Source organism: Hypanus sabinus, chromosome 14 (assembly GCF_030144855.1).
Source record: "Hypanus sabinus isolate sHypSab1 chromosome 14, sHypSab1.hap1, whole genome shotgun sequence".
Classification (NCBI taxonomy): Eukaryota; Metazoa; Chordata; class Chondrichthyes; order Myliobatiformes; family Dasyatidae; genus Hypanus; species Hypanus sabinus.
This window is the reverse complement of record NC_082719.1, coordinates 94,806,361-94,950,539: the sequence shown is the minus strand read 5'-3', so window position 1 is coordinate 94,950,539 and position 144,179 is coordinate 94,806,361. Positions and strand designations below refer to the sequence as shown.

Genomic DNA, 144,179 nt, shown 5'->3' with positions numbered 1-144,179 from the left:
GCTGTGTAATTTGCCACCCTGTTACAACTCAGTGCCAAGAAATAACAGACGAGTAAAGGAATGATATTTATGAATCTTAACTTAAAGGGTTAATAAAGAAAAGTAAAAGACAGAAAGAGCCCATTATAATTAAACAGTCAAATGTGCACAAGTTGGAGCTCAATTCTTCCAAAAGTCAGACATATTCACTGATCCTCCTTACACCCCGGCACCTTGCCCTGTTGAATCATGATCCCCCACCAGGTCAAATCCTACGACCTGTTCTCTCGAGCAGCTTCTCTCTTCATATTCTGCCGAACAAATGACCCAGCTCACACCGGTGTCAAGCACACAACACAAAAACACACTCCCCCTTCTCCTGAAACACGTTCCAAATCACCGTCATAAGCTCCATTGGGATCCCTGTTGCTCCAAAAACATTTTCTGGTGCTCGCATGCAGCCCGCAGAAGTAGGAAAGGGGTTCTGTGCTTGCACTGTGCCAGCATCTGGCCCCCTCAGACTATCAATCTGTCTTTTAATGTCATTAGAGCCACTCATCCAGCATCTGAGAGGTCTGCTCCGCCCATGGCTCATATTCTTCTTCCCCGTCAGGGGTGAGTGCTTTGCCCGAGAACGTTCTGAGCCTTACAATAACTGGGGGCACCTTGCCAACTATTCACCAGGGAGGCAAGGGCCAGTACCAACTCAGAATGCTGACCCCTCGCTAGAGGACTCATCAGACCTTTCAGACCACTCCTTCCCCTCGCTCTGCAGAAATAAGAGCAACTTGTCTTTACAGTCTCCGCCTCCAGCCATGGGAAACTCTGCTTTCAATTCGGCACCCTTGCCTAAATTTGCACAGTCAGTCTCTTTTGCATGTTGGCTGAGTCTTTATATACAATATTTTCATAAATTCTATTGTATTTCTTTATTTTCCTGTAAATGCCCACTAGAAAATGAATCTCAACGTACTATATGATGATATAAACTGTATGTAAATTTACTTTGAGATTTGAATTTTAATGTTATTTGCACAGTTTGTCTTTTGCACACTGGTTGCCAGTCTTTATGTATAATTTTACATATTCTATTGTATTTCTTTGTCTTCCTGTAAATTCTTGCAAGATTCCTGCTCCTGTGCGTAAGGAGTTTGTACATTCTCCCCCGTGACTGCATGGGTTTCCACCAGGTGCTCCAGTTTCTTCCCACAGTCCAAAGACATTTTGAAGGTTAATTGGTCATTGTAAATTGTCCGTTCTTAAACTATGGCAAAGTTGAGGGATTGCAGGCGGCACAGCTCGAAGGGCTGGAAGGGCCTGTTCTGTGCTGTATCTCAATAAATAACTAACGAACCTCAGGGTAGTATATGATGACATATACGTACTTTGCTATTAAATTTACTTTGAACTTTGAAAGATCCTTTACCAACTTGCCTCACTACACAAAACTATACTGTTGCAAATAAATGCCCAAAATAAAACCTTGGAAAACGAGAACATTTTCCACCACTCAAAGAAGACAGACACTGATGATTAAAACCAGTCTACCATCAAAACCTTTGCCATTTGAGGTACAGTGAAGTCAAAGGTCAAGACCTCAAACCCAATAAAAGTTTATGAGCATCAAACAAAATGCTGGAGGAACTCAGCAGGTCAGGCAGCATCTGTGGAGGGCAATAAACAGTCAATGCTTCAGGTCAAGACCCTTCGTCAGGACTGGAAAAGAAGCGAGGAACAAACCAGAATTAGGAGGTGGGGATGGATGATGGAAAGGATTACAAACAGGCAAGTGATAGATGTAACCGGGAGAAGGGGAAGGTTGGTGGGTGGGGGGGTGGGGGAGTGAAGCAAGAAACAGAGGATAGGTTGAATAAGTAAAGGGCTGAAGAAGGAGGAATCTGATAGGAGAGAAGCATGGACCATAGGAGAAACAGAAGGAGGAGGGGCACCAGTGGGAAATGACAAACAGGGGAGGAAGAGTAAGAGGGGAGCCAGAATAAGGAATGGAAAAGGGGAGAAGGGGAGGTGAGAGGAAGTACCAGAAGTTAAAGAAATTGCTGTTCACACCATTAGGTTGAGGGATTCCCAGCACTTTGTGTATGTTATATATATGCAAGACTTTCTATCCTGTTTGGTCCTAAACTTGTCTTGTATCTAGTTTATGATCTATCATGCAACACTGAGATGATTGCCCTCTATGCTTCAGTGACATGTATTACCTTCTGCAGAACCTCAAAAGCACCAGTGCACTGGTTGTAATTCATTAGTGGAATGGATAGACAAACGTTAGCATCTTCTCCCAGGAAAGGCACCCCATGGATCAAAAGGGTTAATGGATGAGAAGTATTTCGTTGGCTCTGGGCCTGTACTCACTAGAGTTTAGAAGACTGAGAAAGAACTCATTGAATCCAATCGAATATAGTGTGGATGTGGAGAGGACATTTCCATTAGTGGGAAAGTTTAGGACCAGAGGGCTTGGCTTCAGAACAAAAGGACATGCCTTTAGAACAGAGATGAGGAGGAATTTCTTTAGACAGAGTGTTGTGAATTTGTGACATTTATTACCATAGTAGGCCAAGTCATTGGGTATACTTAAAGCAGAGGTTGATAGGTTCTTGATTAGCAAGGATGTCAAAGATCATGGAGAGAAAGTTCAAAGTAAAATTTATTTACTTTGTATGTGATGGCAGACATGCCATCACATACAACCCTGAGATTCTTTTTCCTGTGGGCATACCCAGCAAATCTCTAGAACAGTAACTGTAAGCAGGATCAATGAACAACAAACTGTGCAAATGCAAATATAAATCAATAGCAATAAATAACGAGAGCATGAAATAACAAGATTGAGTACTTGAAGTGAGATCATTGGATGTGGGAACACCAGAAATAAAATGAGTGTAGTTGTCCTCTTTTGTTCAGGAACCTGATAGCTGAAGGGTAGGAACTGTTCTTGAACCTGGTGGTGTGAGTCCTGAGGCTCTCGTACCTTCTACCCGATGACAATGGCAAGGAAAGAGCATGGCCTGGGTGATGAGGATCTTTGATGATGGGTGCTGATTTTCTACGATAATATTTCATGTAGATGTGCTCAATGCTTGGGAGAGCTTTACCTGTGATGTACTAGGCTGAATCGACTACCTTTTGAGAATTTTCCACTCAAAGGCATTGGCGTTCCCACACCAGGCTGTAATGCAGTCAGTTGATGCACTTTCCACCACATATTTATAGAACTTTGTCATGGTTTTTGATGACATGCCAAATCTCTGCAGACCGCTAAGGAAGTAAAGGCACTGTTGTGCTTTCTTTGCAATTGCATTTATATGATGTGTTCAGGACAGGTCCTTTGAGATAGTAACACCCAAGAATTTAAAGTTACTGACCCTCTCCACCCCTGATCCTCCAATGAGTACTGGCTTATGGACCTCTCCCAAAGTCTACAGTTTGTTGCTTGGTTTTGCTGACATTGAGTGAGAACTCGTTGTTATGAAACCACTCAACCAAATTTTCCAATCTCCCTCCTGTATGCTGATTCATCACAATCTTTGCTTTGTCCCACAACAGTGGTGTCATCAGCAAACTTGAATACAGTAGGAGAAACAAGCAAGTTTATTTGTATAGCACTTTTCAAACACAAGCCAGCTCAAAGTGCTTTACATAGAACAAGATATAAAAAAAATCAAATTTCAGACAATATACAAAATAAAATCACACAAAAATAAATATGATAAATAGAAGTTACGGTGCAGGAGATTCTAATTAAAAGCAACAGTGAAAAGAGAAGTTTTAAGCCTCAGTTTAGAAGAGCTTAAAGTTGTGCAGACTTCAGATCCTCTGGAAGGTTATTCCAGATATGGGAAGCATAGCAATTAGGAGCTGATTTACAATGTTTAGTTTTGACCCTGGGGATGGTAAGCACACCCACCCCAGAAGACCTGAGAGCTCAGGAACGTTCATAATGCCACAGGAGATCGGAGATGTGTTTTGGCCCTCGACTATTCAGTGTAACATTAGTGTAAACCCGTGGTAATACTTTGAAGTCAGTCCTCTGATGGACAGGAAGCCAGTGTAGTGATCTGAGAACTGGAGTGATATGGTCTACGTTCAGGGTCTCAGCAGCATTCTGAATGAGCTGCGGCTGTCTCAGGGATTCTTGGTTTTACAGAGACCTGTGAAAACACCATTACAGTAGTCAAGCCTACGGAAAAGAAATGCACGGCTGAGAATTTCTAGATCTTGCTGAGGCATAAGTCCTTTAACTCTTGCTATATTTTTAAGATGGTAGTAGGCCAAGTTTATAATTGTCCTAATATGGCGGTTGAATTTTAAGTCGGAGTCCATCACAACACCAAGATTTCTGGCAACACACACAAAATGGTGGTGGAACGCAGCAGGCCAGGCAGCATCTATAGGGAGAAGTGCTGTCGACATTTCGGACGAAGGGTCTCGGCCCGAAACGTCGACTGTACTTCTCCCTATAGATGCTGCCTGGCCTGCTGCGTTCCACCAGCATTTTGTGTGTGTTGCTTGAATTTCCAGCATCTGCAGATTTCCTCGTGTTTACCAAGGTTTCTGGCTTGGCTTGTGGTCTGTAATGACAGGGATTCTAAGTGAGCACTGACTTTTAATCGTTCTTTATTGACACCAAAAACAATTATTTCAGTTTTCTCTTTGTTTAACTGGAGGAAACTTTGGCTCATCCAATCAGTGATTAATTCAATACATTTTTTAGTGATTGTATGGGGCCAAAGTCACTTGATGACAGTTATATAAATCTGAGTGTCATCGGCATATTTGTGGCAGATATTCTGTTGCTGTCTATGGTTTGAGCTAGAAGGAACATGTATATGTTGAACAGAGGAAGCTCTAGTATAGACCCTTGAGGCACTCCACATATCATTTTTGTTCACTCAGATACGCAGCTACCAATTGGTACAAAATAGTCCCCGTCCTGTAAATAGGATTTAAACCACTTTAGGACAGTACTGAAAAGTCCCACCCAGTTTTCCAGTCTGTCCAGTAATATGCCATGGTCAACTGTGTCAAAAGCAGCTCTCAGATCCAGTAAAACCAAAACTGAACTTTTATCATCATCATGGTTTAAGCGGATATCATTTAAAACCTGGACCAAAACGGTCTCAGTGCTATGGTGTTGTCGAAATCCAGACTGGACAACATCCAACCAGTTGCTTAGTGCCAAGAAGCTCTTAAGTTGCTGATAAACAACCTTTTCAATGATTTTAGTTAAGAATGATAAGTTTGATATAGCCTGTAGCTATTAATTACTGAGACATCTTGGCTCTTTTTTTAAAAAAAAGAGGCTGAAGAACTAGTTTTCAGTGTTTTTGGGAAGTAGCCTGATGGAAGAGAAAAATTGCAGAATGTTTAGTGCCGTGCAATTAAGAATTTTTTTTTTTTAAAAAAGGGTTGTAGGTAAAAGGTCAAGAAAATAGGGGGAAGATTTCAGGTGTAGCACAATTTCTTGAAAAGTTTTATAATTAACTAAATTAGTTCTAAGTGAATGAAGGGATGACACTGACTTCTGACCCGATGCAGAGACACTGACAGCATGTTAAATCTTCTGAATTTTAACAGTAAGAAAGAACGCAAGGTCATTACATGACTTTGTAGAGAGAAGTTCAGGCACTACTGATTCGAGGTTGCAAGCCTATCAATTGTAGCAAATAAGGCATGTGCATTATTACTGTGAAAGGGCTTGAGAGGGAAAATAAATCAGACAGGATTGAATGACAAAGTAGACTCCGGAATGAATGGCCTACTCTATGATTATTTTTATGGTCTTATTGTCTTATCGTCTAATTGTCATGATGAAAGCCACTGGTCCAGAATCTTTTGGAATAGGAATTCTCATGTTTCTAATGTTTGGAATGTTGCTGGAATTGCAGACTGATAACCAAAGATCTGGGACTTAACTGAACCACATAGCCTTCCATTATCTTTTAAAAAGTAGAGAAAGAAATAGAGAAATGGCAGAGAAGGAAGTGCTGACAACCACAGACTCCACAACCACGAAAACTCACAAATGCTCGATTGTCTTAGGAGGACGAAGAAATGTGGCGTGCCCGCATTGACCCTATCAATTTTCATTGATGTACATAGAAAATATTCTATCTGGATGCTTAACTGCTTGGTACGGGAACTGCTCTGCAGGTGTACACTAGAAACTGCAGGAAGTTGTGGACACAACTCAGCACATCAGGGAAATCAGCCTCCTTTTCCATGGAATCTGTCAAAACTTCTCACTGCCTCGGTAAAACAACCAGCATCAAAGACCCCACCCTCCCTGGACATATTCTCTTCTCCCTTCTTCCACCAAGCAGAAGATACAAAAGTTCCTAGTATGATAATGATTACTCTCAACCTTACAATCTACCTTGCTATGATCTTGAACCTTACCGTCTATCTGCACTGCACTTTCTCTGTGGACGTTACACTTTATTCTGCATTGTTATTGTCTTACCTTGTACTACCTCAATGTAATGATCTGATCTGTGGAAAACTGTGCAAGACACATTTTCCACTGTTATGTGAGGATAATAACTCAATTCAAAATAGTGCCAGATCCGATGTAGAGCAAAGAATGGAGAGGGAGTGAAGGAATGGGTGAAGAGTGATGAAAAAGGGCAAGCAATGAAGGCATTCACATCAGAAGTTTTAATTTTCTGTGGAAAATTTAAATAATTTACCAGCAGTGATGAAATGAGTGTTTGAAGCTCAGAGAGATTGATGGCTATCTGCCAGATGAGGGAGGTCAAATAGCACTACACTTTGTGTTGAATACTAGAGGGCATATAGTACCTGTATATCTATGAAGGGAGAGAAAATTTAAAGAGGAGATGCAGGGCAAGTTTTATTTTTACACAGAGTGGTAGGTGCATGGAACGCACCACCAGGAGTAGAAGTAAAAGCAGCATTCAAGAGGCTTTTAGAGGGGCACATGAATATGCAGGTAATTAATGGGAATGGATCACCTATACCAGCAACCCAGGTTCAATTCTCACCACTGCCTTTAAGGAGTTTGTACGTTCTCCCCATGACCGCATGTGTTTCCTCGGGTGCTCCAGTTTCCTCCCACAGTTCAAAGATGTACCAATTGGTAGGTTAATTGGCCATTTTAAATTGCCCTCTGATTAGGCAGCAGCAATGAAATCAGTGGGGTGGGGTGGGGGGGGGGCATGTTTGCTGGGTAGTGCGGTTTGTATCTTGATAAGAAGGATTTGTTTAATTTTTATCCATGCACAATAGAAAATATTCTATCTGGATTTGCATGGAAACTGCTTTCCAGGTGACCACAAGAAATTGCAGAGAGTTGTGGACGCAGCTCAGCACAGAGGTCATGGGCTGTAAGGCCTGTTCAAGAGCTCTACTGCTCTATGTTCTAACTCAAAACTCATAGAAGTGTTTACACATTAATAATGTCCTGTACCTTAATCTCATCTTTCACTTCTCCAACTAATTTTGTCCTATTATTTAGACCCATGTTACTTTAAATGGTCAAATAAAACACTTGTGCCAATTTGAATAAAATAATGAATGGTCAAACTTTTAAACATAGAACATTACAAGACAGTGCTGGCCCTTCGGCACAATATCGTACCGACCTTTGAACCTACTCTAAAATTAATCCCCCCCACAAAGCCCTCCAGTTTTCTATCATCCATGTGCCACTTTACAAGTGTTAGCTCTGCTACATAGACTTGCCATTTCTTTCTTCTTCTAGTTGAATTTTCCAGACCACACCCTCCTCCCCACCTGGATGACTTAGGCAAAGTTCGATCCATGAAGCCTCACTGAATTTCAGGCATGTTGTTGGAAAGAAGCTTACTACATTTGAAACTATTCCATTTAACACCTTCTTTAAACGGCAAAGAACGTGTCCAGTATAATTGTCAGTCTTCAATCTGCATTTACACAATCTGCTTTTAATCTGTTTGTAATGTAATCCTCTGAGGATTGTCGGCGTGGTAGAGAGGCTTGTGAGCTCCCGATATCCCAAGAGCGGTAATGTCTAGAGTTTAGCTGTCTAGCACTTGGGTGCTAGTAAGGTCATGGTAAGGTCAAGGAGGGGACTCCAGACAAAGACTAATCTAACTGAAACCTCAATGGTGAAGCTGCCAAAAGATGACGACGCATCACAATGGCAATGAAGGTGGAGCAAGGCTACAGCAGTGAAAGGTCCTCAGTCACCTTGGATTTCATGCCACTGGACCCAGACCCTGACCTGTCAACGACAGCGTGGTGGCTATGCATGAATCAGCCTCCCAAATTCAACAAGCTCACTGCATGTGTTCTCCATTAAGAGAGTGACCTCTTTGGACATCTTACTCTAACTTGGTCAGCTCCATCAGAGACACAGACATAGAATAGTACAGCACATCACAGGCCCTTTGGCCCACAATGCTGTGCAGACCCACAACCCCTGCCTCCCATATAACCCCCACCTTAAATTCCTCCATATTATTATATTCTATGTCATTCTATTATAGGCACTAGCCTCCATAGCATCCAGGACATCTTCAAGGAGCAGTGCCTCAATAAGTCAGCATCCATCATTAAGGACCCCCGTCACTCAGGTTCTCATTGTCCTTGTTCTCATTGCAACCATCAGGAAGGAGGTAAAGACTGAACGCACACTCAAAGATTCAGGAACAGCTTCTTCCCCTGTGCCATCCGATTTCTGAATGGACATTGAACCCCTGAACACTATCTCACTACTTTTGTTTTAAATTTCTATTATTGCACTTACTTAATTTAACCATAATATACACACTTATTGTAATTCACAGATTTTCTATTGTGTATTTCATTGTACTGCTGCTGCAAAGGCAACAAGTTTCATGACACATGTCAATGATATTAGACTTGATTCTATTCGAGTGATCGCATTACTAATGCCTAGTGAAGTTAATGAGCAACATTTTGGAATATTAATGGAATGAATATTAGTGCAGGAGAGAGGACCTCAGATAAAAGTTCAGCCATGATCTTAGAGAAAGGCTGTGCAAAAGTGAATGACCAAATAATCCACATATATTTTTGTGCTGTTCCTTGCAGAGGACTATAGACAGGCAGCTCCATCATGGGCACTAGCATCCCCACTATCGACGACATCTTCAAAAAGGTGATGCCTCAAAAAGGTGGCATCCATCAGTATGGATCCCCATCAACCAGGACATACTCACTTCTAATTACTACCATCAGAGAGAAGGTACACACACTCAACATTTTACAAACAGCTTCTTCAGTTCCTTCATCTCACTATTTTACTTTTTTTTTGCACTACTAACTTTATTATATTGGGTGATGGGGTTGGAGATACGTCTCTAACTAAGGAGAAAGGTAAGACACTCCTTCCCTCCGCTAGCCTGCAGGTCACCCTTGGGCAAGGTGTAGCACCAGCTTAGCCCCCCAGGATCAGGGTCACATGAAGCCATGGGAACAGATGATGAATGGTTATATTGGCAGCTGGTCCTATCCCAAGTCCTGGTTATGCAGCCACTGACACCAGGCAGACAATCTCTGAAGAGTATTGATAATGGCAGGGGTCACGCTGTTTTGTAAAGACACTGCCCAGAAGAAGGCAATGGCAAACCACTTCTGTGGAAAAAATTGCCAAGAGTAATCATGGTCATATCATATGACACATGAATGAAAACATACATACACACTTACATAGGTATGACGTTACTTATGTGTCAGAATTATTCATAAAATTTAATGAAGTCAGTCTTCAATTGCAAGGAAATTATGTGAGTTTTCTTAAAGTCGTATCAGTTATCTCCACTTTGCTGCCTGGGTAAACCCTACTTAAGTGCAAATTTGTCCAGCGTGACCTTTTCCAATTTCTGATCCTGGAAACAAATAAATAGTGCATGGTGATCTTCTATAATACTACGCCCACCTGGGACAGCTGCATAAAGACGTGGCAAAGAGATTTCAGGATTTTCCCTCAATCCAAATTCCAGATTGGGTAAAAAATCCAGTCCTGAACATTTGTAATGAGAAATTAACAAGAAGGATGGAGGAAGAACTGATCTCTCTACAACATGACTTCGAGCTCAAGCTGAGGTTCAAAAAACATCATACTAAGATTTTCATTGCAGAGAGAAATCACTGAACACTATCCTGCACTGTGGAAAAAGATCAAAATGTTCTTTATTGCCTTTCTAACATCATACTTAGCAGAGCACAATTTCAATGCAAACACCCAACTTCTTTCAGTGCAATGAAACAGACTATAAATTACTGAACATAGGGATCTGAGACTCCTTCTGAGGGGCATTCAGCCTGATGTTGAGAAACTGATATTCTGATATAAACTGAGAAACTCACTGAAAGGTGAAAAAGCAATGAAGTAGTGAATAGTTGGACTACAAATGCATGCTCTAAAATTGTTGAAGGAAATTATTTTTACTGTATTTAAATAATTTTTGTTGTAGCTTTAAATGGATTTGACTAGTTCTTGCAATTCTTTGAGAAATTTCAGTTCCTCTTTTCTTTCACTGTGCATCACAAATCAAAATTCTTTATAGTTTTTTTATGTAATGGCCAGAAAGGGAGATAAGGGCACTGGAGATGTGGTCTGGAGACAAGGGAGAGCCACACGAGAAGGCCAGGAGCTAGACTCAGTTGTCAGAGGCTATTTGAGGCACACTGCATGAGGAGCAGTTTTAGGTATTGGGAACTTATCTCCACGACCACTCCTCAGCTTGACAACCTTGGATTGTTTAATGGACACATAATGTTATAGTAATTTTTATGCTGCCATAATGCAATGAATTTCTTGGCAAATGATAATAAACCTGATTCTGATTAAACTTACTCAATGACAATGCATTTCATTTAAAAATATGAAATGATGTACAGCAGATAGTGGCAAAGGTCTTTTACTGATTTTGATCCCAGCAAATAAAACAATTGGATCATGACACTTGTATTTGTTCTGTGTGAATTCAATTGGTTATGACAGATACACAAGTAAAAAGTGAGACTTGAGCTAAAGACTCGGATTAAATGATTAGAAGGTTTCTTCATAATTTCAGTTTTACTGAATGGTAAAATTCCTCCCATGCCCTCGAGTTCAAGTTCTCTCCCCTCCTTTTTGCCAAAGTCTACTTCGTAAACTCTTAGCCTAGAATCATATTTTAAGCAGAAAAGCCTCTATATTAAATTGTTGAAATGCTTTTTCTTGCATAAAACTCAGATAAGAAATAGATCTGGTAGCTCCATCATGGGTACAAGCCCCATAAATGGGGACATCTTCAAAATATGATGCTTCAAGAAGTCTGCGTCCATCATTAAAGACCCTTACCATCCATGACATGCCCCCGACACGCTCAACATTATAGGGACAGCTTCTTCACTTCATCAGATTTCCGAGTAGTGCATGAATCCACCATCCATACTATTTATTATATAAAATAGATACTTACGTATTGTATATACTTATATATATAGCTCTCCTTTTATAACTTATAGCAAATTTTATGTATTGCACAGTACTGCGGCCACAAATTTCACAACATATATCAAGATAATGTATCTGACTGCGATTTCCAGTTGAAGTTTTTTTGATGAAGGGGGTGTGGGAGATTGCCGATTGCTCTCACGATTTATTTCGCCTACTAGTTTGCCTTGAAAGTGCATTAACAAAAACACTGTAGAAAACCAAGGGACTTATTAAGTTGTGCGGTTTAAGTGAAAGAGAACACGACCTTTTAATTAAACAGAATGTTTCCTTTGCAAGAACGTCACAAGGCTTTCCCCCATTCCAAAATTCATCGCCGAGTGCAGAGCAATAGAATTATATTAATTTGTTCAATTTCGATTCCTCAAATGTATAGCATCAAGCGTGTTTAATGATAAACAGTTTTAAAATGCCCTGCAAATCAACTTTCAATTAAAGCTTTCAATTAAAACGATTTTATTAAATTGTTTACGGAAGTGCTAATTGGTTGAATTCTCTATACGACTCTTTGCTGGGTACTGAATTTTCAACGTGAAAATGTAAACCATTAATTACTTTCGGTGTTATGAGCTGTACATAAGACCACTTTCCTCTCCTATCAGATTCCTTCTACTCCAGCCCTTTATCTTTCCCGCCCCACTGCCGTCACCTGTCACCTTCTATCCACCCTTCTTTTCCCTCCCTCACTTTTTATTCTGCCGTCTTCCTTCTTCCCTTCCAGTCCCGAAGAAGGGTCTCGGCCCGAACGTTGCCTGTTCATTCATTTCGATTGATGCTACCTGACTTGCTGAGTTCCTCCAGCATTTTGTGTGTTATTGCTTCAAAATGTTACTGACTGTAACTAGCAAAGCGTTCCACCAACGACCCCCTCCCATGAGATAAGACTACATAATTATTGACGATATTTCAGAATCATTGACTTTGAGGTTGAGAATAATTCATAATGAACACTATATGTTTCAGGCACGCGTGATTATAAACTTGCCAAGTTGCACACGCAGATTTTCGTTTACCAATTCAAACAGGACTTTCGTTGAAGGAATGTGCTGTAACTGCTCCTAATGTGCTGTTCTTCCACATGCGGGAGGGTTAATAATTTATATCTCGTTGGCACGCTGCTTTGCCAAAAAGTGAAAATATGAAAGCAAAATCTATAGAATTGGGTACAAAGTGGTCCTAAGTGTTCTTCCAATACTCGGGGCAACCTCCCTGGCATTCTTAAAATATAGCGTCACTGATCGTTCAGGTTTTGATACCTTTTGATTACAAGTCAATCTATACTGCATGACAATAGGTTGTTCGCGCCGACCGTCAAACACCCGTATTTTACAGAATACAAAAATGCATTCTTCTGCGTTGATAAATCGCGTTTTCAAACAAGGAAGAAGCTCTTTTCTAACTACCTGATGGGGCCCTCCGGTTTAGGAAAGGAAAGTAAACCACTGGCTTGCTGGCAAAGTTCAGTTCATCCTTTATTCAAGAAAAAAAATCCCAGCGAGCCTAACTCATCCCTTGAATGCTTAGGTCAGTTGGCGAGTTTACAGTAAGAAACCTGGGCGATCGAACGAAAATAAATATTGACATTTGAAATGGTACAATTAAAAGAATCCTGGTGAAAACAATAAATATCTGTGCTTCAAAGATCAATTTGAACTCTTATCTCACGATCAGTAAAAAATTCTAACACTAACCTTTGGAAAAGAGAACAGCGGATTCGAAGACTCGATATTGTCATTACCGATAAATTATAATTTTATATTGAACCATTTACTCGGAGTTCATGAGGTAAATTAATAACGGAATGTGGTGAATGGCTGAGTATCACAAGGTTAAACATGACCATTAGATATAGGAACAGAATTAGGCCATTCAGCCCATCGAGTCTGATCCGCCATTCCCTCGTGGCTGATTTATTATCCTTCTCAACCCGATTCCTCTGCCTTCTCCCCGTAACTTTGACTCCCTGACTAATCAAGAACTTGGCAATCCCCACTTTAATTATACCCAATGAGTTGACCTCCACAGCCAACTGTGGCAATGAATTCCCCAGATTCACAACCATCTGCCGAAAGAAATTCTTCCTCGTGTCTGTTCTATATAGCCGTCCTTCTACTCTGAAACTGTACCTTTGGTCCTAGACTTTCCCACTATTGGAAGCATCCTCTCCACGTCCGCTGAATTTGGGCCTTTGAATATTTGATAGGTTTCAATGAAATCATTCTTCTAAACTCCTGTGAGTACAGGCCCAGAACTATCAAACGCTCCGCATGCGTTATAACTGGCCTATAATTTCCTATAATGACCAGAACACAGAGCAACAGGACGTAACAGAGCCTCACCTGCACCCGAACCTCAGGCAGATTGACTTTCATGGCCAGCTCCTCTCTGCTGTACACGTCTGGGTAATGGGATTTCTCAAAAGCCCTCTCCAGCTCGTGAAGCTGGTACGTGGTGAATGTTGTCCGGTTTCTCCTGTGCTTCTTTTTGGGCTGTTCCTCGTCCGATAGGTTATGTTCATGTTGCCTGGTTTTCACTATGTCTGGCCGGAGACCTTCCCCGTTGCTGTTCGTACAGAAGTGATCTTAAAAAAAAGCAAATTACACAGTTACCTATTTACTTAAAAGTCCGCCATGGATGGTGCAAGCAAGACCCGGCTTCAAAAGGTAGACTTTTGGGCATGGGGCTGGTAACTCCATCCCATTAAAAAGCCCAGAGCAGAAGAATCTCCAAGGTCCTCCTCCCTGGGAGAGGAAGGAACTTCGAAGATGGGCTACAATTGGGGACAACTTGAAAAACTGGCCCAAGACTAAGGATTCTAGCGAGCTGTATTTGGCGGCCGACGCCCCGGGAGGGGTGGTGGGTTTAAGTACGTATTTATTTATAGCACATTGTACAATTACGGCAGGGACTGAAGATAATGGAACCGTTAACCGCCTCCTGTTTCGCATCGTTAATAGCAAACAGTTTTGTTAAGAAGGAACGAAAACAGGGTTTATTATCAGTGACATATGTCGTGAGTTTTGTAATTGGTTGGAAATAAAAGTGAGCGTTTCCTACTGAATAAAACTTTCATTGCTACCAAGTAATCATACAATTTGACGCGTTTTACCCAAATTGAAAGTTAATTGTTGCATTTATATTAACAAAACGTGTTGGGGCCAATGGCATTGGTGAAGCTAATTTAACTTGAATAGAAAATATTTGATAGGAGCAAAACAGTTTATTACCGTCAAAACGTTCTGAGTTCGCTTGTTCATGTTTTGAGTTTGACGCTCTGTTACAACAATCCCGGCCGGTGCCTTTTACCCCTTCTTCTACAATCCTGGAGTTCCTGCTGGAAGGGAAGGTTGAACGGGGAGCTGGCTCATCTTTGGTAAATCCCAAAATCGCGTCTATACTGTGCACCCTGGAAGACGCGGTGCCCGTACTCCTTCCCAAGCTCCCAAATGGTGACAAACCTTCGTCCATCCCGGTACAGCCCGAGCACAGGAAACGCATGGATTATTGTCTGATACTAGTAACTTTAACAGTCCTTCAATAATTAAAACCTAAGCCTTTTTAATCTTCAAATGATCACTAATTCTTCTTTAATATCCCGTCTCCTTTCAATTCTTCTGCGAGGGAAAATATTGCCGCGATGTTAGTTGACTCCTTTAGCCGAGAGTCCTCTAATTAGTATATTTTGGAAAAGTAAGTGGCTAAATAGCAGAGGAAATGTAATGGAGATATATACCGCAAATGTAGGAACTGTGGTTACAAAAGAGGACGAGACGTCCGCTCTTTCACCGTTCTAGCACGCACAGCCTTCAGAGTTTAAGTAATGACTCGCTGCCATCCATTTAATACTTCTTTCCCTCAAATACCTAGGAGCTTCCTACGAGGCGTGTTTGGGTTTCCAAACGGCGGAGACCGTCCGAGTAAAGACTTCGAACCGCTCGGGTAGCGAATTCGGACCTCTTTCTTGCACTTCTGGGGAGCCTGTGGCGAAACTGTTCCTTATAAATCTTGGAGCAATCTTTGTGTATCCCAGCTGCCGCTGGATGAAAGGATGAGGGGGTGGAGCGGGTGGGGATTAGAACAGAGTTTGTTCAAACAGAACAAGACCGGACAATTGCACATCCATCCTAAACCCACAGATTACCGATGTGAGGTTTACTTAAAACATAAATTATAGCTCAATCCTTTAATAAACTCAGTGGTTTTTCATTGTACAATGAAAGAAGCTGTTCTGTTTCATGACTACATGGCAACTCTAAATAAATGTATTATCAATGTCCATCTTCAGGGACCCCCGGCACCGAGGCCGTGCTTCCTTCTTGCCGCTTCCCTCGGGAAGGGCGTACAAGAGCCTGAAGTCCCACACCACCACTTCAGGAACAGTTCAGGCTCTTGAATCAGCGTGAATAATTTCAATCATCCACAGCACTGAACTAACTGCACAACTTATGCACTCACTTTAAGAACTCCACAACTCGTATTCTCGATATTTATTACTTATTCGTATATATATTTCCTCTCAGCTCAAGATGGCAAAACCTCGGTACGCTGGTGGTGTTTAGTATTGTGGCTTACCGGAGGTTTGCATAAATATTGCTGTGCAGGCCTAATTGTTTAATGTTATTATGACCCTGGGATGATAGCAGTTAAAGATATTACTAGTAGGACAATGTATCCTCTGTTCATGTTCCATAGTCTTTCAATTTCCTATTCTAATTCAGCATATTTCTGGTGGTTTTCACTTACTGATTTCTGTATGTTTTGTGTGTTTGGAATGGCTGCATCTATTAGGTAAATTGGTCTTGCTCGTTTATCCTGTAATATATTAGGACAGTTATTGTGGATTGACATGTCTGTAATAATGGAGACTTTGTAATATAATTTGTAGGACTGTGATTCTAAAACTGGATCAGGCTTGTATTTATATTGAGGTATGGTGTCTCTTATGAGTTTACATCTTAAAGTAAGATTTTGGCGAGTGACGTATGACACTTGTTCGTGCCTGTGCACGGTATCCGATTGAGTTAAACTGCCGTAGGATCCTGTCATATTTTGAATTGTTTCTGGATTCCCTTGGAATTTTCTGTATTTATCATCTTGAATTTATTACGTATTTTTGGGGTGTGTGGGTGTGTGTGTGTGTGTGTGTGTGTGTGAGAGAGAGAGAGAGAGAGAGAGAGAGAGAGAGAGAGAGAGAGAAAGGGAGGGGAGGGAGAGGGAGAGAGAGGGAGAGAGAGAGAGAGAGAGAAAGGGAGGGGAGGGAGAGGGAGAGAGAGAGAGAGAGAGAGAGAAAGGGAGGAGAGAGAGAGAGGGAGAGGGAGAGGGAGAGGGAGAGGGAGAGGGAGAGGGAGAGGGAGAGAGAGAGAGAGAGAGACAGAGAACGAGAACGAACACACACTTCTTGGTCCTGTATTACCACAAGAAACGGCTCTGTCGCTGGGAAGAGGTCTCTAACTCCAAGAGTTCGACGCTTCCTTGTCGACATTCAGTCTGATCAGATCGTGGAGATGTCTTGCACGGAGGTTCATGCTTTCTTTTGGTTAACTTTTCCTTCTGTAGTGATAATTTCTTGATTTGTTTTCTGGGTTGTGCTGTCACTTAAGTTTAGTGCAGTGTACTTCATATCAGAATTGCCAACGCTCGCATAGAGTGCTAAATCCTGTTTCCCATGACGAATATATATCTTTAGAAGTTTTACTTAACCGTTGTGTAATTTTTAACGACTGTTATTCGTCTTCCTCCTTCTGTCCTAGGCAGTGTTAAGCTAAGTACGTTTGAGTGAACACATTGTTTCTAAATTTTGTCATTACAGTTCTTATTTTTCTTTGTAAATTCTCCAGATCAGTTTCGGACCAAAATCTTATGCCAAAAGATTGTGTCAATATGAGTATAGCAAAAGTGTACCTTGCTGTTATTATATTTTTACTAGTGAGCTTTGTTTGGCAGATTTACTTAAGTTTTGCGGTAAATTTTATCGGAAGTTTTCCCTTTATCGCACTATGATCTATTTTCTTTGCTTGTTGATATCTTAGAAACATATGTTTCATATCCCTCCATCAGTTGTATTGTATCCTGTTCTCTGTTTTGTATTCTACTAGCTCCATTGCACCTTTCTTTATGTTTAATGTTCTGCATTTATCCAGTCCAAAGTTCATGTTTATAGTTTTAGAAAATCGTTATACTATTTGATTTACTGATGACAGAATGTATAATTTGAAATCGTCCATGTATAGAAGATGTGTCAAGGTATGATTCTTTCGGTGGTCTCTGATTTGATCCCCTATTTTCGTCCGAAACAGTAAATTAGAGAGCGGGCTTAAAGCGAGGCAAACTCATAGAGGGCATAGAGAGTCGCCCTGGAACATACCTTGGTTTATTCTTATTATTTTTATTTCTTTTCTTGTAGTATTTCCACAGTGTGTTATCTTTTGCACATTGAATGGTTATCTGTCTTGTTGAATGCGGCTTTTCATTGATTCTACTCTGTTTCTTTCCGCTTGTTGTGCATGCCCGCAAGAAAATAAGCTTTTGGTATTAAATGATGACATATGTGCTTTGATAATAAGTTTGCTTTGAACTTTGAACTGTCGTGCTGAGCATCTGAAGAGTGTTAATGTTAAAGTGGCTTTATAATTATGATCAACAAATCACAATATGGAATTGTGCAAATTATAACAACAACACGTTTCTCATGCACACCCCATTCGTCCGCATCAAAAGGATACAAATTGCCTTGGTGGGTTACGTATCCCCTATAAAATACAACAGAAAATGTTAATGTATTTATTTTTTTACAAAACTACCGAAGTTTATCCACTCACAATATACACACAATGATCGTGTATTTACTAAACTACTTACAATTTCAAATTAAAACATGGTTACCATTATCTGCGAAACACTCAATTTCGCTGTTCTCGGGACTCCCCCACTGTCCATCGTGACTGCATGCTTCCTCGAGGGCACTCTGACACCAACGGAACACCTGAAAGGACAGTCGGCTTGGGCAAAGCCCTCGATACACGCCACCTGGAATGGCCATCATACCGAGCTATCATCGAAATTCACTAATGGGATGGTCCTCCTAATTCTCATTTATCGGCGTCATAATTGTTGAGCTATTTCGCTTTTGTATGCGTGCTTGCGCCTCCTTTTCCGACCTAACATCGAAAACCCCTGTCAGAGTCAGTATAATGAAAGGGATGGTGCGGTCCGGCAATTCCCCCGAATACACCAGAGCGCCTGTTGCTTGTTATTATGAAGTATTCTGTTACGAGTCAGCTGCGAACTCAGAAACTGTTTTCCCCCCTAAGTAGTGGGGTTGATCAACACTTCAACCTACGAACCCAGCCCTCCACATACCCCACACCACTATTTTATCACTTCCTGCCAGTTACTTTATGTACGTACACTCCTGTGCCTCGCGTCACTTTATGGACATACAATCAATCAACTGCGCAAAAATCTTAAGCAGCTGGATTTTTTTCCGTAATATTTCCATAGAGCCCTGATCGAGACCGTCTGGGAGTACGTAGAGAGACAGAAGCAAGGCGAGACAGCCAAAGTATGCAGAGGAACTGCGATAAGTTCTCCAAGATGCTTGGAACAACTTAATCAGTTGATTTTCTTCTAAAACTGCAGGACAGTGTATCGAAGAGAATTAATGCACTTTTAAAGGCAAAGGGTGGTCACACCAAATATAGATTCGATTAAGTTTCTTTTACTGCTTTCTGCACTTTATAATAAATACATTGATTATTTAGGAATTTTTAATTTTATTACTTTTAAAGCATCTACATTTTTACATGAGTTCAAGACAGTACTGTCTATAAGCTATTTTATATATTTATATTTACTGTGCTTTTTATTATTGTGTTCTTTATCTTATTATATATTTTTGTGCTGTACCGGATCCGGGGTAACAATTATTTCGTTCTCCTTTGTACTGGAAATTACATTAAACATTAAACAACAGGATAAGCTCTTGTGGAAGCAATTACCAGGAACGCAGTTTCAAGGAGATGATGCCAATAATTGCTTTCAAGTGTGACATGTGTGCCAACCAGGGCTTGTTAGGTCGTTTATTTGAGTCTATTGAAATGTCGATATATTAATTAATGATTTAATGGGATTTATCGTTAATTAGTTTATCCATAAGAAGAAAGCCTGGCGTCAAATTGCATTTTCTAATTAGCTTGCGGATCTACACCCCTTCCCTGGATTTTAAGTTCCTTTGCAACGCATGTAAAAATGCTGGAGGAACTTAGCAGGTCAGGCAGCATCGACGGAAAGGAATAAACAGTCGACGTTTCGGGCTGAGATCCTTCATCAGGACGGAAAAGGTTTCTCATTGGATAGATCAGATCAATATTTGGTGTGACCGCCTTTAAAACTGCATCAATTATCTCAGGTGTAGTTTTATAGGAAATTGAGTTGTCGACATGAATATTCCTTCCCACAAAATGTCAGTTTATTTTCAGAATGCAAGTAATTATTTATTAACTGTCTGTAGGGACATCACAGCTCTGATTTCTCTTGAGAACAATGCTGGTGAAGAAACGGACGCATACAGACAATCCTGCGCCTCGAGTCATTTTACGGACATGTAGTCAATCTATGTATAGAACTTATGTATTTGTATTTTTTTTTATCATTCTGTTCTTTATTTAATTATTTTTTGTTCATCAGATCCAGAGTAACAATTGCTTCGTTCTCCTTTGCACTTGTGTGCTGGAGATGGCATTAAACAATCTTGAATTTTGAGTTCCAGCGGCCTATTTCACAAGGTGATTTTTGCTCTTCAATAAATTTGGGCGAATGTCGTTGGAATAGTTAACGGGAGTGAAATGAATAAATGCAACGTAATGTGTGATGTGTTGCTCCTCTTAAATAGGGTCGAGGAGCCGTTTTCCACTTCTGCCACATTGTTAATTGTTCACAACTTGTACGTTTCAGGATTTATGGCAACACTTAAATGGTCTTAATATTTAAGTTACGGGCTACGTTGGTATCCGTCCTACTTTGTAAATAAAGCAAACAAAGGTTAAAGTGATCACTGCAATTAGAGCTAAATAGAGTGGCTGTGCTTTAAAAAGTCCCATGCCCACACGCTGCTAAGCGGCTTAAGTATTTTTCCAATTTAAGCTAGTTTAGAACGGCTGAGCTTTTCTAATGACCAGGCGGTGTTATCTTTTATTTACAATTATTCCAGAGCGCGGGTTTTCCTTGCGTACAATTTACTGACAGTCAATGACCTGTTGTCATGGTAACAGAGCGAAGTCAGGCATAAAACGTCCAGCGATGGCTATTGTGAGCAATTAAAAAAGTAAGTCAATAGTGTTTGTTAAGTTGAAGGTGCGCCCTCCCAGCTGAGTTATATTGTCTGAACACGTACATTTCGCTTGCTGGCTATGTGTTCTGCGCGAGGTGCCGAAACTTTCTTTTAGACCTGCTTGTAACTTGAGTTCAATTAGCGCATAGACTTGGTGGTAGACTTTTGATTGCCTTAACTTATCTCCAAACCGGTTAATAAAGACAGCGACTCTTCGCTGCATAACGACGAGGGACAGCGCTTAATATTTAACACAGGGGGTTCGTGAGAGCCTTTCTGTGGAATCTAAGGTAAGGAAGCTGATTGAGGAAGGTCTGTGTCCCCAAACCTCAATCATTCTTTCCAGATCTGACATGTGCTTGCTTGCTGGTTGGTTATTTTTGAGCAGAAATGTCTTTTTTTCTTAAAAAAAAGTTGATTATCTGCCCACTTTGATGGTAGTGTGTGTGACCCACATCTTCAAAAGGCAATGCCTCAAAAAGGCGGCGTTCTTCATTAAGGGCCCCATCACCCAAGCCATGCCCTCTTCTCATTGCTACCTTCAAGGAGAATGTAGCCTGAAGCTACACGCATAGCGTTTCAGAAACAGTTGCTTCCTCTTTGCCATCATATTTATGAATTGATTACGAAACTATTTACACTACCGCATTATTTTTGCTCTCATTTTCCACTACTTTAAATTACAAGAAACATAAAATAAATTACAGTTTATATTATATATCGCAATGTACTGCTGCCTCAAACAGAAAATTTCACGACATATACCAGTGATAGTAAACTTGATTCTGAATAAATATTTCTGGCAGAATGGACTATATTGGTTTGAGATTCTCTTCCATGAACACTCTACCAATTCAGACTAATTGCGTGTCAGCTTCTGTGTCTTTAGCTGAATGAATCGTTCGGATAAACCCGAATCAGTTCATTCACAAGCGGGGCGGTCGTACGGATTTTATTGGGTTTTCTTTTACTTCGGAGTTGGAGACAGAAAAGGAAGGTGTGAAGGCAATTTTATTGAGATTCCTTTGTTTAACTAAAATAAAATCTATAATTCTTGGGAAAGAAAAACTGTATTTACACTATCCAAATCTAGTCATCTCTAACCCACAAATGCAGGAGGAACTCAGCAGGCCAGACAGCATATATGGAAAAAAGTAAACAGTCGACGTTTCGGGCCAAGACGCTTCATCAGGACTGCGGGGAAAAAAAGGATGATGTTAGAGCAAGAAGATGAGGGGAGGACTGAAGAAATACAAGGTGATAGGTGAAGCCGAGAGGGGGAGGGGCGAAGTAAAGAGCTGCGAATTTGGGAGGTGAAAGAGATAAAGAAGGGGGAATCGGACAGGAGAGGGTAGAATACCGTGGAAGGAAGAGGGAGGAGCTCCTGAAGGAGAGGATGGGCAGGCAGGAAGATAATGTGGGAGAAGGAAATGGGAATAGGAACGCTGCACATGGTGCGGGTCAATTACCAGAACTTCGAGAAATTCGTATTCTTGCTATCAGGTTGGAGGCTACCCGGACGGAATATAAACAGTTGCTCCTCCAACCTGAGTACGGTCTCATTGCGACAGGAGAGGAGGCCATAGACTGACATGTCGGGATGGGAATGGGAGGTAGAATTGAACTGGGCGGCTACATAGTGATACCACTTTTTTTTTCTGGCGGACGAAGGGTAAGTGCTCGGTGAAGCAGTCTCCCCAATTATCTTTGGGTCTCGCCGATACACAGGAGGCCACACCGGGACTACCGGTACAGTGGGTGGCACCACAGGCTCTCGGGTGAGGTGTTGCCTCACTGAAAGGTACTGAGGGAGGAGGTGTAGGGGCAGATGTAGTACCTGTTTCGCTTGCAAGGGTAAGTACCAGGAGGGAGATCAGTGGTGAGGGACGAATGGACGAGGGAGTCGCCTACTAGCGATCCCCGCGGAAAGTGCGGCGGGTGGGGAAGGGATTCCTTTGGAGATAGCTGTAGTTACGGAGAATTATGTACTGAGGCTGGTGGAGTGATTGTCCAGAACGAGTGGTCACAGTTTAAGGATAAAGGGGAAGCCTTTTAGGACCGAGATGAGGAAAAACTTCTTTACACAGAGAGTGGTGAATCTGTGGAATTCTCTGCCACAGGAAACAGTTGAGGCCGGTTCATTCTCTATATTTAAGAGGAGATTAGATTATGGCCCTTGTGGCTAAAGGGATCAGTGGGTATGGAGAGAAAGCAGGTACAGGGTTCTGAGTTGGATGATCAGCCATGATCACACTGAATAGCGGTGCAGAATCGAAGGGCCGAATGGCCTACTCCTGCACCTACTTTCTATGTTTCTATGATTGGTCAGGACAAGATCTCTGTCCCAGGTGGAGTGGCGGGCGGATAGGGTGAGGGCAGACGTGCGCCAAATTTGAAGAGATGCGGGTGAAGGCAGTGTTGATGGTGGATGAAGGGAAGCCCCTTTCTTTGAAGAAGGAGGACATCTTCTTAGTTTTGGAACGAAAAGCCTTAGCTTGAGAGCAGGTGCGGCGGAGACAGAGGAACTGAGAGAAGGGGATGGCATTTTTGCTAGTAACGGGGGTGGGGGGGGGGGGGGAAGAGGTATGGTCCAGGTAGCTGTGAGAATTCGTGGGATTATAAAAGATAAACTGTAGCGCAGGAAAAGTTAAGGACTGATACCAGTGTAGTCCTGGAACATAGACTGTTCAACTGGCCGCATCACTGCCTGGTATGGGAACTTTACATCCCTTAATCACAGGATTCTGCAGAGAGTGGTACGGACAGTCCAGTGCATCTGTAGTTGTGAACTTCCCATGATTCAGGAGATTTGCAAGGACTGAGAAAAGGGCCTGTAGGATCATTGGAGACCCGAGTCACCCCAACTACAATCTATTCCAGCTGCTACCATCCGGGAAAAGAGACCGCAGCATAAAAACCAGGAACAACTGGCTTCAGGACAGCTTCTTCCACCAGGCCACCAGACTGATTAACTCACGCTGACTTGAGTGTATTTCTATGTTACATTGACTGTTCTATGTATTATAAATTACTATAATTGCACTTTTTGACGAATACGTAACCTAAAGATTTTTACTCCTCATGTACCTGAAGGATGTAAGAAATAAAGTCAATAATAAATAAAGTTCCACGTAGCCGACAAAAAGGCAGGCATGGCTCAGACCCCTGCGACCCACACCACGCGGTGCCTCTGAGCGGAATATCCTACAAAAAGGTACGTTCGGTCCAGTGCATCACGGTAGAACCCTCGCAACTATTGAGCGCATCTATACTAAACATTGCCGTAGAAAAGCAGCACCCATCATCAGAGATTCTCATCACCCACGCTATGCTCTTTTCTCGCTGCGGCCATCGGGAAGAAGGTATGGGAGCCTCAACTCACACCGCCAGCTTCAAGAACAGTCACTATCCCTCAACCATCAGGCTCTTGAACAAAAGGGGACAACTACAGTCCTATCCGGTGCTCCCGGTTTGGGCTCACTGATGTACAACGTGAGACCGCTTCGCTGAACACGGTGGCCACACATTCTAATTCCCATTTCCATTCCGACAAGGTAGCCGGTTCGATGTCGCCAACACGGAGTCCCGAGGAGTGCCGCCGAAGCGACCTGCACCTTAGTCATCTCTGAGGCTGAGGTACGCTGGTGTTTCCAAAGAGTGGACAATCGCATGGCCGCGGGACCGGACCGCACGGGATGTGCGCGGCTCAACTGGCAGCTGTGTTTACAGAAATTTTTAATCTCCCCCTCTCCCAGTGTAGAGTGCCCTCCTGCTTCAAAACATCCACCACTGTTCCAGTACCTAAAAAGACCAAGGTCACATGTCTGAACGACTGGCGTCCCGTTCCACTCACCTCAATAATAAGCAAATGCTTTGAGAGGCTGGTCAAGGATTACATTTGCAGCTTGCCACCACCCACACTGCACACCCTACAATTCGCATACCTACATAATCGATCGACAGATGACACAATAGCCACAGCTCTGCACACCATCCTTACACGCTTGGAAAAGAGGGATACTTATGTGAGAATGCTGTTATTGGACTACAGTTCAGCATTTAACAGCATAATTCCCTCCAGGCTCGACAAGAAGCTCAGAGATCTTGGCCTTGACCCTGCCTTGTGTAGCTGGATCCCGGACTTCCTGTCAGATCACTGGCAGGTGGTAAGAGTGGGCTCCCTCACCTCTACCCCCGATCCTCAAAGCAGGTTCCCCTCAAAGCTGTGTCTTAAGCCCCCTCTTTTACTTCCTGTATACACATGACTGGGTCACCACACACAGCTCCAATCCAGTGGTGCCAAGAAAACAACCTCTCCCTCAATGTTGCAAAAACAAAGGAACTGGATTTGGACTACAGGATGAATGGAGACAGGCTAACCCCTATTGACGTCAATGGATCTGGGGTTGAGAAGCCAAACAGCCTTAAGTTTCTCGGCATCCACATCACCGAGAATCTCACATGGTCTGTACATGCTTTCACCTCAGATGGTTGAAGAAGTTTGGTATGGGTCCCCAAATCCTAAGGTCTTTCTACAGGGGCACAATTGAGAGCATCCTGACTGGCTGCATCACTGCCTGATATGGAAACTATACCTCCCTTAATCACAGGACTCCGCAGAGAGTGTGGTGTGGACAGCCCAGCACAACTGTAGATGTGAACTTCCCACTATTCAGGGCATTTACGGAGATAGGTGCATAAAATGGTCCTGAAGGATCACTGGGGACCTGGGTCACCCCAACCACAAACTATTCCAGCATGCCACCATCTGGAAAATGATTCTGCTCCATAAAAGTCAGGACCAACAGGCTCTGGGACAGCTTCTTCCATTAAGTCATCAGACTGATTAATTCACGCTGATACAACTGTATCTCTATGTTATATTGACTGTCCTGTTGTACATACAGTTTTTACAAATGACTATAAATTGCACATTTGGATGGAGCCATAATGTAAAGATTTTTACTCCTCATGTATGTGAAGGATGTAAGAAATAAAGTCAATTCAATTTAGTTCAATACAATACTGCCACAATAAGGACACATTCAGGTTGGAGGAGCAACATCTTGTATTCCGTCCAGGTAGCCACCAGCCTGATAGCATGTCTCGAACTTCCAGTAATCCCCCCCTACCACCTTAACCATTCCCATTCCCATTTCCCTCTCTCTCCTTATCTCCTTACCTGCCCATCACCTCCCTCTGGTGCTCCTCCCCTTCCCCTTCTTCCATGGTCTTCCACACTCTCCTTTCAGATTCCCCCTTCTCCAGCCCTTTATCTCTTTCACCAATCAACTTCCAAGTTCTCTGCTTCACCCCATCTCCTCTCTCAGTTTCACCTATCATTACCACCTTGTACTTCAATCTCACCTTCCCCACCTTCTTGTTCTAAATTCTCATTCTTTTTACCAGTCTCACCATTACAAGTGAAAATGTTCCTTCCTCATTTTCCCCTTAAACATTTCACTTTTCACCCTTAACCCATGACCTTGATTTCTAGTCTTACCCAGCCATAGTGGAAAAAGCCTTTCTGCTCTCACCCTGTCACTACATCTCATCATTTTGTACACCTCCATCAAATCTCCTCTCCGGTTGAAATAGGAATCACTGTAATCATCCTTCAAGCTTCAAAGAAATTCAAGAAAAAAACTGTAAAATGTAATAAAGTTATTATTTGAATAAAAACACTATCAGTATTGAAGATTAACACTTCTAGAAGGACCTTAGGAAGGTTCATTTATTGCACATCGGTCCTTGATTTGCAAACATGATGCTGAAACTTTCAGTGACCCATTGAGGTCCTTGAGGTTATGTGGTTCACAGTGATAGAGAGTGCTAGAACAGAATTTAGTAAGTGGCGATGAAACAATCACCTAACCAAGATGATGATATTTGATTTGCAGGAAATCTTGGAGAGGCCAATAATGGTTACCATGCAATTTTGTTCATAAACATAACGGCGAATGTAGCACTTTACAGCACCACAACCTGGGTTCAATTCCACCAAGGTATGTAAGGAGTATGTAGAGGAAGTAAAGATAATGGGGAAAAGGCAGGTTTGTGGAGATGAGTCCATGGCCAGATCAGCCATCATTTTAATGAATGGCGGAGCAGGCTCAGCTGACCAGATGGGCTACTCTGGCTCCTATTTCTTACATTCTTATGTTCTTATAAGTTAGAATGTTCTTCACATGACCACATGGGTTTACTCTGGGTCCTCTGGTTTCCTCCTGAAAAGACATACGGGTTAGGGATGGTAAGTTGTTGGCATGCTATATTGGTGCCAAAAGCATGGCAACAGTTGTGGGCTGCTCTCAGAAAGTCCTCAGACTGTGTTGGTCTTTGATGCAAATTTCACTGCATGTTTCAGTTCAGAAAACATGTCCCCTTATTCGGAGGATCTGACTTCAGATCCCAAACTCTTCAGCATTCACTCTGTCCAGGTCTTTTAGAATCTGGTAGGTTTTAATGAGATTCTTCCCACCCCCTTTTATAGATGTGAGGTGGAGAGTATATTGACAGGCTGCACCATGGTTTGGAATGGAAACACCAGTGCTCTTAAATGGAAGATCCTACATACATAGTGGATCCATCACCAATAAAGGCCTCCCCACCACTGAGCACGTTGACATGTAATGCTGTTATAGGAAAGCAGCATCAATAATCAGAGACCACACCACCCAGACCGTGCTGTCTTCTCACCGCTGCCATCAGGAAGAAGCCACAGGAGCCTCAGGACTCACACCACCAGGTTCAGGAACAGTTATTACCCCTCAACCATCAGGTTTTTGAACCGATAGGGATAATATCACCCACCTTCTCTCACCCCATCATTGAAATGTTCCCACAACCAGTGGACTCACTCCCAAGGACTCTTCATCTCATGTTCTCAATATTATTTATTTATTTGTTTGTTTATTTATTTATTATTATTATTTATATTTGTATTTGCACAACTTGTCTTTTGCACACTGCTTGAGTGCTCAATTTGGTCTGGTCTTTCATCGATTCTGTTATGATTATTATTCTACAGATTTATTGAGTATTCCCACAAGAAAATTAATCTCAGGCTTGTATATGGTGACTTATATGCACTTTGAAAATAAATTTACTTTGACTTTTGAACTCTGATATAGCTATAGGATTTAGGTTGTGATGCAACTGGTCAATGTACTCTTCACTACACAGCTATAGAAGTTTGTCCAAATTTTAGATGTCATGCTGAATCTTCAGAAACTTCTACGAAAGTAGAGGCACTACCATGTTTTCTTTGTAATTGCACTAACATGCTGGGTCCAGGACAGGTTCTCTAAATAATAATACAGAGGAATTTAAAACTGGCGACCCTCTCCACCACTGTTCCTCTGATGAGGACTGGCTCATGGACTTCTGGTTTCCTCCTCCTGAACTCACTAATCAGCTCTTTGGTCTTGTTGACATTGAATAAGAGGTTGTTGTTGTTGTGACACCACTCAGACAGGATGTTCAGTCTTCCTCCTGTATGCTGATTCATCACCGTCTTTGATTTGCCCTATGACAATAGTGTCATCTGCAAACGAATATGACATTGGAGCTGTGCTTGGCCACACAGTCATAGCTGTAAAGGGAGTAGACCAGGGGCCTAAGCACACAGCCAAGTGGTTCACCATGCTGATGGTGATTGTGAAGGAGATATTGTTGCCAATCCAAACTGATTGGGGTCTGCAAATGAGGAAATCAAGGATTCAATTGCACAGAGGCATTGAGGCCAAGGTTGAGGAGTTATTGATAGGTTTTGAGTGGATGATGGTATTGACTGTTGAGCTGTAGACAATACAAAACATACTGGTATATGTATCTTTGCTGTCCAAATGTTCAATGGTTGACTGACGAGTTAATGAGATAGCACCTATTGTGGACCTGTTTCTCCAGAAGGCAAATTGGAGTGGATATAAATTGCCAGTCAAGCAAGAGTAGATATATTTCATTGCCAACCTCTCAAAACACTTCATCACTGTGGATGTTAGTGTTATTGGGCAATAGTTTTTGAGGCAAATTACTATGTTCTTCTTGGATATGGGTATAATTGAAGCTTGCTTGAAGCAGGTGTGTATCTCGCACTGCCAAAGTAAGAAGTTAACGTTCTCAATGAACACTCCTGCTAGTTGATCGGTACAGGCCTTTAATACTCGGCCTGGTACTCCATCTGGACCAAATACTTTCCATGGCTTCATTCTCCTGAAGGATGCTCTCATGTTGGCCTCAGAGACTGAAATTGCAGGGTCATTGGGGGCTGCTGTGGATCGTGATGGTCAAAGTGAGCATAGAAGTCATTGAGCTCATCTGGAAGTGAAGCTCTGCTGTTGCCTGTATCACTTGATTTAACTTTACAAAAGGTGATAGTATTCAAGATACAGTTCGTAAATCTTCCTTAGATAGGACAGCATGAGTTGCCGCTAACTGTGTAATTATTTGAATCTCTCAGGAGTGTTGAAAGCCAATAATGGTGATGGAACTGTGAGGTAGTTCCAAGTTGAAAAACTGGTGACATGGAGGGGAGACCATTGTTGTTAGGACTCCATGAAAAGTCACTCACATGATTGGGCGTTTTTGTAAATATTCAACAGTATCACACTGGTGCTGCCTGCTCTCTCCCCTCTCCCTTTCCCTTTCTCCAGCTATGATTGCCCTCTCCCTGCCCCCTTCCCACTCTCAGTCCACAATAGAGACCCATATCAGAATCAAGTTTATCATCACCCACATATGTCATGTAATTTGTTTTTTTTGTGGAAGCAGTGTAGTGCAATACATGCACCTAAGATTTTTGCACAGTGCTATAGTAATGTATTGCATTGTACTGCTGCTGCAAAAACATAGTCCAAGAATATTCTGGGGGGGGGGGGACCCCACAAGTGTCATTGTGCTTCCAGTGTCAAAATAGCATGTGCACAACTTACTAACCCTAACCCATATGTCTTTGGACTGTGAGAGGAAACTGGAGCAGCTGCAGGAAATCCCCATGGTCATGGGGAAAGTGTATAAACTCCTTATAAACAGCCGCAGGAGTTGATCCCCAATCGCTGGTGCTACAAAGTGTTGAGCGAGCTACTATGCGACCACGCTGCCTGCAAAGGACCAGCATTCGACACAAACTTCAACGAAAGCTGCTCACAGAGGTCCAACCATGTAAGTTTCCTGCTTACTGCATGGGGACCTGCCCGTCATCAATCCAAAGGATCCCTGACATTCAGCACTGTGATGTCATTGATTTGACTGCCGAGCCATGGAAGAGTTCCCGAATAATAAAGCAGGAGACAGAAACAATGTTTTTAACTAATTAAAAGATTTATTGTATATTGTAAAACATACATAAGATTAAGATGCATACTGAAATATGATCACCTGACTACAAAGTGAACAATCATTAAAATCAATTATTTTTAAATGTACATAAAATTAATTATTTTAATGCCAGAACATTAGCCAAGTGCTATCTATGGCTTAAAGACTCAGCAATCATTAAACAAAATTTAACATTTTTCAGCAAATTTTCAGGAAAAATAGCAAATGCCAAAAATATTTGCAATTCTGATTCTGGAGGCTGCTATGAAACTCCTTGGCAATAGCACACACTGTAGAAAAGTGCAGAATGAAAGGGAGCACTTTCTAAATTTGCACATTTTGCTGCACAGACTCTAAAAGTTTACAGTGTTATGCATCATGTCTACAAAATTCAGGTCCTTCACACAATCATCTAAAGTTTAGAACTCTCCAGATTCAGAGTTTTTTATTCATTCAGGACTGATCAATGGTTTGAACTATGGCACCCCATACAATGCATCTGCTTTAAGGGGCAGGAAAATATAGTTTAAGTTTGAAATTACTGCCTTGCTATAGGCAAGGGGTTCCCATCCTTCTTAATGCAATGGACCAATATCATTAACAAGGGGTCCATGGACCCCAGGTTGGGAACCCCTGCTATAGGCAGTCAGAAAATAGTTAAAAGTATAAAACACAAAATACAGTAATATATCTGACCAGTTTATCTTACTGCAATTCAAATATATACCCCAACCATCTTTGGCTCAGAATGAATGACAAGAGACAGCAAGTAACTGTCGCAGTTTCTCCACGGAGGATTTTACTCATTCATGGCAGTTATGTTGCCTGATATTCCACTCTCACAAGTTATTCATTATTTAATCTGTCAAGTGTTTTGCTTTGTTATTGGTTTTTATTTGATCCCATGAATCAATTCACACTGGTTTTGAATATTCAGTGTTGCTATATTTGGAACAAATAGGTGTTTCATATTTACCCACATAGAACATTGAATATTGAAAGGCCTTGATGGTGTAGATGTGGAGAGGATGTTTACCGTATTGGGGGAGTTTAGGACCAGAGGGCACAGCCTCAGAATAGAAGAACGCTCCTTTTTAATAAAGATGAGGAGGAAGTTCTTTAGCCTGAGGGTTTGTGAATTTAATCCCACAGATGGCCGTGGAGTCCATCATTGGGTGTATTTAAAGCAGAGGTTGTGCCCCTAAATGTCGGCCATTCACGCTTTTCCACAGATGCTGCCTGGCGTGCTGAGCTCCTCCAGCATTTTGCGTGTATTACTTTGACTTCCAGCATCTGCAGATCTTCTCTTGTTTGTTGATAGGTTCTTGATTAGCAAGGGTAGCAAAAGTTACGGGGAGAAGGCAGGAGATGGGTTGAGAGGGATAATAAGTCAGTCATGAAAGAAGGGTGAAACAGACTTGATGGGCTGAATGGCCTACTTCCGCTCCTATGACTTATGGTCCTATGGTCTTAAATAATAGCTCTATGGCAGGGGTCCTCAATTATTTTTTATGCCATGGACCCTTATCATTAACCAAGGGTACCGTGGACCCCTGGTTGGGAACCCCTGCAGTGCAGAGTGATATAAAGTGAAAACAGGGCTTTCAACCAACCAAGTCTCTGCTGACTATCAAACATTCACGTGTACTAATCTCTTTTATTCTCCCCACACTCCTGTATCTCCCTCATCTACAGTCAAAGATTAGCTTTTAGTTAGATTTTGTTGTATTAATTATTAGATTTATTTAATTACTTGAACTTAACTTCCTCAGTCCAAGATGGAACTCAGACTTGCATCTCTGGACCATTGACCCAAAATGCCCAACTAGTAACTTGACCATCACCTTTTCAGGTCGAAAAGACAAGAAGCCAATGTGCCAAAATGCATGATTTACCTAAAATGTTGACTGCAGGTTTATGTAAAGCTTTCAAAAGGAACTTTAAAAGTATGCTTTGTCTCTCTACATCAGAGGTTTTCAACCATTTTTATGCCATAGGCCAATGCATGAAGCAAGGGTTCCATGAACCCCAGGTTGTGAACCCCTGGATCTATACGATAAAATAAAAAGTTGCAATAAAGATATTTTTCTTCCTTATTTCAGGTGTCAGGGTAAAGGACAACAATGTAAGGAACCAGTCAAGATGATGGGCAAACTCTGGAAATCTGGAATAAATGGATGAAGTTTCAGCAACTATGGAGAGACAACCAGGGCCAAAATTTCATAGATCTTATGACAAAGTATTAAAGGATCTTTGTCCTGAAATATCTCTCTCTTCACAGATGCTGATATAATCTGTTGAGTATTTCTGGTATTTTCTTTTTGTTTCAGATTTTCAGTGTTTTCAGTTCTTTTTTACTTTCAATGTTAACTAAATATTTTAAAGAAGAATAGCAACTATCAATTGGAGGTGGTCCAGTCATTTCCTTGAAAGACAATCCAACAGAGTATATAAACCCAACATTGTATTAATGTTACATACACAATGCTGGAAGGACTCAGCATGTCAGGCAGCATCTGTAAGAAAAGAGTAGCCAATGTTTCGGGCTGAGACCCTTCATCAGGAAAGGGGAGGAAGAGAGGGCAGAAGCCCACTAATAGAGATAGGGGAGGGATTAGGGCCTAGAGGCACCAGACGGAAAACCAATCAGAGGAAAGATAAAGGGGGGAGGGGGAGGAGAGAAGCATGAAAGAACTGTAGATATAAAGAAGCTGTAAGTTGAAAGGGCAGAGAGAGACCTGGGATAGGGGGAGAGGGAGGGGGAGGGAATTACTGGAAATTGGAGAATTCAGTCCATACCACCAGGCTGGAGGCTACCCAGACAGTAGATGAGGTGTTGCTCCTCCGACCTGAGACTGGAGGCTCCTACTACACTTGTCCCCACACCTCCCCCCTTACCACCATTCCGGGCCCCAGACAGTCCTTCCAGGTGAGGCAACACTTCACCTGTGAGTCTGCTGGAGTTGTCTATTGCATCCGGTGGTCTCGGTGCGGCCTCCTCTACATCGGCGAGACCCAACGTAGATTGGGGGACCGCTTCGTCGAGCACCTCTGCTCCATCCGTCACAATAGACAGGACCTCCCGGTTGCCACCCACTTCAACTCTGCCTCTCATTCCCATCTAGATATGTCCATACATGGCCTCCTCTACTGCCATGATGAGGCCCAACTCAGGTTGGAGGAGCAACACCTCATCTACTGTCTGGGTAGCCTCCAGCCTGGTGGTATGAACATTAAATTCTCCAATTTCCGGTAATTCCCTCCCCCTCCCCCTTCCCCTATCCCAGGTCCCTCTCTGCCTCTCTCCCCTTTCAACTTGCTGCTTCTTTATCTCTACAGTTCTTTCATGCTTATCCCCTCCCCCTCCCCCTTTATCTTTCCTCTGATTGGTTTTCCACCTGGCACCTCTAGACCCTACCCCCTCCCCTATCTCTATTACTGGGCTTCGACCCTCTCTTCCCCCCCCCCCCCCCATTCCTGATGAAGGGTCTCGGCCCAAAACATTGGCTACTCTTTTCTCAGCCTGACCTGCTGAGTTCTTCCAGCGTTGTGTACGTATTCTTTGATCCACAGCATCTGCAGTTGTATTTTTGTGTATTGTATTAATGTTAATCTCTACTAGTTAAATTCATATATGCATGTTTACAGAAGATGAAATATATCTTGGTGTTATATTAATAACTCATGTGGAGGGCTGTGTGGAAAAATCAAGTAATTCCTCATGAAACTGTTCATGTGAAGAACGCAGATACTGGACTGCTACACACTGGGTGAGTTGCATACCTACAGGGGAGTATCACAGTTACCACCAGAACTGGAAACTGAGAAAGTAACATGGGCTCACATTAAGCAACATTTCTGTTCGGCAGCCTGCTTTATTTCAGTAATTGTTGCCTGAGCCTTTTCTTTTATTTGGTCTACATCCATATTCTGAAGATTTTGAATTTGTCCAATAAAAGACTCCTTGACTTCCTCCTCCTCCTGGTCTTCATGTACCATCTTCTTCAGCTCCTCAGGCAGCTCAATGTCATCTCCCGCCATTAGTATTTGATTTTCATCCTGTTCGCTCTATACAAGAACAATCCAAATTTGAAAGAAATAATACATCATTTTTATTTTTAAAACTTGTGTATTGAACTTTTATTTCTGTTCTGCTTTTGCTTGATTGAATTAGATGATCCTTTGCCTTTTGAGTCTTTATTTCCTAAATATTGACATATTAGCGCTAACAAGCATACATATAGAATATTACAACATTAAGCTCAAGGTGCAGGTGACATTATCATATTAAAACAGCATTGTAAAGACATACAAGATGGAGAGAGTACAGAGGAGATTTACTAGAATGTTACTTGGGTTTCAGCACCTAAGTTACAGAGGAAGGTTGAACAAGTTAGGTCTTTATTCTTTGGAGCATAGAAAGTTGAGGGGGGACTTGATAGAGGTATTTAAAATTATGAGGGGGATAGATAGAGTTGACGAGGATAGGCTTTTTCCATTGAGTTTAGGGGAGATTCAAACACGAGGACATGAGTTGAGAGTTAAGGGGCAGAAGTTTAGGGGTAACACGAGGGGGAACTTCTTTACTCAGAGCATGGTAGCTGTGTGGAATGAGTTTCCAGTAGAAATGGTAGAGGCAGGTTCAATTTTGTAATTAAAAAAAAAATTGGATATGTATATGGACAGGAAAGGAATGGAGGGTTATGCAGGTCGGTGGGACTAAGTGCGAGTAAACATTTGGCATGGACTAGAAAGGCCAAGATGGCCTGTTTCTGTGCTGTAATTGTTATATGGTTATATACAGGTTGTAGGGTAATCGGTCACATAGGTATAAATGGGTAGCATGAGCTTGTTGGTCCAGAGGGAATGTTACTGTGCTGTATCTCTAAATAAATAACTAAATGAACAACTTCTGCACAGTTGCCCTCACCCCCATCATTGCAAAGTGCTTTGAGAGACCGGTTCTATCACATCTGAAATCCTGTCTGCCCACTACCCTGGACCACCATCAACTTACGTATCGCACCAACAGGTCAACAGAAGATGCCATCTCCACAGCACTTCACTCTGCCCTGACCCAACTCTTATGTCTTACATTCATTGACTTTAGTTCGGCATTCAATACTGTGATCGCCTCTAAGCTGATTGCCAAACTTTACCAGCTTGGTATCAGCTCATTCCTCTGCAATTGAACCTTGGACTTTCTGACTAACAGATCCCAATCTGTTAAGTTAGACAACCTCTCCTCCACCACTCTCACCCTGAACACCAGTGTGCCTCAAGGCTGTGTGCTGAGCCCTCTTCTGTATTCTCTTTTCACCTATGACTGCATTCCTGTACATGGTCCTAACTCCATAATCAAGTTCGCAGATGACACCACAGTGGTCAGCCTGATCAGAGGGGATGACAAGACGGCCTACAGGGACGAGGTCCAGCACCTGGCCGCGTGGTGTGTCGACAACAACCTGGCCCTTAACACTCAGAAGACCAAGGAGATCATTGTGGACTTCAGGCATGCTAGGAGCCACACTCACATCCCCATCAACGGAGCTGCAGTGGAGCATGTGTCAAGCTTCATATTCCTTGGTGTCCACATTTCCGAGGATCTCACCTGGTCTCTGAACTCCTCCATCCTGATCATAAAGGCACAATAGCACCTTTATTTCCTGCGGAGCATCAAGCAAGCTCACCTCTGTCCCAGGGCAATGACGGACTTTTACCATTGTACCACTGAGAGCATACTCACCAACTGCATCTCAGTGTGGTATGGCAATTGTCCCGTACCAGACCGCAAAGCACTCCAAAGTGTGGTAAGAACTGCCCAGTGGATTATTGGCACCCAATTGCCCACCATTGAGAACATCTACCATAAACACTGCCTGGGCAGGGCAAAAAGCATTATCAAGGATGTATCTCAGCCTAACCATGAACTTTTTACTCTCCTCCCATCCGGTAGATGCTACAGGAGCCTCCGCTCCCTCACCAGCAGGCACAGGAAGAGATTCTTCCCTGAGGCTGTGACCCTGCTGAACCTCACATCACAGCGCTAAGCAGTATTACACCCATATTGTACTGTCTCAGTACTTTTATATTTGTGTGCTGTAGCACTTTTTATTCACAGTTATTTTGTAAATAACACTATTCTTTGCATTTCTGGTTAGATGCTAGCTGTATTTCATTGGCACAATCTAAAAACTAAATAAGTTAAATAAATGGACGGATCATTGCATAGAATTAATTAATTAATTAAGTAAGTAAGTAAGTAAATAAATACTTATGCAGATAAATAGATTAGAAATGGATAAATGGATAAGTAGAAGAGTAAATCAAAGTCAAAAAGTCAAAATACATTTATTATCAAAGTATGTAAACAGAATACAACTCCAAGATCATCCTCTTACAGGCAGCCACAAAACAAAGAAACGCCATGGAACCTGTTCAACGAAACATCAAACACCCAAAATGTAAAAAAATAGACAGATAAGTAGCTGGATAGATTAGCAGACCAATGTGAAATCAAATGTCTTTGCAAATGGGTAGCAGAGCAGAAGGCTGCTGTGGGAGTACTACTCTTAGCTTCTGTTTACACTGAATCCATAGGAGCTGAAGCACTGTTTTAACAGCAGCATTGCTATTATTTAAAAATGTACCTATGGGGCTGATTTCACCCTTTGCAAGGTTACACATGCACATTGCAATAACAGCAGCTTTTAGAGAATGTTTCTATGTTCACTTGTGATGTTCTTTTTGGAATTGAAGTTCACTGCATGAAAATGTTTGCAAAAGTTAAACCCAGGAGCAAAACTGCATTCCAGAATAAATAAACTATGTACCTGTCTGGTGAAAATACTCAGCAGTTTTCATGGAGAAGCGACAACTGGATATGCAGAAGTGAACATGAATAAGGCATTGGTCAGATCACATTTTGAGTATTCTGAGCAATTGTGGATCACTTTTCTGAGAAAGGATGTTCTGGCATTGGAAAGGGTCCAGGGAGGTTCATGAGAATGAAAGGGTTAATCTATTAGGAGAGTTTGATGTCTCTGGGTCTGACCTTGCTGGGATTTAAAAGAATGGGAAGGGATCTCAGTGAAACGTATTGAATATTGAAAGGCCTAGATAAAATGGATTAGGAGAGGATGTTTCCTATAGTGGGGGAGTCTAGGACCGGAGGGCACAACCTCAGAATACAAGGATATCCCTATAGAATAGAGATATAGGGGAATTTCTTTAGCCAGAGGGTGGAGAATCTCTGGAATTCATTGCTATAGGCAGCTGTGGAGGCCAAGTCATTGGGTATATTTAAATTGGAGGTTGATTGGATTTTGATTACTTATGGTGACAAAGGTTACAGGGAGAAGGCAGGAGAATGGGGTTGAGAAGGATAATAAATCAGCCATGCTTGAAGCACCCCTTTTTTTAGATCAGGGGCCCAAAGCTGCTCATAATACTCCAAATGTGATGTGACTATTCACTTATTCCTATTCCTATTCACTTCTGCATATTTAGTTTTTTCTTCTTCATGAAACGTGCTGAGTATTTTCACTGGTCAGGCCAATTTCTCATTTATTGTGGAAACTGGGTTTGCTCCTGCAATCAATGTTTTGCAGATATTTTCATGTAGTAAAGAAATCAACTGTTTTAACAGAAAATGTTCCTCAACTCCTAAGGACCAAATGTCATCCCTGAGGAGTAGTTATAACAAAGAGTTGCTTCTGGTTCAAATTCCTTCTTTCATTCCGTCGTTTGGCAAAATGGATTTGGAGCCTGGTTTTTATCTAAAGCTCTTCAAGCATCTTGGACAAGTTCATCATTACCTAGGTGCTAATGGGATCAGGAAGCTATTGACAGTAATCGGTTGTCAGATTCCTTTCCTGTTTAATCTTTGCAACTAATTCTTCTCAGTCAGACTTCCAGTTTTTTTTTCTTAAAGTGGCTCAGACCTAAAAATGGTCGGTATTACAAAGCAACATGGCGAATAATGACTGTAAAATAGCCCAGAAAAGTGAGAGAAAAACTGGAGACACAGAGGGCAGAATTAATGTTCCCTTTAGCTAACGTTGTGTTTTGGGGCAGGATGCTGTAAGTAATTATGTCACAGAACTCTTTGCGACAGAGAAGTTTTACTTAATGTAACACCGAACGAGGCCATTTGACCGATTTGAGCGATCCCATCAGTCCCTTTTCATACCCTTTATTACAATTAGTTCTCCCTCACATGCCCTTGATTCTTTTGCAAATTGCTCACAAAAGGATGTAATTGCACAGTAAACAGCTAACTTGTCAGAAGGTCTTAATGATGAAGGAGAAAAGCAAAGCAGCCAGTGGAAACCCATGTGGTCACAGTCCAAAGACAACATCCCAGTCCAGAATTGAACTTGGGTCCCTAGAGGTATCTGCACCAGCAATCACAGTTCCACTGTGCTGCCATACCAGATTTCCTATTGCAACATTCTCCGAAGGGAGATTCAAAGTTAAGAAGGGAGAAAGTATACTTATAAACATGAGAAATTCTTCAGATGCTGGAAATCGAAAGCAAAACACTGGAGGAACTCAGCGGGTCAGGCAGTCTCTATGAAAATGAATAAACAGTTGACATTGTGGGTTGAGACCCTTCTTCGGGACTGGAAAGGAAGGGGGAAAGTGTCAGAATAAAAAGCTGGGTGGGAGCTGGAGGATAGCCAGAAGGTGATAGGTGAAGCCAGGTGGGTGGGAAAGGTGAAGGGGAATCTGACAGGAGAGGAGAGTGGACCACAGGAGAAAGGGAAAGAGGAGGGGACCAGTGTGAGGTGACAGATGAGGGAGAAGAGGTAAGAGGCCAGAATGGGGAATAGAAGAAGAGGGGAGATGGTGGGACTTTTTCTACTGGAATGAGAAATTGATATTCATGGCAGCAAGTTGGAAACTACCTAGGCAGAATATAAGTTGTTGCTCCTCCACCCTGGCACAAGAGAAGGCCATGGACTGACATGTCACCACAGGAACGGGAATTAGAATTAAAGTGTTTGACCACTGGGAAGTTTCACTTTTGGTGGATGGAGCAGATTGTCTTAAGAGTCAGGAGGGCCTTCAGACTGCTGTTTGCATCACCACCTGGTAATGGAGGCTCCAATGCACTGGGTGGGAAGAAGGTGCAGAGGGTTGTAGAGACAGCCAGCTGTATCATGGGGACAAGCTTCCCTCACCATCAAGGACATCTTCAAAAGACTGCTCCCTTTGCTATCAGATTTCTGAACGGACAATAAGCCCATCTATACGACCTCACTATTTTTATTCTCTTTTGGTACTAGTTATTTTTTCTTATTGCTATTTATAGTATATTTTATGTATTGCACTGTACTGCTGTTGAAAAACAACAAGTTTTAGAAAGGTTTTCTCTCCTTATTGCAACTTACTCACCCTCACATGCCCTTTGTTTCTTTTGACAGATGTAATTTTACAGTAAACATTCAACCCATCGTGAAGTCTTAGTGACGTAGAAGAAAACCAAAGCACCCTCTGAAAACCCATGTGGCCACACTCCAAAGACAACACCCAAGAGCAGGATTGAACCTGGATCTGTGGAGGCGTCTGTATCAACGACCATAGTTACGCTGTGCTGCCCTATCAGCTTCCCTGTTGTTGAGGCCCACCAGTGGTCTGAGTTGACCATGGATGACACATCCTAGCTGTCTACCTAATACACAAGCTGGAGCAGTATGATACAGAGAGCAAGCTGTTGCCCATACAGAGGCTCCCCCTCTCCACACAGCTGATGAATCCAAAGGACCAATGCAATTTGGCACCCGTAGAGTCAAAGGCATTGAACTCAGTGTAGGACTGCCTTTGTGTTTACTCCCAAAGCCTTCTCCATGAGTAGATATCGCCACAAGGCAGTGGAGGATTGAGTTCAGAGTTTTTCTTTCTCTAGGTGAGCTGACAAGCTCCATCTGCCCAAAATGAGTGGTCTTAAGCTGCCTATAACCCACCTTTGCCCCATCTCCTGTAAGTAGGAATGGTTCTACTGGGCTTAGTAGCTGAGTGAAAGCCAGGAGCTGGATTTGGTTAGCAGAGGCTATTTCAGATGCATGCCAGTGGGAGCTCATCCCCACAAATTCCCCAGCTATGACGACCTTGAGGAACCACCAGCATACCTATTGCTGAATTATTGTGCCAAAAACAGCTCAAGGAGTCAACAGTTTCCCATAATGTTTTCTTGGTTAGAGTCATAGAAAAGTACAGCACAGAAACAGGCCCTTTTGCCCATCTAGCCTATGCCATAGCCTTTTAAACTGCCTACTTCCATCAGCCTGCACTGGGATCATAGCCCTCCATACCTCTACCATCAAAACCTAACGTAAAAGTTGAAATTGAGCTTGCATGCACCACCTTCACAGCCAGCTCATTTCACACTCTTACCACTTTCTGAGTGAAGAAGTTTCTCCTCATGCTCTCCTTAAAATATTCACCTTTCATCCTTAATTAACCCTTGTCCACTGGTTGTAGTCCCACCCAACCACAGTGAAAAAACCCTACTTGCATTTGTTCTGTCTATACCCCTCATCATTTTGAATAACTCTATCAAATCTCCTCTTACTCTACGTTCTAAGGAATAAAGTCCCAACCTATTCAATCTTTCTTCATAACTCAGGTCCTCTAGACCCAGCAACATCCCTGTAAATTTTCTCTGTACTACTTCAACGTTATCTACATCTTTCCTGTAGGTAGGTGAAAACTGGACACAATTCTCCAAATTAGGCTCACCAACAGCCTATACAACTTCAATATAACTTACCATCTCCTGTACTCAGTACTTTGATTTAAGAAGGCCAATGTGCCAAAAGCTTTCTTTACAATCCTATCCACCTGTGACGCCACTTTCAACGAAATATGGAGCTGCATTCCCAGACCCTCTTGTTCTGCTGCACTGCTCTGTGCCCTACTGTTCACTGTGTAAATCCTACCCTGGCTGGTCCTACCGAAGTGCAACACATCACACTTGTCTGCATTAAATTTGATCTGCCATTTTTCCAGCTGATCTGGATCCCTTCCTCACTCTCCACTATACTCTCTGTCTTGGTGTCAACTGCAAATCTGCTGATCCAGTTAACCATATTATCGTCCAGATCATTAATATAGTTGAGAAACAACAACAGGCTTAGCACCAATCTCCACTAGTCACAGACCTCCAGTCAGAGAAGCAACCATCTGCTGCTTTCTAGCTTCTCCCATGAAGCCAGTGCCTAATCCAATTTGCTACTTCACCTTGAATGCTCAGCAACTGAAACTTCTTTACTAACCTCCCATGCGGCCCTTTTCAAATGCCTTGCTGAAGTCCAAGTAGACAACACTCGCTTTCCTGGCAACTTCCTCAAAATCTCTATAAGATTCATTAAATGTCATGCCTCTTCCACCCAAGTCACCTTGACCCTCATCTGTTGTCACCTATCACCTGCAAATTTGTACTCTTTCTCCTACCCCCGCCATCTTGTTCTGGCTTCTTCCCCCTTCCTCTCCAGTTCTAATGAAAGTTCTTGGCCTGAAACATCAGCTATTTACTCCCCTCCATAGATGCTGCCTGACCTGCTGAGTCCTCCAGCATGTTGTGTATTGTTAAGGATGTCTTTTAGCCTTGTGGAGCTCCAAGAACTTGCGTTAAGGAAGTTATTAGCTGTACGTCTTGTTATTGTTGGCGGGTTCAAAAAATGTTTTAGAACTGAGACAATTTCTCTCTTCAGGCACTGTACCATTTCCAAGCGTGCAACCAATTCCTAATCCTCTCCTACCCATGTTTGTTCTATAAATTCTGTTGTGTATGGTCACAGCAGCAGCCCCTCTGGATTCAAACAACTTAAACTTGTTTTCCTGGCTTTTCCTATAGATTTTTACTAGTCAAAGCCTAAGGTAAGAGGATGGAAGTCATATATAAACCAGAACTAAACTTCCCTAAAGGACCCCATGGCACGCTGGGATTGTGGTTACAGTACCAATGACCCAGGTTCATTTCCCACCGTAGCCGTAAGTACATTCTCCCCGTGACTGTGTGGATTTCCTCTGGGTGCTCCAGTTTCCTCCTGCATTCCAAAGATGTACTAGTTTATATGTTAGTTTGTAATGGAAAATTGCCCCGTGATTAGGCTTGGAGTAAATCAAGAGATGCTGGGCAGCACAGGTCCAAAGGGCCAGAAGGGCCTATTCCAGCCTCTGTGTCAATAAATAAATAAATAAATAAATAACATTTCATTGCCATTGTTAAGGGTTTATTTCAGATTTGTTTTCATTTTCAGAACTTAAATTGCCATAATAAATCCAGACTGATATTTGAACCTAAGCATACTAATTCAATAATTTAATCACTATGCCATGGAGCCCTGTAATTAACAGTACGGACTTTTGCAAAAGTTGGCAGAAACCCCTGACAGGGTTGTAACAGGGATGGTGCAGTAGTGTAGTGATTAGTGCAATCACTTTACAATGCCAGCAACCTGGGCTCAATTCCTGCAGCAGACTGTAAGGATTTTGTCCATTTTCCCCGTGACCACGTGGGTTTCCTCCAGGTGCTCTGGTTTCCTCACCCCTTTCAAAGATTTGCAGGTTAGTAGGTTAATTGGAAACTCTGGGTGTAATTGGACTCATTGGGAGCAATTGGCCTGTTATCGTATTGCATCTCTAAATCAGGGGTTCCCAACCTTTTTTATGCCGTGGACCAATACCATTAAGAACGGGAGCCCTGTTCTTAGTAAATTAAAAAAAGGCATTTTTACAGATTACCTCAACTCCATGTCAGATTGCCTGGTGCAAGGTCCATTAAAATTGGGCCAGTGACATCAGCCTTGATCAATTACAACAGGAACATCACAGAAGATTGCTACATGGTTGACATGCACTCAGTGGTCATATTATTAGGTACATCTGCTCATTAATGCAAATATGTAATCAACTAATCATGTGGCAGCAACTCAATGCATAAAAGGTATGCAGAATTGTCAAGTGGTTCAGTTGTAGTTCAGACCAAATATCAGAATGGGGAAGAAATGTGACCTAAGTGACTGTGGAATGATTGTTAGTGCCAGATAGGGTGGTTTGAGTATCTCAGAGACTGCTGATTTCCTGGGATTTTCTATGCACAACAGTCTCTAGAATTTACAGAGAATGGTGTGAAAAATCTAAAACATACCATGACTGAGGCATCTGTGGGTGGAAACACTTTGTTAGTGAGAGATGTCAGAGGAGAATGGTCAGAGTGGCTTAAGCTGTCAGGAACGTGACAGGAACTCAAACAACCACATGTTGCAACAGTGGGCTGCAGGAGAGCATCTCTAAATGCAAAACACACTGAACCAGGACGTGGATGGGCTATATCAGCAGAAGACGATGAACGTACACAGTGGCCACTTGATTTGGTACAGAAGGTATCTAATAAAGTTGCCAATGAATGTACTTAGAAAACAGTTCTTTGAAATAATTGCATCAGTGATTTGTCACAATCATTTAACTTTTCTGAGCTGACACCAATAAAAATATCTGTTTCACCTTTGGAAGCCTGTACTTTTCCCTTAAGTGGACCCTGAGAGATGCTCTTTCTGCTTTCTTCTGCGCAAAGATACCATCCCGTTCCATTCTGAAAACAAGAATGAACATATCTTTTCAATAGCAAATAAGACTCTCTTAACAGATACTTTGATTGCTAACTGTGTTGAACTGACCTTGATTATTAGTTCTTTGTAGGTGTTGGTTATAGAGGTTTTCAGCAGAAGAACCATGATAAAGACAAAGGCTAAAAATGGAGTACTGTCTTCAGCTTTGGTAAATAGTCACAACCCATTTTTCTTCTCCCTAGTCACTTACAGCCCATTGCCAAATTTGAATTCTTGAAGCTCAAAGTAAATGTATTATCAAAGTACCTAGATGTCACCAGATACAAACCTGAGATTCTGTTTTTTTGCGGGCATTCAAAGTTCAATGTAAATGTATCATCAAAGTACATATATGTCACTATATATAACCCTGAGATTCATTTTCTTGAGGCATATTCAATAAGTCCACAATAGAATAATAACCATAACCGAATGAATGAAAGCCTGCACCAAGTTGGGCACTCAACCAGTGTCCAAAAGAAAGCAAACTGCACCTGCAAAAGGAAAAATATAATAATAATAATAATAATAATAATAATAATAATAATAATAATAATAATCATCATCATCATCATCATCATCATAATAATAGTAATAAATAGGCTATACATATTAAGTACATGAGATGAAGAATCCTTGAAAGTGAACCCATAGGTTGTCGGAACATTTCGATGCATTCACAGCGGAACAAAGAAATGCAATTGAATCAATGAAAAATGACACACAGAGAAAGACTGACAAACAGCCAATATACAAAGGAAGGCAATTTATATAAATACAAATAAATAAGTAAGTAATGAGAATATGAGTTGCACAGTCCTTAAAAGTGAGGTTGCCAGTGTTGAGGTGAGTAAAGTTATCTATGCTGGTCTTGGACAAGAGCTTAATGATCATAAGGTAAAAACTTCCTGAACCTGGTGGCATGGGTCCTGAGGCTCCTCTACCTCCTGCCTGATGGCAACAGCAAGAAGAGTGCATGGACTGGATGATGTGGGCACTGCTTTCTTGTGGCAGTGCTCCTTGTAGATGTGTTCAATGGTGGGGAGGGCTGATCACTTTCTGAGTGAATAAGATCCCCCTCATATTCCACTTAAAAATCTCACTTTTCACCCTTAACAACCCATGACCTCTAGTTCTAGTCCCATTCAACCTAAATTGAAACAGCGTATTTGCTATTACTCTATCTATACCCCTCATAATTTTGTATGCCTCTATCAAACTTCTCCTCATTCTCCTATGCTCCAGGGAATAATATCCTAACCTATTCAACCATTTTCTGCAACTCAGGTGCTTCTTAAGGAAATTTAAGAGATTAAATGCAAAATTCGTATTTGTAAGATGCAAATGTTTGAACTAGATTGTGAAACAGGAATAGATGTGGGCCAAATCTTCCCCAGAGGCTAAATTTATGTCTAAATGTAATTAAATTGCAACTGGACGAAGAGTCCTTAGTTTTCACTTCAGGAATCGGAGATGTTTTGTGCTCATGTGTCTCTTTAAACACAACTGGTCTAGTTGTTAAAAAACAAAGTTGACACACAGAAGTTTTGGTGGATTTACCTGAGTGAAAAGGACTGGAAAGAATTCACTTCCAGTGATCAATATAGAGATCAATGCTGTATTAATGAATTGCCATTGATACACACATTAAGCACGTCGAAACAAGAACTGAATCAAAAATAATTCCTGATCTGTCTGACCCAGGCTTTGTGTTGTACTTACTTTTACAAACTTATTATGTACAAAATCAGGCTCTCAATATCTGATCCCTATTTTGTCGTATTGAAAGTTAATAGATTGAGTGAGCCAGGGCTTTTCCGTTTGGAGTGAAGGAGGATGAGAGGTGACTTGACAAAGATGTACAAAATCATAAGGCTAGATCGAGTGGCTAGCCAAAGTCTTGATCTCAGTGTGGAAATGGCTATATTGAAGGGGTTTAATTTTAAGGTGATTGGTAGGAAGTATAAGGGGTAGGTTTCTTACGCAGAGAACGGTGGGTGACTGCCACGCCCTGCAAGGGGTGAAGGTAAACGTTGATACATTAGGGACATTCAAGCGGCTCTTAGACAATAGACAATAGGTGCAGAAGTGGACCATTTGGCCCTTCAATACCCAATTCCTGTCTTGTCCACATATCCCTTGATTCCCTTATCCATAAGATACCTATCTAGTTCCTTCTTGAAAGCATCCAGTGAATTGGCCTCTACTAGCTTCTGAGGCAGTGCATTCCAGACCCCCACAACTCTCTGGGAGAAGAAGTTTTTCCTTAACTCTGTCCTAAATGACCTACCCCTTATTCTCAAACCATGCCCTCTGGTACTGGACTCTCCCAGCATCTGGAACATACTTCCTGCCTCTATCTTGTCCAATCCCTTAATAATCTTATATGTTTCAATCGGATCCCCTCTCAATCTCCTTAATTCCAGCATGTACAAGCCCAGTCTCTCTAACCTCTCTGCGTAAGACAGTCCAGACATCCCAGGAATTAACCTCGTGAATCGTGAATCCTAGATAAGCACATGAATGATAGAAAAATGGAGGGTTATGTGGGAGGGAAGGGTTAGATTGATATTCACATAGGTTAAAAGGTTGGCACAATATCATATGCTAAAAGCTCTGTACTGTACTGTAATGTTCTACATTCTATGAAAGTCTGACTCACAGCCAAATAATGAAGCCACACCATTAGCACATGGGGTGAATTGTGCATCACCTACTCATAATTTCTAATAAGTGCTTTCTAACCAATGCATTAGACTCCTTACAATTTGCCATTCTAAATAGATTATGATGTTTCAAAGATTTCAACTTCTATTTTAATTTAGTTTTCTCAGCTATTCTGAGATCTCACTTAATTAATTGACTGAAGCTTTTGCATGTTTTCAATCCTTTTGAACTTTATTAAACCAATTTCACCTTATCAGATTTGAAGTAAAGCTATTGACTTGTGAATTAATTGAATTCGTTCTGGGGATGTGGACATTGCTAGCAAAGCTGGAGCTGAATGCTTAATCCTGCACTTGAGCTAAATGTCTTTTTTCTGAGGGTCAGAAGTTTGAGGTTATGTATTGTCCAGATTTCCTTATCCAAGGGACTGTTATTCAAAATATATTTCAGTGATTTAGATAAGGACCCCACAAAGACCTTGACATCTATTTAGAGTTTGTTTTGTGCCTGCCTGCAAGAAGATGATTCTCAGTGTTGTATATTTTATACATACTTTGAAAATAAGTGTATTTTGAACTTTGAAGATTGAGTCGCACCTGGATTATTCTTGTGTAGTTATAGTTTACAGGTACTTTTTGATATCAAAGTACCTGTAAACTATATTAATAATAAAAAGATACAAGAATAAACCACGCAATGCCTTTTCATCCTTACATTCATAGTCAATATGTTAGTAGTATTTTATTACAAGACTTAAAACCAACAGCATGCCACTCATGTGGCCCCTGGGGTGATACAGCACTACAATAATTGAGGGGCTTCCTCACCCAACCTGGCCCCTCCCTGCCCAGTAGTTGAAGAACCCCATACTCTGATCCTTCCCCTCCGGCACCTTGAAATGACTATACCATGCTTCAGTGCTTCCTTCTGCAGCATGGAATGTACCAGTTGGCAATTGATATCTCGACGTGCTGGCGGATCAACAAGTTTTGGGCAGATCAAAGGGTGTTTTTGATCTGCCACTGAGTTGATGATGGGCCAGCACTTTATGTCCATCACTGTGTCTGGCCCTGGGAACAGAGAGTCCTCTGGATATACTATCATAAAGGGAAGGGGAATAAATGTTCACTTGGCTGATTCTAGGAATGCTGGGTCAGAATCAGAACCAGGTTTAATATCATTGGCATATGTCATGAAATTTGTTGTCTTTTTGGCAGCTGAACATTGCAATACATGGAAATACAGGAAAAAAACTGTGAATTACAATAGTTTATTATACATAATAGTTAAATTATGTAAGTAGTGCAAAAACAGATTTTAAAAAAATATTGTGGTAATGTTCTTGGGTTCAATGTCCATTTAGGAGTCCGATGGCAAAGGGGAACAAGCTGTTCCTGAATTACTGAGTGAGTACCTTCAGCTTTCTGAACCTCCTTCCTGATGGTTGCAATGAGAAGAGGACATGTCCTAGGTGGTGGGAGTCCTTAACGATGGACAGCACCGCTCCTTGAAAGTGTCTTGGTTACTAATGAGTCTAGCGCCCGTGATGGAGCCGACTAATGATGGAGTCACCAGCAGGAGAAGACATTCAGGTGAGATGTGTTTATTCAATAGTTTAGATTGATGGTATCTAACTCTGATAGGATGAATGCAAGCAGGTTGTTTTGTCTGGTTGGTTGGGGGGGTGTGCATGGTGAAATATGTACCAGGGGTCAGATCACAGGACATGGGGTTAGATATGGTTAGGGATCACTCAGGGGCTGTGAAATTATGAAGAGCATAATTATGCATTAATTAAAATGAGAATCAGTCTTCAGGATATGAAACCTACATAAACACTCATTAGCCACTTTATTGAGTATCTCTGTACCAAGTGAAGTGGATACTGAGTTTACATTCATGTTCTCTTGACCAAGTCTACATAAAAGCATGCAAAGATGGTCAAGAGGTTCAGTTGTTGTTCAGACCAAACATCAGAATGGGGAAGAAAAGTAATCTAAGTGATATCCTGATGAGCCCCCCCCCCCCCCCCATGAGACACTCATCCAGAAAGTCATGAGGCATGGGATCAGTGGAACCTTGGCTGTTTGGATAAAAAATTGGCTTACAGAAAGGAGGCAGAGGGTAGTAGTGGAAGGAAAGTATTCTGCTGGAGGTTGGTGACTAATGGAGTGCTGCAAGGATCTGTCCTGGGACCCCTGCTCTTTACGATTTTTATAAATGACCTGGATGAAGAGGCGGAAGGATGGGTGAGTAAGTTTTTTTGGATGACACGAAGGTTGGAGGAGTTGTGGATGGAGCTGCAGTTTGTGGAAGGTTACAAGAGGATATAGACAGGATGCAGAGTTGGGCAGAAAAATGGCAGATGGAGTTCAATCTGGATAAGTGTGAGGAGATGCATTTTGAATGGACAAAACAGAAGACTGAGTACAGGATTAATGGTCAGTTACTTAAGAGTGTGGATGAGCAGACAGACCTTGGGGTTCAAATCCATACATCCCTCAAGGTTGATAGGATAGTAAAGAAGGCCTATGGGATGCTAGGCTTCACTAATAGACAGACAGACAGACATACTTTATTGATCCTGAGGGAAACAGGGTTTTGTTACAGTCGCACCAAGAATAATGTAGAAATATAGCAATATAAAACCATAAATAATTAAATAATAATAAGTGAATTATTCCAAGTGGAAATTAGTCCAGGACCAGCCTATTAGCTCAGGGTGTCTGACACTCTGAGGGAGGAGTTGTAGAGTTTGATGGCCACAGGCAGGAATGACTTCCTATGACGCTCAGTGTTGCATCTCGGTGGAATGAGTCTCTGGCTGAGCGTACTCCTGTGCCTAACCAGTACGTTATGGGGGATTGGAGGATGGGAGAATTGAGTTCAAGAATAGAGAGGTCATGTTGCAACTCTACAAATCTCTGGTGAGACCACACTTAGAGTACTGTGTTCATTTCTGGTCACCTCATTATAGGAAGGATGTGGAAGCTATGGAGAGGGTGCAGAGGAGATTTACCAGGATGTTGCCTGGATTGGAAAACAAGTCTTATGAGGCAAGGTTAGCAGAGCTGGGACTTTTCTCTTTGGAGTGTAAAAGGATGAGAGGGGACTTGATAGAGGTCTACAAGATTATGAGAGGCATAGATAGGCTGGATAGCCAGTACCTGTTTCCCAGGGCATGAATAACAAACACCAGAGGGCATATGTACAAAGTTAAGGGAGGGAAGTCTGGGGAGACACCAGGGGTAAGTTTTTTACACAGAGGGTTGTGAGTGCCTGGAATGACTTGCCAGGGATGGTGGTGGAGGCTAAAACATTAGGGGTATTTAAGAACGTCTTGGACAGGCACATGGATGAAAGAAAAATAAAGGGTTACGGGGTAGCGTGGGTTTAGTACTTTTTTTAAAGGGATATATGGGTCAGCACAACATCAAGAACTGAAGGGCTTGTACTGTGCTGTAATATTCTAGTGTCTAGTGTCTAGTGTCTAGTGACTTTCTTGAATTTCCTGATGAGAGACCTAGGTGAGGATGGTTTGGACCCAAGTGCTGCATTATTCGAGGCTAGAACATTTTCGAGCATGAACAGTCTCTAGAGTTTGTAGATAATGGACCGAAAACTAAAAAAAAACATCCCATGAGCAGCAGTTCTTCAGGCAAAAACACCCTCTTATTAAGAGATTTCAGGAGAGAATGGCAATATTTCACTAGGAGTTTCAGGAGATTTGGCTTGTCACCTAAGACACTTGAAAACATCTTTCGATGTGCTGTGGAGAACATTCTAAAAGGCTGCATCACTGTCTGGTATGGGAGGGGCTACTGCACAGGACTGAAAGAAGGTACAGAAAGTTGTAAAATTAGTCAGCTCCATCTTGAGTACTAGCCTCCGTAGTATCCAAGATACCTTCAAAGCGGAGTGCCTCAGTGTCCATTATTAAGGACGCCCATCACCCAGGACTTGTCCTCTTCTCATTGTTACTGTCAGAAAGGAGGTATAGAAGCCTGAAGGGACACACTCAGCGATTCAGAAACAGCTTCTTCCCCTCTGCCATTTGATTCCAAAATGGACATAGAACCAATGAACACTACCTCACTTCTTTTATATATTATTTCTGTTTTTGCACAATTTTTTAATTTAACTATTTAATGTACATATATACTTACTGTAATTGATTTACTTATTTCTATATTATCATGTATTGCATTGCACTGGTGCTGCTAAGTTAACAAACTTCACGACGTGCATTCGTTAGTCTCGCAAGACCATGGATCTGCACCTGGAAGGTCTTCTCCAGAGCGTAGGCCTGGGCAGGGTTGTATGGAAGACCAGCAGTTGCCCATGCAGCAAGTCTCCCCTCTCCATGCCACTGATGTTGTCCAAGGGAAGGGCAAGAGCCGATACAGTTTGGCACCAGTGTCATCGCAGGAGTTGCCAGAGCGAGGTTGAAGGCAATGTCGGACTGCCTTAGGGACTCCAGCTCCAGATTTGTCCTCAGGGTTTACTCCCGAATCCTTTCCCATGAGTGGGTATAGCCGCAAGGCAGCGGAGGTTTGAAATCAGAGTTTTCCCTCTCTCAGCCTTCCCAGGCTGACGAGCTCCATCTACCCGAAGCACTGGTTTTAAGGTTCCAGGAACTGCCTTCGCCCCTTCTCCTGTCCATAGAAACAGTTCTACCGGGCTTAGAGGCTAAGCCACAAGAGAAGGCCAGGAGTTGGATTTGGTTGTCAGAGGCTATTTGAGGCGCGTGCCATGAGGAGCACTTTTCAGTAATGGGAGCTTGTCCAACTTAGGTTTAATGTCATGACAAATGCCAGTGATATTAGACCTAAGTTAACGAATTTCACGACATTTGCCAGTGATGCATTTAAGCTACAGGAAAACAATATTAACTCAAATAACCATGTGTTAGAACAGTGGTGTGTGGAAGAGCATCACTGAATGCAAAACACCTTGAAGTGGATGGGCTACTGGAGCAGATGATCAGGAGCAAGCACTGAGTGTCCACCTCACTAGGTACAGAAGGAAGCTAGTAACATGGCCACTTAATATATATGAAAGACATTCTTTGAACTTAGCTGGACTGAACTGAAATCAGACTCTGCCAGCACAAATACCAAACACTGCCACTAGAAAGAATGGAGGGACCCATAGAGTAACCATCCAAAAAATGGCAGCCGCAGTGATACACAGTACATAAAATGTGCAGAAACCATAGGAGAAGAATATATGAAATGCAATCCTTCCTTTCAAAGTCCAAGGCAATGATTCCATTGATAGAAATAAGCATTTGCAATTCAGCATTAACACTGAAAGCTTTGAAATTCAAGGTTATTTCTTGTTGATCAAAGGAGCAATTCAGTATTTCATTTGGTTAAGGACTCAATATAAATCAATTTTTATCTGACAACAAAGGCAAGTGCCACTTGACAGAGTATAAATTAAAGGGACCAATCTGTTAAGAGCATGGCTTGAAATACTCACTTAATGACAGCGAATTTACCTGGACTCAATGTCTGAAGGCTGAAGCCAAAGAAATGAACCAACACTGCTAAGTATATTAATTCTAGAATAATCTCATGGCTTTTTAAAGGACTCATCAGTTTTTTGATTTTGTAGATATTCTTTTCTGCCCAGCATTCAAAGTAAATTTAATATCAAAGTAAAAACGTATGTATATGTCACCATATGACACCTTGAGAGTTTTTGCAGGCGTCCACTGGGAATAAAAGAAATACAATAGAATTTAGGAGGAACCATACATAACAAAGACTGACAAACATGAAATATGCAAAAGAGGACAAATCTTGCAAATAGTACATTTAAAAAGTCAATTTATAATATTGCGAGCATGAGCTGTAGAATCCTTGAAAATGAGTTGTTAGGTGGAGCTGAGGTGAGTGCAGATATCCACACTGGTTCAGTTGTGGGGTAATAACTGCTCTTGAACCTGGTGGTGTGGGATCTAAGGGTCCTGTACCACCTGCACGTTGGTGGTAGTGAGAAGAGAGCATGGCCTCGATGACGGGTGTCTGTGAATCAATTTGCAGTTGTCAGGTTGATGAGAGAACGGTACTGCAATTTGACATCTGACCGTCAGCCGAAGACAGAGTGGTAGCATAGCGGTTAGCATGATGCTTTACAGCCCCAGCTGTAAGATCGCTGTTCAATTCCTGCTGCTGTCTGTAAGGAGTTCGACAATTTTCCCTGCGACTGCTTGCATTCCTCTGGGCATTCTGGTTTCCTCTTACTTTCCAAAGGTGTACAGTATGAGCTAGAATTGGTAAGATTTGGGCACCGGACTTGTGGCACACTCGAGGCCCACCCAACACAATCATCACTGGTTTGTTTCAACAGAAATGATACATTTCACTACAGGTTTCAATATATGTGTAATAACAAATTTCAATCAGAGCAAAACTGTAAAGAGATTTTCTGAGCAATCATACTTTCAGAAAAAAAGCTATAATCCAAAAATTATCATTTAGAAAAGTTGTATGTTCAGTCCAAGTCATTTGTAGTATCCAAAGGAATGTATTGTATTGATGAAGAGTTATGGCATTCTTATTTTCAATGGTTAGGGTACTGAGCATAACATTTGGGGAGTTATATCGCAACTATATTTAAACTTTGACTAGGCCATATTTGGAATATACTATTCCGGTCACACATAACAAGTAAGGTGTGGAGGCTTTTGAGAGATGCTGAAGGATTCAGAAGGGTGTTGCCTAGATCAGAGATATTAGCTGATAGAAGCTTACAAAACTATGAGAGACAGAGATAATATAACGTATAAAATGCTGTAGAAACTCAGCAGCTCGGGCAATATCTATGAAGAGGAATAAAGAGTCATTGCTTTGGGCCAAGAGCCTTCGTTAGAACATGATGAATTTTGATTTTATCCTTACTGTTATCTAGGTTGAGTGGGTGTGAAGGGGATGCTCCCTATAGTGGGAGAATCTGGGACCAGAGGTCATAGCCTCAGAATAGAAGGACACCCTTTAGAAGAGAGATGAGAAGTATTTCTTTAGCTTGAGAGTGGTGAATCTGTGGAATTAATTGTTGCAGATGGCTTCTTAGGCCAAGTCGTGGGGTATATTTAGAGCAGAGGTTGATAGGTTCTTGATTAATCAGGGTGTGAAAGGTAATGGGGAGAAGCTATGAGAATGGGGTTGAGGGGCATAATCAATCTGCCATGATGGAATGGTGAGCAGAATCAATGGGCCAAATGGCCTAATTCTGCTCCTATGGTTATGGACCTGTGGTCTATGTCTTATGTTTTATTTTTCTATTTATGAGCGAAAAGAGGCTGAAAACATAATTGGTAGAAGAGCTTAATATCTATTTCTATGGGATTCTCTAAGTAAGAGTGGGGGAGCTACTCAAAGAGGATAAGATTTCATAGTAACCCCAGTGGAATGTGGTTATGTTGCTCATACTATTTCACTGAGGCTTGGAAAGTTAATTCCACTGTGTCTGAGAGTATGCAACTTGTATCACTAACTTGTATTTGACAAACTGAAAAAAAATTAGTACCATAGATTTGGTTATATCAGCTTTGGGTCAAAACAATTGCCATTTTCCTCTATATTTACCTTGTTTTGCAGAGTGCTGATAAAATAGTTTTAAATCCCATTTCCTTTTCCTTTAATAGATCACTAATCCTTTTTGTAAACTGCTTAAAGTTATTTTGTTTCTGGCTAGCTCAGCCTATTCCATGTCAGTCTTTGATTTCGTAAAATATTAATTGGAATCTGTATTTAAACTGTAAGCAATCCTGCTGGCTGCTAATTTTAACTCTAATTCATAATGCCACAGTTAATCAATTTTCTGCTTTGGGTGTTGTAATTTCACTACCATTATAACTTCAGACTTCCTTGCACTTTATAAATAAATCACAGTTAACCTATTTTACCTCAAAACAATCTGCTTCCTGAACATATTCTTTCCCATTTATAATTTAGTCATTCTCCAAACGACTCCAGGGCCAGCAAAGATTTTTATATTTTGTTTATTTTGAGATACAGCGTAGAATAGGCTCATTTGGCCCTTCAAGCTGCATCACCCAGCAATCCCTCCCACCTCCTGATTTAACCCTAACCCAATCACCAGATCATTTACAATGACCAATTAACCTACTTGACCAGTATATCTTTGGACTGTGGGAGGAAGCCAGAGCATCCAGAGAAGACCCACACGTTCCATGGGGAGAATATACAAACTCTTTACAAAGGATACCGGGATTGAACTCTGAACTCTGACGTTCTGAGCTGTAATAGCGTCGCGGTAACCACTACGAGACTACAGCCTTTTTTCTGTTAAAATCTCCAAGTGGAGATCAGATCTCTGTCGTGGGGTAAGAACCTCACAGTAGCTTAGCAGTTAGCCCAACACTATTACAGTTCAGGGTGCTCCAGAGTTTGGAGTTTATTCCGACTTCGAATGTAAGGATTGTATGTTCTCCCCATGACTGTGTGGTTTTCCTCTGGGTGCTCCCGTTTCCTCCCACAGTCAAAAAACATACTGGTTAGTGGGTTAATTGGCCATTGTAAACTGTCCTGTGATTAGGCTAATGAATGGTCTGTTCTGCACTGAATCTCTAAATAAATAAATAGAACCATATCATTTGAGGTTTGTTGCTGCATAATCCTGCCAAACTGCATGTTGAGGGGCTGGAGCAGTTTGGGAGAGAATGGCAGACACGTTGGAATCTGTGCTGGGTTGGGGGCTGGTTCCTCCCATTGGTGCTGCCCTCCAGTGTTCGCTCCTGGAAAACAAGCTGGATTGCTTTCGCCTCTGGCTGTGGGAGATGAGGAACTGCTGTGTGCTTGTTCTTGCAGAAAAGTGGCTCCAGGACAATGCGCCATGCAACATCAAGCTTCAGGCCATGCCACTCAGGGACTTGTGCTAATAGATTATTGTGATTGTTTGTACTATTGTATCTACAGTATATGTGCTGTGACTGTACAGTACTTTGTAAAAGCCTTAGGCACACTAGATTTTTATATGGTTTCAGATATTATTGCCTCCAGACAGCCCTGATCTCAACATCATCAAAGTTGTCTGAGTCATCATCAAAGTCTTCATCAACTTTTTACCTGGAGAGACAGAAACAAGCAAGATAGCCAAAGCCTGCATGAATTGTGACAACTTCTCCAAGATGCTTGAAACAATCTACCAGCCGATTTTCTTATAAAACTGCACAACAGCGTACCTAAGAGAATTGATGCAGATGCAAAGGGTGAACACACCAAATATTGATTCAATTTCGTTTTTTACTGTTTACTGCTCTTTATAATTCTTTTGATATTTAGAAACTCTTGATTTCATTTTGCTTTATGATTTTGTTAACATGTGCCTCAGATTTTTGCACTATACTGTATGTTTTAACAAAGGGTGATCCTTGCAGGACAGTGGCTGTATTTCATTAGGAGTTTGGGGAGATTTGCTTTGTCAACTAAAACACTTGCAGACTTCTACAAATGTATCTTGGAGACCATTCTGACTGGCTGCATCACTATCTGGTATTGGGGGGGGGGGAGAGGGTGGCGCGCTGCTGTACAATATTGAAATAGGTTGCAGAAACTTGTCAAATTAGTCAGCTCTATCATGGGCAGTAGCCTCCATAGCATCCAAGACATCTTCAAGGAATTGGTGTCTTAGGAAGGTGGTGTCCATCACTAAGGACCCCCACCACCCAGGGCATTCCCTCTTCTCATTGTTACCATTGGGAAGGAGCTATGAAAGCCTGAAGGAACAAACTCAGTGATTCTTCCCCTCTGCCAACTGATTCCTAAATGGACATTGAACCCATGAACACTACCTCAATACTTTTTTTATTTTACTTTTAGCACTACTTATTTTAACTTAACTATTTAATAGACATATATATAGTTACTGTAATTCAGTTTTTCTTATATTTATCTATTCATGTATTTCATTGTACTGCTGTCATAAAGTTAACAAATTTTGCGATATATGACGGTGATATTAAACCCAATTCTGATTCTGATCAAACTAAAAAAGACAGGTTCTCTTCCTGTTCCTGCAAAGCTGCAGAAGTCCCAGGAGCCACACCACTAGGTTCAGGAACAATTATTACCCCACAACAATCAGGGTCTCAATCCAGAGAGGATAACTTCACTCAGCTTCACTTGCCCCATCATTGAACTGTTCCCACAATCAATGGACTCATTTTCTAGGACCCCCCCCCCCCCATCTCATGTTCTTGATATTTATTGCTTAATTATTTATTATTATTGTTTAGTTATTTGTTATTATTTGCACAGTTTGTTTTCTCCTGCACTCTGATTGAATGCCCTAGTTGGGCAGTCTTTCATTGATTCTGTTATAGTTATTATTCTATGGATTTGTTGAGTGATGATGGCTGTTCTTCCCTTGCGAAGATCAGGAGGGAAGAAGAGTCCTCAGGAGCGATGGCACAATCGTTGGTGACTGTAGAGGCCAATTCTGGATCTGCAGTCTCGTGTGCGGTAGGGACACAGAGACAGCTGGGATGCCGGCACTTTGTCCTTCCTGTGTCTCCTTTTCTCTATAGCAGTCACTCCTCTGGATTCCTCAAAATACTTGGCTGCTCCATGGATCAGCGTTCTTCAGCAGTCTGTCACAAGCCAGCTGCTGCCACTGGATATTTGCCTGGGAGATCTGATGCTTAAGTTGGTCTCTGTACCTCGTCCACGGGGTACCACGATTCCTCTTGTCCCAAGAGCGCTCTCCGTAGAGTACTGCTTTTGGTAACCTGGAGTTGTCCATGTGAGACACGTGGCCTGGCCAGCAGAGCTGCTGGAGCAACAAAGTGGCTTCATCTGTTCCACAATGGTACAGTGAGCTGTGACGACAGCTGTGACCGAAAGGTTGTAAGTTGCGTATCAGAGTTTTCCTTCTCCAAGACGGACTGCCTGGCAAGGCCAACAATTCCCATCTACCCTGGTTTGGAATCGGAGTTGTCCTTCTCCTCAGATGGCTGTCTGCTGAGGCTGATGAGCCCAGCCTGCCCACCCAGTTATACCGCTGGACACATAGCAAACTCAGTAAGAACAGGGTGGTGGCTGTTGATGGCGTTGTAGTGTAGGAGAGGCCATATGTAAGTGACTTCCTGCATGGCCAGCCAAACAGTGGTCCGGCAGCTATCACTACACCTTGAAAGAAGGGGCCATGGGAGACGTTTCACCTTCCTTAAGTGAGCAGGATGTCCAGCCCAGGACTCACCCATCCCCGTAGATATGTTGAGTATACCCACAAGAAAAGGGTTGCTTATGGTAACATATATACACTTTGAACTTTGAATTGCACACAGAAAGGTGTTTTTATTGTTGTCATGATATATTGCTAGGATTATTTGAATAGATCAGTCATGATATCTGAAGGTCCTTGAAAAGAACCATTCAAAATCATTTTTGCAAGTGATTTCTTCATTCAAAGATTATTTTAACCACAAATTTACATTGGTATCTTGATTTAAGGACACCCACCCTGGTCATTCTCTCTTTTCCCCTCTCCCATCGGGCAGAAGGGTACAAAAAGCACATATCTCAGGCTGAAAGATAACTTCTTTCCCACTGTTATCAGACTTTTGATTGGACCTCATACGGTAAGGTGGACACTCATAATCGACCTCATTATGACCTTGGACTTCATCCTCTACCTCCTCTGCACTCTTTCGCAAGTGGTTACACTTTATTCTGCATTGTTATCGTTTACCTTATTCTAGCTCAATGCATTTGATCTGTATGAACAGTATGCCAGCCAGACAAACTTTTCACTGTGTCTTGGTACATGTGACAATAATAAACCAACTCCAATTCCAATACCAATCATTCGGAAACCTTTCCACAGAACATATGAACATTTCCTTGCTGGTCAGCTATCAGCTAGGAGGGACTGCTTTCTCTTTGGTATCTTGCTTTCCCCTTTTCCACTTCAAGGGCAAAGCCTTTCTCTTCAACCCAGGCTATTGGCAGATGGAGAATGTGATGCCACTGAGGCTGAGGAATGGCTTGTGGCTCTCCTCTTGTGATGTCTATATGTGGAGATGGTCTAGAGGAGGTTCACAAGAATGATACCAGGAATGAAAGGGTTAATGTAAGAAGAGCATTTGATGGCTCTGGGCCTGTACTCACTGTAGCTTAGAAGAATGAAGGGGAATCTCACTGAAACTTACTGAATATTGAAAGGTAGAGTGGATATGAGGAGGATATTTCCAACAGTGGGAATGTCTAGGATCAGAGTGGACAGCCTCAGAGTAGAAGAATCTCCCTTTAGAACAGAGATGAGGATGAATTTTTTGCCACAGGTGGCTGTGGAGGCCAAGTCATTGGGTAAAGCAGAGATCGATAGGTTCTTCAATAGTAAGGGGATCAAAGGTTACAGAGAGAAGGCAGGAGAATGGGGTTCATTGGGATAATAAATCACCCATGATGGAATTGTGGAGCAGACACAATGGGCCAAATGGCCTAATTCTGCTCCTATGTCTTATGGTCTTATGGTTTTTCCTGAAGTATGCTTTCTGTACATATCGCTGACCACCATGAGTGTGGGTGAACTGGCAACAGAGGATCCGTTTGGCTGTATGACAATCTGGCATGTGTACAACATGTCTGATCATTGTGAAAATAGGCAGATTACCTAAATTTCAGGAACCCTCTGGTTTCTAATAACATAATTATTTTATTATTGCTTTCCTGGCCACTGTGACATTTCCTTTTCACACAGCTATGCTTTGGGCTTGATTGATTGATATTCCTTAAAAGATAGAGTTTATATGAAAATACTAAAAAAAACAGATGCTGAAGATCTGAAGTAAAGACCGAAAGTACTGGAAACACTCAACGGGTCAGGCAGCATTTGTGGAAAGACATTCAGCCCTTCCATCTAAAACATAAAGGAGCTATGTTGGCTCTGAAAGCATGGAAGTTCTTGCAGGCTGCTCTCAGAACAACCCTTGCTGATTTGATTTGATGCAAACAATGTACTTGTGACAAATAAAGTTAATCTCATTCTTTATCCTTATGGGCAGAAGAGAGACCCCAATGATCCTCTCAGCAGTCCTGTAATCCATTGTAGGGACATGTGACCTGATGCCTCGCAATTCTAGAACCAGGTGGTGGTGCAGCTGGTCAGGACTCTCGATGGTGCTCCTGTAAAAATTGGTTAAAACGGCGGGTGGGGGAGAAGCCTCACTCACTGCAATCTGCTCCGGAAGTGCAGACACTGCTGTGCTTTCTTGACCAAAGAGGTGGTATTGAGATTGTCCGTTATGTGCACTCCTAGGAATTTGGTGCTTTTAACTCTCTCCTCTCTGTGCAGTGAGGAATGGTCAGTCTGCACTGTCCTGAAGTCCAATATCACCTCCTTGGTCTTGTGGATGTTAAGACTCAAGTTGTTGTGCTTGCACCATTCTACCAGCCCCTCTACCTCCTCTCTACACCATCTAGTTGTCATTGTTGATGAGGCCAACCATTGGAGTGTCATCTTTGAACTTGATGATTGGGTTTGAACTGGATCTTGTAATACAACGATATGTCAGCAGCAAGGACAGAAGAAGGCTAAGCACTCAGCCCTAGGGGGCACTGGTGCTCAGTGTGATGGAGCTAGAGATGTTTCTGTTAACATGGAATAACTGTGGCCTTTCTGTCAGGAAGTCCGAGATTCAGTTAGTGTACAAAGAGACGTCTTGAAACACTTGACATGCAGAGAACCTCTGGATCACAAAAGCATCGGGCTCCAACATACATTCATATGATGCAATGAACTATAAGTTACAAAGCTCATGATGACCTATAAAATTCAACAACAAAAGCTGCTGTTTTTAATTATTTCCAATTAATTTAGACCATAAGACATAGGAGCAGAATTTTCCCACCTGGCCCATCGAGTCTGCTCTGCTAATTGACATTGGTTTATTTATTTTCCCTCTTAACTACACTCTCAGCCTTTCCCCATAACTTTGATGCTCTTACTAATTAAGTACACATCAACTTTTGCTTTAAATATGCCCAATGACTAGTCCTGTACAGGCATCTGTGACACAAGGGGTCCATGGACCTCAGGTTGAGAGCACCCGATCTTAGCTTTCAATATCCAGTAGGTGTGCAATGAGATTCCACCCCCTTCCCCCTCCCCCGGCCACTCTTTAAAACTACAGTATATAAAACACTCCTCATACGTAAACCCTTCCAATTTTATTCTGAGGTCAACTTCATTATTAATCTATTGAACTCGTTATTTATTGTCTATATATGAATCCAAGATATTTTGTGTGTGTGAATGTACATCTATGTGATTGTGTCCCTGAGTTCACTTTTGCAATCTGGACGTTGATTTCCTGAACATAATACCCACACTGAGGACAGATTACAGACCATTTCCTCAAAATGCAAAATGCCACAGAAATCAACTACTGGATTTTTTTAAAAAATAGAAGGCTGATTTTAATGCGTCTTTTTAGAAAGATTAATTCATCAAAAAGCTCTAACAGAAGGGATTGATGTTTAAGGCCAAAGGAAAACATAATTCAAATTTACTTAGTCTGATCGAACCATTCAGAAATTGAACTACATTTTGCTACACTGCTACAGCAATTTTAAGATACATCATTTTCCATTTAAAAGATCAATAAATTAAACAAAATGTGGCCTACAGTTTGGGGATTGAAATCATACTGAACCAGAGGCATGAGCAGATATCTGAACACTAAGGAAGTTCTTCATTTTTAGAGAAAGGCATTGAATCTGTCCTCTTTTGTACATAGAAGAGGATGGATTTCCTTAATGGAGAAGGCCTGTGCGTCACATTGTTTAATGTGGGGAGGCAGAATGACGGGCAGCCACCATACAGTCATTGAGAAATCGGGGTCAGAGTCCAGTGGCATGGAGCACAACATTACTAGGGACCCTTCATTACTGCAGCCTTCCTTCACCTTCACTGCTGTTCTGATATGTCATCATCTTCCAACAGCTCCACTGTTGACATCCTGGTTGGCTCGCTCTTTGTCTGAACCCTACACCTTGACCTTTGCACCATGGGTGACCTACCAGGAGCTAAGCATCAGATAGCTGAAATCCAGACAGAATCACTCCCAGGATCTCAGGAACTCACAAACCTCTCCACTACGCGATCCTTGGAGAAGGTCGATATCAAACATTTGAAGGAATGGTCTGGAAGAAGTGAAGGGTAGTTTTTCTCAATGTTTTGATTAGTAATTTTCACCACAGATTATGGAGATTTGCTGGGCATGATTTGGCTTTGTCAAATCCTTCATTATTCAAAATGTCACCAAAGACATTCACAAATTTTTACAGATGTATCTTAGAGACCATTCAAACTGGCTGCATCACTGTGCGGTATGGGGGTGGGGGGCTATTACATAGGATTGAATGAAGCTGCAGAACATCAGAATGGTAATCCATGCAAGGAGCCAAAAGAGATGGGGGAGTTCTTAAACAGATTTTTTTTTGCTTCTGTATTCGTTCAGGAGACAGACAGACAGAGTCTATAGAAGTAAGATGAAGCAGCATTGACTTCATGAACTCCCTAAAGATTACAGAGGAGGAGTAATTCACTGCCCTGAGGCAAATTAGGGTGGATAAATCCTCAGGACCCGACAAGCTGTTCCCTCAGACCCTCTGGGAGACAAGTACAGAAAATGCAGAGACCCTAGCAGAAATATTCAAATCATCCTTAGCAACAGGCAATGTACTGGAGGATGGGGGGATAGCTAATGTTGTGCTGCCATTTAAGAAAGGGGCTAAACATAAGCCGGGAAATGATAGGCTGGTGAGCCTGACATCAGGAGTGGGAACGTTACTGGAAAGTGTTCTAAGGAACCGGGTATATGAGCATTTGGATAGACATGGACTAATTAGGGATTGACAACATGGCTTCATGTGTGGTCGGTCATGTCTAACCAATCTTATAAAGTTTTTGAGGAAGTTACTAGGAAAGTTGATGCTGTCTACAGTGGATGTTGTCTATATGGACTTCAGCAAGGCATTTAACAAGGTCCCGCATGGAAGGTTAATCAAAAATGTTCAGTGACTCGGCATTCAGATGAAATAGTAAACTAGATTAGATATTGGCTTTGTGGGAAAAGTGGTAGTAGAGGGTTGCCTTTCTGACAGGAGATCTATGACTAATGAAGTACAACAGGGATCAGTGTTGGGTCCGTTATTGTTTGTCATCCGTATCAATGATCTGGATGATAATATGGTTAACAGGAAGTTTGCAGATGACACAAAAGGTTGCGGGTGCAGTGGACAGCGAGGAAGCCTATCAGAGTCTACAGCTACAATAATGGTCAGAAAGATGTCAGATGCAATTTAATGTTGACAAGTGCAAAGTGTGCACTTTGGCTGGGCTAACCAGGGTAGATCTTACACAGTGAATGATAGGGCACTGAGGAGTGCTGTAAAACGAAGGGATCTTGGGATACAGGTCCAGAAACAGGGCCAATTTCTGTGCTGTACTTTTATGTGACTATGACTCTAGGACTTTTGCTGGAATCTCATTCCACATTCTCACCACCCTCTGAGTGAAGAAGTTCTTCCTCGTGTTCCCCTTAAACATTTCACCTTTCACCCTTAACCTGTGACATCGGCTCTAGCCTCACCCAAGTTTGGTGGAAAAAGCTTGCTTGCATTAACCCTATCTACAGTACTGTGCAAAAGTCTTAAACATGTGGAAAAAAAATTCTTTAAGGCAAAGATGCTTTCAAAAATAATGAGATGAAATATTTCTGAATATAAAAAAATGCATTATAAAGTACATTAAACAGTAAAAAACTAAATTGAATCAATATTTGGTGTGACCCCCCCCCCCCCTTTGCCTTTAAAACTCATCAATTTTCTTAGCTGCACTGTCCTGTAGTTTTGTAAAAAAATTAACTAGTAGGTTGTAACAAGTATCTTGGATAACTTGCCACAGTTCTTCTGCAGACTTTGGCTATCTCACTTGTTTTGTCTCCAGATAATCCCAGGGCTCTGTGGAGGCCATAACATCTGAAAGTATATAAAAAATCTAGGGTGCCCAAGACTTTAGCATAGTACAGTATACCTTTCATAACCTTATATATTTCTGTCAAATCTCCCCTCTTTCTCCTTTGATTCAAGGAACAAAGTCCTAACCTCTTCAATCTTTCCTAATAACTCAGGTTCTCAAATGTCAGCAACACCCTTGTAGATTTCTGCTATACTCTTTCAATCTTATTGATATCTTTTCTCTAGGTAGATGGCCAGAACTGCACACAATACTCCAATTTCAGCCTCTTCAACATCTTGTACAATGATAACATAACATAACATCCCTATTTCTGTACTCAATACTTACAGCATTCTGTTTTTGTTTTATATTTCCATAAGACCATAAGCTATAAGAACAGAATTAGGGCATTTGGCCCATCAGGTCTGCTCTGCCATTTCATCATGGTTGATCCATTTCCATCTCAGCCCCAATCTCTTGCCTTCTACCTGTAACCCTTCATGCCCTGACTAATCAAGAATCTATCAACCTTTGCATTAAACATATCCAGTGGTGTACTTGGCCTCCATTGCCACTGTAGTAATAAACACTATAGATCCAACATCTGTTGATTTTTTTTGTTTTCTATATCTGGTATCTTGGGAAAACCATTTGAATGAATCTTCAACATCTTTCCTCCAAAATAAATGAGAAGCATAAATAAATATTACAGTTGAAGAGATAGAGATAACAAACCAGTATTGCAAGAAACCCTCCTACGTATATTGTTTCTGGTTAACTAATGAGATGGGGACACATTTAATGTAAAATCATTAAGGCAGTTTTGTGCCAACTTTAACTTGACTAGTCCCACACAAAATCATGGGCTGAAGGGCTTATCCCTGTGCTATACCACTCTATGTTCTGTAGTTAGGCATCTGAGTAACTGACTACTTTGTGTAAGGTGAGAGTCTGTGGTGGTGCTATTATGGGTCACCTATCTTTCGAGAGAGTGGAACTACCCAAGTGCAATGACTTTGCCACTTTAAAAACTCTCCCACACAGCTTTCTTCGTGCAGGTTGTTAGGGCAGATTTTGGATTTAGGGTGTGTAGCAAAATATTAACTTCAGCAACCAGTCATTAGACCTGAACATGGACTGTAGATTAAATTTGAAATACAGCTCTGGGCATTAGGTTCATAGAGCTGTGATCACCAGTTAATTGAAAAACCAGACAATGTTGATTAACATTCATTTTGGGTGTCTGGAATGTGGTGCAAAGAAGGAGGTGTGAAAGTTATATGTAATTCAAAGAAAGCATTGTAGATGCATTGTAAATATAGAATTCTCCTTTGATCTTTAGCATATAAGATATCATGTAATATTGGATTGAACTGGCCTCTTCCTTCAGAGGGTGTCTCATTTTTGTCAAATGAAAAACTATCTGATATCTACCAGTTGTATCTCTCTGGTGACATTGTTCACATTGCAACATAGCTTAGATCATCTTCACAATTTTTAACATCATCATTGGATAAGATAGACAAACAATCATCCACGTACATGAGATAGTGTGACCAACGAGCCAGAAGCATTTCCATTTGACAATTATACTACTTTCAAGGACTCTTTATCTCATGTTCTCTATATTTATGGCTTATCTATCTATTTATCTATCTATCTATTAATTTATTTTTGTGCTTGCATGGTCTTTTGCACACTGGTTGAAAGCCAAGTTGGTGCAGCCTTTCATTGATTCTATTATGGATTTATCAGTAAGCCCACATGAAAGCGAATCTCAGGGTTGCATATGGTGACATATATGAACTTTGATAATAATTCTGCTTTGAACTTAGACTTTTAAAGAAAACTTTTAAAAATCTTCAGCTCAGGGTCCTTCATAAATTCTAGTCTTTAAAAAAGCAGGGGATGACTAATTTAAGTTGCTATGTCTTTCCTTTTTGGACATGGACATAGAACACCTAGCAATAGAATACAACTAAATATTGTAATACATTGACGGCTCCTTGATAGAAATCATTAAGAGCACCAAATTTCTTGGTGTTCACCTGGCAGAGAATCTCACCTGATCCCTCAACACCAGCTCCATAGCAAAGAAAGCCCAGCAGTGTCTCTACTTTCTGTGAAGTCTGAGGAAAGTCCATCTCCCACCCCCCATCCTCATCACATTCTACAGAGGTTGTATTGAGAGCATCCTGAGCAGCTGCATCACTGCCTGGTTCGGAAAGTGCACCATCTCGGATCACAAGACCCTGCAGTAAATATCTCTTTTCAATCAATAATATATTGTGTCATTATTTGAAAGTTTGATGTGATAAATGAAATTAAGTATCCCTTTTTAATCAACAAAAAAAATTGAAATTTTGATTTGATAGATTAACCATCCTCCTCACCCAGGACATGACCCCCTTCTCATTGCTGCCATCAAGGACCAGGTACAGGAGCCTGAAGCCACACACTCAATGTTTTAGGAACAACTTCTTTCCCTCCAACTTTAGATTTCTGATTGGACAATGAACCCAGGTACAATACTGTTCTTTTTCTTCTCTTTTTGCACTACATACAATATTTAATAATAGCCTGCAGGTCACCCTTGGGCAAGATGTAGCACTTGCTAAGCCCCTCAATCGAGGTCATGTAAAGCCATGGGAGTAGGTGGTGGATGGTCGTTTGAGCAGCTGGTGGATATCACAAGTCCTTTGTTATGTGACCACTGACACCAGGCAAACAATCTCTGAAGAGTATTGATAATGGCTGGGGTCACCTGTCTTGTAAAGACACTGGCCAGAAGAAAGCAATGGCAAAGCACTTCTGTAGAAAAAATTTCCAAGAGCAATCATGGTCCTGAGACCATGATTGCCTATGAAATTCAACATGGCATGGTACATAATGATGATGATGATACATACTGTATATATTTCTTATTGTAATTTAAAGTTTTTTATTATTATATATTGCAATGTATTGCTGCCACATAACAAAAAATTTCATGACATATGCCAGAGAGACCAAACCTGATTCTGATTCTGCATTTTACATCACTCAGATAGTAATACAGATAAGTTTTATTTTCTTTCTGCCTCCATCAAATAAGGTATTTAGTGAACTTTAAAACTGTAAAATAAAGAAAGATGTGTGCCTACTCCTCTGGTTTCTCTGAGTATACTTGCACAATAATTAACACCATGCCTTCAACAACTTTAAAATGTGTTACACACATAAACTGCCGGAGAAATTCAACCAGTCAGGCAGAATAGACAGTTGAAGGGTGAGACCCTTCATCAGGACTGTTTGACACATACATAGTGTCAAAACTAGTGTCCTGAAACAGTACAAACACAGAATATGCTTGGGAATAGTGAAAAATAACTACAAACTCAAAGCCCTTTCTGTTAGATACAAGAACATTGCTGAGATTTTACAGATTTTTTTATTTTGCTTGTTAAAGATATTACCTGATGCAATTGTTTCCATAATAATTATTCACATTAATCTATAATGATGCATAGAAAGGCTTTATTATTTTTATATCAGATCCATACATAGATAGCAAAAGGTTCAGTAAATAAATAATTGATCATTATATATATAACTGCAAACATAAATATTTTTAAATATCTCTAGAAATGGACTGTTAATAACACTATGCTGCAAAACTGTAATTATTTTGGCATGGCTTGATACTGTTCTTGAGAATTAAATTCAGTGAAAGTATTTTCATAGTTTTTTTTTGTCAAACTTACTTTTCTTCCACAACCTGCTTTTGGTATTCTTCATATTCTTCCCTGGTCATCCCTGCTGCAGCTGCAGGGTCTGTGGAACTTCCTTCTTCTTTATTTCCTTCATCTCCACCTCCAAGTCCTAAATTCTTCACCTGCCCACTCACCATCGATTTCAACAAGAAAGACATCTTTCATTAAGGGTATAATTAATTAGATTTTAAAGTCACAAATACAAAGTATATGTGAGGAAAATGAAGAGAGAACCGGCCAGCCTTCTTGGCTTTTACAATAAAATGCCTTTGAGAAAATGCTTTGCGTTTGGTAATCTGGATTAAACCATTGAACTCTTGAATCTTCCAGAGGCAGATGGTTCAGATCACACTGCACATTCAATATTCTCCACCATCTATTTCTGTTAACGTTTAAGCTAATGTTTGCAAAAAGCCTCTATCTGTGGAATTTTGCTTACTTTTCGTTTTAACAGAATTCAACTAAAAATAAATGGTATCATAATTTATAATTGTGATTTATTAAGTGCAATTAAGTAACTATTAAATCAATGATAATCATGTCATAATTTGAAATTTTGATTTGGTAAATATCTCTTTTCAATCAATAATATATTGTGTCATTATTTGGAAGTTTGATGTGATAAATGAAATTAAGTATCCCTTTTTAATCAACAAAAAAAATTGAAATTTTGATTTGATAGATGAAACTAAGTATCTCTGCTTTAATCCAGCTGACCAGGGAGATGCTGTTGGAAAACCATTCAGGTCAAAGAGAGATTTGTATAAAAATATAGTGTTTGGAATGTGTTACTATCTGTATTCAGATTATCATCAAATATGGGTATTTAAAGGAAAGTGAATGTCTTTGCACAGCATAACAGAACAGTGGAATTACTGGCTTTCTCTGAAGAGTTATTAGTGACCTTCAGTCAGAACCATAAAGTCTCAATTAAATGATGAATGAGTTACCAGTTGATATGATGAATGTAATATGTTACTGTCAAAAATTCATGATCGGGTAATCTAAAATAAATATGGCTGGTCATGTGTTTTTCTTGATATATATACAGTGGCCACTTTATTAGGTACACTTGTACTTCTGCTCATTAATACAAATATCTAATCAGCCAATCATGTGGCAGCAACTCAATGTGTAAAAACATGCAGACAAGGTCACTATGCTATCTCTTTTACCATAGCATTGGAGAGGGATCGGAACAGACAAGTTAGGAAAGTGTTTAATTGGAGTAAGGAGAAACGTGAAGCTGTCAGGCAGGAACTTGGAAGCATAAATTGGGAACAGATGTCCTCAGGGAAATGTATGGCAGAAATGTGGCAAATGTTCAGGGGATATTTGCATGATGTTCTGCATAAGTACGTTCCAATGAGACAGGGAAAGGATGGCAGGGTGCAAGAACCATGGTGTACAAAAGCTATTGAAAATCTAGACAAGAAGAAAAGAAGAGCTTTTGAAAGGTTTAAAAAACTAGGTAATGATAGAGATCTAGAAAATTTTAAGGCTAGCAGGAAGGAGCTTAAAAATGAAATTAGGAGAACCAGAAGGGGCCATGAGAAGGCCTTGGTGAGCAGAATTAAGAAAAACCCAAGGCATTCTACAAGTCTGTGAAGAGCAACATTGAAACATAGAAACATAGAAAACCTACAACACAATACAGGCCCTTCGGCCCACAAAGCTGTGCCTTAGGGATCTGTTCTGGGACCCCTACTCTCCGTGATTTTTATAAATGATCTGGATGAAGAAGAGGAGGGATAGGTTCGTAAATTTACTGATGACACAATGGTTAGAGGTGTTGTGTATAGTGTGGAGGGCTGTCAAAGGTTACAGTGGGACATTGATAGGATGCAAAACTGAGCTGAGAAGTGGCAGTTGGAGTTCAACCCAGATAAGTGTAAATTGGTTCATTTTGGTAGGTCAAATATGATGGCAGAATATAGTATTAATGGTAAGACTCTTGGCAGTGTGGAGGATCAGAGGGATTTTGAGATTAGTGTCCATAGGACACTCAAGGCTGCTGTGCAGGTTGACTGTGTGGTTAAGAAGGCACACGGTGCATTGGCCTTCATCAATCGTGGGATTGAGTTCAAGACCCAAGAGGTAATGTTACAGCTGTATAGGACCCTGGTCAAACCCCACTTGGAGCACTGGGCGCAGTGTTATGCTCACTACAGGAAGGATATGGAAACCATAGAAAGGGTGCAGAGGAGATTTACAAGGATGTTGCCTGGATTGGGGAGTATGCCTTACAAGAATAGGTTGAGTGAACTCGGCCTTTTCTCCTTGGAAGAGAGGTGAGGTGACAGAGTTATATAAGATGATGAGAGGCATTGATAGTGTGGATAGTCAGAGGCTTTTTCTCCCAAAGCTGAAATGGCTAACACGAGAGGGCACAGTTTTAAGGTCTTGGAAGTAGGTACAGAGAAGATAACAGGAGTAAGTTTTTTTTACACAGAGAGTAGTGAGTGCGTGGAATGAGCTGCTGGCAGCAGTGGTAGAGGCAGATACGATAGGGTCTTTTAAGAGACACCTGGATAGGTACATGGAGCTTAGAAAAATAAAGGGCTATTGGTAACCCAAGGTAATTTCTAAAGTAAGTACATATTCAGCATAGTATTGTGGGCCAAAGGGCCTGTATTGCGCTGTATGCTTTCTATGTTTCTATGGTCACGAGGTTCAGTTGTTGTTCAGACCAAACATCAGAATGGGGAAGGATTGTAATCTAAATGACTTTGACCATGGAATGATTGTTGATGGCAGACGGGGTGGTTTAAGTATCTGAGAAACTGCTACTATCCTGTGATTTTATTGCACAAAGGTCTTTAGAGTTTACAGAGAATAGTGAAGAAAAACATCAAGTGAGTGGTAGTTCTGTGGGTGAAACACCTTATTAATGACAGAGGTCAGAGGAGAAAGGTTAGATTGGCTCAAGTAGATAGGAATATGGCAGTATCTCAAGAGCATCTCTGAATGCACAAAATGTTGAACCTTGAAGTGGATGGGCTACAGCAGCAGAAGATCATGACCATACATTCAGTGGACATTTTATTCAGTACCGGAGGTATTTTATAAAGTAGCGACTGTGTGCAAATTCAGAAGTATTGAGACTAATTTTGAGAAAAAAACATTTATAGTGACATTCCATGAACACATTTCCAATTACTTAAGAAAATGAATAGCAATTTATCAATACAAACTACTGAATTATTTATTCTCCATTTTACTTGTGCACTGGTTATACTTATTCTTTATATTTTCAGTACAGAAACAGTTTAATTTTCATAGCCTTGGGATTCAAATCACTGGTAAGTGCAGATTACATTTTCATTATGGAAGAATTATGATCTCAATGTGGTATTATTTGATGAAATGCTATTGCATAGGATTTAAAACCACAAGGTTTATATTCATAAGGATATTAAGAGTTCTGGGAGAAGACAAACAGTTCCTACAGGGCTATTTAAAGCCATTTGTAAGTGTGGATGTCTGGACACAAATTCAGTTCCAAATAGTTAACATTAAAATTTTGCCTGATGGTGCAGTTGATTGTAAAGTAGGTTTATTATTCTCGGTTGAAGTTTTATTCATAAAGAGGCTAGCTCTGTAACGTGTTTTGGAGAATATGAAGTTGATTTGACATTGTTTCAGTGCAGACCACGTAATGTTAGTAGGCTGAAACTCAAAATGCAGGAGGAGCTCAGCAGGCCGGGTAGCATTTCCAGCGTCTGCAGATTTCCCTCTGCTTGATGCTGAGTTCCTCCAGCATTTTCTGTGTATTGCTTGGATTTCCAGCATTCTGTATGCAGATTTTCTCTTGCTTGTGATCAGACTGAAATTGCTTTCAGATCAAAAATAGACAGAAAACATGAGATTATTTCTAGGAATCACCTTCAATCTACTTCACATTTGCACCAGATACAGCCTTAGAGAAAGATGTTTATAATGATCTTGTGTGCTCCAGTGGCTTGATGGTGTGCACCTTACATTCCATTTGTAATCTTTTAATAATCACCATCTTGTTGACTCTTTTGTAATCTTACACAATTCAGAGACAGAAGAGATGCTGAAATCTGGAGCAATGAGAAAACTACTGCAGGAATTCAGTGGGTCAAGGGGCATGTATGGGGGGGAGGGGAGGGTGGTATGCAGGGTGAGGGGCGAGGAATTGCCAAATTATCAGGTTAAAGCACTGCATCAGAACAGATAAAGAGTCCGGACACAAAACAGAGACAATTCCTCTCCTCCACAGCTGCTACTTGACCCAATGAGTTCCTCCATTCGTTTGTTATGTGCTGTGCTGTATGACGTGGGCGATCGTTGCCTTTCCATGACCATGATCGTTCTTGGTAATTTTTTCCACAGCAGTATCTTCTTCTGGGCAGTTTCTTTACAAGACGGGTGACCCCAGCCATTATCAATACTCTTCACAGATTGTCTGCCTGGCGACAGTGGTCACACAACCAGGACTTGTGATACGCACCGGCTGCTCATACGACCATCCACCATCTGTTCATATGGCTTCACATGACACTAATCAGGGGGCTGAGAAGGTGCAACACCTTACCCAAGGGTGAGCTGCAGGTCAACGGAGGGAAGGAGTGCCTTACACCCCCTTCGGTAGAGACATATTCCACCCGGCCACGCAAAGAAAGGGTTCCTCCAGTATTTTGTTTATTTATATTAAATATTATCTTTTTCAAATGCTAGTAAGTCATATTCTGCTGATGAGTCAAAGATAGGCCCATGTAAAATGTAACCAGAATACTCTACAGAAGAGCTGGACCTGTCTCTTTCTTCGGCAAAAGTCTCTTCTCAGAAAGGGGTAGAATTAGCAGAAAAATACCAGTGATCTTTAGACAGGTTTTTGATGTCTATGAGGCCTGGAAAACAATTTCCCGGAGTCTCTTCACATGAAAATGTATGGTGAGAGAGTGGGACATGAAATTGAGACTGATGGCCTGCAACAAATTAATTAAGTGATGGAACATGCCCTAAGGGCTGAATGGTTTTCTCCAGCTCATACACTTTGAGCCCATTTTATTCGGTACCTCCTTTACCTAATAAACAGGTCATAGAGTGTAGCTCATCCACTTCGAGGGGTTCAATGTGTTGTGTGTTCAGAATGTACCTCTGCACACCACTGTTGCAGCGCATAGCTTTTTCCATTTACTGTCGCCTTCCCATCAGCTTTGGCCATTCTCCTTTGGCCCACAGAACTGCTGCTCACTGGATTTTTTTTTGACATACTCAAACCACTCTGTCTGGCACCAGCAATCATTCCATTGTCAAAGTCATTTATATCACATGACTTCCCTGTTCTGGTGTTTGGTCTGAACCACACCTGAGCCTCTTGACCACATCTGTATACTTTTATGTATTGAATAGCTGCAACATGATTGGCTGATTAGGCACTTTCACTAAAGAGGTGTACAGTTACACCTAATAAAGTGGTCACTGAATGCTTTTTCCATGGTTCCCTGATTGTATCCCATCTCCTTTCCTCATGAATGAGACTGTCTTATAATTTGGATTTTCATCTTGCCAGGAAGACCTCATAGGCTGAGTGAGCCTAATGGATCTCAAGGCTTTATCCTGCCCATTAATCTTTGACAGGTCTTTGGATTTGCATTTACATAAGGTGTTATCCTTCTTCCAACCCCATGAACTTTTACAAACAATCAATTATTTTTAAGTTCAGTCAATAAAGATGTGAGCGCAAACATGGGGTAACCAGTTCCCACCAAGAACCATTCATAACCAGAAAACTAGAAACTACTGGATGAAACTTTTGGCAATATTGAACAGAGAGAAATAAATGTTCAAAACAATAGTACGTTCTTACTTTAATAAAATGGTATTGAAAGTTCATCAAACTAACTAATTCAGTTCCTTTGCCACACAATGTTGTGCTGACACTTTAACACACTCCAAGATCAACTTTACTTTTCTCTCCTACATAGTCCTCTATTTTTCCTTCATCCACACAAAATGCTGGAGGAACTCAGCAAGTCAGGCAGTATCTATAGAGAGGAATAAAGAGCCGAAGTTTTGGGCTGAGACCCTTCAGAAAGCAGAGGGTGGTATTAGATGGAGGGCATTATAGAAGCATAGAAAACCTACAGCACAATACAGGCCTTCTGTCCCAAAAAGTTTTGCCGAATATGTCCCTACCTTAGAAATTACTAGGTTTACCTATAGCCCTCTATTTTTTCTAAGCTCCATGTACCTATCCAAAAGTTTCTTAAAAGACCCTATCGTATTGTATCCACCTCCACCACCATTGTTGGTAGCCCATTCCATGCACTCACCACTCTCTGAGTAAAAAACTTACCCCTGACATCTCTTCTGTACCTACTCCCAGCATCCTAAACCTGTGTCCTCTTGTGGCAATCACTTCAGCCCTGGGAAAAAGCCTCTGACTATCCACATGATCAATGCCTCCCATCATCTTATTCACCTCTATCAGGCCATCTCTCATCCTTTGTTGCTCCAAGGAGAAAAGGCTGAGTTCACTCAACCTGTTTTCATAAGGCATGCTCCCCAATCCAGGCAACATCCTTGTAAATCTCCTCTGCACCCTTTCTATGGCTTCCACATTCTTCCTGTAGTGAGGTGACCAGAACTGAGCATAGTACACCAAGTGGGGTCTGACCAGGATCCTATATAGCTGCAACATTACCTATCGGCCCCTAAATTCAATTCCACAATTGCTGAAATCCAATACACCGTATGCCTTCTTAACCACAGAGTCAACCTGCACAGCTGCTTTGAGTGTCCTGTGGAGTCGGACCCCAAGATTCCTCTGATCCTCCACACTGCCAAGAGTCTAACCATTAATACTATATTCTGCCATCATATTTGACCTACCAAAATGAACCACTTCACACTTATCTGGGTTGAACTCCATCTGCCTTGAGTTTTGTGACCAGTGGTGTTCTGGGACCCCAGCACTTCATGATTTTTATAAATGACTTGGATGAGGCAGTGGAAGGATTTTCAGTCAGGTTGTAGATGACACAAAGTTTGATGGTGTTGTGGATAGTTGTCATAGGTTACAGTGCGACATTGATAGGAAGCAGAACTGGGCTGTGAAGTTGCAGATGGAGTTCTGTCTGGAAAAGTGTGAATTGACTTATTTGGAAAATTGGACCTGAAGATCGAGTACGTGGTTAATGGCCAGATTTTTAGTATTGTGAGAGACAGAGAGATCTTGGAGTCCACATCTATAGATCCCTCACAATTACTACACAAGTTGATAGAGTGGCTAAGAATGTGTAATGTGTGCTGACCTGTATAGTTGGGTAATTGAGCTCAACAGTTTTGAGGTAGTGTTGCAGCTCTATGAAACTGGTTAGAACACTCTTGTGTTCACTTCTGGTCACCTTATTATAGGAATGATGTGGAAGCTTTAGAGAGGGTGCAGAGATTTACCAGAGTGCTGCCTGGATTTGAGAGCGTGTCATATGAGGATAGGTTGAGCGGGCTAGGGTTTTTCTCTTTGGAGAGGATGCTGGGCAGTGTAGAAGTGATAGAAGTGTAGGCTAAGGGCATAGATAGAGAGGGCAACTAGCACTTTTCTCCCAGGACAGAAATAGGTAATATAAGAGGGAATAATTTTAACGTGATTGGAGAAAAAGCCAGTGGAAGGATTTTTTATACAGTGATTGATGGATGTGTGAAACACTCTGCCCGGGTTAGTGGTAGAGACAGATATATTACAGACATTAAAAAGACTGTTAGATAGGCAAGTGGATGAAAGAAAAATGGAGGTAGGGAAGGGTTAGAATGATGCTGGAATAGGTTAAGAGGTCAGCACATTGTAAACCAAATGGCCTGCATGGTACAATCTTTAATTTCCAAACTTTGGTCACATCAAATCAACCTCAATAAAATTTGTAAGCTGAATACTGAAAAAAAATTCCTTTTATGTTGGACATTAAACATTGATGATCAAAGATGAATTCCTTTCCAGATGTTTTTAAAAACAAATAAAAGAGAAGTAAAATCAATATGAGTAGAAGACAATCACCGAACAGTGATTGTAAAAAGAGCAAGTAAATAAAATTAGGAATTATTCTTATTGCTCAACTTGTCAAACACTCAAGGTGGATAGGTGCTTTTGTTAATCTAATCACTAATTAATGATCTGCTATTAGGAGAAAAATTCTAGGATGTAAGGATAACATTGAGACTCAAAGGCTGATTTAACCATGCAAAAACACTATTGAATTTGAAGTGGCAGGCTTCAAAGAAGTCTAAATTAATTTACTGCATTCCAAAATACATTAATTATCACATTTACTAAAAATATGTTTAGCCAACTGCTGAAATAATTGAAATTCATCTGGTTAAAGCATAAAAGTAACAAACAGCAAAACTTTTGAGGGTAAAAAAAATACACATGTCCTTCTGAGGCAACTGCTTAAATCTTAGCATACAGAATTATGCAGTATTTAGGCCAGAAATAAATCATTTGGTCCAAAAGGTTTAAGGTGCTCTAATGGTTCCATGTACACCTTCTTCAGAACAGAGGGCAGAATGCGTCAGGAAGGTAAGTTCTCGAAGCACTTAAGGGAGTAAGATCTAAATGTGAAATGTGTTGTATGGGAGCCAACAACAACTGGAAAGATAATTACATTCATATACATACATATACAGACACACACACACACATATATATATAGCTCTTCTTAAGCAGTCCATTGGGATAAAGATGATTTGCTTCCACTCCAGTTTTGGTACCATAAAATATGGGGGCAGAATCAGGCTATTCTGCCCATTGAGTCAACATTACCATTCTATCTTGGCTGATTTATTGTCCCTCCCTCTCAACCCTCAACCCCATTCTCCTGTCTTCTCCCTGTAATCTTTGACATCCTGACCAATCAGTTGTGAATCTGTGGAATTCTTTGCCACAGTCAGCTGTAAAGACCAACTTATATTTATATTTAAGGCAGTGGTTGGTAGATTAGAACATAGAAAATCTACAGCAAAATGCAGTCCCTTAAGCCCACAATGCTGTGCCAAACATGTACATACTTTACAAAATAACCTAGGGTTATCCATAGCCCTCCATTTTACTAAGCTCCATACACCTATCCAGGAGTCTCTTAAACGACCCTATCGTATCCGCTTCCAGCACCGTCACCGGCAGCCCATTCCACACGCTCACCACTCTCTGCATAAAAAACTTACCTCTGATGTCTCCTCTGTACCTACTTCCAAGCAGCTTAAAGTTGTGCCCTCTTATTTTCAGCCCTGGGATAAAGCCTCTGACTATCCACATGATCAATCCCTCTCATCATGTTGTACACCTCTATCAGGTCACCATTCATCCTATGCCGCTCCAAGGAGAAAAGACCGAATTCACTCAACCTATTCTTGTAAGGCATGCTCCCCAATCCAGGTAACATCCTTGTAAATCTCCTCTGTACCCTTTCTATAGTTTCCACATCCTTCCTGTAGCAAGGTGACCAGAACTGAGCACAGTACACCAAGTGGGGTCTGACCAGGGTCGTATTACCTCTCGGCTCTTAAATTCAATCCATGGTTGATGAAGGCCAATGCACTGTATGCCTTCTTAACCACGGAGTTGACCTGTGCAGCTGCTTTGAGCATCCTATGGCCTCGGACCCCAAGATCTCCCTGATCCTCCACACTGCCAAGAGTCTTACCATTAATACTATATTCTGCCATCATATTTGACCTACCAAAATGAACCACTCCACACTTACCTGGGTTGAACTCCATCTGCCACTTCTCAGCCCAGTTTTGCATCCTATCGATGTCCCGCTGTAACCACAGACAGCCCTCCACACTATCCACAACACATCCAACCTTTGTGTCATCAGCAAATTTACTAACCCTTCCCTCCACTTCCTCATCTAGGTCATTTATAAAAATCACGAAGAGAAAACGTCTTAGAATGGATCCCTGAGGCACCCCACTCTCACTGAACTCCATGCAGAATATGACCAATCTACAACCACTCTTTGCCTTCTCTGAGCAGCCCAATTCTGGGTCTACAAAGCCTGGTCCCCTTGGATCCCATGCCTCCTTACTTTCTCAATAAGCCTTGCATTGAGTACCTTATCAAATGCCTTGCTGAAATCCATATACACTACATCTACTGCTCTACTTTCATCAAAGTGGTTAGTTGCATCCTCAAAAAATTTAATCAGGATCCTAAGGCACAACCTGCCTTTGACAAAGCTATGCTGACTATTCCTGATCATATTATGCCCCTCCAAATGTTCATAAATCCTGCCTCTCGGGATATTTTCCATCAACTTACCAACCACTGAAGTAAGACTCACTGGTCTATAATTTCCTGGACTATCTCTACTCCCTTTCTTGAATAAGTGAACAACATCTGTAGCCCTCCAATCCTCTGGAACCTCTCCCATCCCCATTAATGATGCAAAGATCATTGCTAGAGGCTTAGCAATCTCCTCCCTTGCCTCCCACAGAAGCCTGGGGTACATCTCATCCAGGCCCAGAGCTTTATCCAACTTGATGCTTTCTGAAAGTTCCAGCACATCCTCTTTGTTAATGTCTATATGCTCAAGCTTTTCAAACTGCAGTAAGGCATCCCTACAATTGCCAAGATCCTTTTCCATAGTGAACACTGAAGTGAAGTATTCATTAAGTACCTCTGCTATCTCCTCCAGTTCCATACTCTCTTTGCTACTGTCACACTTGGTTGGTCTTGTTCTCTCGTCTTATCCTCTTGCTCTTCACATACTTGTAGAATGCCTTGGGGTTTTCCTTAATCCTGCTAGCCAAGGCCTTCTCATGGCTCCTTCTGGGTCTCCTAATTTCATTCTGAAGCTCCTTCCTGCTAGTCTTATAATCTTCTAGATCTTTATCATTACCTAGTTTTTTGAATCTTTCGTAAGCTTTTCTTCTTTACTAGATTTTCAATAGCCTTTGTACACCAAGGTTCCTGTACTCTACCATCCATTCCATCTCACTGGAACATAGCTATGCAGAGCACCACGCAAAAATCCCCTGAACATTTGTCACATTTCTGCCATTCATTTCCCTGAGAGCATCTTTTCTCAATGTATGCTTCCAAGTTCTTGCCTGATAGATTCATATTACCCCTTACTCCAATTAAATGCTTTCCTAACTTGTCTGATTCTTGATTGCTTAGGGCATGAAGGGATATAGGTAGATGGCAGGAGACTGGGGCTGAGAAAAAAGTTGGATTAGCCATGATGAAATGTTGGAGTAGACTCAATGGGCAAAATGGCTTAATTCTGTTCTATATCTTATGGTGTATTCAAGAACCTATCAATCTGTTTTAAATATATTCAATGATTTGGCCTCCACAGCCATCCATGGTAATGAATTCCACAGAATTGACACCCTTCTGGCCAAGAAAAACATTGATCCTCATCTGTTTTGAACAGCTGGCTGATGAGGCCAATTTAGGAACTATGGACTCTTCCACAGATGGGGCGGGCTAGTGGATAGGCCGTGAGACTGTGCATTCCTTCAGTCCTTTCTGTGTATTTGTAGTGCTTGCACTTCACGTTTTCAATCCCATCCTGAATGTTCCTTCCCCACTTTGACAGTCATAGAGCACTACAGCACAGTAACAGGCCCCTCAGCCCATTTAGTCTGTTCCAAAATAATAGATCAGTGATTCCAAGGAGATAGTTTGCTTGACAAATTGCAGTTTGAACACATCAATAATTCCTTTCTGTTGTCAACTTCCTCCCATTTAGAGTGCAGAATAGACTGTCTGTTTCAGGAAGCTGGATTCAGCCAGATGAATGTTGTGTAAAATGGTGCTTACTGTCTGCAAGGGTCTTTACTTTCTTAGGTTAAGCTTTTCACTGAACACTAACAAACTTCTACAGGCGTACTATTGAAAGAATCATGACAGGCTGCCTCTTGGTCTGATACAGCAATTCAAATGTAAAAGTGGCAGAGAGAAAAGGAGACTCTGCCAAGTATATCATGTAAGTGAAGATGAGTCCATAGCCAGATCAGCAATGATTTTATTGAATCGTGGAGCAGGCTTGATGGGCCAGATGGCCTACTCCTGCTCCTTATGCTCTTATGATGTAAATTCTTCCCCACTATTGACAACACCGATCAGCAAAGATCCCCATTATCAGAATCAGGTTTATTATCACTGGCATGTGACATGAAATTTGTTAACTTGGCAGCAGCAGTTCAATGCAATATATAATCTAGCAGAGAGAGAAAAAATAATAAATAAATAAAATTAAAAAACACTAATCAATGTATAATTTAATAGATAAATGTGCAAAGAACAGAAATACTGTATATTAAAAAAAAGTGAGGTAGTGTCCAAGGGTTCAATGTCCATTTAGGAATCGGATGGCAGAGGGGAAGAAGCTGTTCCTGAATCGCTGAGTGTGTCCCTTCAGGCTTTTGTATCTCCTACCTGATGGTAACAGTGAGAAAAGGGCATGCCCCCGTGTGCTGGAGGTCTCTAATAATGGACACTGCCTTTCTGAGACATCGCTCCCTGAAGCTAACCTGGGTACTTTGCAGGCTAGTACCCAAGATGGAGCCGACTAAATTTACAACCTTCTGCAGCTTCTTTTGATTCCCAAGCTTCCCCAGCTCAGGTGATTAGGTGATACAGTCTTACGGTGGTATGGTAAAAGTAATCAGTTCAGTTCTGGAATTTGGTTTGAGTAGATTTGGAGAGAGAGTTAGAGTGTTGGTTTATCTTCCAATGCCGATCCTCCACGTCATCCTCCTGTTTTCGAAACTTATTTAAAATAAGTCACCAACTTGTGACCACAGAAAAGGGGATGCCGTCTTCTGTGGTGGAGTTATCAACCCCAGACCAGGATTAAACACACCAATAGCTCCCCACCGGTCACCCCTTTGTTCACACTGTGAGCAAAAACCCCACCCTTGTCGTGGGTACTCAAAGCTCACCAGGGTCCTCCTTGCCTCTGGCGTCGTGCGTCTCGCGTAGTCTCTGATTAAAAAGTCATCTGACCTTGCATACATCTCAGCAGTGCGGAACACCAGTTGTCTATCATATAGCTCCGCCTTTCAGTTTCCAAGGCAACTCAGACTTTGTCTCGCCTGCTGCTGAATTAGCACACAAGCTGTTCGCTCCCTCTCTCTCTCTCGTTTAAAGGGGCAGCCCACTTTAGAATCGTCCTTCAGATCTCGTCACACTGCAATAGCCCCTCCATACCAGACAGTGATGCAGCCTGTCAGAATGCTCTCCATGGTACAACTATATAAGTGTTTGAGTGTATTTGTTGACGTGCCAGATCTCTTCAAACTCCTAATAAAGTATAGCCGCTGTCTTGCCTCCTTCATAACTACATCGATATATTGGGACCAGATTAGATCCTCAGAGATCTTGACACCCAGGAACTTGAAGCTGCTCACTCTCTCCACTTCTGATCCTTCTATGAGGATTGGTATTTGTTCCTTTGTCTTACCCTTCCTGAAGTCCACAATCAGCTTTCGTCTGACATTGAGTACCAGGTTGCCACATCACTACACTAGTTGGCATAACTCACTTCTGTACGCCCTCTCGTCACAACCTGAGATTCTACCAACAATGGTTGTATCATCAGCAAATTTATAGATGATATATTTGAGCTATGCCTAGCCACACAGTCATGAGTATATAGAGCAGTGGGCTAAGCACACACCATCTGGGGTATCCCATTGTTTTTCAGCTGCCATCAGATAGAGAAGCCTGAAATAGCATACACCAGTTCAAAATCAGCTACTTCCTTCAACCATTCTATTCTTGAACCTACTGGTAAAATACTAACCACTACAGCTTAGCAATACTTGCATTAAAAGTCTTTTATTCTAACTAATTTCTTGTAATAATCTGTGATTAATTTGTCTTTCGTAAATGGTGCTTAGCTGATGCAATTGCACCTGCAAATAAAGATACTTGATACAAGCTCTTGTTTAGTGAGTAGACACTTAAGACAAAGACAAGTGATGGATAGCATGTCTACTGATTCACTTCACTTCAAGATATATTAAGTGAGAAAGAAGCTTAGCATAGGAGATAGTAGCAGCTCTTTCCTTTATGGACCATGAGAACCAATCATGTTTTATATATCTACTGTTCTCCAAACTTACTTTGCACTGCAAATTTACTGAGAACCATTAATAGGAAGACACCAACTCCACTTGTGCTGCTATTTGCTGATTTTCTTTAAATGAGAATAACTCAGACAACTATGCAGAAGGTATTAATAATGAAAGCCTTCAGTAAACTTAATTTCAAACAGTTTTAATACCATTCAATCGTCTTGTCTTTTAATATAACAAGATATTTCATTAAAACATTTCATAGTTGAATGGTTAAAGTCTGTCAACACCCAAATATAAATTGGTTTCCTTGAGTTGCAAGAGGACATTAATAAAAAAAACAATTTCCTTTCTTTTAAAAAATAAAGGAAATTTCACAGATGATCTTCAAATGTCCATTACTGTATACAATTCCCTTTTCTATTTTAAATTATAACCAGCCAACAATCCACACTACCCACCAGTGCACGGATGGCCCATAACGCTTCTAATGCAGTTGGTCAAGACTTGGGGGATAAAGGACTCTAACGGGGAGTGCATGCAACTGCCATGGTTGGGAAAGAATCAAATCTCAAGAATTATCTACATTTACAAACTAGGGGTGAATGGCCTATTCTTCAGAGCAAGTCTGTGCATCCTCAAGGATTTCTTCAACATGATTGACCTGAAGAATGATCTGGATATTCAAATACATATTGATTATCAGAGCATGTATTTTTCATACATTTAAAACACACACACTTTCAGCCTTACACTATACAGTATGCTACTGGAATGAGTCTCTAAGGAAGTTAGACAAGAATAAAATTTGAACAAAATTGTGGATTTTTTTGGATTGATGTTTTGAAGTACTTGGCTACATGTCAAAGACTACAAAATATTGGGCACCCAAGTGCCCTTAGGATAAACTTAATCAGTTGTTTTATATTGGATATACATAGAAGCAATCTTCAAGCTTGAAATGACTTTCTTTCACAATGGTCGGCAGCACAAACAAAAATAACTGGCTGTTCAGAAGGTTGAATTTTATAAACAAATTACAGGTCAACAGACAAAGGAACAGATAGAAATAATTAAGAACATTAATCTGGAGTTCAAAAAATTGAGGACAGAGCAGAGAGAGTATGAATTTGAAAGGAAGTACACATTCAAAAGATTAAGCACATCTATTAAGAAAGGCCAAAGTTCAGACATGAATGAGACCACAGAAAAAGACAATTTTGCTTTTTAATTTATATAAAATTCTAACATGTCTTTTGGGCAGTTTTTCTTTGCATCCCATTTAGAAGGGAGAGAAAATGTGCCAGAAGTTCCTTCCAGGTACAAGAGTGATACTCAACTCCAAAATACTTGGGTTTTAACAAAGAACTGAACATTTGACAAAAAAAAAAGAAAACCAACTTTCTTAATGAGAGAGATACTAATGTCAAAGATACAGGGTTACTCTTTAAGGTGAAAGTTAGATTTGACAAAATGGCCACTTGGGACTAAATTATGAAATGCAAGATTAAGTCTGAATTTGCAATTGAAAAAGGCAAGAAAAGATTCATGAAAAATTACATGAATTAAAGCCAAGAAGAACAAGTTTAGAGAAGGGTGTAATTACAAAACCCTTTTTTCAAAAAAAAAAGGTACAGACAAAGCAATATATGGTTGTAAAGTCAAACAATAGTTATGAGCACCCAAGAACTTTCATCTAGTTCTTACTAACTTATTTCCAAACACCTCCAAAGAACAGAATCAGCATTCTCAGTTATTGCTTTACTTATCATGTAAACATCTATTTCATTCTTCTGTAACATTGTAACTCCATAATGCAGAATTCAAAAAAAAAATTAACTGCCCACAGCTTCATCTTTAGCTGTAGAAAAATAATTTGTATGCACAAAATAATTTTGGAATTAAGGAAATAGCATCCCACAATAACTTAGTTTGTTGAAAAATATTTTTTTTTAAAAATTCATTTAGTTTTCCTTTGTTTCATCACAGGGCACTATCAAAGTAAAAACTAAGAACAGTAACATCAAAAGAACTTCTTCGCAGCTGCTTCTTGCTGGCTCCTGTGAGAGAAAGAAATAACTATTAGTAGATGAAAAATATACCATTATTCAGCCTAAAGAAGTGCAAAAGGCAAGATACCATTCACTTTAACTTTTTGGGAGGGGACACAAAGGAATCGCACTTTTGACTTTGTGTCTCCACAAATGGATTGATTTTCATTTGTTTCCAAAAATACCAAAGATAGATGTATAGCAGGAGTTATAAGGAATATAATTTGAACAGTTTTTATTGCCAGAATTCTTTTAACACAACAGCCTAAACCACTAAAGGTTTAAACCATTAAAGTGTGTGTTCATTATTTGCATTAAGATAGGTAATTATTGACACTAAAACAAATGCAAATTTAAATGCAAAACACCAAGGGGAAAAAAGATCAGCAGATGAGAGAACAGGTAATTTTTCACATCTGGGCAAGACACAAAAGAGCTGGAGCATCTCAGCAGGCCAGGCAGCATCTACGGAAAAAAGTAGTCGGTGTTGCCAGCCGAGGCCCTTCAGTCAGTCCTACTGAAGAGTCTTGGCCCGAAACATCGACTGTACTTTTTTCCATCGACGCTACCTGATCTGTTGAGTTCCTCCAGCATTTTGTGTGCATTGCCTGGATTTCCAGCATCTGCAGATTTTCTCCTTTGTGATTTGGTTCCATATCTGAGATCCTCTCTAAGAACAGAGACAGAGGGACACAAATTTATCTAGGTAGAAGAGGTAGCTTTTCTTTTCTCTGTAGGTTAGATTGATCGTGGAGTCGTTTAAAGAATCAACTATTATGGGCAGAAGGACCTGTGCTATTCTCTATACTAAAGTAGGGAAGGATAATGACCTGATAAAGATATCAACTCTACAATCTATGGATTCATTTTTAACAACTCTCAGTATTATTTATTATCATTATGATTTGTTTTCTGTATTTGCAAATTTCTTATTTGTCAGTCTCTGTGAACAGTTTTTCACTAATTCTATTTTATTTCTTTGTTCTGTGAATACCCACAAGGAAATGAATCTCAGGGCAGAAATATTTCAAATGTCATTAGAAACGGGGATGGTGCCGGAGGATTGGCGTTTTCCTCATGTGGTTCCATTGTTTAAAAAGGGTTCTAAGAGTAAACTTAGCAACTATCGGCCTGTAAGTTTGACGTCAGTGGTGGATAAATTAATGGAAAGTATTCTTAGAGACGCTATATATAATTATCTGGATAGACAGTCTGTGATTAGGAGCAATCAACATGGATTTGTGCGTGGAAGGTCATGTTTGACAAATCTTATTGAATTTATTGAAGAGGTTACTAGGAAAATTGACGGGGGTAAAGCAGTGGATGTTGTCTATATGGATGTCAGTATGGCCTTTGACAAGGTTCCATACGGAAGGTTAATTGGGAAGGTTCAATCGTTAGGTATTAATATTGGAGTAGTGAAATGGATTCAACAGTGGCTGGACGGGAGATGCCAGAGAGTAGTGGTGGATAACTGTTTGTCAGGTTGGAGGCCGGTGACTAGTGGGTCCAATGTTGTTTGTCATATACATTAATGATCTAGATGATGGGGTGGTAAAATGGATTAGTAAGTATGCAGATGATACTAAGATAGGTGGCGTTGTGGATAATGAAGTAGGTTTTCAAAGCTTGCAGAGAGATTTAGGCCAGTTAGAAGAGTGGGCTGAAAGATGGCAGATGGAATTTAATGCTGATAAGTGTGAGGTGCTATATTTTGGTAGGAATAGTCAAAATAAGACAAACATGGTAAATGTTAGGGCATTGAAGAATGCAGTAGAACAGAGTAGGAATAATGGTGCATAGTTCCCTGAAGGTGGAATCTAATGTGGATAGGGTGGTGAAGAAAGCTTTTGGTATGCTGGCCTTTATAAATCAGAGCATTGAGTATAGGAGTTGGGATGTAATGATAAAATTGTACAAGGCATTGGTGAGGCCAAATTTGGAGTATTGTGTACAGTTCTGGTCACCGAATTATAGGAAAGATGTCAACAAAATAGAGAGAGTACAGAGGAGATTTACTAGAATGTTACCTGGGTTTCAACACCTAAGTTACAGAGAAAGGTTGAACAAGTTAGGTCTTTATTCTTTGGAGCATAGAAGGTTGAGGGGGGACTTGATAGAGGTATTTAAAATTATGAGTGGGATAGATAGAGTTGACATGGATAGGCTTTTTCCATTGAGAGTAGGGGAGATTCAAACAAGAGAACATGAGTTGAGAGTTAAGGGGCAGAAGTTTAGGGGTAACATGAGGGGGAACTTCTTTAATCAGAGAGTGGTAGCTGTGTGGAATGAGCTTCCAGTAGAAGTGGTAGAGGCAGGTTCGATTTTGTCACTTAAAAAAAAAATTGGGTAGGTATATGGACAGGAAAGGAATGGAGGGTTATGGGCTGAGTGCAGGTCGGTGGGACTAGGTGAGAGTAAGCGTTCGGCATGGACTGGAAGGGCCGAGTTGGCCTGTTTCCATGCTGTAATTGTTATATATGCTGATATATACAGACATTGATAAAAAAATTTAGTTTGAACTTTGAACTAACATAGGGAAGCGTGATGGTGAAATAAAACGAATGTCTGATAGAAGGACATAAGAATAAGCTCATTTGATCAAAGATGCAAAGCTAGTGGATAGCAGTGCAAAGGAATTGTTGCTTCATTCGGATAAGGAATAAAATATGCAAAAATACATAAAAAGCCAGCATGTATTTACAATGTAAACAGTATTATAAAAAGTGGTTTAAAATGTTTACAGCGCAGTTAACGGAGGGAATAGATAAAAGGTTTAACTGGATTTGTTGAAGAATGAAACATCTTCGTTCTTTAACTACGGCTTCTCCCCAACAAATTATGGCGTATTCAGCTCATCTGATAAAGAGCCCAGGACACAAAAACATAACTGCTTTTGGTTGTACAGATGCTGCCCCACTTGCACTTTTCCAGAATTTTCTGCAAATATTTGTTTGTTTCTCAGGATAATTAATGGCAACTAAATAAATTTATGCATGTTCCCATGTGGAAAAAATTATGAGTGCCTAAGTCAGTGACATTTGTTTAAAAGTACAGAAGGGACAAGCGGGGCAGCTATTGTTGGGAGTAGGCCAGTGGTGAGAGTGGGAGTGTCAGGCTTTGTCTCAAAAGAGGCGCTGGTTTTGGGGAGTTTCTTTTAAGGTTCCCCTTTCTCCCCCTTTACTGTACCTAGTGTAGTAAATGGCAATTGTGTGTTCTTCATGCTGGGGATGGAGTCTTGGGAGACCCAGAGCCTCCCAGGGGACCACATCTGCGTGCAATGCATCCAGATACAGCTCCTTGAAGACCTTGTTAGGGATCTGAAGCAGTAGCTGGATGACCTTTGGCTTGTACAGGAGAGTGAGGAGATTATCGATCAGAGGTAGGAAGAAGTAGCCACCCCTAAGTTGCAAGAGGAGAGTAGCTGGGAATGTGAACAGGCAGTTCAAGCGGAACACCCCTGTGGCTATTGCCCAAAATAATAAATATACTGTGTTGCATACCGTTGTGGAGTTTGAACTCCGAGGGGAGTGCCAGAGACCGTGTTACCAGCACTGAGCATGGGTCCATGGTACAGAAGGGAAAGAAGGAGGAGAGGAGAGTGGAAGTGATAGGGGATTCAATAGTCATAGGAACAGACAGAAGATTCTGTGCACGAGGGGTATCAACATTCTCACAGGCAGGCTTGTTAGAGCTGTTGGGGAGGGTTTAAACTAATTTGGCAGGGCGGTGGGAAACTGAGTGAAGGGACTCAGGATAGGACATAAGGTGAAAAAGCAGATTGCGTGCAGTCAGGAAGGACAGGCAGATGATAGGACAAAATTGCAGCCAACAGGGCGAGTATCAGTGCATTATGGATGCAGAATCAAAAATGGTATCAAATACAGTACTCAAAGTGTTATATCTCACTGCACTGAGTATATGAAATAAGGAGGATGATCTTGTTGCACTATTACAGACTGTCAGGTATGATGTTGTGGCCATCACTGAATCGTGGCTGAAGGATGGTTGTAGTTGGAAGATGAATGTCCAAGGTTACACGTTGCATCGGAGGGATAGGAAGGTAGGCAGAGGGGGTGGCATTGGTCTGCTAGTTATAAATAGCACCAAATCAGCAGAAAGATGTGACATAGGATCGGAAGATGTTGAAACCTTGCGGGTTGAGCTAAGAAACTGCAAGGGTAAGATGACCCTGATGCCAGTGAAAGCTTATGAAAGGGAAGTATTTCCTATAAGAAGACACCTGGAATTTACAACCTTTGAATATGATTGAAGATTTGATCGTCATTGAAAGGTTTACTCCCCAAGTTGTCAGGGTGGATATCTAATTTGGGGCGAGTTTGAATGTTTATGTCATTATGAAAGGAGGGATGGATGGTTGAGAGGGATGTCACAGAGGGAAGAAAATGAAGTGACGAAGGGAAAAGATCAGCAATTTTGGGAAGGAACAGTATTCTGCAAGAACAAACTGGTGGCTGTAAAGAAAGTCTATAGTATGATGCAAACATCCATTTTCATGCTCTGGACATTATGTTTATGACTGGACTCACTCACAAACATTTAGATTTGCTCAATCAAAGATCAGAGTTATGTGGTTTGCCAATGCTACTTGGCATGACCCTAAAGTGTCTGGTAGTCAAGTACTAGAAATTTGACCAGTAGTTCATATGTACCATTAGGAAAAATACACCAGATACAAGATTAATTCATTATATTCAATTCAAAAATGTCAACAATACTATGCTGATTTTGAACAATGATACTGATCTTGACAGCATTTAAGCCAAAACAAAATTAGTGCTAATGAATGCTGGATATTCCATGTAAATTTCCTTATAATTTAATTAAAATTCACTAATTGCATCCTTATAAGCATTAAAAGCCAAAAATAAAACCCTCTTCATCAATGTAAATTATACTTACCTATACATTATATAACCAATGAACAATACCGTTTGAAAGGCCACAAACATGAAGAAATGAGTTGTAGATAAACATGATGGGAATGGGGGTAATTCTGGGCATTTCGGCTTCTCAATATTTACCTGTTGAAAAACATGAGTCATGATTTACATGAGCAAATATACAGTAGAATCCCCAAATAGCACAGCTTTGAAATATTAATCGATCCAGTCAAATACAAAGCAGCTGCTTCCAGTTACCCAAGTTCATCTCTGATCTCTGTTGCCATTTGTGTGGAGTTTGCATGCTCTCCTGGGACTGCACAGGTTTCCTCCAGGTTACCTGGTTACCTCCCTCGCCTCAAAGGGGAACTGATTGTTAGACATTTAACCAATTACAAGTGTATGTGGCTGGTGAGAAAATCAGGGGGTTTTAACTGACATGTATGAGACACAAGGTTAAAAGGGAAATAACTGGGTGACTGGTACTTCTCCACGAGTCAGCCAAAGACTCCTAGAAAACGTCCTATGGGTCATTCCGCAGGACATACTCATCTGTCCAATGAGAATGACTCAATGGATCAAATGTCCACAATCTGTGATGTAAGAAAAATAGACCTGACAAAATTGAGAGATGCTAAGTTAGTCAAGTCCCAGTATTCTCCGTTTCACAGAAGACCTGACCAAAATGGTTGCTCTGAAAACCCTTCAAGGGAATTTATCTAATTTGATGAGTATACAAGATAGGTTAAAGGGAAACAGCAAGTATTACCTTTATACAAGACAGATGGTGTTTCATATGTGAATTTCTACGGAGAATCAGACCAGATCATGTTTTGTTGTGGATGGCAATTCCATATCTCACTGCCACATATCTCCCATCCATTGTTTTGGACAGTTCTACACCATAGCGCCATTGTACAGAAACACGATGGAAGTTGAATGTTTATACACATTGCCTGCTCTACCACATGACTAAGCACACTAAGCTGTGAGTTACATAAAAAAACATTAGTCATGAATTAAGTTTTTAATTAGCAAATATACAGTAGAATCCTCAAACAGCACAGCTTTGAAATATTAATTGATCTAGTCGAGCTCGAAGCAGCTACCTCCAGTTACCAAAGTTTAATTCTGTCCCATATACTTGGCTTAATTTTGAAATATTTTTAATATGTCTGATGATCAGTAACTCCTGACGAGGTCTTGACAGCAAGAGCAGTCAAATTGTTTCCAGTTCCTGTAGGAGCCTTAGTTGCTGCTACTGTGCATTTGCACTTTGTGATACAGCTACAGCAGCAAGACTTGATTTTTACTGAACCCTGGGGGTCACAGAAGGTTTAGTGCAGCTACAGTGATCAAAAGAGGAGCAATCATGAGGTACAGACTGCATCAAACTCAGTGGGTGAGTCTAGGACCAGCAGGCTAACTTCACATCAACTACAGAAACAGTTGTCTAGGGTCCAAAAAAATAGTTGACAAGGTTGCAAACTAGACAGAGGGGATGCAAAGGGAAATGTTAAATTGCCCTACCTCACAAATCATTAATTTACTCATTTATTAAAATCGAAAGGAGTTTTGCAGTCTCTGCTAGTCTTCAGGAGCGGATCAAATGAACAGTAAAACTACATCAAAAAGTGGGCAATGCTAATGCCATGCAAAATTATAATTTCCTGTTAGCTCCATCTCACTAGTAACTACATTATTAACTTATACATTAAGCAAAATTGTTAGATCTAAAGACTTTGGATGCTTGAAAAAGCTAGAAGTATTGCATAACAAACAAGTTGAGTTTGTTCTGAACTCTGAAACAAGACTTGAAGCACTTACATTTCTTTGTACCAATGCACCAAGGTCTCTTTTCACAACATGGAGGTGTTCTTTGATATCATTGAAATGCTGAGTCATTTCATACCCTCCAGTTGCACCACCTGGAAGCTGAGCTGCCTGACTCAGGGCATTAGTTACTGAATTCCTAAAGAGATAGACAAATGTCAATGTGAATAGTTAGATAGCTGGCTACATTCAAAACTTTCAAAGTAATGCTACAAAGACAGACAATTACTAAGTTATATAAACACAAGAGATTCTGCATTTCGGATGGAAATCTTGAGCAACACACATGCTAGTGGAACACAGCAGGTCAAGCAGCATCCGTGGAGAGGAATAAACAGTTGACACTTCAGGGCAAGACTCTTTACTAGGAATGCTGTTTATTCCTCTTCATGGATGTTAACCAACCTGCTTAGTTTTTATGTTACTTGTTAGTTTTCATGTTACTTGTCAGTTTTCATAAGATTGAAGATACTGAACTGCAATCAACTGATGAAATATGTGAAATGCAACAACCAATATAAGCACTCAAATTTCCAACTGCAAAAATAAAATGTGACAAGATCTTTGGTGTTTACAAGTCTTTCCACAGAAGCTGCCTGAGCTGCTAAGTACTTCCAGTAACTTCAGTATTTGACTTTTATAGATATATCAATGTATTGATTAAGGATGTATTCAGAATATGAACTGCCTTGTATCCTTGAACTGATTCAAAGGATATTTGACACTTATTCAAAACACATCTACAGCAGATGTGATCTCAATGGCTCTCCACACAGCCTTCGATCACTTGGACAATCCAAATACCTAGCAACATAAAAAATTGCTGGAGAAATTCAGCAGGCCAAGTAGCATCTATAGAAAAGAATAACCAGTCAACATTTTAGGCTGAGACCCTTTACCAGAACTGGGAGGAAAAAAAAATGTTTCCAGTCCCTATATTTTTCCAGTCGAGATATAATATCTCCACTTTGCTGACAATCAACTCTGGCGCACCACAAGGGTGTGTGCTTAACTCACTGCTCTCTCTCGACACCCGTGACTGTGTGTCTAGGTATAGTTCAAATGCCATCTATAAAATTGCTAATGATACAATCATTGTTGACAGAACTTCAGATGGTGATGAAAGGGCATACAGGAACGAGATATACCAGCTAGTTGAGTGGTTTCACGGCAATAACCTTGCACTCAGCATCAGCAAGACCAAAGACCTGATTGTGGACTTCAGAAAGGGCAAGATGAGGGAGCACAAACCAATCCAGAAGTGGAGAAAGTGAGCAATTTCAAGTTCCTAGGAGTCAATATCACAAAGGACCTAACCTGGATGCAACATATTGATGCAGCTTCAAAAAAATGCAAGACAGCAGCCATATTTTATTCAGCGGTTGAGGAGATGTGGTTTGTCAAAATGTTCAGAAATCTCTATAAATGTACTGTGGAGAGCATTCTATCTGCTGGATCACCATCTGGTATGGGCAGAGGCAAGATCGAATTAAGTTGCAGAAACATGTAAAATTAATCTACTCCATCATGGGTACTAGCCTCTGTAGTATCCAAGACATCTTTAAGGAGCAGTGCTTTGGGAAGGCAATGTCCGTCATCAAGGATCCCCACCATCCAGGACATGCCATCTTCTCATTGTTACCATTAGGAAGGAGGTACAGAAGCCTGAAGGCACACACTCAGCAATTCAAGAACAGCTTCTTCTCTGCCATCCAATTTCAAAATGGACATTGAACCCATGAACACTACCTCACTACTTTTTTTTTTGCACTAGTTATTTTAACATAACCATTTAATAGACTTAATGTATGCTTAATGTAATTCAGTTTTTTTCTCTTTATATTTATTAAACATGTACTTCATTGTATTGCAACCATAAAGTTAACAAATTTCATGACATGCTGGTGATATTAAACATGATTATGACTCTAAATATACATTTTTACAGATTGCCCACTGAAAAGCTGAGATAGATTTCATCAATATAATTCTTATGCTGAACCTTACATAGAGAACATAGAAATTTACAGCACATTACAGGCTCTTCGGCCCACAATGCTGAGCCAATCATGTAACCTACTCTAGAAACTGCCTAGAATTCCCCTAGCGCATAGCCCTCTATTTTTCGAAGCTCCATGTACCCATCTAAGAGGTTCTTAAAAGACCCCATTGTATCCTTCTTCGATTGTTTGCCTTGGAGGTTTAGAGGCTGAGGGGTAACTTGATAAAGAACATAAAATTATGAGTGATATATATGTATATGTCAAGGAAAGGCATAGTTTTCAGGTAAGAGAGGAAAAGGTTTAAAGGAGACTTTATGTGGCAAATGTTTTGTTTTAGAGAGTGTGGTAGGCACTTGGAATGCACTGCCAGGGAAGCAGATACAACAGCAGATTAAGATACATTTAGACAGACAGAAGCAGGCAGAGAATCGAGGATACAGACCATATCTGGGCAGACGTGCAGTTACATTGGCATGATTGTCAGCACAGACGTCGTGACCTGAAGGGCGAGTTCCTGTACTGTACCATTTTATGTTCTTCAAGGGACATAATTAAGTAGCAAGTGGGCCATTTCCAGTAACAAACTTCTGTCTGAGAAACACACTCATCCATGCTGAGTACTCAAATCTTCAAATCAAAAACTTGACAAAAACATCATTCTTCAAGACCCTTCTCCTAGCTGAACTTTATTTTTAACATAACAGAAAAACTGTTAAACTGTTTAAGGACAATTGAATGAAATTGATGTCTTATGTAATAAAATTTACAATTTGTAGTAAAGTTACTCAGTTTATCAGGTTATTGATAGCCTTCACCTTAAAAGTTGTATTGGCTAAGACATTCATTTGTTTTAATCAAGGCAAAATAACAAACCTTTAGGGCAAGATTATTCCTTTAATCGAAGATTACATTTCTTAGATTCAAACAAATTAGACTGAGTTTATAATTTACAATGGAAATTACACTGGTTTTGTTAAGAAATTACCTTAAGCACATTGTGTAAAAGGAAAAGCAATATCAAATTCTGTTTTAAGTACAGGAAGTTTAAAAATGTTTCTTATTCTTTTATACCAATTGACAAGTCAAATACTTTGCATATTTTTAAAAAAATTTTGAGATGTGTGATTTTAACAAATACCAGACACATTGGGAGGTTATTGCAATGGCTTTGCACTTTTCTAAAGTAGATTAGAGTGAGTGCTAGAGGCAATTTTATTGGGCTTTTTAATCCCTGTCTGTGAGCATAATACACAATCATGAATTTGATCTTTGAACCATTTCTCAGTTAATCTGTCTGAAACCACACATTTCATTCAGATTGGTTCCTCATAAATCTCTACACACTTTATCAAACAGCAATAGTCAAGCAAATGAGGAGAAAGGAATCTCCTATGGCAGTAAATAGCAACTGGCTTGGTACAGGCATATATTTCACAACAAAGTTTTAAAAGGACTGTTATTTAAAAAATTGTGCAACTGCAGTGAACTTCAAACCATAAGTTAAGAAAAATTAACTTAAAATCAAAAACAGCATTTTTTTCATAAATAGAGAGTCATATTGCCTAGTATCATGTTTGATGTCAAGAAACCAGCCTTAAACCTTTGCTTAAATCTGTAAGGAATTAAAAAGTGAACATTTCTTTCCTTTGTATTATGCATTTATTGATTGTTTTTAAATCAAAAGCATAGCTGAGGGACCCATGTTACTTTGAAAAGCAATTTGTTCATTGCACTTTTCTAATTCAAAGTATTCAAGGGGTTAGAAATCAAGTCATTACAGATTTTCAATGGAACCATAAACAATTGTTCTAATTTTGTTTGCAAATGTCACTAGTTATGAATAGAACTTTCAGTAATTACCCATTAAAATAGGAACAAGACTGACACTTGTGAATGACCAGTCAAAATATGCAATTCCACAAATAAAATCTGGCAAGTGCTGAAATAATTATAATGGCATTCATCGAAAACAGTTCTTGAATTTTCATTTAGCAGCATAACTAGAGTTAACACCAGCTTAAAAATAACAGTGCAAAACACATAGGACGTTTACAGGATATCTATGCCGGACACACGCTTTATGCCGTAAGTTTTATGCTACCTTGATTACATGGCCAATTAAAAAGGTGATAAAAATTAAATAAATGCCAGGATTATGAAAATTTGAGAACTCAGCAAACAAGAAACAGGATATTGATAAGGAAATTAAAGATAGAATAGTCTAGCAAGAAACTAAAGCATTAATGGATAGGCAAAAAGGAATTCCTTATTCCAGCTTCCTATCTCATTTACAATATTTTCATCTCTTCATACAATGCAGATTTAATCTTCCAATTATAACACTAATTTACTGTGTTATCAAGTGGCGGCTTGGTTGTATATGTATTCTTCATATACAAGGAATTTATTTTGAATGAAAATTTCAGAAAGGCAAGAGCTATTTATAAATTTATAGCTGTATTTTAAACAAAAAAGCTGATTTCACTGATAATCCAGCAACATTTAAACAAAGTAGTCTATCATAATTTGAGTGATCAGAAACTCATATACAATTTACTTCATAATGCACAACACACAGATATCATCAGGAAATATTCAAACTAAACATAATGAAAAGGGTTAAATAAAAAGGAAAACACAAAAATTTCATTTAGAACACACCTTTAAAAAAAGGTTCATTTAACCAGTATTCATAATCTAACCTAATTAGCCCCGTCTCCAATAACTCTGCACTGTAACTTATCAAGGCCAATATTTCCTTTCCGTAGCACAGTACGTAGAATATGATCTCCACAGAACTTCCAAGTTAATATACAGTATACTACCGCCTTCCAATAATTATATTCATTGTGACTGCAGATCAGATTGGTATACAGGATTTAGCAATTGATCTACCACTGTTTTACTGTAACTCCACCTAAGTTCTGACCATCATCACAAACATGTCTAGAGGTCAGCTACAAGTACTGTATTAGGGGCATTCAGGTAACAAATTCACCTTTAAAATTTCAGATCAGTGGTTTATGAAATATGTGAGATATAGACTAAAATTAACTGTCACAAAATTTGTGTGAAATAAATAAGCTGCTCCCTGCAGATCCATACATTACAGTGCGGTCTGACCAATGCCTTATAAAGCCTCAACATCACATTCTTGTTCTTATATTCTAGTACTCTTGAATGAATGCTAACATTGTATTTGTCTTTCTTACCAGCAACTTAACCTTTAGGGAATCCTGCACAAGGACTCCCAAGTACCTTTGCCCCTCTGATATTTAAATTTTCTCACCATTTTGAAAATAATCTGTCTTTATTTCTTCTACCAAAGTGTATGATCATATACTTCCCTGCACTATACTCCATCTGCTGCAACTTTGCCCACCTTCCCAATTGGTCCAAGTCCTTCTGACAACTCCATGCTTCCTCAACATTACCTGCCCCTCCACCTATCTTTGTATCATCCGCAAACTTAACCACAAAGCTATCAATTTCATAATCCAAATGACTGATGTATAACACCTGCTTAACATCACTTGTCACTGGCAGCCAGCAAGAATCAGCCTCTTATCCAACTCTTTACCCCCTGCAAATCATCTATCCATGTTATCCATCTCATCTTCCTGTAATATCATGGGCTCTTATGTTGTTAATGAACCTCATGTGCAGCACCTTGTTACTCTTTATACTGTTACGAATCCCGTAACTGGAGAACTTACCAGCAAAGATAGAGAGGTCCGTTGAAGTCTGATGTCACTATTTTCAAACGTTTTTATTGATAAAGGGACACAAAAGTAGGGTTAATACATACATTCAGATAGTGCACATCGTCAACACTCAATCTAAAGCGCGGGTATAGTAATACTCATCATTAAATGAGCTCTGTTGTTGTCTAGGGGTTAACAGATTGTCCGTTGGAAATATAAAAGTCACTCAGAAAGTCTGCAGGCCTCAGCCCTTTGAAAATCGCTGGGTCTCATGTGGGGGGACCGAGAGAGAGAGATTGGGGAAAAAGAGAAAGAACTTGCCAAGTCTTGATGAAGTGTCCGTGAAATCGGGGGAGCGTTGGTTTCCTCTCCCCGATGTTAGTTAAAAGCGGTTTTCTGTGATTCCAGCCACAAATTCCAATCCCGGAATCTAACGCACGTGGCTTCCTTCAGAATGGCTTCCTGCTGCTGCGGGATCACTCTCTCATGTCTTCTTGGTGCGTCTGAGGGGGCTGTCCCCCTGAGACTCTCCTTTATACTTCCTCATGGAGTCGCTGGTGTCAATCAGGTTGGGATGATGCAATCTCTCTCTCAACCAGCCCACCTTGCCCGAGGGCTTTTCACGTGGTCTCCATGAGACAATAGTCGCTGTTGTCTTATTCTGTATCCCGGGTGGGACGTGCAATTTGGCACATTTCTCTCTCTCTCTCCCCGACTGGGTCTACTGACCTCCCCCCCCCCCCCCCCCCCCCCCCCCCCCCCCCCCGTCAACGGGTGCTCTTGCGATTCTCACAAAGGAGGGGGCCGGGATCATAACAATACATTTGAAATATATTTATATATTTGAATAAAAACTCTTGGTATCCTCTGATATCTTTGGCTAGCCTATCTTTATATTTCATCTTTTCTCTCTTTATGGCTTTTTAGTTGCCTTCCCTTAGTTTTTAAAGAAGTTTCCCAATCCTATAACTCCCCACTAATATTTTTGTTATATTCCCCCTCTTGCTTTTATGCTGCCTTTCATTTTCCTTGTCAGCTACTGTTGCCTCAGTCTCCCTTCAGAATACTACTTCTTTGGGATATCACACCCGAATTGCTCCTAAAAAATCCAGCCATTGCTGTCATCTCTGCTAGTGTCTCCTTCCCCAGTTAACTAGTGGAGCACTCTCATGACTCTAATTCCTTATACTTCATTGTAATACTTATATATTTGAATTTAGCTTTTTCCTCTCAAACTGCAGGGTAAATGTTCTATTATGATCATTGTCTTCTAAGGGTTCCTTTACCTTAAGCTCCCTAATCAAATCTGTTTCATTATACAACACCCAATCCATAATTTCATTTTCCCTGGTGGGCTCAGCCACAAGCTGCTCAAAAGTCATTTCAGACATTCTACAAATTCCCTCTTTTGGGTCCCAGCACCAGATATTCCCAATCTACTTGCATATTGAAATCGTCCATGTCTTATTATAACATTTCCCTTTTTACATGCCTTTTTACCTCCTGTTACAATTTATATACCACATCCTAGCTACTGTTCAGAAGTCTGTATACAACTCCCTTCAGGGTCTTTTACCCTTGCAGTTTCTTAACTCTACTCCCAAGGATTCAGCATCTTCTGATTTACGAATTTCAGTTTTTACAGAGCTACCCCACCCCCTCTGCCTACATGTGCCTATCATTTCAATACAAGATGTATCCTTGGATGTTAAAACTCCCAACTATAATCTTCTTTCAGCTATTTCTCAGTGATGCCCACAACACCATACCTGCTAACTCTAACTGTGCCACAAGATCATCTAACATATTCCATAAATTGCATGTATTAAAATATAACTCTATCAGTCCTGTATTCATTATCCTTTTCAATTGTTCCACCTCATCCTACTGTCTGCAATTTTGCTGCATCATCTGCCTGTCCATCCCCAGTCTCACTACACACTGCATCGACTTCTGTACTAAATAACTTATCCTCAGCCTCATCACTCCGGCTCCCATCTCCCTGCCAACTTTGTTTAAACCCGAACAGCTCTAGCAAACCAGCCCACAAGGATATTTTTAATCAAATAATCTTTCGACCATGAACTAAAATGTACTGACATGATGTTAGTTATAGAAAGTATGATTTTATGTTACGTTCTTCTAAGAGGATATTACAGATTAATAAATGGGGCATTGACATGAACACAACATCTTACAAAAACATCAATTAGGAATGATATGTAAAAATTAAATTGTTAGATTCAAGGTACAAAGAAGTCACAGAAGGATGTTTCAGAAATTAAGCTACAAACCTGTTGGACAAGGAGATACTGTATAATTTAGGAGTATTACCAATAACAATTTTCTTAATCCTTCTGACAAGGATCTTTGCTTAATAAAGGAGATGTTGACTTGAAAATTACAACTTGCTCTAGATATTTTAGTTCTTCTGATTAAACTGATTAGTAATTCTGAGACATTCAAACAAGCAAATCAATTTGAAACAAAGGAGATGCTCTCTTAAGAACCTGGCTGAGATTGTTGCTCATGTTATATTTTATTAGACGTTGTTTAATCTAGTAAATTTTTATCAGGCAAGCCATCTTGTAATGCACTTGAAAGTACAAAAAGATGGAATGAGACAAGGATGTAATTGCTAAAAAATCTAATCCGTTGTCTTCAAATAAAGTCAAGATTATTAAAATCAAAGTCTGCTCAATGATGTAATAAGGTTGCCGATTTGCTTAATCTATAATTTTGTAAGATTTTGCAAGTTTGCAATCTCTAGGCTCAGCTGCCGTGGTAACTCAGTAACATTTAACACACTGTTTGGAAACATGGAGTTCTTTAACACGTTAAATAAACTTAATAGGCTGCAAATGTTATTTAACTGTTCATTAATTTAAATATAAGCAGTATTTTATAATTTAGAAAGAGAAAACAAAACTTCCTAACAATGAATGGGAGAAATATGGCGTCGGATGGTGGCAGCAATTAATTTATAAACTATGAATTTTAATCACATGCTTCAATTTCTCCTCGAATCTCAAGAGGCTATATTATTAACTGTCTACTTTAAGTAACTGAAAGGAGAATTAACTGGGAAGTGAAAAATAGTTATGTGAGTGAGAAAGTTTGAGAGATACATGGAAACAAGGGAATGAGTATGACGGAATATCTTTGGTGAAAGGTGGCAGGGACCTGATGGGGCAAATACCCTTCCACTGTGCCTTATGAACCAAGTGAAATGGATGTCTGAGAGCATGAAAATTGTTTATGCTGGAACACTGCTGACTCAATCTGCAAGTTCACCTTCAGGGAATTCTGCACAAGGACTCCCCATTTCTGAATTTTCTCCCCATTTAGAAAATACTCTATGCATTTATTTCTTCTACCAAAGTGCATGACCATACACTTCCCTACTGTATTCCATCTGCCACTGCTTTCCCATTCTGCTCGCCTGTCCTAGTCCTTCTGCAGACTCCTTGCTACCTCAACATTATCTGCCACTATATGGCATGTTTATTGTTTAGATGAAGAACAGCATATCAACCATAAATTTGTCTTTCACTAATTTAAAGCAGAAACATTTTACAATTGAAGTAAATTAAAAGGTGGCACTAGCAAATCTGGTGACCACAAAGTTATGAAAATCCAATGAGTTCAAAAGATTTCCGGCAGGAAAGCAAACCTGCCACCTTTACATAGACTGTTCAGAGTATTGTGTTGCAATATCCCTCTGAAGTGGTTCAAAAAGTTTATGGCCATTAAATACTGGCTTGACCATATTATGCACACTACAACAAAAGATTTCTTAATAAGGTCTCAAAATGGTCAGAATAAATGCAGTGCTGAAGATAAAATGGTAGAACTTGTGTGAATGAGTAAATAGGGATACAAATCAATGGGAAAATTATTAATGTCAAAGCTTCTGGTCTACAGAGGTGCAGTTCATTTTGAATGAACATCACATCCTTTATGCAAGCTGTTTTTAAAAATACATATACCATTTTCTGGGTGGGTTAGTTTTTATTCTATTCGAAACACATGGTGGAAGACGTTTCTCTGGCCAAAGACTGTCAAACAATCAGTCTGCAAAAGACGACAAATCGTGCAAATAATAAAGTCAAGTAAGTAATACTGAGGTCATGAGTTGCTGAGTCCTTGAAAGTGATTCTACAGCTTGTGGAGTCAGACCAGCATTGAGGTGAGTGAAGTTATCCACACTGGTTCAAGAGCCTGATAGGAGCCAATGACTATGGAGGTGATGGGTGAGAAAGATCAAGTGAAGGTAGGATTTATACAATGGATGCAAAGCGAAAAGCCAACATGAATGGGGATTTCAGGAAATGAACAGAGGCACAGGAATCATTAGAAAGGTGTAAATATGCAAACTTCAACAGTTTTGAACATAAAGGCTGGTTAAATCTCAAAAATCAATTCCTTGGGAAATTTCTGTGCACCACTTTTCAATGAGAGATCAGGAGTTACAAACAGCTCCAGAATGCACTGTCACAGCTGATCAAAAAAAATCCCCAAACCTTTAGCTGGGAACTCGAACACCTCACCTTGTTTAATCTCTTTAATTAAAGAAATAATTCAGGAAACTGTGAATACTCAAGGTTTCCCATATTAGTAAATTTTATATAGAATTATATTTATTTTTCATTTTATATGCTGTTTTACAGTATATGAGAACAAAAACAAATAAACATATAATGTTAAGCAGTTATTTTTGAATGCAATTTCTTTTCATGAAGGTTTAATCTCCCTGTACCAAAAAATAATCTTGTATGTGTTTTGGAAATATCTCAGCTTTCACTGTTTTATTCATAGCAGCTTAAGTTATTGGTTGTTATTTCAGGACAACACAAAACTTGATTCAGTGATTTACTGGCTGCTGTCATTTCCAACCTTGATAGAATAACTTCTTGCTGGAAGGAAATACAAATTCAAAGCCAAGTCAAGAAGATTACCGTTACGCAAGAACTTCTTCATTTTTGGGATGCAATGGCTGGATGATGAGGAACGGTTTAACTTCACACCAAATTTTAAAAAAAAACATTTTATCACAACAAGATTTTTTAAAAAACTAGAGGGACTGTAGGTGCTGGAGATCTAGATCAACAGATCAGACAGCATCTACAGAGAGAAATGGGTAGTCAATTTTGTGAATCAAGACCTTCCATTAGGTCTGCTAAGAAGGAGGGCAGATAGCTAGTATAAAAAGGTGAGGGAAAGAGTGGATCCGGGTGAGATTTAAATGAAAGACAAGTAAGGAAAACAGGAGTAGGAACAATGTAAGCTGGGAGCTGACATGTGAAGGTGACAAAGGACTGAAGAAGCCAGAATCGATAGAAGACAGTGAACAATGGAATAAAGGAGATATGGAGGGGAATCTGAGGGAGAACTATGTGGGAGATGGGCAGGTTGAAAGAGTGAGGGAGAATAGGGAGAATAAAGAAAGCGGTGTACAACACTGTGCAAAAGCCTCAGGCATGTAAACATAGCTAGGGTGCCCAAGACTTTTACATAGTACCGTGTTTGTCAACCTGGAGTGGAAAGCGAGTTTGTAAATCTGGCAGGAACAAAGGATGCTGGGAATGGTGAGGGTGGAGAGCCGTGGCTGCAACCACCAAGCAAGGTCATTTGATTCCAAACAATTGGTTTACTGATCATCACAGAATGTCACTCTGGTGCTTCCTGCTCCCTCCCCTCTCCCTTCCCCTTTTCCAACCATGATTCCTCTCTCCCTGCCTCCTTCCCATCTCAGTCCACAGTAGAGACAAATATCAGAATCAGGTTTATCACTTACATGTCGTGAAATTAAATCTTTTTCTGTGGCAGCAGGACAGTGCAATACATAAAATTACGACAATACAATGCAAATATATTAGGCACCCTAGCTATATACATTTGCCTTAGACTCTTGCAAAGTACTGTAGATGTTAGGATAAAGGAAAACAAGGCGGGGGAGGCTGGCGGCAAACAGAGTGGTTACCAGAAACTACAGATGATGTTCATGCTGTTAGGATTAAACTGCATTCAATATATAACATAAAATGTTACCGACCAGAATTATTAGTCACTCACTTCAGTTCACCAACATGCCTCAGCACCTCCTGCTGGTATTTCACAACATTGTCCAATTCTGCTTGAGGTAGCTAAACGAAACCAACAATAAGTTCAATATTAATTGGGTCGGAAACGTAATAACCAACTTAAGAACTGTTCCTAACGCTCATCGATATAAAAAATTAATGAAGTTATACTTATAGATACAGAATGATTTTTTTATCTGAGTACCAATGTACTCAATTCCTAGTTAACAATACTATAATACTTGTGTTAGCATTTCTAGAAGGAACCATTTTTGTTTTTATTACATCAACACACAAAACTGAACATACAGCACACACTGGAGCAGACATGACAGCATCACTGGTAATATACTAACTTAGTTAGAGTTGATAGGTGGTCTTATGAAAAAAATTAAAACATAAAAAATGCATCTAGAATGCAGTATTTCAAAAGACAAGGTCCTATGCTATGACCTGATTATTTTCCCTCATCTGATCCTAAAACATGTCCACACCTCCATCCCTATCACAGGATACTCCTAAAGAGGTTTAATCTTTGCTGATTTAATCGATTAAATTGCAGTTCTCATTTGGCTGCCAATTAAAGTTTGAGATGATCATCAAGTCCTTTGAACTGGGGATGGATCCACATTAGCAAAAAGTAAATCTCTCTTACATACTGTATACTTTGAAAATCTGAAATCATTAAAAGAAACCTAACATGATTTAAAGGATATTTTGCCAATATATTGGGGGGGGGGGGGGAAGAGGGGTGAATACTTTTAATAGGCAATGTATCACTTTTGACCACAATCTTGCTTCGCAACATTTAGTTCAAATTGAGTGACTTCAACTCAATAGAAAAGAACATTTGTAGATAAAGATCAGATAGGTACAGGTTTATGTACTTCTGTACAAGAATCATATGATCCACCAACTCAGATAAATAAAATTGCTCCACCAAATGAGTGTTAAGTTTATCATTATCAGAACTTAGTTTCAAAGGTTGATTAAACTGTCAAGTCACAGCATATAGAGGGCACAAAAGGAAATTTGCCTTTTAAGGTCAAGACAACACAACATAAAGAAAGCAAAATTATTGCTGTTTCATTCACATCTTGGGAACTAATAAAGAGTTGAAAATGATGAGGAGCAAAACAATAACATAACTATAGCACTCATATTTGCAGATCTTATGCTGAACAAGAAACTGAAGGAGTGCTTTTACTTCAACGATCTAACTCTGTCAAACATATTTACCTGTCCCATCTGTGGTACAACATTTGTTCCCTTCTTTGATATCTCCTCGCTTACGAGATTCACATATTTTCTCTGCTCATCCAGAATCATGTCGAGTTGCCTGTTCAACTGCTTGATTTCGAGGTGGATTCGGTTCTGGCCTTCAAAGATCTGTCGTAACTCTCTCTCACTCACACTTTCAAACATGTCATCTACTGAATTGCAATAAAACATGTTAGACTTTAGACAATTTGGCAACTACTTATTTATTTATACTCAGTGTAGAACATGGAGTTTAAAAGAGCAAATAAAGGGAAATAAGAGCAAATAAAAAGAGTTAAATACATACTGCAAAATTCTACCTTAATTTTAAGTAATCAGAAAATTCTCTTTCAAGGAAATAAATATCCAGGCAGTAATTTATTCTTTTGTTTTTAATTTTATCTATATATGGTCTTCCTCGTCACTCATTAAAAGGATGACGTTGACTAACTGACATTCAAATGGGAACTGGATTCTGGTTAACTTCCCCTTCAGTGGACTCAATTTAATGGTAGTCAATTATTTTGATTTGAAATCCAAATAACACAGACGAAGCAACTTCCAAGTTCATTTCACAGGTTGTACAATTTCAACAGATTTTACCTTGGATTCTAATAGGGATATTCCAATTCTAAAATTTCATTTTCAGAATTAGGACATTACTAATAAGGTCAGCATTTATTACTGCAGCTTGAAGGGTCTATTATAGTCCCAAGCTCAAAAAGTTCAGTGCCTATACACTCCCTACATTTTACTAAATACGCTGTTCTGTGGTTTTGATGTGATTTGCCTTAGCTTAGATAACAAATAAGTGAAGGCAAATTAAAATAAAATCTGAATCCTAGTTAAGAATAATGAACTCAATTAAACCTTCTGTTACTGAAATAAATGGTATTGACTCTGGAAAATCCAACGTTGATACTCTGAAATTGTTTTTAGTCAGCATGCATCAGGATGCTCTTTATCAACTACAGCTCAAGATTCAATACCATCATTTCCTTAAAGCTAATTAGTAATCTTCAATAACTTATCCTCAATACCTCCTTGTGCAACTGGATCCTTGATCTCCTCACTTGCAAACCCTAGTTTGAATTAGCAACAACATCTCCATCAGTTTCCATCAGCACAGGAGCACCACAAGGCTCTGTGCTTAACCCCCTGCTCTACTCACTTTAATGATGATCAAGACTAGCACAGCTCCAACATCATACTTAAGTTTGCTGATGACACCAATGTCATAGGCAGAATCAAATCAGTACATAGAAGGGAAACTGAAAATCTGTCTGAGTGGTACCACAACAACAACCCCACACTCAACATCAGCAGACCAAGAATCTGATTATTGGCTTGAAGAAGAGGAAACAGGAAGTCTATCAGTCAGTCATCAGGGGATCAGAAGTGGAGAAGGTCAGCAATATTAAATTCCTGTGTTATCATTTCAGAGAAAGCATGGCAGCACCCCTACTTCTTTAAAAGTTTGCGAAGATTTGGCATGACATCTAAAATTTTGAGAAACTTTTATAGATGTGTGGTCAATGATATATTGACTGGTTGCATCAGGACATGGTATAGAAATACTAATGCCCTTGAATGGAAAAATCTACAAAGAGTAGTGAATATAGACTACTCCATCATGCAAAGCCCTCCTCACCATTGAGCACATCTACAGGGATTGCACTGGCAGTGAAGCAGCACCTATCATCCAGGACCCCCACAATCCAGGCTGTACTCTCTTCTTGCTGCTGCCATCAGGAAAGTACAGAAGCCTCGGGACCCACAGCAGCAGGTTCAGGAACAATTACCCCTCTAGAACCAGAGGGGATAACTTCATTCATCCCATCACCAAACTGTTCCCATATCTCAAGTTCTTCATGTTTATTGCTTTTTTTTTCTCTTTTATATTTGCAAAATTTGTTGTCTTTTGCACATTAGTTCTTTGTCCATCCTGTTAGAAGTGGTCTTTCATGGATTCTATTGTTCCCTGGATTTACTGTGTATACTTGCAAAAACAAAACGCAGGGTAGTATATGGTGACATATGTACTTTGATAATAAATTTACTTCAAACTTTGAAATACAAGTTCTCTTGCCCCGTTTCCCACCTGTTAAACAAAAATCCTCTGCATAGTATTTGCTTTGTACTTTCCATTTAAAGCTCATGGAGGATTTTACTTTTAGTTATGAAAAATTGCAAGAGGTATTTCAACTATCAATGCAAAGCATTTAACTAACAGTAAGTGCACAGATCCACATTAATGCTAAAAATGCAGCCAAAAACCACAACCTCTACGCTACTACTGACTGCAGTTCAGTTGTCAATGCTCAGTGTTGTACTTAAAGCAAAATGAATAAATATATAACTTCTGTATGATGGCCATAACTTTATCAGTGAAAATTATGCCCACACATTTTTCTAACAAAGCCTTGGGAAACAAAAACTTGAACCAAAACTGTTACATCTACACTCCCAACCTTGTTCTCCTTGCACATCAGGATGGTCTTTCTGGAATTCCTCTTTCTTTTTATCAAGTGCTTGCTGGAAATTTTCATACTCCTCTCTATACTTCTCCTTTTCTTCTTGGGGAATTGTTGAATCAGCAGGCTCCTATAACCACATCAAATTTAAAATTATGTTTGAAGTCAGTCATAAAAGATACTGCGATAGAGAATGAAGGCATGATTAATTATTAGAATATCTAGAAAGCATCAATGGAAAAGCTCCATAGTTCTATAAAACATGTAACATAATTGAACTTGTTGTGAGAGTTGGAATTGTAAGTTTGGTACAATGCCACCAGTTGAAGGGCCCAGATTCTAAGGTCCATGTTGAACAGGGGAATAAGTTGGTACCCTTATGGAAGAATCATGCAAGGTGAAGGGGTACGATAGATCCCGAGGCTCTACCTTCCAGCTCGCTGGTCTGTTGAGTTTCCTGAACTCTTTTCTAATCCTAGAATTCATCTTAAATCCTATCTCCTTCTACTGCCTTATTTCGTGATACACAAAACAAAATATCTGTGTATTTTGTTCACCCTGCCGACACCAATCACATTTGCCTGCATTTAACCCATATCCTTCCAAACAGAGTCGAGGAGGAATTTCTTTGGCCCACATGGTGAATCTCTGACACAGACAGCTGCAGAGGCCAAGTCATTGGATATAATTAAATTGGAGGTCCTGATCAGTAAGGATGTTAAAAGGTTAAGGGGAGAAGGATGGAGAATGGGGCCGAGGGGATACTGTAATAAAATCAGCCATGATGGAAAGGCAAAGCAGACAATGGGCCAAATGAACAAACTCTGCTTCTATGTTTTATGGTCTCAAACTATTCCATGCCTGCCAAAATGTTTACATGCTGTAATTGTACCTGCCCCTAACATATCATCTGGTTTGGCAATAGATTCTTCCATATACTTTAATGTTGTAAATTTTATACAGCTCAATTAAAAATTTTCCCTCAAACTTAATTTGTTCTTCACATTCCCAAATCACCTCTCCTTTTAAAGTTCTCAACTACTGGAAGCATTCTCTTACAACTTTCATCTTCACTGAAATCAGGGGACCAGTATCGTATGCTGTAACCTAGCTGTAACCCAAGAAATGTTTTCCACAAGTTTGCGGGGCTTCCATGTCATTGTATTCTATGGCATGACCAAAAAAATGCTTTGAGCATCCTTTAACCACCTTCCCTATCACCTTCAGAGATTTGAGAACTTAGAATGCCAATATCTTTGGCTTCCTCTGGACTTCACTGCATGCCCACATACTACATATCTCTTACTCTGCCTTGTTCACCCTCCCTAGATCAAATATTTTAAACTTTTCCAGATCTATTTCCATTTGCCAGTTTTGGTCCACATGACCGATAGTGGCTACTTGCTAAAATTTACAATTTTCTTTATGAACCACAAAGTTATTGGCTGAATTTTCTTGGTCTTCAACTAGGAAAGCTATGTCAGATTTATATGAGGCAAGCAAATTTGATGAAAGATTACTAATTTTGAGCAGAATAACCCCCAGAATAATTTCCTTTTCATTGTAGAAGTCCAACAAGTCGTTTTCCAAAGCTGATTATTAACTAATTACTTCATTGGTAAAAATTGAAGTAAAACTAGAAAATTGGAGTAGGCCATTCACCCTTTTTTGTTCCATTAGTCAATATAATTATGGCCAATCATTCTAAACACAATACCCTGTTCCAGCATTCATCCCCCACACCCTATCTCTTAATTCTTCCAGCTCGCCCTTTATTGATATGACCTTAACCTCTTGATAATAACTTGCACAGGATGCAAGAAAATTTTCCATCTATTGATCTACAGATTATCCTTTACTATGACCCATATTCTGCTTGTGCTCTCTTCTCACCTTCATGTGTAAATCCAATCTAATTTGAACTTTGTGGATTTCTCTGAGATCCTCTATCAATCTTTTAAAATCTAGTGAATACAAGCCTAATTGACCCATTTGTTTCATGTCAATCCTACTACCCAGAATCTGGTCAACTTTCACCAAACTCTCCATAGTAAGAATATCCTTCTATGTTACGGATAATCAGATTAACAAGCAAAACATGGAGTCACCAAGGCACTGATCAATTGCAGTACAACATCCCTGTACCTGTAAACATGGCAAAAGGACAACAAAGACACTTTGAAACTTGCCCTTTTCCAAAGGACTGCCGTTCAGATAACAAACTGCCTGCCTGTTATTGCCAAATAGATGGCCTTGCATTTAGCCTCATTAACACATACAAAATGCTGGAACTCAGTAGGTCATGCAGTGTTCAAAGAAAGGAATAAACAGTCGATGTTTCGGGCCAAGATCCTTCCATAGATGCTGCCTGACCAGCTGAGTTTCTCCAGCTTTTGGTACGTGTTACTCTAGATTCCTAGCATCTTCAGATTCTCCTGTTTATGATTTAGCCTCATTATATCTGCCCACCACCTCCATTAGTTTAAATCAACCTGGTGCTTTTCTGCATCCTCAAAGCTCTCTCTCCTACCCAGCTTTGCCTCGCCTGAAAACTTGGAGATATTACATTAAGTTCTCTCTTGCAAATCGTTACCACTACTTACAAATATCTGAGGTCTCAGCAATGATCCCTCTGACACTGAACTAATCATCACCACTCAGAAAAGCACCTGTTTATTTCTACTTTATTTTCTGTCAGCCACCTGTTTTCCGTGCAAGTCACCAGTTTATGGCAAATCCCATGTGTTTTAAATTTGCACAATAATCTCACCTGAGACCTCATGCAAGTATTCTGGGAAAAAAAAAGTGAAGATGAAATGTTTAAAGAGAACATGAGGGGGAACTTCTTCACTCAAGAGGTTGGGGAGAGTGTGGAATGATTTGCCAGTGTAAGTGGTGGATGCAGGTTCCATTTCACCATTTAAGAGAAATTTGGATGGGTACAAGGATGAAAGGGTTATGGAAGGCTGTGGTCCGGGTTCAGGTTTATAGGATTAGGCAGCATTTTTCAGCATGCCTAAATGGACCAAAGGATCTAATTCTGTGCCACAGTGTTCGATGAAGTGGAAACAAAATAATTGCAGAATTGATGAATAACTTCATTTTGCGTCATAGGTTTTGCTAATAAATATCATTGCAATTTCTCTATTGTTTACATTTTGCACAGAACAAATCATAAATATCTAAAATATGGAGATTATTAAAATCCATAATTCACACCAAATGCGTAATGTTTCAGTGATTGTTTGAACAAAACCATACCACAATCAAAAGGCTGAGAAAAGAATATGTACAGCTTATATCGTTTCAGCAATGCCCCCACAGATCTGAAAATAAATTGTCTATTTTGCCAATTTTATTTGACATATTTGATGTATTCACTCCATTTTCCTTCTCTCCCCATTTGCTGGAGCCAACAATCAAACATTTTGTCCACTAGCACAGATTTAAGGCTTTTAGCCTTGAACATTTTGAAGGTCAGGTCAGTTTATTTGCTTTGAATGCTATCTTTTAATCAAACTCTTTGCAGCAATGGGAACTAGGAGTTTATGAAAATGAACTGCTGCTTGCCTTGGCCTGAAATATCAACTGTACTCTTTTCCATATATGCTGCCTGGCTTGCTGAGTTCCTCCAACATTTTGTGTGTGTAGCTGCTTACTAACAGTCCTTTATTTACAGTTTTAACTCTGAAGCTGATCAACACTTTAGAACAGAGGTTCTCAATCTGAGGTCCACAGGCCCCTTGCTTAATGTTATTGGTCCACGGCATACAAAAGGTTGGGAACCCCTGCCTTAGGGAAACCATCAGCCAGGATTGTCAGATATTAATTTAAATTGCAACTTCAGCATTCCTTATTAAAATTAAATAAAACTAACAACTTGAAATCGCCAGGTATGCAAGTTTAATGCACAGATGTTGGTTGTTGCCAGTAATTTATTGTTCCTCCATTTTCCAATGCATTCAAGGGAGAACCCCGAAACTCAGTTGACCTTGTATTTCTCTCACAAACCAATTCTGCTGGTAAGATGCTTTCAGATCTTGAACCAGTTATCTAGGTTAAGTTTTACAGTAATAGTCACTGCATAGCAAACTACTGAGCCTCAAAAACAAAATCTAGTTATTAATTTAATGTAGGTCCTTTGTAATTCTTTCACAAATATTTTGAAACAACAAATGATAGACTATTTACTTTGCACAAGGTCTGAAAGATTTCCATCTTTACTCTTAAAAGGTTAATTAAAAATTTGCTTTCTTATTCCTAGTTATCAGCATGAGAATCTATTAATGTAACCCAGTACATCATGGAAAAAGTTGCCAAATCCACCAAGTGCAGGAGAAGGCTTATAAGCAAGAGCAAGAATAGTTGACTATGGTTATTCAGCAAAAAAAGTGATGGAGCACATTGGATGGTCCGATTCTTGTTCTTTTCCCACCAATCTAAAGGACTTGTAGCAGATCATTATTGTTGCAAGGTTTTGGCAATCCAGCCTAAAGTATTTTCAGTAGTTTCTGCAAGCCAAGATCATGCTTGCTGGCAACAATACCAGGACTTGAGGAATTTATTCTGCTCTTTAGATAATTTAACACAGTTAAAACTGGTCTCTGCATTTTGCCAAGGGCAATTCATAATATTTAATGTTTAGCACATTATATCTCACTGAAGTCTTTTGAACTCTGAACTTAAATACATACAAGCTTTTAAAAATACCATGACATTATTGCAAATTACCTATTCAATACCTCACAAGGAGAAAAAAGGGAATCCATTTCTTATTAAGCCTCTTTACATTTGAATTTTTTCAATACTTAATTTTTATTTATTGTTATTAGTTATTCAGATATACAGCATGGAATAGGCCCTTGCGCCGTGCCACCCAGCAACCCATCATGATTAATCCCAGTGCAATTATGGACCAATTTACCAATGACTGCGGAAGGAAACTGGCACCCCGGAGGAAACTTGAACACAGGAAGAAACATACAAACTTGCTTACAGAGAACACTGGAAGTAAACTCCAGACTCTGACATCACTAGCCTTAACACCATTGTGCTAACCACTACGCTACCATGGCTATAATGTCAACATTCTTCTAAATGATATGCTTTGGCTTATCTTAATTAACTAAAAGCTTACCATTGGCTTTCCAGGCTCAAAAAGTCTGAATGTCAGGAAAGACAAGACATCATGGTCATCTGTCAAGAAACAGAAAAATATACTTCTTTTAAAATCAACTGTGAAGTCCATTCTAAGCCAAAGTGTAACTACTTTAAATAAGACCAAACATTACCTGCAAGGGCCCCAGTTGCTGCAGAAATTCCAAAATAACCTTCAGATGGAAGTGACATATTTTCTATTCTTGCACAAAGTTCATAATCATCATTATTTGGAGTAAAGCCATTATGTATCATTACCTAAAACAGCAACAGACAAATATGAATGCCTTACTATGCATCAAGTGACCCAATAAAAAACTACTTAAAAGTAATCTCTTAGGTAGCAGACAGGGCTCGTTAGCTGTGTTCAGCAGCTCAACTAGGAAAAGGAAAACTCTGAACTCAAACCTCCACTGCCTGGAAAGAGGAAAGGTTGCAGAAATAGGACTGATAAAAAAAATAATCTGCTGGACTCAGTGGGCTGAATGTCATTTTTTTTTATATTTCAAAAGAAATTAATAAGGTTTAATCAGAAATACTCAAGATCTGTAAATGTTAAAAAAGAATCAAATTCTTTAAGAATGCGGGAACAAAAGAAAACTTTTGCTTTAACATAAAGGAATTAAAATACAGAGATCTTTGGTCAATCACATTAACCCCCTGATATTAAAATGAAAGCAAGAAAAATAACTGAGAAAATTCTCATAGAAAATCATAGATCACCAGATGACAAGGAAAATGCTGAAATATGCTACAACTATAGAACATGTAACAGGAAACAGAAGAAAAAGTGAAAATTATACAAGACACATTTGAAACCCAGCAGAAAACATTATTTCTGCAACTATTCAACATTAGGAAAGCTTTCCAAAACATACAAATTTATTTCTGAATCTTGGGAATAACAGAAGAACATAAAAAGAACAGTAATTCTCAGCTTATCTGCTCAGACTAGATTTGCTTGATTAAATGATGAAATCTCAAGGCTGTAATTTATTTTGTATATGTTAAAGCACAGAAAACTTACAGTCAATGTTTTTCTGTAGTAGATAATTCTGGCTCTTACAGGGTAAGGCTTGTTTCTAAAATCTCTTAAACAAGAACCCAATGCTTGTGTTGCACCATCACTGCAGAAATAAATGAATGTGGCAGTCAAACACATAGAACGATTATCATAAAATTTTATTTAGATTCATCTACTTTAATCCTGAACTTAAAAAGAAAAATCAACATTCATGTCAATCTCACAAGTGGCATTGTTTCTGAAAAGGTAGACAAGAGTCTGCCTTGGGTGGGGTGGGGGGTGGAGGTGGTGGTGAAGAGAAAGGCAGCACTCAAGTTTAGTGATTATTGTAAAAGTATTAGTCCCAAAAACCCAGGTTTAATTCCACCGCTGTATGGAGTTTGTACGTTCTGCCCGTGACTGAATGGGTTTCCTCTCACATTGCAAAGACATACAGGTGAGCAGGTTAATTGGTCCCATGGGTATAATCTGGTAGCACAAGCTCATTGGGCCAGGAAGGCCTGCTACTGTGCTGTATCTTTAAATAAAATGATTTATTTTAGAATTCTCTACCTCATAGTTGTGGAAGCAGGGGTACTCAATGTATTGAAGGAGGAGACTGACATATACTTAAAAGTGCAAGAGGCTTTTTGAAGGGCATATAAATGAAAGAAAAAAGTATGGATAAGTTAGATTGATGTTAGAGTAGCTTAAAAGGTCAACACAACATCACGGGCTGAAGTGCCTGTACTGTTTTGTGTTGCATGTTCTAGGGAAATGGAGAGATATGGGAGAGGAGCATGGAGGCCCAGAATGGATCAGATGTGGTCTTCTTAATTCAGGATTAAGAAGCTGGCCTACCTACTTTGTTTCTATTTTTTTAAAGCACTCAAGAGTTTCTAAGATCATATAATTAATCACATTTTGTTTTTTTGTATGCTTATTGAAGTTGCACTTACAGACAAAAAACTCTGACAGCTGATTCTGCTGAAATGAATAATTTAACCATTAAATGTTAGAATAGATCAGAGTATCACTTAGATCAGTCAAACAACAGAAAACATGCTAGATCCCCACTCAACTTAAAGTGCATCAGTGTAACAGCAGGGTCAGAACAATGACCAAAAATTAAATTGGATATGTGGGCTATATGTAATGCAGTACATGAATAAGACATTCATGTTTTTTTTTTATTAAGATTTATAGGATATTGCTATAAAAGGATCTCTCATTGATAAGGAGTCATTAATGTTCATTGAATTGAATGAAACAGATTGAGTGGGGCTTTCATACTTCACTCAAAGTCATAGCACAATGATCCAACCATGAGTGAGCTCAGCATAGTGAAGACTATGACAAAAGATAAACATCTTTTAAGCATTTACCAATTATGCAAATTATCTGTTGGCATATCTACAGATTCAGAATAGGTTGAATGACAATGTTAACTACTTAACACCTGAAGAATATGAATTGATTCAAAATTCCACCCCCCCCCCCCCCCATTGCTAACAAATGTTAAGTGTCAAGGCAATAGATAGAGGAAAACAAGATTGTAAAATGACCAATACATATAGCCAAAACAAAAATCTACCCACTTTGGGAAATGAAGCCCTTGGTAAAATTTGATGCTGTACTTGGTGGATGTAATACCAGGTCAGATGTAGCACTTACATATGAAAATTGTAAAAAAAAATTAAAATAAACTTACTTCTGATGATCATAAAGTTGATTCCCATTATTTCCAATAACAAGTATTACCGGGTTATTTTTCTGCAAGTTACAAAACAAATTTTATAGAAACATAGAAAACCTACAGCACAATACAGGCCCTTTAGCCCACAATGCAGTGCTGAACATGTACTTACTTTAGAAATTGTCTAGGGTTACCCATAGCTTTCTATTTTTCCAAGCTCCATGTACCTATCCAGGAGACCCTTAAAAGACCTTATCATATCCGCCCCCATCCCATTCCACGCACTCACAACTCTTAAAAAAAACTTACCCCTGACACCTTAAAACTGTGCCCTCTTGTGTTAGCCATTTCAGTCCTGGGAAAAAGCCTCTGACTATCCACATGATCAATGCCTCTCATCATTTCCCCAGGTGTCAGGTAAGGAAGGGCTGATTTGGAGGAGCTGGGAGACAAGCAGGTAGATGAAAGATGGGTGCAGACAATAAACAACCTGAATGTCTTATACCTATGCAGAATGCCACACAAATATCCCCTGAATGTTTGCCATACATTTCTCTGAAAACATCTGTGACAGAGGTGACCTGATAGAGGTGTAGAAGATGATGAGAGGCATCTATTCCCAATTTATACTTCCAAGTTCCTGCCTGGAGCTGCATATTTCCTTTTCCTCCAATTAAATGCTTTCCTAACCTGTTCTTATCCCCTCCAATGCTATGGTAAAGGAGATAGAATTGTGATCACTATCTCCAAAATGCTCTCCCACTGAGAGACCTGACACCTGACCAGATTCATTTCCCAATACCAGATCAAGTACAGCCTCTCCTAAACTCTACCCCATCTAAACTATCTATATGGTTATAAACCCCTTGCTCTAGGAAGATGTTAATCAATATTTGGGAAATTAAATTCACAGCATTATGGGTGAATTTTGCTTTAAAAATGAACAGCACCTTTTTACCAGCTTCAATACACTGATTTAATAATTAGCATTTGTACATGATTGATATTCAAAAGAAATATTTACTTTACCCAAGCAAAACACTTTAGCATCAGTTAAAACAAAAATACAGAGCAAGCAAGAGGATGAAAACAGTAATATTTATAAAATCAAAAGGTTTCATCCATGCAGTAACTTTACACAATTATAAAGTTCAGGAGCAACAAACAATATTGCTGGAGGAATTCAGCAGAAAGATGAGACGCAAGCCAAAGTGATTGGTGGTCAGGAAAGGAGGCAAAATAATGGACAGTGCATGTGTCAGGTAAGGGAGGGGTAATTTGGAAGAGCTGGGAGACAAGCAGGTAGATGAAAGATGGGTGAAGACAAAAAAGGCAAATAGAACAAATTGGCAGCAAGGGAGTCAGTGGGGAGTGCCTCTACTTGGAGAATTTATTGGATTGCAAAGCAATAGCATCCAATGACAGTGAAATGAATGCTATGCTTGAAAGCCATATTCCATTCGTGCTTATGACAGATGAGCACTGAGTGGAATGTGATACAAACCTTGAACTTGTACTCTTTTCAGTCAAGTTCAGCTAACAAATGCTGAGACATCTGGTATTAAAATAATTGTCACCACTTATGAGGAAGTTACCTAATTTTGTAGGCTTAGATCCATCAAACAAAAAAAAATCTAATTTATGTTTGACCATAAATAATGGAACTGTGCACTGAATAGATTTTGTATTAAATTTCCCTTGAATCTGGGCTCTACAATTACCAAAAGTACATCAAAGTCCTTTTCATTCAAAGAGTTCTCAAATTTTAAACACCTTGATGTGAAAAGTCAATTCTCTCAATATATTGCTATATATTTGGGATTAAAAAAATTTGAAACCCGAGGATTGCAGAAATTTTGGAAACGCTGTAGAACTGCAAAGTCAGTACAATTATGAATGAAAATGTCAATTTTTGTATTTATTCTTCTGAAAAAAATACGGATGACATTTTTGAACACCAAATGAATGTAAAGATGGGGTGGGAAAAATCCATCTGTGATATCACACAGTCTTGATCCACATAACTGAGTCCAAGTCAGGTTTTATTTTCTAAAGACTTCTTGAAATGATACACTCTCAGCTGGCTAGACAAGAGGAAGAAATACAATGCACCTAATGCATTTGGAAGACTTTATTTTAAATGAGTCAAATTAATTATTAACTGCTATGAAATTAATTATTTATAAATACCTTCCCATCATTATCAAAGGAGTCAAAAAAAATGCCAAGACCATTCCATGAGTCAGCTGCTCCAAAAACTGGACCATCTAGGCCTTGACCTGCCGTGTACCAGACTGCCTGATGTGAAAGGAAAGCAAATTAGGTTTGTAAGTTCCACAGCAATTTTTAAAAATACAAAATAATATTTTTAAAAGTCATTACCAGTCCATCAGCTCCAACCCTTCCTCTTCCTGTCACGCGAAAAGTAATTTCAATTTCCCAATTTTCAAAGCTAAGTATACTTTTCGTCCAGACAGATCCCTTTTGACTTTTCAGTGATGGTGTTATCCTGACTTGGTCTGCACTGGGTATTGCATCTAAAGTAAAACAAAGAAAATGTATAGAATGATTAAACCAACTTGTTCCAAAGGCCACAATCAAATTACCCCAATTATAAACCATCTCAGTTCACTGACTCTGCTGAAGTAGGCAATCAAGCACAGAGAACATTTCTATAAAGTTATAAACACTGAAAAATAAAAGCAAGTTGAAGTTAACAGAATGATATTAAACCAAATCTTTTGATATTCAAACTTCAATCTGATATTTTCCACTAGATGATTGTGAACATCATAGAACTTTGTTGACTGATAGGATGCAAAACTAGACCGACAAGTGGCAGATGGAGTTCAACACAGATAAGTGTGAGGTGGTTCATTTTGGTAGGTCAAATATGATGGCAGAATATAGCATTAATGGTAAAACTCTTGGCAGTGTGGAGGATCAAAGGGATCTTGGGGTCCAAATCCATAGGATGCTCAAAGCAACTGCGCAGGTTGACTCTGTGGTTAAGGCGGCATACGGTGCATTGGCCTTCATCAATTGTGGGATTGAGTTTAAGAGCCTAGAGGTAATGTTGTAGCTCTCTAGGACGCTGGTCAGACCCCACTTGGAGTACTGTGCTCAATTCTGGTTGCCTCACTACAAGAAGGACGTGGAAACCATAGAAAGGGTGCAGAGGAGATTTACAAGGATGTTACCGGGAATGGGAAGCATGCCTTATGAGAATAGGTTCAGTGAACTCAGCCTTTTCTCGTTGGAGTGACGGAGGATGAGAGGTGACCTGATAGAGGATTACAAGTTAATGAGAGGCTTTGATCGTGTGGATAGTCAGAGGCTTTTCCCCAGGGCTGAAATGGCTAGCACGAGAAAGCATAGTTTTAAGGTGATTGGAAGTAGGTACACAGGAGATGTCAGGGGTAAGTTTTTTTTAAATGCAGAGAGTGATGAGTGTGTGGAATGGGCTGCCAGAGGCAGTAGTGGAGGCGGAAATGATAGGGCCTTTTAAGAGATTCCTGGATGGCTACATGGAGCTTAGAAAAATAGAGGGCTATGGGTAAAGCCTAGGTAGTTCTAAGATAGGGACATGTTCAGCACAGCTTTGTGGGCTGAAGGGCCTGAATTGTGCTGTATGTTTTCTATGTTTCTATGATACTAAATTATGATAAAGGCAAACTTTTTAAAATATTTTTAAAAGTAGTAATCAGATTTAGCATGCATCAATTCTGTTCAGGGTTCTGTAATTAACAATGTAATTTTCCTTTCTTTACATTTGATTTTTCAAAATTCAACACCTCATACTTGCCCAGGTTAAGTTGATCTACATCCCACTGTAGCATTCGACAATCCACGCTGTCGATAACACTACCAATTCCTGTATTATCTGTAAACTCTCTAACCTACGCTTCCACTTTTTCAAAATCATCCATCTGTTTCCTGTTGACGAGCCAATTCTGAATCCAAACTAGCCAAGTCACTGTGAAAACTATTCATTGTCATTTTCTATATCAACTTTGTTGAATGCCTTACAAAAATTAATTACCAATTTCAAATATGCGCAACTTTTGATTTTAAGATCATTTCCCTCCCTATATTGGGTATTAATCTGATGAATTTCTACAATTCTGCACTGTCATTTTATGATTCACCGGTTAGTTTCAGAAGTTTCAAATCTTCAAAGTGGAAATCTATAAGTTGTAGATACTAGAAATCAGTCGGAAAATAAAAGCAGAATACTGGAAAGGCTTGGCAGGTTAGGTAGCATCTGTGAAGAAAAAGCTTAATATCTGAAATCATGAGCTTTCATCAGAGTGAAGTTGTTTTTACACTTGTGTTGCCAATACATACTAATGGCACAACAGATAAAAATATTCTCATTTTAATTTTCAGATCGCTTAAACTAAATAAATGGAATAAATCTAAATTCTATGAAATAAAGGTTGATCACCTAGAATCTGGCAGTCAGTAATCTTGTTCCACTGCTGGGTTGGGCATAATTTTCACCAACATAATTTCAAATTTCCTGCATCGCCACACTAACCCATCTCTACTGATTTGATGGCGCCATTAGCAGGATCAGTTGTTGGCACTGTCTTTAAAATAAACAAGTTGTTCCTTTCCGTTATTCTGCATTTACTTTTATAACCTGTGCTTATCTAGCACAAGTCATGTCTTCCTTGAATAAAGGAAGTGCTTCTTGTGGTGCTAAGTGCAAATACCATAATCTATACAAGATAAGGTTGAAGTTCTGAAAAAACTTGACAGTGGTGTGTCTGTGAAAAGTATATGTGACTTGAATAACATTGGCTCTACCACAGTTTATGATATAAAAGAAAAAGAAAAGTCGCTCCAGTTATTTGCCGACAGCGAATGAAAAAAATGTGCATAAGGAAAATAATGAAAGATGGAAGATGTTCACAACTAGATAACATTCTCAAAATGGTTTAAGCTGCATGTCAGTGAAGGTGTAGAACTGTCAGGAGAGATGGTGAAAGACTGAGCAAAATTATTTCATGAAGAACTAGGACTGGATTAAGAGAGTGATTACTGCTTTTCAAGCAGCAACATAACAAAATTTTTTGCAGTGTGTGGTGAAAAAGTTGGCAGACAAGCAAGCAGCTGCTGAGTCTGAGAAACATCGATTTCTCAAATTTCCAGTAATGCCTCCCCTCCCCATTTCCCATCCCCTTGTCCTTCTCTCATGTTATTTCCTTGCCTGCCCATTTCCTCCCTCTGATGCTCCTCCCCCCCCCCCCACTTTCCTTCCTTCCATGGCCTTCTGTACTTTTCACCAATCACCTTCCTAACTCTTTGCTTCATCCATCTCCTTCCAAATTCCACCTATCACCTGGCATTTTTCTCCCCCCTCCCAACACCTTTCAAATATACTCCTCAGCTTTTTTTCTCCAGTCCTGCCGAAGGGTTTCGGCCTGAGTTGTTGACTACTTTTTCCCCCATTAATGGTGCCTGGCTTGCTGAGGTCCTCCAGCATTTTGTGTGTGTTGCTTAGATTTCCAGCACCTGCAGATTTTCTCTTGTTTGCCGAGTTTGCTCAGTTAGTTTCTGATGAAAATTTAAGTCCCACCATATATTGGCGTTGTACTCCAGGTCAAACACTGACTAAAGAGGATGTAGAATCAAAGACAGATTATAAAGCAAGATCTTGTCACGGTGTTGGGCTGCTCTAATGCTGCAGGAACTCCAAGGTGTAGGTTGTTGGTCATCAGCAAAAGATTCCATCCCAGGAGATTTCAAAGGTATGAAGCAGTTTCCAGCAATTTACCATGCCAACAAAGAAAGGATAGATTACAACAGACATTACAACTCTACAAATCTCTGGTGAGACCGCATTTAGAGTAGTGTGTTCAATTCTGGTCACCTCATTATAGGAAGGATGTAGAAGCTACGGAGAGGGTGCAGAGGAGATTTACCAGGATGTTGCCTGGATTGGAGAAAAGTCATATGAAGCAAGATTAGCAGAGCTGGGACTTTTCTCTTTGGAGCCTAGAAGAATGAGAGGGGACTTGATAGAGGTCTACAAGATTATGAGAGGCATAGATAGGGTGGATAGTCAGTACCTGTTTCCCAGGCACCAATAGCAAACACTAGAGGGCATAAGTACATTAAGGGAGGGAAATTTAGGGGAGACATCAGGGGTAAGTGTTTTTTTTGTGTTTTTATATAACACAGAGGGTTGTGAGTGCCTGAATGACTTGCCAGGGATGGTGGTGGAGGCAAAAACATTAGGGGTATTTAAGAGCCTCTCAGACAGGCACATGGATGAAAGAAAAATGGAGGGTTATGGGGTTGTGTGGGTTTAGTACTTTTTTTTAAAGGATTATATGGGTCGACACAACATGGAAGACTGAAGGGCCTGTACTGTGCTGTAGTGTTCTATGGTTCTATGGTTCATTACATTGGAATGGTTTGTTCCAGAAGTGAGAGCTCACTGTGAACTCTGTTGGTCTGGAAAAAGATTGTAAAATAATGCTGACTTTAGGTAACTGTCCAGGATTTCACAACTAAAATGAAGTGAGTTGCTTTATGTTTAAGAAAAACCATAAGACATTTTATTGAACTCCAAAACTTGAACACAAAGCATGCTAAAAACCCTTCATGTAATTACATCATCACGTCAGACCTGCCTCTTAAAGTGAACCCAACTCAATGTCGGTGGTTGTGAATTATGCATGTTTCCACTGATTACATTACCCTGGAATTGCTCTGCACACCCAACAACAGGACTCTTGGTAAAGAATGTTTACGGCATCTACCAGCCACCTAAACTGTACATCATTAATTCAAGCCCTGGACAATGCGATATTAAGCTCTTTAAGGACTAAATATCGCTCCCTGTTTATGAAGCGGCTACTGAGTGGACCAGCACAGGAATTTGTGAATGAATTGCTTTTCGTTTGTCATTTCCTTTTTCTTTATTATGCAAAGGTGAGGTAATCATCAAGTGTGTTAAAGGTGTTGATTTATTTAATCCTAACCTAACCACCTGTAATTCAGTTTTTAAAAAAATCACTAATTTGGGGCTGCACAGTCCGAATCACTCCAGATTTGTGGTGGTCAACCTGAACTAAAAGAATGTGTTTAAAACAGCCATAGCAAAATTTGATCTTTCTATATTCACGTTATATACAATGGATTCAGTTAATTGAAACACACTGGGACCAGTACATTTTGGCCAATTAAGCAGTAGCCCCAATTAGCTGAAGTTTCATGGAAATAGTTAAAAAAGGCATAAAAAACAAACTACCATTTAACTGAGTACCAAATTATGTTTTTAAGTGAAATACAGAACAAATTAGAACACTACCAATACTACAGTACTAAAAAACTATTAGTTGGGCTTATCGTCATCAATGGAATTCATCTAGTGTACAGTGCTAATTGAACAAAATCAGCACAATTAGTGCAAATTATGGATGAGCTTCATACTATAATAGAGGATTGCATCCTTGAAATCTTCACTTCCTTTATACCATTCATGATGATTGTCAATACTTTCAAATTCTTTGTAGTTCCCAACCTGTAGTAGTGAAATCATTTCATTTTCACTCATGGTCATTTCTGGCATCTCTGAATGCTTGAAACTGCAATAAGCCAATCAGTTCTGAATTGTAAAAGTGCTCATTTCTCACCAATCATCAGTGACAAAAATTACTGCTCTTTGAACACACACGCAACTAACGCTATTTTAAAACTGTTCACTCTAAGCAAGGTGTAGTCTCTAACTTACAGAGAATTCACATGACTGATGCTAGTTGGAAACTGCTCGGTAAGTCTCCTGCCCCAATTAAGTGGCAGAGTGTACTAAATAAATGAAGGAAATCCCAGCTATTTTCTCAATTGATTTTGATCTTTAAGAGTTGTCTCCAATGAACAGCTGCACCAATTAACCGATAGGCAAATTGACCAGAATCCACTGCATCACTAATGTGCACGTTTATGACAACACAAGGAAACTACAATTAAAATATTTATCTTTTGAATGTAGCATTTCATGCAAAATGAAAAGCAGCCAACAAAGCAAAAACAATCTAGAAATTATCAGTATTTGGGTTTTCATTATCTACAACAGCTGCAGAAAGAGCAAAAAAATTGCTCAGGAACCAGATTTACCAAGTAGCAAATGGCCCATTCCCAACTTCCAGCTACAGGCTTCCCCTGCTCTCTGAAGGTAGAGGGTACCTATGAAACAGTTCGTAAGCTGGAATGTCGTAAAGTGAAGAAGCATTACCATTTATTTATATGGGAAAAAATTGTGAGCGTTCGCAGACCCAAAAAATAACCTACCAAATCATGCCAAATAACACATAAAACCTAAAATAACAGTATCTTCAGTGAAAGCAGGAACGTTATGATAAGTACACAGCCTATATAAAGTAGAAATACTTTGGTCATTCCTATCAAGAGTGCACCAGCATTAAGAAATTGTGTATTTTAAATTACAAAATCCAATTTTAAGAAAACATGACCATCTTTAAGGGCCTCATCACCCAGGACATGCCCTCTCCTTATCGTTATCATTAGGAAGGTCATACAGAAGCCCATTGGCACACATTCAATGATTCAGAAACAGCTTCTTCCCCTCTGCCATCTGATTTCTGAATGGATGTTGAACCCATGAACACTACCTCATTACTTTTTTAAATTTGCTTTTGCATTACTTATTTAATGCATATACACCCACAGATACACACCTTTACAGTAATTCAGTTTAAAAAATATATATTGCATTGTAATGCACTGCAAAATTAACAATTTTCACAACATGCTGGTGATATTAAACCCGATTCTGAATCATTAGCTAATTTTCTGAAAACTAATTAAGCAGTACAGTCTCTTCATGGGATTTAACTATTATACCGCTGAGATATTGATCTTAATTAGTTCATTTTTTACCAAAAGGCGAGAGGCAGAGCGAAGTCAAGATCACACAAAACAGTGACTCCTTTGCTTGCATCTTCAGAAACAGCTCTATTTCCATCTTTAATATCTTTATTTTTCCCTTTCCAGGTTCTTTTGAAGACCCTGACCTGGAGTTACATGTTGACTTTGGTTCTTTGCAGGAATGGGACCCGCTCTCGGGGTTTCAGGACTGGCCATTGTTTGGCACGCCAAGGGTTTGGCCTGAGAGTCTGGCTTGGATTTGGAAGCCTAAGATCTTGAGGCTCTGGAGATGAACGAAACAAGGGTCGGTGTCACAGCAGGAGACCCGTGTGTCATCAGGGGAGTCGCAAAATCTTCTGACGTGTGCCCAAAGACCCAGGATCTTTGAGATCTTTGGGAACAGAGCTTGGAAAAAGTGATGTAACGGACTTTTAACATCGTAAACCAGCGAGTTATTTGTTATATCCCCCAACTCGCTGGGGGAAAGTGGAGGCACCTCCTTCTCCCTTATTAGGGACAGACAGAACCTGAGGTATGTCGAATGCTGGGTGAAATGTGAAGCCTTTGGGGTAACTGCAAGTCTGTGTCTTTGCAATTGCTCTGCTCATGCTTGAGTGCTCAGTAGTGGGTGCTGATGCTTTTTTTTTGCCAGTGGGGGAGGGGGTATTGTTGCTTGCTACTGCTTACGTGCAGCAGGAAGGGGAGCAGGGGGGGACTTTGGGGTTCTTATGTTTAACTATCATTCGTTCTTTGGGGCACTGCTCTGCTTTTGATGTTTGCAAAGAAGAAAGCATTTCAGGATATATATTGTATAAATTTCTCTGACATTAATTTGGACCTCTGAAATTTAATCAAAGGTACACCAGCCTTTGGCCCTAAAAATACCCTACACCACTACAGAAATTAGCTCTTTCAATTCATGCATATTTACTTAAACAATTTTCTAGAAATTCATTCCTTCAGAAATGCCAGAATAACTACATTAAAAATAGTGCACTATTCACTATTTTCCACTCTTCCCTCAGCAATCTCAGATGCATCCCACCTGAATTACTACTTATATACTGTTTCCTGCAGGTTTCCTGTACTTCTCCTTAGTTTTCTTTCAGTAAAGTAACTATTATTTTCAAATTACTACAATTATCATCTACTGTTGCACAATTCTGGGTTCATCACTCTAGGAAAGATGTGAAAGCTTTGGAGATGGTGCAGTAGAGATTTACCAAAATGGTGATAAGAGACCGCATGTACTAGAGAAACCTCAAAGAACTACATAATGATTTAATCTGTATGAACAACATGTATGACAAGCTTTTCACTGTACCTCAGTACATGTGACAATAATAAACCAATTCTCAGACACTTGCATAAGGGCAAATAAAGCAGATGCTTTCTTTATACCATGAAATAGTTGAAACCTCAAAATATTGAAGGACGGGGATAGCTGTCAATTTGAATTCTGTGAACTGCAAACACATTCCTATTGCCCAGACTCCTAGCAAGAAGCAACTTCCTGACTTCAATCCTACAAGCTTCAATTTTTCTTATGTCAGAGTGTAATCATATGTTTTCTAGAAGCGCCTACCGGATGGGAGGAGAGTAAAAAGCCCATGGTCAGGGTGAGATGCATCCTTCATAATGCTTTTCGCCCTACCCAGACAGCATTTATGGTAGATGTTCTCAATGGTGAGCAATTGTGTGCGGATTGGTTTTTCACCACACGCTTGAGTGCTTTGCGGTCCGATATGGGACAATTGCCATACCACACTGAGATTCAGTTGGTACAGCGGTAAAAGTCCGTCAGTATCCTGGGACAGAGGCGAGCTTTCTTGATGCTCCGCAAGAAATAAAGGCGCCGTTGCAGCTTTTTGATCAGGATGGAGGAGTTCAGGGACCAGGTGAGATCCTCAGAAATGTGGACACCAAGGAATTTGAAGCTTGATACACGCTCCACTACAGGTTTGTTGATGTAGATGGGGACATGAGTGTGGCTCCTAGCACGCCTGAAGTCCACAATGATCTCCTTGGTCTTCTGGGTGTTCAAGGCCAGGTTGTTGTCGGCCAGGTGCTGGACCTCGTCCCTGTAGGTCGTCTTCGTCATCCCCTCTGATCAGGCCAACCACCTTGGTGTCGTCTGCGAACTTGATAATGGAGTTAGAACCATGTACAGGAACACAGTCATAGGTTAATCACCAAGAAATTCAAAATTCTTTAATATCATTTCTAACACACGTGTGAATGAAATAATTGTTAATCTGGATCCAATGCAGCACAAAATGAAACACAATTAAGATAGAGAAAATAATTTTTTAAAAAACACAATAAATGTAGGCATTTTCCTAGCACCTTTCTGTATATACGTTCTTGTTGGCAGGTAGGCTGGTATGGTGATGCATTCTGCTATCAAAATTATATAGGTGACCCCCACATTCCTAGCTGTGTTATATGCTTGTGTCAAAAAGAGAATTGAAGAAAAAGATTTATTTTCTCTTTTCACTCACACAAAAGGGAAAAGAAAGAGTAAAGCTTACTTCAATAGGAAGGTGGTCCATTAAACAAGACAAGCACATTAACCCCCAAATTCCTCCTCCCGCACAAAATGTGGGGAATGAGGGGAGATTTGATTGAGGTATACAAAATTATGGGGTGTGTAGGTAGGGGAAATGAAAACAAGCTCTTTACACTGAGTTTGGATGAGACTAAAACTAGAGGTCATGAGTTAAGGGTGAAAGGTGAAATGCTAAGGGGAACATGGGGGGAAGCTTCTTCACTCAGAGGATGGTGAGAGTGTGGAATGAGCTGCCAGCGAAAGTAGTGGATATGGATTTTATTTATATGGATGGAAGGGTATGGAGGGTTGTGGTCCTGTTGCAGATCAATGGGACTTGGCAGATTAAGGGTTCAGCATGGACTAGAAGGGCCAAAGAGTCTTTTTCTGTGTTGTCACGCTGTATGACTATGACTCAATGTCAAATGTATTCACATCCTCAAAGTAAATCAACTTTTGCCCTCTGAAATAGTGTAGTAGGCTACTCATTTACATGGTACAAAGGTGCTCAGATAATGGAAACTTAGCTGCCTAGAATTTAGATTTACACCCATAATAAATATTTAGAGAAAATACCTTCAATTAACATTTAATTCCACACTGAGTCAGCACATACTCTGCATATGCAGTGTATTAATGCACAAACACACCCAGAACACCTCCAAAATAAAAACATCCAAGATTATTATGTCTAATCACGTACGATTTGAACCATGGCCAACACTCGGTTGCCAGGCTAAGCCCACAGAGCCTCTTCACTGCCACAGTGCTGAGCAGTTGACGTACCAAGCTATTTTGCACCACAGAAAGCACTCCATCTGCTCTGTACATGACTGCAAGAACCTGCAATTATGGACACAGCTCAACAAATCATGAAAACCATTTTCCTTTCTATAGTGTCCATACATCTAGCTGGCTAAGTAAAGCAGCAAGCATAATCAAAGACCCCACCCGCTCTGGACATTCTCTCTTCTCCCCTCATCATTGAGCAGAAAATACAAATGTGAAAGCGCGTACAGCCAGGATCAAGGACAGCTTTTATCCCACTGTTCCCAGACTCTTGGAGTTCTTGTATAAGATGGAGTCTTGACCTCACAATCTACCTCTATGATCTTACAGTTCATAGATTATCGACGCTGTCCTGTCTCATAGGTTTCACACTTTATTCTACATTCTATTGTTGCTTTAACTTGTTTGACATCAATTCACTGGGTAATAATTTGATCTGTATTAGTATGCAAAGCAAGTTTTTCACTATATCTTGGCACATACGCCACAGGCAAACTGATTCTTCAAGCCTAAAGATGATGGCAGATATTCTTCATCAACGGCATTTCCTGGACAATTCTCAACTCTCAATTTGCTTATCTAGAAATTCATCCATCTGTGTTTTCAATGAAGTGAGAAACCAAGTCTCTACAGGTCTTTGTGGAAAACAAATCCAAAGACTTTTTAATCATATGCTTGAAGGAATTTCACACCTCTATTCTAAAAGGTCAATACCATATTCTGACACTGCAATCCCCGTTCTGGATTCCGCAGGCAGAGTAAACATCCATAGTTATACACACAGAAACAGGCCCGTCAGGCTCACTCATCCAGATGGTCAAAATATCTATTTATGCTGATCCCATCTGCTTGCATTTGGCACATGCCCCTCTAAACTTTTACAATGCATGTACTTGTCCAAATAGGTTTTAAATGATGTAACTGCACCCACCCCTTCTGGCAGGTTATGCTCTTTATCCTTGCCCCTCTGAATGCCATTATACATTTTCCCCTCTCACCTTCAATCTACGCCCTCTAGCTTCACACTCCCCTACTCTGGAAGGGGGAGTGTAATTATCTACCCTATCTATGCCTGAACAGAGTCTATCAGACCCCGAAAAAAAATACAAAGTGCTGGTAGAACTAAGTAGATCCATCAGCATCCATAGAACAAAGTTAATGGTCAATGTTTCAGTGCCGAGGTGCTTAGTTGACCCTGAAAGAGGAGAAGTTTCATTGAGATGATTTCTCATCTTTCAAGCTCTGGAGAATGCAGACTTATTCAAAAGTATTGAGTACAGAAGTTAAGATGTTATGTTGGTGTGGTATAAGATTTTGGTTAGGGCCAATTTGGATTATTTTGGTCATCTACCTACATAGAAGATATCAATAAGACTGAAAAAGTGCAGAGATAATTTACAAGGACATGACAGGACTTGAGGACCTGAGTTACAGGGAAAGGCTGGATAGGTTAGGACTTTATTTCCTAGAGTGGAGGAGAATGAGGGGAGATTTGATAGAGCTATACAAAATTATGAGGGGCAGATAGGGTAAATGCAAGTTGGTTTTTTCCACTGAGGTTTGGTGAGACTAGAACTAGAGGTCAGGGTTTAAGACTGAAAAGTGAAGTGTTTAACAGGAACATGACAGGGAACTCCACTCAGAGGGTGGTGAGAGTGTGCAATGAGCTGCCAGTGGATGCAGGTTTGATTTCAGCATTAAAAAAATAAATTGAATAAGTACACGGATGGGAGGGATATGGCGGGCTACAGTTCGAGTGCAGGTTGATAGGACTAGGTAGTGTAATAGTTTGCCAAGGACTAGATGGACTGAAGAGCCTGTTTCTGTGCAGTACTACTCTATGACTCTACACTGTAATTTCACAGAAGTTCCAGAAACCCATCTAGATAGATAATTTATTGATCGCAAAGGAAGTTACAGTATCGCAGTAACATTACAAGTGCACAGATATAAATATCAGAAGAGAGGTACAATTAAAAAATAAGTTACCACAAACAGTCTAATGGGGGGGGGGGTGGGGCGGTCATCACTTCCCTGGCTATAGACTGACTCACTATAGAGCGTAATTGCCAAGGATGAGAATGTCCTCATATCGCACTCTTTGGAGCAGCGCAGTTGTCTTAGTCTATTACTGAAAGTACTCCTCTGTTCAGCCAAGGTGGCATTCAGAGAGTGAGAAACATTATCCAGAATTGCCAGGATTTTCCATAGGGTCCTTTGTTCTACCACAGCCTCCAGTGTGTCCAGTTTTGATTCCTATAATGGAGCCAGAATTTCTAATCAGTTTATTGAGCCTGTAGGCATCAACTGTGTTGTACCATTTGACAAAGTCCTCCACAGGGTCCTGTAGTGATCCTCTCACCCTCCCTTTATACACCCAACTATTGCTGAGACATCAGCGAATTTCTGCAGATGACATGACTCAGTGTTGTATCTGAAGTCTGAAGTATAGGGTAAATAGGGTAAACTGTGCGGTGTCAGTGCTGCTTATAGCCATGTCTGACACTCAGCTTGGAAGCCTTTGTGAAGGCTTCTACTGAATCTTTGCAGCACTGCACACTTTCAATGGCAAGTACAATGCATTCTGGTTAATTGAGTCATCAGTTAATCAGGGCAGCCACTTACTTGGGACAACTCAAAGAACAAAAAGTAATCGAGAATATAGTTGGGATACTATGCTGCTTAATTGGGACAGGAGACTGTTTCTGACTTGTGTCAGTCGCTTGCACATGTATGGCTATTAGACACTACACCATGCTTAGAGCAAACAGTTTTTAAATAGCATTAATAACGTCTGTTTGTTCAAAAAGCAGGGACTTTTGTCACTGATAGTTGGCGAGCAACAAGGGGCAAGACAATTTAGAACTGTTTTGTTCACTGCAGTTTCAAGCATTCATACCTGGAGATGCCAGAAATGGCCAGGAGTGAAAATGAAACCATTTCACTACTTCAACAAGTTAAAGTATACGAATAAATTGAAGGTATTTACAATCACCTTGTATGTTACAATGAAAATGAAGATTTGGAAAATGCAATCATCAATAGCATTATATGAAGGCAGTCCATATCTGTACTAGGGGTCTGTACTGATTTTGTTCATTCACTGTTAATCAAAAGAATATAGAGGTGCACAATGGATGAATCCCTCCATTAAATATTATAAACTAATACAGTTTGTTCTGTATTTCTTTTAAATACATTAATCATTACTCAGTTAAATAGCAGTTTGCCTCTTTTATTCTTTTTTAACTATTTCCATGAAACTCTGGCAGCCATTTAATTGGGTCAAAATGTACTATTCCCGATGTGCAATTGGAATCCACCGATTGCTTTTTAAAAAAAAGCCAAGACGAACAAAAGTGGATACACTAAGGCCTCAGATCTTATGCAAATCCTCATAATAAAGGCCTTGCTCATTGTTTGTTGTACTTGTGAACAAGGACAACTTGACTCCTTTGAATAGCAACATTATCTAATCTCTAGCTATTTTTTTAAGATCTGCTTTTCAGTTTTGTGTAAAGTCAATAACCACACTTTTTCCACATTACAGTCCATCTGGAATAGTCCCACGGACTCATTGTGAAAGTCTGCTTTTTAATACGCGGGCTTCATCAGTCACCTTAAAAGCAATAAACCTTTAGTGAAAGCAAGCTAACCATTAATCCTTAAGTGCTGCCTCAAGATAATACAAAATCTGGTTCTATAATGGTAGCAAAGCAGTAACAACCTTTCAGAAATTCTTGCCAATTGCTTTTTAGACTTAACCAAAGCTGAACTGCAGTTACCAGCAATACACGCGACGCGCAAAATGAGGCACACCCCGATAACGGGACTGCAGATGTAGATAGTATCTTCCATAACGGGAACTGATTTCGTTTAGGAATTAAGGGTAAAACGGGGATGGGGTGCACAACGGCTCGGTTAAAATGCATCAACTGCTGGAGGAACTCCAGGTGAAGAGTCTCGGCCCGTAACTCAACTGTTCATTTCCCTCTGCAGATACTGCCTGACCTGCTGAGTTCCTCCATCATCGTGAGTGTGAGTAGATCCAGATTTCCAACATCTGGTGACTCTCTTGCCTATCGGATACGATAAAGCTGGTGCGGTACTGACAGCCGTCAGACTATAAATTCATATAAATCGGGGTCCTCCTGCACCCTCCCCGCCCCCGGAACGTTGACCAGGATCGGTCCATCGTCAAGGACAGGAACCGGGTCCACTCCACGTACTCCCCACATCCGTACCCCCTCCCACTTACTGCCAGCGTGCGTCCAGAAGGGGATGGTGCCATCGCTGTGTACCAGGTGGGGTCCCTTGAAGCTGTACTTGTACTCGAAGCGGCGGCTCGGCAAATCGGCAGACGCCCAGCAGACAGCCAAGAGTTGAAGTTGCAGCCACACCAGCCGGCTCACCAGCGCCGCCATCTTCACCGCCGCTGACGCGCCGCGGCCCGCAGCCCGCCGGGAAAGCCGCTCGAGCCAACACGGCGCTTCGCCATTGGTCGGCGGCGCTGGGCATGCGGGCCGGCTGAAGCGGCTCGGCGGCGACTGGCATGCGGCGGCAGACAGAAAATATTATTATAAACTGCCAAATAAATCAATAGTGCGATAGAAAAGGGAGAAAGTCTGCAGATGCTGGCAGTCCAAAGCAACACACACTAAATGCTGGGGGAACTCACGTCAACTATCTATCCTTTTCCAGAGATGCTTCCTGATCTGCTGAGTCCCTCCAGCATTTTGCTTTGGAAGAATGAGATATTGTTCTTGGATCATTCAGAAATCTGATGGTGACGGAATGTCTAAAAATAAAACGACAATTACTCAACAATTAAAAAGGAATTGAAGTAAATTTTAAATAATATTAAAGTTAGTGTAATTGATATAATGATGTTTATTATTGCTGACATATGACAGGAAATTTGTTCTGCAGCAGTAGCACAGTGCAAACACATAAAACTTAACTATACAAAGATATAAACGTTACTATAAGTTACAAAGTAAAAGAGTGTAAAAGAAAGGGAGAATGAGTATTCATGGACAGTTTGGAAATGTGATGGTAATGTCCAAAAATTAAAGAGAAATAACATGAGCTGTGTAAATTTAAAATAAAATGAGCTGAGTATATTTAAAATGACACAATTGTATAGAAATCTTATTCAGTGAATCGGGTTTATTATTGCTGACATGCCATGAATTACAAAATGATCAATCAGCGCAAAAGAGGAATAACAAGGTAGCATTCATTAGTTCATGGATTGTTCAGAGCTTTGATGACAGAGGGGACAAAGCTATTTTTGAATTAATTACAAAGCTCCTAGTTTTTTTTTTAGTAGGAAATAATAAAGTGGACAGTTGTCCAGAAAGATAATGGAAGTTGTCAACCCAAAATGTTGCCGAGTCCTGATGAAGGGTCTTGGTCTAAAACGTTGACTTTCTCTCCATAGATGCTGCCTGACCTGTTGAGTTCCCCCAAAGTCAGCAAGTAGCATAGTATTTCAAAGAGCAATTGTAGTAATAATATTTTTTAAACATATAGTTGAATGGAATTTGTTAGTCTTTTATTTTTTCTAGTTATCTGGGATTGGTTTATTATTGACCCATGTACTGAAATACAGTGAAAACCTCTCCATACATTACATGTCAGATCATTACATAGTGCAAAGCAGAACAAGATAAAACAGTAACCAAAAGACCATAAGATATAAGAGCAGACATAGGCCATTTGGCCCATCGAGACTGCTCCACCATTCAATCATGGGCTGATCCAATTTTTCCAGTCATCTCCACTCCTGTGCCTTGTCCCCAAACCTACTGATGCCCTGGCTAATCAAGAACCTATCTATCTCTGCCTTAAATGCACCCAATAACTTGGCTTCCACAGCTATTCATGGCAACAAATTCCAAAGATTTACCACCCTCTGACTAAAGTAATTTCTACGCATCTCTGTTCTGTTCTCTGTTCTGTTTCAGGAAACCATGCTGGCTTTGCCTATCTTGTCATGTACCTCCAGGTACTCCATAATCTCATCCCTAACAATCAATTCCAACAACTCCCCAACTACTGATGTCTGTAGTTTCCTTTATGCTGCCTCCCACCCTTCTTAAATAGCAGAGTAACATTTGCAATTTCCCTGTCATCAGGTACAATGCCAGAATCTATCGATTCTTGACAGATCATTGTTAATGCTTCTGCAATCTCTCCAGCTCTTCCTTCACAACCCGAGGGTGCATTCCATCAGGTCTAGGAGATTTATCCACCCTCAGACCCTTATGACCCCTGAGCACCATAATTTTCACTGCACATACTTCACTTCTCTGACATTCTTGAATGTCTGGTATACTGCAGATGTCTTCCATTGTGAAGACTGATGCAAAACACACATTCAGTTTCTCTGCCATTTCAGTGTCTCTCATTACAATATCTTCAGCGCCCTTTTCTATTGGTCCTATATCTACCCTCAACTGTAGTATCTTCTTTGATATTAGTTGCCAGCTTCCTTTCATAATTAATCTTTTCCTTCCTAATGACCTTCTTCAAGTTTTTGTAAGTTTCCCAATCCTCTATCTTCCCACTGGCTTTGGCTTCCTTGTATGCTCTCTCTTTTGCTTTTACTTTAGCTTTGACTTCACTTGTCAGCCATGGTAATGTCCTTCTTCGATTTGAAGATTTTTTTCTTATTTGAAATATATCTGTCTTGTACTTCCCTCATTTTTTGCAGAAACTCCGGCCATTGCTGCTCAGCTATCCTTCCTGCTAGTGTCCCTTTCCAGTCAACCGTGGCCAGTTCCTCTAACGTGCCATTGTAATTTCCTTTATTCCACTGAAATATTGACACTTTGGAATTTCTCCTTCTCAACGTGAACTCGATCATATTGTGATCTCTGTTCCCTAAGGGTTCCTTAACCTTAAGCTCTCTTATCTCCTCTGGATCTTTGCGTAACACCCAATCCAGCACAGCCAATCCCCCAGTGGGTTCAACAACAAGCTGTTCTAAAAAGCCATCCCTTAGACGTTCTACAGATTCTCTTTCTTGAGGTCCAGTACTGGCCTGGTTTTCTCATTCCACTTCCATGTCAAAATCCCCAACGATTATCATGACATTGCCCTTCTGACATGCTTTTTCTATCTCCTGCTGTAATTTGTAATCCATATCCCGGCTGCTGTTTGGAGACCTGTATTCAACTGCTGTTAGGGTCTTTTTACCCTTGCTATTTCTTAACTTATAGAGACTCTACACCTTCCAATCCTTTGTCATCCCTTTATAATGAATTAATATAATTTCTTAAACACAGGGCCACAACACTCCCTCTGCCTACTAGCCTATCTTTCTGATACACTGTATATCCTTGGACGTTCAGCTCCCAATGGCAGCCATCCTGTAGTCAAGTTTCAGAAATGGCCACAACGTCGTACTTACCAATCTGTAGCTGAATTTCAAGATTTCCCATTTTATTTCTTATGCTGCATGCATTCAAATATAACATTTTCATTCCAGTATTTGTTACTTTCTATTTTAACCTCTATTGCCCTGTAACTCATCCCACTGGCTGTGATTATGCCTCATTTCCTGCCTGTCCTTTCTACATCTCTGTTGCACATTATCTTTGATTATTTCCTCAGCCCTAACACTCTGGTCCCCATCCCCCTGCCAAATTAGTTAAAGCTTCCTGAACAGCTCAATGTAACCTGCCTGCTGGGATATTTGAACCCTTTGGGTTCAGGTGTAACCCGTCCTTTTTGTACAGGTCGTACCTTCCCCAGAAGATGCCCCAATGATCCGGGAACCCGAAGCCCTGCCCTTGCACCAGTCTGTCAGCCACACATTAATATGCCTGACCATGCTATTCTTGCATTCATTAGCACGTGGCACAGACAGCAATCTTGAGATTACTACCTTGGAGGTCCTGCTGTTCAGCTTCCTACCCAACTCCCTGAATTCTCTCTTCAGGACCTCCTCCCTTTTTCTACCTATGTCATTGGTGCCAACGTGTACCAAGACCTCTGGCTGTTCACCCACTTCCTTCAGAATACTCTGTACCCCATGCGAGACATCCCGTACCCTGGCACCTGGAAGGTAACACACCATGCGGATATCTCTATCAGGCCGACAGAACCTCCTGTCTGTTCCCCTCACTGCTGAATCCCCTATGACTACCACATTCCTACCCTTCTCTCTCTTTGAACAATGCCAAATAAACTGTAACAGCTCAGGGAAAGTTCAGTTAAGGTAAACAATAAGGTGCAAGATAACAAGGTAGATTATGAGGTACAGATTCCAATTTATCATTCCAGGGAACTTATCTGAGACACTTTAAAATAATTTATAAAACTTTAGGCAGTTATTAAATGCTGTTAAAGTGTTCCTGGAATTCAGAATCAGGTCTATTATCACTGTCATATCTGATGTGAAATTTGTTATTTTTGCAACAGCAAAGATGAAATAATTATATATTACAGAAAATAGTACAGAAGAAATGAATAACAAATTACTGTTCATGGGTTTATAGACTGTTCAGAGATCTGTTGACAGTAGGGAACAAGCTGTTCCTGAATCGATGAGTGGGTTTTCTGGCTTCTGTACTTTCTCCTTAACAGTAGCAATAGAACCACAGAACATTACAGGCAGTCTCCGGGTTACATACAAGTTCTGTTCCCAAGTCCATCTTTAAGTCGGATTTATATGTAAGTTGGAACAAGTACATCTGGTATTATTTAGCGTCAGTTAGTCAAACGTTCATCTTAGTATATATTTTATCTTTCTATGCATATAAAACACTTAAGAAACATATGTATTCCATTAATTAAACCACTGTGTTGCTTAGTAATAATTGTAGCTTTCATCGGGGCAGAGCCTTTCACATGCTCCATTATTCTCACTTAATCCTTTAAAATTGTTCTGACTGTAGTCTAACGCTTTTCCAATGACCGATGGCATTTCAACTCTTTCCATACGCTTTATTATTTCCACTTTATTTTCAATTGCGATCACTTCCCATCAACGGAACTATAGTGTTCTCGCTCAGGTGTAACGGAATGACGAGCTAAACACCGAGATAAACCTTTGTCAATAACGACAGGATCACAGTAAGATTAACCGTTTACTGTTCACTCTTCCACATTGACGTATGGTGAAAAAGCGTTGCTTTCACAATGTTTCTGGTGCGTAGAGAGAAAACATTGCTGCTGCTTGCTCGCACATGTCGGCCCCCACCTTTCCGTTTTTCCAAACCGGTATTTTCCCACAGGACGCGGCGAAACCGGATGTGACATCATCACATGCCGCGATCTCTCACAGACAACTTAAAACAATCCTAACTTTAACTAGAATGCTAACAAACGAATTACTAAGCGAAAATATTATAAACTAAACAACTGCCATAAATGCAGCACAGGAACAGAAACACTGCGGGCGGTGGGTCCTGAGCTGCGCTGGCTCCCGAGGTCCGCTGGCTCCTAAGGACAACCTCACTGAATTCCCCGGGTCCTAAACTCCACCGCACTGAGGCAGGTTAGATGGGACAAGTGAGGGCTGTGCTGGGCCTGGGTACTGTATTTGATCCTCCATGATATTCCGCATGGGAATTTAAACTGGAGGTGGCAGTGTTTGTTTTCTCGAGGTCGAGTTGTGCGCTCGACATCAACCCGGCACGGATGGTACGGGAGTCACTGGATTGACATCAACCCGGCACGGGAGCTGTCTGTCAGTGGATCGAACTCGTTCTCGAGCCCAGCGCTGATCTCACTGTGCCACCAGCCGACTGGAACGGTGGGTGGGGGGGGGGGGGGGGGGTGGTCTTGCTAAGAAAAATTTAAGCCAAGTACAAAGATACACACTCAACACAGTGTCAACGGCAACAACATAAAATGGTGGATGGCATTCTCCTTCCTCGGTTAGTAAGTACGAGTTGTCCATAAGCTAGACATTCGTAACTCAGAGACTATCTGTACAGCACAGAAACAGGCCTTCTGGCCCTTGTTGGTAGTGCCAAACCATTTTTCTGCCTAGTCCCACTGACCTGCACCTGGACCACATTCCTCCATACACCTCCCATCCATGTTTTTCTTAAATGTTAAAAGTGAGCCCACATTTACCACTTCATCTGGCAGCTCATCCCACACTCCCACAACTTTCTTTCTGAAGAAGCCCCCCCCCAATGCTCCCTTTAAGCTTTTCCCCCTTCGCCCTTGCATTCACTCTATCTATACCCATCATAGTTTTATATACCTCTATCAAATCTCCCCTCGTTCTTTTACACTCCAGGGAATAAAGTCCTAACCTATTCAACCTTTCTCTGTAACTCAGTTTCTCAAGTCCTGGCAGCATCCTTGTAAACCTTCTCTGCATTCTTTCAACCTTATTAATATCCTTCCCGTAATTTGGTGACCAAAAATGCACACAATACTTCAAATCCGTTCTCACCAATGCCTTATACAACCTTAGCATAAATTGTTCTGGGAATTCTCACTTTTCATTGAGATTTATTGGCCTTTGATTTATAAAGGCCAATGTACCTATGGCCACAGGGGTTCTCTGTGCTAACTGCCTATTCGCAATTCCATTTCTCCTGACAGTCACACAGCTGCTTGCCTCCTGCAACTTCAGGGTGACTCCTTCCCTGTAACTCTGATTATCCCCTCACTCTCCCATACAAGCTGAAGGTCATCCAGCTGCTGCTCCAGATCCCTAACACAGTCTGCAAGGAGCTGCAGTTGCATGCACTTCACGCAGATGTAATTTCATGGGAGACTCTGGGTCACTTAGGACTCCAACATCCGGCCTGAAGAACGCACAACTAGGTACAGTAAGAGGGGAAACAAGGGGGAGCTTTAACAGATGGTTACCCAGAGCCTGCACCTCTTTCAAGCCTGACACTCTTACTCTTTCCACTGGTCTACTCCCAACGATGGCAGCCCTGCTTGTCCTTTCTGTACTTTTAAACAAGGGCTGCTTTCCTGTGAGAAACCTTGTCACTGTGGCCTGCTCCTGCTGCTGATTGGGCAGTCGGAACTGTTTGCCCGTGAAGGTTGTCTTCACACTGAAGATATGTTTCATCATGTTCTGGTGTATGGTAAACTAGTACACAGGATAGATTCAGATCAGGCAGCTCAAAACTGGGCACCCATGAGGTACTGTGGATAACCAGCAGCAGGAGAAAGGAATAGTCCCAAAACCTCTAAACTCATGGGCTCACATATTCCTCACTCCACCACCATTACCAGGCCAAGAAATCATAAATAAAAGAGATTCTCCATGCGCTGGAAATCTTGAGCAACAAAACTCTTTGTGCAACTGGATCCTTGATTTCCTCTCTTGAAGATTGGTAACGCAGTATGTAGTTAAGTCAATTGAAGGAGACTCTTAAATGGAGCTTAGTAAAACAGAGGGCTATGCAGTAAGGAAATTCTAGGCAGGTTCTAGATTAGGTTACATGGTCGGCACAACATTGTGGGCTGAAGGGCCTGTAATGTGCTGTAGATTTCTATGTTTTTATATGTAGAGAAATTTGTTAACTTTGTGGCATCAATATAATGCAATACATAATAAATATATTTTTAAAAAACTGAATTTCAGTATTTATACGTATATTAAATAGTTAAATTAAGTAGTGCAAAAACAGAAATAAAAAATAAATAATTAAAAAATTAACTTCTGTTGAATAAAAGTTAAATAAAAACTGTTATTCTCCCTAGTCCCAATGACCAGCATCTGAACCATAGCCCTCCGTATTATTCCCATTCATGTACTTACCCATATTTCTCTTAAAGGTTACAGTTGCTGCAGGAAAGCAGCGTCAAACATCAGGGACATCCACCACTCAGGATAAGCTGTCCTCTCACTGCTGCCATCTAGAAGAAGGTACAAGAGCGTCTGGACTCACACTTCTAAGTTCGGGAACAGTTTTTACTCCTCAACCATCAATCTCAACTTTGGCTCTTAACCAAAGGGGGTAACTTCACTTAACTTCATTTGCCCCATCACTGAAATGTTCCCACAATCTATGGACACACTTTCAAGGACCCGTCAACTCATGTTCTCAATGATTATTTATTTATTTATTTATTGTTATTATTACAATAGACAATAGGTGCAGAAGTAGACCATTCGGCCCTTCGAGCCTGCACCGCCATTCTGAGATCATGGCTGATCATCTACTATCAATACCCGGTTCCTGCCTTGTCCCCATATCCCTTGATTCCCCTATCCATAAGATACCCATCTAGCTCCTTCTTGAAAGCATCCAGAGAACTGGCCTCCACTGCTTTCTGAGGCAGTGCATTCCAGATCCCCACAACTCTCTGGGAGAAAAAGTTTTTCCTTAACTCTGGCCTAAATGACCTACCCCTTATTCTCAAACCAGACTGGACTCTCCCAGCATCTGGCATTCCTGCCTCTATCTTGTCCAATCCCTTAATAATATTATATGTTGCAATCAGATCCCCTCTCAATCTCCTTAATTCCAGCGTGTACAAGCCCAGTCTTTCTAACCTCTCTGCGGAAGACAGTCCGGACATCCCAGGAATGAACCTCGTGAATCTACGCTGCACTTCCTCTACGGCCAGGATGTCCTTCCTTAACCCTGGAGACCAAAACTGTACACAATACTCTCATCAGGGTCCTGTACAAATGCAAAAAGATTTTCTTGCTCTTGTACTCAATTCCTTTTGTAATAAAGGCCAAAATTCCTTTAGCCTTCTTCACTGCCTGCTGCACTTGTTCATTCACCTTCAGTGACTGACTCCTAGATCTCTTTGTATTTCTCCCTTACCTAACTCTACACCATTCAGATAATAATCTGCCTTCCTGTTCTTACTCCCAAAGTGGATAACCTCACACTTATTCACATTAAATGTCATCTGCCAAGTATCTGCCCACTCACTCAGCCTATTCAAGTCACCCTGAATTCTCCTAACGTCCTCTTCACATGTCACACTGCCACCCAGCTTAGTATCATCAGCAAACTTGCTGATGTTATTCTCAATGCCTTCATCTAAATCGTTGATGTAAATTGTAAACAGCTGTGGTCCCAAAACTGAGCCCTGTGGCACCCCACAAGTCACCAGCTGCCATTCTGAGAAACACCCATTCACCGCTACCCTTTGCTTTCTATCCGCCAACCAGTTTTCTATCCATGTCAATATCTTCCCCCCAATGCCATGAGCTCTGATTTTACCCACCAATCTCCTATGTGGGACCTTATCAAATGCCTTCTGAAAATCGAGGTACACTACATCCACTGGATCTCCCCCGTCTAACTTTCTGGTTACATCCTCGAAAAACTCCAATAGATTAGTCAAGCATGATTTGCCCTTGGTAAATCCATGCTGGCTCGGCCCAATCCTATCACTGCTATCTAGATATGCCACTATTTCATCTTTAATAATGGACACTAGCATCTTCCCCACTACTGATGTTAGGCTGACAGGACGATAGTTCTGTTTTCTCCCTCCTTCCTTTCTTAAACAGTGGGATAACATTAGCCATTCTCCAATCCTCAGGAACTGATCCTGAATCTAAGGAACATTGGAAAATGATTACCAATGCATCCGCAATTTTCAGAGCCACCTCCTTTAGTACCCTAGAATGCAGACCATCTGGACCTGGGGATTTGTCAGCCTTCAGTCCCATCAGTTTACTCATCACCGTTTCCTTCCTAATGTCAATCTGTTTCATTTCTTCTGTTAACTTATGTCCTTGGCCCATCCATACATCTGGGAGATTGCTTGTGTCTTCCCTAGTGAAGACAGATTTAAAGTACTTATTAAATTCTTCTGCCATTTCTCTGTTTCCCATAATAATTTCACCCAATTCATTCTTCAAGGGCCCAACATTGTTCTTAACTATCTTCTTTCTCTTCACATACCTAAAAAAGCTTTTGCTATCCTCCTTTATATTCCTGGCTAGCTTGCGTTTGTACCTCATTTTTTCTCCCCGTATTGCCTTTTTAGTTAAGTTCTGTTGTTCCTTAAAATTTTCCCAATCATCTCTCCTCCCACTCACCTTAGCTCTGTCATACTTCCTTTTTTTTAATGCTATGCAATCTCTGACTTCCTTTGTCAACCTCTGTGATCCCTTTCCCCCCTTTGAATTCTTCCTTCTCCGGGAGATGAACTGATTTTGCACCTTGTGCATTATTTCCAAGAATACCTGCCATTGCTGTTCCACTGTCTTTTCTGCTAGGATATCCGTCCAGTTAATTTTGGCCAGCTCCTCTCTCAAATAGTCTCCCCTGTTCAACTGCAACACCGACACCTCCAATCTGCCCTTATTCCTCTCAAATTGCAGATAAAAACTTATCATATTATGGTCACTACCTCCTAATGGCTCCTTTACTTCAAGATCGCTTATCAAATCCTGTTCATTACACAAGACTAAATCCAGAATAGCCTTGTCCCGTACAAGCTGTTCCAAGAATGCATCCCGTAGGCACTCTACAAACTCCCTATCCTGGGGTCCAGCACCAACCTGATTCTCCCAGTTCACCCGCATGTTGAAATCCCACATAACTACTGCGACATTACCTTTGCTACATGCCAATATTAACTCCCTATTCAACTTGCACCCAATATCCATGCTACCGTTTGGTGGCCTGTAGACAACACCCATTAGGGTCTTTTTGCCCTTACTGTTCCTCAGTTCTATCCACACAGACTCTACTTCTCCTGATCCTATGTCCCCCCTTGCAAAGGACTGAATCTCATTCCTCACCAACAGGGCCACCCCACCCCCTCTGCCCACATTTCTGTCCCTACGACAGCATGTATACCCTTATACATTCATTTCCCAGGTCTGATCTCCCTGCAGCCATGTGTCCGTTATCCCAACAACATCATAGTTACCCATTCGCACCTGAGCTTCAAGCTCATCCGCCTTATTTCTGACACTTCGTGCATTCAGTTATAGAATTTTTAGCCCATTGCTCCTCTCTCTGTTTTCTTCCTTTCTTTTTGTATTTGCACTGTTTGTTGACTTTTGCACACTGGTTAACACCCAAGTTGTTGCAGTCTTTCATTGTCTCTATTATGGTTATTATACTATTATGGATTTTTTGAGTATACCAATAAGAACATGAATCTCAGGGGTAAAATACTGATAGATACGTACTTTGATTATAAAGTCACTTTGAATTGAACTTGCATTTACTACTTCCACTGGCAGACTGTTCCACACTCCCACCACCCTATGAGTGAAGAAGTTCCCCTCAGATTCCTTTAAATTTATCACCTTTAACTAGAAACCTATGATCACTAGTTCTCCTCTCGGCCACCCTAAAGAGAAAAAGCCTGCTTGCATTTACCCTGTCTACACCACTTGTAATTTTGTATACCTCTGTCAGATCTCCCCTCATTCTCCTCACATTCCAGAGAATAAAGTCCTAACCTATTCAATCTATCCCTATAACGCAAGTCCTCAATTTCTGTAAATTTTCTTTGAAACTTTTTCAATCTTATCGACTTCTTTCCTATGGGTAAGTGACTAAAACTGCTCACAATACTCCAAATTTGGGGTGGTGTTGAGGTTCTCAATACCTTTCCAAATATCCCTTCTCCGTATGAAACAGCCATAAGCCAAGGAATCCTCGGAGTCATTGGGGTGTTGCATTTCTTCAAGGTGTTTTGAGTACATACTTTTTTTCCCATCTGCCCAGTACTATTTTCCTATGCTGAACTCAGAGTAGATTGGGGGGGGGGAGCTGGTATTGGTTGTGTGAATGACATGGCCAACTGACTATGAAAAATATACAGATATTGTTGAAACTGCAGATTTTAAGAACACCCCTGCATTCTAAAAGTCTGTACTGCACTATACTTTTCTATGTTCTTGGTTCAGCAAGAACTTAGGAGGACAAATTCAAAGTACCTTTGTTATCAAAGCATGTATGCAGTATACAACCCTAAGAAAGATCTTCCTGCAGACAGCCACGAAACAAAGAAACACCATGGTCCCCACTCAAAGAAAACATCAAACATCCAACACACAAAAAAAAACCCAACATCAAACCACACAGTCCTTGAAACAAGCTAGAATTGTTCAGTTCAATACAATTTAATGCTGTGCTGTTCACCGACCTCAGGCCACAGAGCCGGTCTGTCCCGATCAAATTGGGAAAATTGGCAATAACAAAAGGAGTAACCAGAAGTCCAAACAGATATAACATGAACTGCAGAGTTCTCTAAAAACGGGTCCGATTTACTAACAGTGCCAATCAAACCTTGCTAAAGAACCAAGACTCCAGCACCTTCCTTCGGCAGCAGAGGGAGAGAGTGAGAGAGACCATTCAAACACAGGCAGATGGTGCTGAACACCAACTTGCCTTCTGCTCTTATCCTCATTGATTTCAATCTTGCTCAATACTTTAATCAGAGATTTGGTCAAGAATTGGAGCCATTCATTAGTTCACACTCCGCCATTAGATCACATACTCCATCCTAACCTCCGGGACAACAGAGGCACCAGGTGACTTAGTCAGCCCAAAATCACATCATCACAATGTAAATTACAAGTTCTAATTGCACCCAAGTTAGTAATAGAAGTATATTTAAAAGAGAAGGAGAAGACAAAATTGTAATTTCGTGAACTGTTTTCAGGTATGTTGATTTTTAATGCACAAGGATTTCAGTGCAGGGGCAGAGACATCTTTCTCCAGTTACATACTGCCCAGTGAATCTGCATCTGCATGAGATGTATGGGTCTGGTAAGAACATACGAACCTAAGAAATGGGAGCAGGAGTCGGCCATCTGGCCAGTCGAGCCTGTTCCGCCATTCAATAAGATCATAGCTAATCTGGCCATGGACTCATCTCCACCTACCTGCCTTTTCCCCATAACCCTTAATTCTCCTACTCTGTGCTGATGGGAATGGCACAAACAGTCCATAAACAGGGTGAACGGGATCTTTCATGGAGTTACAGGCCTTTATCTGGCATCTCTCTGAAGAGGGATGCTCACTAGTTTTGAAGAATGAGATGACTGTACAATTTGCTTTAGGAGCTTGTCAGGAAAGATACAGAACTGGTGCTTCTCCAGCTGGAGACTGGAGAACCATACACTCAGTGGCCTTCTGCTACTGTAGCTCATCCACTTCAAGGTTTGACATGTTGTGTGTTCAGAGATGCTCTTTTGCCCACCACTGTTGGAACACATGGTTATTTCAGTTACTGTTGTCTTCCTGTCGGCATGCTTTTCTCACTCAAAGGAATATCCAAGAGGCTATGAAAGCTCAAATTCTGAGTCAAGACAGAGATTGATTGATTTTGATATATTGAGCAAATCAAGGTTATATAGGTGAATGCAAAAAGAAGTTAGCATTGAGGTAAAAGAACTACCATGATCTTCCTAACTGGTGGAAGTGCTGAGAGGGCATGTTCAGATCATTACTATCTGTGCTCAGAAGTGTTTTACCCATATTCTCTGTTTCCTATTTGCCAATAATCTCTATTTTCTTTGTGCCACCTAGTCCGTGACACTTACATGAACAAAATGTTTCTCATGAGTTACTCTGTCTTGACCCTTCTTGATTATGAACAGTTTTGTCAACCTTTTGTAGTGTGCAAAAGTCTTAGGCACACAGATATAGCTGTATTTGTCAACGTGGAGCAGAAAGTGAGTTTTTAAACCTGGATGTTGGGAATGGCGAGGGTGTAGGAGGGGTGTGGAAGGGGTGGCTGAGGAGCGTCAGGGACAGGGGATGGTGTGCGTGCAGACACATCCAGCCCTGAGACACCAGACAAAGTCATTTGATTCCAGACAATTGGTTTATTGATCATTACAGAATATCTCTCTAGTGCTTCCTGCTCCCTCCCCTCTCCCTTCTCCTTTTCCCAACCATGGTTCCCCTCTCCAGGCCCCCTTTCTATTCTCAGTCCACAATAGAGGCCCATATCAGGGTCAGGTTTATCATCATACATATGTCATGAAATTAGTTTTTTTTATGGCAGCAGTATAGTGCAATACATAAAATTACAACAGTGTGCTTAAGACTTTTGCACAATACTATGTGTGATGTGGGAGATGGAAGATCAGTAATTTTCAGAGGCAGAAAGAGTGGAGACAGCAGGTCTAAAGAGGTGAGGTTAAATCTAAGGCAGGAGAAGTTATTAACACTTGTAGGGAAACTGGAGAATTGGGAAAGAAAATGGAGAAGTTGCACAAAAGAGGAGAGAAAAGAAAAACATCAGGGAGGGAAAATGCCAAAATAAAGGCAAGGGGAAAACAAAAGGCAAGAATGCAACATTGAGGGTGATAAGTTTAGATTTGAGAAAACAGAAGATGATTCTATCTGGGGAGACATTTCATCACATCTCCCCTAAATATTTTTGAATGGTTGAGTCAACATAGACCAAAGAACAATTAAATTTTAATTTGCCCATTTAAAAAATATTATTGACAATGATATTTTTGCTGGATTATGAAATTAGTCCTTTACTAGTTTCAGGATGAGTAGGTATGGATTTTAAAGATCGTGATAATGTAACTTTGACGTTTTTGCCTAATATAGTAAATGAAGAATGTAGAGGTGGCATGGCAGCATAGTAGTTAGCAGAATGCTATTACCACATCAGTGATCCAG

General features: G+C 40.4%; 3 protein-coding genes across 4 annotated transcripts in view; all 3 read right to left on the bottom strand.

Annotated features, from left to right (window-relative positions):
• The window catches only part of rx3 (retinal homeobox gene 3), an 18,504-nt gene extending 3,539 nt beyond the window's left edge, over positions 1 to 14,965 (bottom strand). Inside the window, exons 1-2 of the mRNA XM_059988620.1 lie at positions 14,695 to 14,965; positions 13,807 to 14,048 (exon numbers count right to left, since the gene is read on the bottom strand). Coding sequence (XP_059844603.1) covers positions 13,807 to 14,048; positions 14,695 to 14,965 — 513 coding nt within the window. The remainder of the gene's footprint in view (positions 1 to 13,806; positions 14,049 to 14,694) is intronic.
• Positions 14,966 to 33,953: 18,988 nt separating this feature from the next.
• cplx4a (complexin 4a) lies at positions 33,954 to 67,301 on the bottom strand. The gene is made up of 3 exons (XM_059988619.1): positions 67,135 to 67,301; positions 43,626 to 43,713; positions 33,954 to 34,181 (listed from the first exon to the last, which is right to left on the bottom strand). The coding sequence occupies exons 1-3, from the start codon at positions 67,299 to 67,301 to the stop codon at positions 33,954 to 33,956; spliced, it is 483 nt and encodes a 160-aa protein (XP_059844602.1).
• Positions 67,302 to 81,385: 14,084 nt separating this feature from the next.
• lman1 (lectin, mannose-binding, 1) lies at positions 81,386 to 130,628 on the bottom strand. Of its 2 annotated transcripts, none has more exons than XM_059989660.1 (13): positions 129,869 to 130,628; positions 115,755 to 115,909; positions 115,563 to 115,670; positions 113,388 to 113,449; positions 111,701 to 111,800; positions 110,808 to 110,931; positions 110,654 to 110,712; positions 105,514 to 105,646; positions 103,022 to 103,212; positions 101,775 to 101,845; positions 89,987 to 90,131; positions 88,179 to 88,300; positions 81,386 to 83,264 (listed from the first exon to the last, which is right to left on the bottom strand). In XM_059989660.1, exons 1-13 carry the CDS (start codon positions 130,032 to 130,034, stop codon positions 83,228 to 83,230), a joined length of 1,473 nt encoding a protein of 490 aa, XP_059845643.1. In that variant the 5' UTR covers positions 130,035 to 130,628; the 3' UTR covers positions 81,386 to 83,227. The 2 variants fall into 2 exon arrangements, with proteins under 2 accessions (XP_059845643.1, XP_059845642.1); XM_059989659.1 differs by having other exon boundaries at positions 103,022 to 103,215; positions 129,869 to 130,619.
• Between the last annotated feature and the right edge of the window lie 13,551 nt (positions 130,629 to 144,179).

Excerpts from the sequence above, each read along its gene's own strand:
- cplx4a (XM_059988619.1), bottom strand. The coding sequence starts at position 67,301 with ATGTCTTTCTTGTTGAAATCGATGGTGAGTGGGCAGGTGAAGAATTTA. Across the intron at positions 43,714-67,134 it reads AAGCAGGTTGTGGAAGAAAA|AATGGAACGGGATGGTATCT; the intron begins GTAAGTTTGACA and ends TCTTGTTTTCAG. Across the intron at positions 34,182-43,625 it reads AAAAGTACAGGCTTCCAAAG|AGCGAACAGGATGAAAATCA; the intron begins GTGAAACAGATA and ends GTTCTTGTATAG.
- lman1 (XM_059989659.1), bottom strand. The coding sequence starts at position 130,034 with ATGGCGGCGCTGGTGAGCCGGCTGGTGTGGCTGCAACTTCAACTCTTG. Across the intron at positions 113,450-115,562 it reads CCTTTGATAATGATGGGAAG|AAAAATAACCCGGTAATACT; the intron begins GTATTTATAAAT and ends TGTAACTTGCAG. Across the intron at positions 101,846-103,021 it reads TTGTACCACAGATGGGACAG|CTACCTCAAGCAGAATTGGA; the intron begins GTAAATATGTTT and ends GGTTTCGTTTAG.